The sequence below is a fragment of the Panicum virgatum genome, chromosome 7K (assembly GCF_016808335.1).
Source record: "Panicum virgatum strain AP13 chromosome 7K, P.virgatum_v5, whole genome shotgun sequence".
Classification (NCBI taxonomy): Eukaryota; Viridiplantae; Streptophyta; class Magnoliopsida; order Poales; family Poaceae; genus Panicum; species Panicum virgatum.
In genome coordinates this window covers 49154694-49294436 of record NC_053142.1, presented here as the reverse complement: position 1 = coordinate 49294436, position 139743 = coordinate 49154694, and the positions used below count along the sequence as shown (strand labels likewise).

General features: G+C 49.9%; 7 protein-coding genes, 1 long non-coding RNA gene, 1 other non-coding gene and 2 pseudogenes across 27 annotated transcripts; 7 read left to right on the top strand and 4 right to left on the bottom strand.

Annotated features, from left to right (window-relative positions):
• Positions 1-6157: 6157 nt before the first annotated feature.
• On the top strand, positions 6158-9370 carry LOC120641952 (gibberellin 20 oxidase 2-like). The gene is made up of 3 exons (XM_039918301.1): positions 6158-6560; positions 8521-8842; positions 8913-9370. Exons 1-3 carry the CDS (start codon positions 6196-6198, stop codon positions 9171-9173), a joined length of 948 nt encoding a protein of 315 aa, XP_039774235.1. The 5' UTR covers positions 6158-6195; the 3' UTR covers positions 9174-9370.
• Positions 9371-9811: 441 nt separating this feature from the next.
• LOC120641950 lies at positions 9812-11640 on the top strand (annotated as a pseudogene).
• A 27230-nt stretch (positions 11641-38870) lies between these two features.
• LOC120640363 lies at positions 38871-40022 on the top strand (annotated as a pseudogene).
• Positions 40023-43336: 3314 nt separating this feature from the next.
• On the bottom strand, positions 43337-56545 carry LOC120641948. 14 transcript variants are annotated; one of them, XM_039918298.1, is made up of 7 exons: positions 56211-56527; positions 55436-55553; positions 54875-54942; positions 54640-54712; positions 54322-54406; positions 54065-54247; positions 53779-53980 (listed from the first exon to the last, which is right to left on the bottom strand). In XM_039918298.1, exons 1-6 carry the CDS (start codon positions 56396-56398, stop codon positions 54189-54191), a joined length of 591 nt encoding a protein of 196 aa, XP_039774232.1. In that variant the 5' UTR covers positions 56399-56527; the 3' UTR covers positions 53779-53980; positions 54065-54188. The 14 variants fall into 14 exon arrangements, 13 of the variants coding, with proteins under 13 accessions (XP_039774226.1, XP_039774225.1, XP_039774223.1 ...); XM_039918296.1 differs by having other exon boundaries at positions 54322-54418; positions 56211-56526; XM_039918297.1 differs by having other exon boundaries at positions 54322-54412; positions 56211-56526.
• A 731-nt stretch (positions 56546-57276) lies between these two features.
• Positions 57277-57350, top strand: TRNAE-UUC. Its single transcript has one exon. It is a non-coding gene; the product is annotated as a tRNA-Glu (tRNA).
• Positions 57351-57963: 613 nt separating this feature from the next.
• On the bottom strand, positions 57964-62565 carry LOC120641947 (3-oxoacyl-[acyl-carrier-protein] synthase III, chloroplastic-like). 2 transcript variants are annotated; one of them, XM_039918285.1, is made up of 9 exons: positions 62062-62244; positions 61814-61847; positions 61222-61370; positions 60103-60239; positions 59478-59580; positions 59275-59393; positions 59024-59088; positions 58721-58937; positions 57964-58651 (listed from the first exon to the last, which is right to left on the bottom strand). In XM_039918285.1, the coding sequence occupies exons 1-9, from the start codon at positions 62102-62104 to the stop codon at positions 58430-58432; spliced, it is 1089 nt and encodes a 362-aa protein (XP_039774219.1). In that variant the 5' UTR covers positions 62105-62244; the 3' UTR covers positions 57964-58429. The 2 variants fall into 2 exon arrangements, with proteins under 2 accessions (XP_039774219.1, XP_039774217.1); XM_039918283.1 differs by lacking the exon at positions 61814-61847 and having other exon boundaries at positions 62062-62565.
• Positions 62566-63597: 1032 nt separating this feature from the next.
• On the top strand, positions 63598-73609 carry LOC120641944 (glutamyl-tRNA(Gln) amidotransferase subunit A, chloroplastic/mitochondrial). Its single transcript, XM_039918280.1, has 10 exons — positions 63598-64213; positions 64621-64932; positions 65531-65710; positions 65835-65929; positions 66014-66089; positions 72425-72502; positions 72611-72704; positions 72781-72830; positions 72973-73086; positions 73255-73609. The coding sequence occupies exons 1-10, from the start codon at positions 63671-63673 to the stop codon at positions 73336-73338; spliced, it is 1626 nt and encodes a 541-aa protein (XP_039774214.1). The 5' UTR covers positions 63598-63670; the 3' UTR covers positions 73339-73609.
• A 79-nt stretch (positions 73610-73688) lies between these two features.
• LOC120641945 (V-type proton ATPase subunit D-like) lies at positions 73689-97449 on the bottom strand. Of its 2 annotated transcripts, XR_005662457.1 has the most exons (3): positions 96490-97449; positions 96337-96393; positions 73792-74032 (listed from the first exon to the last, which is right to left on the bottom strand). XR_005662457.1 is itself a non-coding variant. In XM_039918281.1 (2 exons), exon 1 carries the CDS (start codon positions 97322-97324, stop codon positions 96515-96517), a length of 810 nt encoding a protein of 269 aa, XP_039774215.1. In that variant the 5' UTR covers positions 97325-97445; the 3' UTR covers positions 73689-74032; positions 96490-96514. The 2 variants fall into 2 exon arrangements, 1 of the variants encoding a protein (XP_039774215.1); XM_039918281.1 differs by lacking the exon at positions 96337-96393 and having other exon boundaries at positions 73689-74032; positions 96490-97445.
• Positions 77944-78613, top strand: LOC120641946. The gene is made up of 2 exons (XM_039918282.1): positions 77944-78402; positions 78472-78613. The coding sequence occupies exons 1-2, from the start codon at positions 77980-77982 to the stop codon at positions 78571-78573; spliced, it is 525 nt and encodes a 174-aa protein (XP_039774216.1). The 5' UTR covers positions 77944-77979; the 3' UTR covers positions 78574-78613.
• A 2780-nt stretch (positions 97450-100229) lies between the features above and the next one.
• On the top strand, positions 100230-102403 carry LOC120641943. 3 transcript variants are annotated; one of them, XR_005662456.1, is made up of 4 exons: positions 100230-100811; positions 101056-101138; positions 101824-102036; positions 102242-102403. It is a non-coding gene; the product is annotated as an uncharacterized LOC120641943 (long non-coding RNA). The 3 variants fall into 3 exon arrangements; XR_005662455.1 differs by having other exon boundaries at positions 102119-102403; XR_005662454.1 differs by lacking the exon at positions 102242-102403 and having other exon boundaries at positions 100232-100811; positions 101824-102195.
• A 10352-nt stretch (positions 102404-112755) lies between these two features.
• LOC120641942 (microtubule-associated protein RP/EB family member 1A-like) lies at positions 112756-115686 on the bottom strand. 2 transcript variants are annotated; one of them, XM_039918279.1, is made up of 9 exons: positions 115629-115679; positions 115480-115574; positions 115206-115274; positions 114975-115061; positions 114302-114408; positions 114099-114220; positions 113782-113858; positions 113417-113530; positions 112787-113056 (listed from the first exon to the last, which is right to left on the bottom strand). In XM_039918279.1, exons 2-9 carry the CDS (start codon positions 115564-115566, stop codon positions 112940-112942), a joined length of 780 nt encoding a protein of 259 aa, XP_039774213.1. In that variant the 5' UTR covers positions 115567-115574; positions 115629-115679; the 3' UTR covers positions 112787-112939. The 2 variants fall into 2 exon arrangements, with proteins under 2 accessions (XP_039774212.1, XP_039774213.1); XM_039918278.1 differs by having other exon boundaries at positions 112756-113056; positions 115480-115686.
• Between the last annotated feature and the right edge of the window lie 24057 nt (positions 115687-139743).

Genomic DNA, 139743 nt, shown 5'->3' with positions numbered 1-139743 from the left:
TGTGCGTGATTTGAAAGTGCGCTTCAGATTTTTTTTTAAAAAAATGTGCTTCCTTGCACAGCACTCACGCGGCCACTACGTCCTGTAAAAAAGGTGCAAACCCCCACTACCATCTGAAAAAGTGAACCTCTTCCCCACCCCCAATAAGCGATCGGTAGGTTGGTAGTATTTAGGGGTCCAAAATCGCTGGTTAGCCATTGTGATGATCCTCAATTACCTTTACACGTGCCAACCAGTTGGACGGTGTGCACCTAGCCCCATGTGCATAGAATATTTTTCCAATGTAAAGAGCGTAGTTGTTCGGGAGCAGATGTACGCAGCAACAAACACCAGGAAGTAGTCGTGGATGACCCCTGGACTGCATCGATGGCCATAACACCATAGTTATTGCCACCGTTTATGGGAGGTCATTAGTTGACGATCGTGCGCCGCGGCACCATTGCAGCGAACAGCGCCGCGAGTAGGAACCCGAACCAGTGCACGTGCACCATTAGTTTGTAGTAGCGAATATACATTTGATTTCTACTCTACTTTCTACTCTATTCTTTTTCCCTTTTCGGGATAACGGGTGGTGGGTGGGTGAATGGGCGGGGGTTCACATACATATGCATGTAGAACTAGTAAGACTAAGATTTGGTAAAAATAAGATGCAGAACAATTCTTTAGTGTCTCAAGTTTAGTCATACACGAGGGGAAAATAAAAAATTAATTGACTGTCGTTCTACAACATAGAATAAATAAAAAAACTAATGGCCCGTCCATATTCTTCATCCAACATTATTATCATTTTTTAACCAGTAATACTCTAAAAAAATTGAAAAATGAGAAAAATTGTAACACTTGTGCTCAACTTATATAATTGGTTTTAAATAAAAATTTTGAAAAAATGAGAAAAGTTCTACATAAAAAATTACAAAAAAGAGAATGTAACTCCACTATGAATATTGGGACCTTTGTATTTCTAGATATAAAACTTTGTTATTGTACACTGTATATTAAGATACATAAAAAATTATAGTCACAAACCTTTAAATTTGGAAAACTACAAACTTTCTGTTAGCACATTAATAACTTTGTAATTCTAAAAAAACTTTCAAATATGAAAAACTAAGAAACTTTGTACTAGTATATTAATAACTTTGTAGGTCCAAAAAAATTTTAAATCTAAAACTATAAACTTTGTACCGTAACAATAATTTATTAGTTCGAAAACTTTCCAACATGAAGCTTGAACTTTTTACTATCACATTAATAAACTTTATTGGCTCTAAAAATCTTTAAAATATGAAGGTATGATCTTTGTACTTGCATACTAAAAAAGATTGTAGTTCCAAAACTTTGAAAATATGAAAGTACGAACTTTGTACGCGCACACAAATAAACTTGTAGTTCCAAAACTTTCAAATCTAAAACCAAGTTCTTTGTATTACCGCAGTAATAAAATTTGTAGCTGCAAAAGATTTGTAATCTGAAACTATAAACTTTATACTACCACGGTAATAAACTTTGCAGCTCCAAAAACTTTTAAGTCTGAAACTATAAACTTTGTACTAGCACAATAATAAGCTTTGTAGTCCCAAAAATTTTGAAATTTGAATATATAAACTTAGTAGTAGTACAGTAATTAAACTTTAGTTCCCCATTGAAATCTGAAACTATAAACTTTGAACTAGCACACAAAGAAACTTTTTAGTCCCAAAAATTTCGAAGTATGAAACTATGTTCTTTGAATATGGGGTTGTTAATGGGTGCGCGTTCACTGTTGTGCGCTGCTAATGAATGCTCGTTGGTGGTTGTTGCTAGCGACTTGCAAATATATTTTATATTTATTATACTTCGTAAATGTCCTGCTAGCTGGGTGGTTAGGTGCGTATCTACAATGCATTTCCACTTGCCAAATAGTGGGTGTATAAAACAAGCTGCTAGCTTAGATAATTATTTTTTTATATTTTCTAATTTCCAAGATTTTTGTTGTATTAGTTACAAGCTAACATCTATGATATTTTTTCATGCTTACTTCTGTCTGAAAATAGCCCAAAAGACACTGTTTAATAGGAATTTCATAAACTTCTGAATCACATATACAAAACTTTGCACTCGATTTCATACAACTTTCAAAATCATGTACTACATGTTTTATGTCCTCAACTTTCATATTACATATTTCGAACGTCAAAATATGCTAATTAGAAATAAAGTATTTTCAACTTTTGAGGTATATATTTGAGGTTTTATAGTTGAACTTGAAAAACTATTGACTCATACATCTAAAATATTTTACATTCTTAACTCTAAGTTTTCATATTTCAAACTTTACGTTTGAATATGAAAAACTTATTAGCAAGATATGAAAAAGTTTTCTATGCTTCTAACTTTCAATTAGCATATTTCAATCTACAAAAATAAATATATCTACATGATTGAAGAAAGGAGACTGTGTTTAGTCTAAAAAGATAATCTCGGTTGTAGTGTAGTGTTATTGTTCATAAGATACCCTATTGTGAGAATGGTACAAAGCAATATTAAGGCAATGATACCCCATTGTAAAAATTTTAGTAAAATAAATTCTGAATTTTGCATCCCAAAATTAGAAAACTTTCTACTAACATGTTATAAACTTTGTATTCTCGTGAACCCAACTTTACTCTTCAAAAATATGGAACTTTGTGAGAAAACATTCAAAACTTTATCCTTTTACATCTAATACTTTATAATTAAAAATCTTTGCATTCCCATATTGGGAACTTTGTTCTAGCCTATCAGGAACTTTGTATCTCTCGGTTCTAAAACTTTATCTGAAAAAATGTTATTGCCCTAAACATTAGAACACATGAACTTTAGAAATATAACATTACTAACTTTGTACTCCAAACTCTAAAACTTTGTAATTACAACAAATTTAGCATCCAAAAATAGTATGCATGAATGATTGGGGAAAAGGACACTGTGTTTAGTAAAAACAAAAAATAACTAAGTCTGTGTTTAGTATAAACCTTTTATTCTAATCTTTACATTCTATATTCAAGGGATTGTTGCTTGCACATTTCAAAAATATAGTACTTATGGAAAAAAACTTTATAATTCCAAACTTTGCACTATAAATATATGGAACTATGTACTGCCAAAATGTAAACTATGCACTCCATGCTACAAAAATTTACATATATTTGAAGTTCTACAGATGGTGCTTTATAGTAGAATCTTGAAAGCTTTTGCCTCTTATATGGAAAATTTTAATAGAATACCTAGCTTCGAATGCATATATTTGAAAATTTAATACTCGTATTTGTGAAAAAAACTACGAAGCATATAAAACATCACATGTCCAAACTTATATAGTTCCATGCTAAAACTCTAAATTGACTACTTGAAAACTTTGAATGCAAATATTGAGAACTTTCATATCATGTATATAAAAACTTTAGAAAAATGATTACAAAAGTAATAAATATATCAAGCCATGAAATAAAAACTTTGAACCCCTCAATTCACAACACTAACTAAACTTGTATGCCTAACAAAAAAGAGTTCCATGTCATAATGTGGAGTTTTTTTTTTTGGAGGAGGGCACAACTTTGGGCAGATATATTGAAAACTTTGCATCTAGATATGTAAAACTTTGAAATTAGTGTACAATAGCTTTCAGCAGATATTTATTTTGACCTAAACTAATTTATTTTAGGACCCTCATCACAAAATAAACCGGACCCTTACACACATCGCCGACGAAGTAGGCGAAGCGGAGTGCGCGACGAGCACGGCGCGGCTGGCTGCTCGACTCCTGCGTCGACCAAAATACGGTGGAGCTCGGCGCGGCGGCTGCCTCCTCGTCTCCGTCTTACTCCCCGACGAAGCAGGCAAGACGGAGTGCGCGGCAAGCTCGGCACGGCTGGCTCATCGACTCCGCGCGTCGACCAAAATGCGGTGGACCTCGGCGCAGTTAAAGATGGCAGCGGATCGGGTTCGGGGCGGATATCCGCGGGTTTCGGGTTTGCGGGTTTCGGGTTCGGGTTCTATTTTTCACCCGCAGATTTGCGGTTTCGGGTACCCGAAACATTTCGGGTTTGGGGCGGATTCCAGATTTAACCCGCGGAGCTCCATTGGGGCCCCAAAACTTGGCCCAGTAAAAGCCCATCTAGCAACCCTAGCTATATAAACCCAAAATCTCATCCTTACCCACCCACCCCACCCGCCCGCCCACCGCCGGGGCGTCGCCCCGCGCCCCAGCACCACGCCAGTCGCACGGCGGAGGCCCCCGCCCGATCGGGCCCCGCGCCCGCGCTGCGCACGGCGGAGGCGCCCGCCCGGCCACGCCCCGCGCCCGCGCTGCGCACGGTGGAGTCGCCCCTCCCGGCCTAGCCCAGTGCCGGCGCCCCGCACGTTGGAGGAGCCCGCCCGGCCGCGCCCCACGCCGGCGCCCCGCAGGACAGGCACCCCCCCCTCCCCGGCCACGCCCCGCCGCCGGCGGCGGTCTTATCGCCGCTGAACGCCGACGACATCTTCCTCTTGCTGACGCTTCTGCTGCCGCTGCCGCTGGAGCTGCGAAGAGAAACAGAGGCCTGGGGCCTGGGGAGCTCTCGTGCCGTGGCCTCCTTCTCGTGGTCGTCGCCGGCACGAGCGCTCGAGATTTTGCTCCTCTGCTTGGGATTTGGGCTTCCGCCGAGCTCGGGGGTGGGGTGGGTTGGAGCATGCGCGAGAAGCATTCTCCGAATCTCCGATCCATTCGGGGTATTGAGGTGTCTGCTTCCTGGTGCACTGTTCGTTCGATCCAGGACGCTTTGATGCTTTCGTTTTGCTCCGATCTGCCGCGATTCATAGGCTTCGAATGACGAGAATTTCATTGCTCCACTGGGCTCAGATTAGATTGACAATGCCATGCTGAATGCATGCCTGCGAATTGGGTTTTCCATGGTTTCGGATTATCCGTCGGGTTTCGGATATCCGCGGGTTTCGGTTTTGGGTATGAATTCTGACCCGAATTGGATTTCGGGGCGGGTTCGGGTTTCAAGTTCGGGTTTCGGTTTTGGGTGCCCAAATACTCCACCCGAACCGAACCCGACCCGTTGCCATCCTTAGGCGCAGTGGCTGCCTTTTCGTCTCCGGCTTACTCCCCGATGAAGCAGGTGAGACGGAGTGCGCGGGGACCTCGGTGCGGCTTCCGCTCGCTTCTCGTGCGTACTCTGCCTCGGCGCAGATGAATCGCACGGCAAGCGCGGCGCATGATGTGGAGATCAACACGGGTTTCCGGTGATTCGCTGCCCTGTCTCCCTCGAATCTCTCAAATCCAGCAATCCCCTTTCGCCTGCAGCTCGAGGCCAAAGGAAGGAGAAAGGGGAAAAGGAAGGGGAAAGACGCATATACGAAGCGGTATCTGGGATTCGGCGGGCTGAATAATTAAGAAATAGTATCTCTAAGCACATGACCACTGTTCGCTGCAATTAATAGCGACGCGCGCGCTCTGTAAGGAATTCGCCGTTTTTATGCCATTCGGAATTAGCCGTCAAATCCAACAACTGACGCCCTGCACGGCCATTTGATTCCAGGCATCATCAACTCCAACAATCAATATATGATTATTCTTGTAGTTAATGTCAAATGGTGCAAAACCGAGCCAAGCTGGCAAAGCGCGTCACGTCCCTCTAGTACCCTCTAACATTGATTGTGAGCCTGAAATATTATTGATTTAATTGAACATAAATCCAACAGTCTAGGACATCAGCACGAGCGAGAGTTCAATTGTTTTTTCTTTCCCTGAACGAACGGCACCAAAGCGAACGAGTTCCATTTCTTTCTCTTTTTTTTTTTTGAAAAAACAAAGAACGGCATCCACCGCCCACCGCCCACCGCATCATCATCTTCTTTTTTATCTACTTATTACAGCTCATTGGCTTGTTGTCTACTAGTGAAATATATTGCCATATGTACGCTTGTCATCTTGACGTCTTGTGGCATCTCCACCGTGCAACAACCAGAAGCGACAGGCAAGACGGTCACCGGGGGGCGAGATGCCAACTTTTGAATTCACACGAAGGAAGCTGCCAGGGTTGGTTGGGGGAGCTTGGGGCGACGACCGGGCAAGAGACGAGAGACAGTAGAGGAAATATAAATACCACTAGCAGTAGCAGCTAGTACTCACGTACGCTTGTGGCATCTCAATTCGCATTAGTGTAACCAAAGGCGACAGAGCTAGACGACATGGCGGCCGGCGGCGCTTTCCCCGTGGTGGATCTGGCGCCTTTCTTCGCCGAAGGCGACAGCAGCGGCCGCGCCCGCGCCACCGAGGCCGTGCTCGAGGCGTGCCGGACGCACGGCTGCTTCCGCGTCGTCAACCACGGCGTGCCGGCCGAGCTCATGGCGCGCGCGCTCAAGTTATCAGCTGCGTTTTTCGCGCTGCCGGACGACGAGAAGGCCAGGGCCCGGCAGGCCGAGGGGACCGTGGCGCCCGTCCCGGCAGGCTACACTCGGCAGCCGGCGCACTCGGCCGACAAACGCGAGTACGTGCTGGTGTTTGATCCGAAGCTCGGGTTCAACGAGTACCCCACTGAGCCAGCCGGATTCAGGTCAGCCAAAATACAATTTTTTTTTTGACCATGCCTGAGCACATATTCATTGAGAGAAAGAGAATTACTGCGACACAACATCAGAAGAATACCCGAAGCCCAAGGTTGCAAGGCCGCCACATAGACAGTGGCGCACAACAAGGCAACTTGAAAGAAATCCACAAACACCACCCACACGGACACAATCTTACACCCTGCGGATACAAAAGTCCTGTTTGGTTTTGTAGCGTGCTAGTGAATAGTGACATTTTGACTGCTTATTACGGTGTCAAATAAAGTCAGTTTACAAAACCAACTTCAGAACCCCGCGCTAGTGACCCTGAAGAATCTAATAATGCCTTTAACCGTGCGATTAGAGGATGGTTACTATAGCATCACTGTAGTAAATCATCGATTAATTACCGTAATTAGATTTGTCGCGAAAAGTTACACCCGTCCCTAAAAAAATTTTGCAAATAGACTTCATTCAGTCTTTCATGCGGAAAAGATTCTCTTCTAGCGCTAGGATTCTAGCGCGCATCCAAACAAGGCGAAAGTGACCATGGCCACCGTCAATAAAAACTACGCCCACCAGAAGTAGGATGTGAATAGTCACACGATGCCTCATGAAAAAAAAAAACGATGTTAAGAACGCCAACGTTGTCCGTCCGCATCTGAGCGGAACGAGCTTTCACCAAGACCACGCCCCAGCTGGGTAAGCTACTCCCACGGACGCAGCCGTTGTCAGCACCAGTACAGATGTCGCGCCAGGCTTTTGCACGTGGCATCCGCCCCCAACCTCACAGAACACGCAGGGCATAGACAAGAGCATATCCCCGGAGACGATGACCGGCACAAGAATCCTCTCGGAGCAGAGATGACTATCAAACAAATGTACAAGCAGAGGCAACCAAGAATAGGCGGTGACAAGGACTGCAGCAGCAAGCTATAGCAACGACGGCGGCCACCAAAGGGTGCAGAGACGCAACAGGCGGCACCAACAAAGAAAGCCACCCGACAGCCTGGGGCCACCGCCCTAGGACCGTAGAACGCGGATCTGCGCAACGATGGACCGGGGGCTGCTCGTAACACAGTGGAGGGATGGCCAGATACAGGTAGGACTGCTGCGCCAACCGCCAACGGTGATCGTCCTTCGGCGAGCGGCCACCCCGAGGCCGGTAGAGGCGAGCCATGGTGGCCCAAGCTGATGACCTGAGGACTGAGGTGAGCCATGACGGAGGGGATAACCTGAGGGTGGAAAGGAATGCGACCGGCCCAACCATGGAAACAGTAGATCCGAGACGGGAGGGGGTAGATTTGGCGATGCAATGGCCGGAGAGAGCACTTCGTGCGAAGTGGGCAAGTAGAATGACGTCCATGGTGGGGGTAGTGCAACAGGAAGGGGCAGAAAAGGGAAGTGGACAGGGGAAGGGAGCACGCAAATGCCGCCTTCAGCACTGTCGCGGGCCGATCGAACCTTGGCGGCGCGGGCGAGGAGCCCCCGAGTTGCCCTTTGGAGTATAGATAGCCAAATGAGCTGCACGGCACTAACACGACGTCGCATGACAAAATTCGGCAATCACATTTTTAGACAATACAGTTTAGTCGTGCCGTGTTGTGCCGGCACCGTGTGCCGGGGAAGAAAGAGATATGGGAGAGAGGAGACCGGGAGTAGACGGGGAGAGGGGGAGCTGTAGTGAGAAGAGGGAATATTAGTCATGTCATGTTCGGACCGGCATGACATGGCACGGTACGTCAGGTCGGGTTGGCACTAACACATTTTATACTGGGCCGGGTCGGCCTAGGATTGTGCTTTTCGTGCCGTGCCTCGTGTGGCCCACTCGGCCGAGCCCATTGGTCATCTATACTTGGGGGAGAGCGACCCGGGGGGGAAGGTAGAGACATCAAACGTCTAAAGTGTTCATCAGAATTTCTAAAAGTATTTTTCTTTCCCCATCGAATGCTTCACGTACAAATTCAGAGAAGCAGTGGAGGAGTGTTACGCCAAGTTCACCGAGCTGGGGCTGCTCCTCCAGGAGGTCCTGAACGAGTGCATGGGCCTGCCGCCGGGCTTCCTCAGGGACTACAACGGCGACCGCGACTTCGACTTCATGGTGGCGCATCACTACTTCCCGGCGACGGAGGAGGAGAACTACGGCCTCAGAGCTCACGAGGACGGCAACTGCATCACCTTCATCATCCAGGACGGAGTCGGGGGACTCGAGGTCCTCAAGGACGGCGACTGGATCCCGGCGGAGCCCGTCGACGGCAGCATCATCGTCAACATCGGCGACGTCATACTGGTACGTACAGCACAGAGCAACACTGTCCCAAGAATAGATCATGTCGTTTTGATCAAACGTTGGTGGGTAGGTGCTGAGCAACAACAGGTTGAAGAGCGCGACGCACCGGGTGGTGAGGAAGCCGGCGCACAGGCACTCGCTCGCGTTCTTCCTCAACATCCACGGCGACAAGTGGATCGAACCGCTGCCGGAGTTCACGACAAAGATCGGCGAGGCGCCGCGCTACAGGGGGTTCGTCTTCAACGAGTACCAGCAGCTGCGGATGAGGAACAAGACACATCCACCGTCCAGGCCCGAGGACGTCGTCCACATCACCCACTACGCCATCTAGCCCGCTGGGAAATTTGTTCAGAAATGTATGAGAGCTGCATGGTCCGGTACAGCATTTGATCCCGGACATGACACGGCCGAGGGTCTGCATTTTGTTTAGACACCAAACCCGCACATTTGATCTGTATCCAAGATATGCAACTCGTTCAGAATCTATTGCTCTTAGAAGCCACGACAGTGCCCTTTTGTTTCCCCAAATTTCTAACCGTGCTGCATGACGCCCCGACAGCTCGGCACACACTGCAGACAGTTCTCTGCTCAAGCTTCACTAACGTTCTCCGGCCTCCGGACAATTTTATGTTTTTATACCACTTACTTCTATACAATGCAATGATGGTGTTTACAATTTTTTTCTTAATAGAATCATCAATAATAGTGCATGGTGCATTACCTGAGTTGTATGAGTAGTGAATATTTTTTGAAACACATAAATTGTCCATTATGCCCAGTTGGCCCCTCCTAACCCAAATTTCTGGCTTTGCACAACAGGAGAGATTTTTTTTTCATATAGTTTTAGATCTAAGATGAATGGTTAAAAAACAGTACATATGTTTGGTTCCAGAACATGTATTGCATATCTGAAAATATCTTGGTACAGAGTCAGTGAGTCACGATCATTAGCAGTTCACCCAGAGAACCCATCTGGTAGGTAGCACAGCAATTCCAATCGCATCTTCTTCCAACGAACGACGCAGCACCCGCGATCCGCATGGCAGCCGGTGGCGGCGGGCTCCCCGTGGTAGACCTGGCGCCTTTCCTCACCGGGGACGAGGTCGGCATCGCCCGCGCCACCGCGGCCGTGCGCGACGCGTGCCGGACGCACGGCTTCTTCCGCGCCGTCAACCACGGCGTGCCTGCCGAGCTCTTGGCGCGCGCGCTCGAGCTGTCGGCCGCCTTCTTCGCGCTGCCAGACGAGGAAAAGGCCAAGGTCCGGCCTGCCGCGGCGCGGGGTCTGAGGCGTCCCTCCCGGTCGGCTACGGGCGGCAGCCGTCGCACTCGACCGACAAGAACGAGTACCTGGTCGTCTTTGATCCCAAGCTCGGGTTCAACGTGTACCCTGCTGAGCCAGCTGCATTCAGGTAAGTTTGAATGCAAATTTGCGAAGCTCTTGAAGAACATCAGAGCACTGGGTCCACTGATCATCTCTGTTGATTAGTTCTTTGGATCAATTTTGGTATTTAGGTTAAAAATTATTAATTTTGACCAATGTTTAGGCATATATATTATAGATATAAGGATCAGAGCTACTATTTGGTATCTCTTGAAGGACCGTAAATTAACTCTGGATAGCATCTTGGTCAACAATTGACCAATTACTCGCACACTGTCATCATTTAGATAGACATATTGACATCTTCCATGAAATGAAAAAAAATTCCTGACGCATCACGTTAATGACATGTTCAGAGAGACAGTGGAGGAGTGCCACCGCAAGCTCACCGAACTGGGCCTGCTCATCCAGGAGATTCTGAACGAGTGCATGGGCCTTCCGCCGGGCTTCCTCAGGGGCTACAACGACGCCCGCGGCTTCGACCACATGACGGCGAAGCGCTACTTCCCGGCGACGGAGGAGGAGAACGTCGGAATCAGCGCGCACGAGGACTCCAACTGCATCACCTTCATCTTCCAGGACGACGTCGGGGGCCTCGAGGTTCTCAACGACGGCGACTGGGTCCCGGCGGAGCCCGTCGACGGCAGCATCATTGTCAACATTGGCGACGTCATACAGGTACAACACTACCAACCAGTGGCGGAGCTTGACCTTGAATTTCAGACAAATAGGGGGGCCACGCTTTTGCTACAGTAACAAACAGTTGCCATTTTACTATTCACATAGTGGTAATTTTCATTGGCCAGGGGGGCCAAGGCCCCCATGGCCCCAATAAAGCTCCGCCACTGCTACCAACGGACAATCTGCGAGACATCATGATGAATCCCCGGACGATAGATTCTGTAAAAGGGTCTCTTCTGATTTTGGATGCAGGTGCTGAGCAACGACAAGCTCAAAAGCGCGATGCACCGGGTGGTGAGGAAGCCAGTGCACAGGCACTCATTCGCCTTCTTCTTCAACCTGCACGGCGACAAGTGGTTCGAGCCGCTGCCGGAGTTCACGGCCAAGATCGGCGAGCCGCCACGGTACAGGAGGTTCCTGTACAGGGAGTATCATCAGCTACGCGTGAGGAACAAGACCCATCCTCCGGCCAGGATAGACTGATAGAGGACCTCGTCCACGTCGCCCACTATGCCATCTAAGATCTACGACGGCAGACGAGAAGGGAGGCCATGGTCGTGGAAGAGAATAGGGAGGGATAGCAAGCGCTGGTTAAGGATCTATGTGCAAAATGTTTGGATCACAATTAATAATTACAATTCGAATTAGAGAGTTTAGCTATCAGACTCGGGGCAGCGGGACTGCTCAAACGAGTAGAATATTCTACAGCAATGGAGGTGTTCTGTTTTTTTTTTCCTTTCAGGAATGAACTACGGGGGGGGGGGGGGGCGGGGATGGCTGAACTTTTGTATTCACACGTAGCTGGCAGGGTTTGGAGAGCTCCTGTCGCGTACGGTGGAGAGCATCTTCAAAAAATTATTCATCTCTCTTTAATATAAAAAAATTTGATGATTAGAGTGCTCCAGCTGATCAACTTCAAAAAAAAAATGCTCCAGTAGATCACCAATCAATTGCCGCATTATCTAAAAAGTTTTTTTAGTTACACAAAACACATCTCCTCTTACCTAAATGAAGGGGATTCATCCCTCTACTCTGGCCCTGTTTGGTTTCCGTACTAGCGTGTACTAGGAAACTTTGACCGTTAATTACAGTGTTAAATAAAGCCAGTTTACAAAACCAACTCCAGAACCCCGCGCTAGGAATCTTGAAAAATCTAATGAGGCCTTTGACCGCGTGATTAGAGAATAGTTACTGTAGCATCACTGTAGTCAATCATCGATTAATTACCGTCATTAGATTCACCGCGAAAAATTATACCCATCCCTAAAAAGATTTTGCAAATAGACTTCATTTAGCACTCCATGCATGCAAGATTCTTTTCTTTGATTGTGTGCACTAGGAACCGTAGTGTGAACTAAACATGGCCTCTACCCTTTGATTAAATTATGGCAGTCTCCAGTCTAATGCAGCAAGTTAGCAACCACTACAAAAAGGACTGTCGCGTGATAGGCGAGGGCACGACTTTATCGGTATTCCACTTAACTCAAATTTAACACCTTGTGGTATAAGGCAATCAGTCAAATCACATGGAAACGTGGGAGGAGGTTGTCGGTGTTTTACCGTCGGGTTCTCCGAGGGGTATCCCGAGGAGAGTGGTTATGAGTAGGGACTCGCTGAGATTAGAACACGATGGTGCAAGGAACACAAGGATTTAGACAGGTTCGGGCCGCCGGAGCATAATACCCTATGTCTTGTGTGGTGGTTTGTATTCCCTCTGGTATTGTTCGATGTTTTGGAGGGGTCCCTGCTCGCCCTTATATAATCTGAGGGAGCAGGGTTACACGAAAAGTCCTAGCCGAGTGAGTTTAGGAGCCTAGTCTGAGAGGTTCGGCTAGTTCCCGTGTACGTCGACTAGTTCTACTCCTATTCGGGTAGATACAAAAAGAGGTAGGGCATATCCATGTGCTACTCCCTACTCTAGAATATTCTGTGCCTGTGGGCAGTCCCGTTGTCCCAGGTCCGACAAGCCCCGAGCTCTTCGTAGTCGAGTCGTGCAGGCGTTGAGTACTTCTGAAGGTGTCCATCGAGTGCCTTCGAGTGCTTCTGGAATCCATTGCTCAGTCTTGGAGTCCTTCGAGCGCCTCGAGTAGTCTCCCGAGTACTTTCTTGGCTGCGTCGAGGCTATGAGGTGCTCTCGCCCCGAATTTCTCCTCCTGATATGGCGCGCGATGTACTCGCGCTCTATATGGAGTAGCCTCCGAGCCTTAGGTTGAACCGATGGGTCAGGCTGAGGGTCAGCTTAGTCTTCTGGGTTCTTCGACCTTCCGTCTGAAGTCTGGAATTTTTTTCGAAAAAGTTGCAATTTATGATACGTATCCCGCAGCCCCCGAGACTTGAATTTGGATCTGTGATTTGAGGTTAAGGGTCCAAGAGGTAGTATCACGTCCTCTTCAATCTTTCTGAGCTCATCAGTGCTGGAGCGAATCTTCTGAAAAGGTGGCCGTGCGGTGTACTGTTAGCTAGTGGGTTCACGTGGCGAGTACTGTTTGTAGAATCTTTTCTGTTTCGCTTGTGAGCCTCCCAGTCCTTGGATGTCACGGGCTGAGCTGCGGCTCTGCTGCTTCATCTATTTAAGCAGGGTCCGATGCGCTTGAGTCTTCATCCTTGCAGTTGTAGATAAGATTTCCAAGTGGAGTTCCTGTAGCGGAACCGCCTAAATTAAACTGGCTTAAGTGCGCTAATTATCAGCTTATTGCATAATCAAGTTACCACGCACTTAAAACGGTGTAATCCGGCAGTCCGTCGAGTAATTCCCGATTAAACTACTGTACTCCAGGATCACATTTGCACTAGAAGACTCGCACGAAGACGAGCACAAGTGATACAAGCATACAGAGATTCTCAAAATAATGTACAACACGGGTTTTACATAAAAACTTTGAATACACACTACAGAGTTCAACACAGTGGAAGTTAAAACAGAGTTCAAAATACAATACGGTAATTACGAGCGACGATACAAGTTGAGCTCCACATCCTGCCCAGTGATGTGATGCCAACCTGCCCGTACTTCACGGGGAAGACGGGGCCCACTCGACGGTCCACCCAGGAGGAAGCGATTGTCCAATCCAGGACGCACAGACCTCCTTGAAGTCAGCGGGGACACAACCTGCTCAGAAGGGTTACAACAACAACCCTGAGTATACTAATACTCAGCAAGGCTTACCCGACTCTGGGTATACTTAGCCCATTACTTAGACATGCAAAGCTTTTTGGATCTGGAGTTCTTTTGCGGAAAGGCTGCTAGCGACAAATCCTTACTTTCAATATTTTAGCTCAAGTTTAGTATTGGAGCACCAACTAGATTTTCTAGAACACCTAGAGCACACATGGTAGATCAGATTAAACCTCTAGTAAAACACAATTAAACATCTTCATTCCATTCTCATTTCCATCATTTACTACGATGTGACAGAGAGATCAAGGTTCTCTTAACTGAGAGAGACGGCGAATCTGATGAGCCCATGGTTCATCAAAATATTAACCTCAGTGCATTTACTGTTTGTGTTGAGCACAATATTATGAAGGAAGGAATATTTAATCTTGATGGCCTGTCGTCAAGTCTCATTTTTAAAGGTGCAGAATTTTTCAGAAAAGAGGAGAAAGAGAAGGCAAGGCAATATGTTAATATTGGCTCCATGCATGTGGAGATCCCAAGAGTATTTCCAACTTAAATATGGCACTATATTTATATCACTTTGACGTGTTGGAAGAAGTTGACGTCATTAGCATCCTAGCTGGATCATTTATAAATTATTCTACTCCATATGTATGCTTCACGTATGCATGTAGTAGTTATTTTATACTATTAGAGTTCTGGTCTTGTTTGGTTAGGATACTTGGTCGAGTCAGACTACGTTTCGGAGTTGAGTCTGGTTGGCCTGCGAGCCATATAGTCTGGGCGCTGGCCCTTGTAACGCAGATTGGAATATTTTTGTGTCTCTCGTCTAGGGTTCCTCCTACGAATAGCGAGACGCCGTCCGATCTCATCTACCCTACCGATCCCTCTCGGATTTGTGTGGAGCGCGTGATCGAGTTGCTACATCTCGGGTGCGTCGCTTGGATTTCTTGTTGAGATCCCTCTTCTTCTGATCGTGTTCTTCGGAAGCACGGGTGGGAGAAGGTCGCTGTTATTAGGGTTTGGTCTGCAATCTTGTAAGCCAATCCCTTATCTATCTTTGCTACGGCAATTATTTGTGATTGATCAAACGGAAGTTTCTTTGGTCTGTATCTGTGATATTTATTATTGCCGTGAGAGTCTTCCTATCTCGTCAGGCCGTGGAGTATAGAAGTGATCGGATATATATCTTGCTACTATCTGAATTCGCTTGTGGCTACTGAAAGGATCACGTATTGGGTGAATAGCGTGAGCTACTAGCTTCAGTCCTGTGTGCCAATTAAGATTAAGATATTAATTCTTGCTGTCGTGTGGCCTTTTATTGCTACCTTGGTTATTTTGCTGCTGCTTTGTGCTCTTCAGAGGAACATTCAATAGAATACTTGAAATTTCAGAAACTTGTTTTGTCGATAACTGTACCGTGAAAGATTGGGCAAAATTAATATTGGCTCCATGCATGTGGAGATCCCAAGAGTATTTCCAACTTAAATATGGCACTATATTTATATCACTTTGACGTGTTGGAAGAAGTTGACGTCATTAGCATCCTAGCTGGATCATTTATATATTATTCTACTCCATATGTATGCTTCACGTATGCATGTAGTAGTTATTTTATACTATTAGAGTTCTGGTCTTGTTTGGTTAGGATACTTGGTCGAGTCAGACTACGTTTCGGGGTTGAGTCTGGTTGGCCTGCGAGCCATATAGTCTGGGCGCTGGCCCTTGTAACGCAGATTGGAATATTTTTGTGTCTCTCGTCTAGGGTTCCTCCTACGAATAGCGAGACGCCGTCCGATCTCATCTACCCTGCCGATCCCTCTCGGATTTGTGTGGAGCGCGTGATCGAGTTGCTACATCTCGGGTGCGTCGCTTGGATTTCTTGTTGAGATCCCTCTTCTTCTGATCGTGTTCTTCGGAAGCACAGGTGGGAGAAGGTCGCTGTTATTAGGGTTTGGTCTGCAATCTTGTAAGCCAATCCCTTATCTATCTTTGCTACGGCAATTATTTGTGATTGATCAAACGGAAGTTTCTTTGGTCTGTGTCTGTGATATTTATTATTGCCGTGAGAGTCTTCCTATCTCGTCAGGCCGTGGAGTATAGAAGTGACCGGATATATATCTTGCTACTATCTGAATTCGCTTGTGGCTACTGAAAGGATCACGTATTGGGTGAATAGCGTGAGCTACTAGCTTCAGTCCCGTGTGCCAATTAAGATTAAGATATTAATTCTTGCTGTCGTGTGGCCTTTTATTGCTACCTTGGTTATTTTGCTGCTGCTTTGTGCTCTTCAGAGGAACATTCAATAGAATACTTGAAATTTCAGAAACTTGTTTTGTCGATAACTGTACCGTGAAAGATTGGGCAAAATTATTTGGACCGCGCAGGCGTGTCCTTATCAGAATCGATCCGATTTAACCTTGCAAGGTGGACCTAACTCACACGACACGTGAAAACCCTATCAGGCCACACACGTCAACTGTTCCCATGCTCGCCCCAACGTCTGAATCACGCCTGCCAAAACCCGGGTGAAGGGCCCCTCATGGCGAACTCCCAGAGAACCCGGAGGCGACATACTATCCAACACCCGCCATCATTCCACTCCTAGAGTAGAGGGTCGCGATTCAAATTATCGTTGCAATTCAGGTAATTAGCTTACCAGTTTTGACCACCTCCTACTCCCGGCATGTGGTTAGTACTGTTCAAGCCTCGATCAATGTGCCAATAATGGTACGGTCCTCAACCGACACAGACAAAGACTTACATTCCATTCATTCTCAATCCTTATTTCTACTTGTCTCCGCCCGGTCTCCACTTTTCTTTCCGTCAGGGTTCATACTCAAGAACTTTAACAAGTAGCATAGCTCTATCTCTCGCGAGTGACAGGATATCACTCGACTTCTATCGCATTCCTACTTAGCAAAGCATTTCTAACGTCACCTACAAACTAGTAGAGACTCACAGGTACCTATGGGAAACATGCATACTAGGGTTCCATACAACATGCATACTGCCGTATGCCACCTCGGCAGAATCACTACAAGACACCTGCACCGGGTCAAGGTTCCAGCTAGAAGGATCAGAAGAAGAAGCTTGTACCTTCTAAGGCTGGTCGTGTGAACTATACCACCCTAGAAGACGTTCCAGAGGGCACTCAAGTGATGGCGGGTATGTTTTCTATTAATCACTGCCCCGCTATTGTGCTATTTGATTGGGGGGCATCCCCTACCTTTATTAGTGAAGCATGCGTAGAACGACTCAACTTGCAAGTAATTCAAATGAAAAGACCTTATGTTATTCATGCACCGGGTGCACAGTTGCACATCCATCGTATGATTCCGAGTGAGTCCCTTGATTTGGGTGGAAAAATCTTCCAAACCAAGCCCATTGTCCTTCCAAGCCAAGGGATAGATGTCATACTTGGAATGAATTGGATGAAGGAACACTGTGCTATCCTTGATACTTCTTCTCGTGTCATCCAGTTTAACTCTCCCACATATGGTCCAATGGATATTCATCTTTCCCAGCACGAGATTCCAACTGAAGCAGTATTCCATCTTGAGGCAAAATCCTTAGAAGAAATTCCTGTGGTTTGTGAATACCCCGATGTGTTTCCGAAGGACTTACCAGGCATGCCTCCTGATCGGGATATTGAATTTGTCATTGAGTTACAACCTGGCACAACACCCATATCTAGAAGGCCATATAGAATGACTCCAAGTGAGTTAGCTGAATTAAAAGTCCAGTTGCAAGAGTTGCAGGATAAAGGTTTCATTCGACCGAGCACCTCACCTTGGGGATGCCCGGCTCTGTTCGTCAAGAAGAAAGATCACGGGCTAAGATTATGTGTGGATTACCGACCTCTGAATGCGATCACCATCAAAAATAAATACCCACTTCCTCGTATTGACCTTCTCTTTGATCAGTTAGCTGGAGCCAAAGTATTCTAAAAAATAGATCTTCGATCTGGCTATCATCAAATCAAAATCAGACTGGCAGATATACCAAAAACAGCATTCTCTACTCGTTATGGTCTTTACGAGTATTTGGTGATGTCCTTCGGATTAACCAATGCTCCCGCTTACTTCATGTACCTCATGAATTTGGTATTCATGCCGTAGTTAGATAAGTTCGTCGTGGTCTTCATTGATGATATCTTGATCTATTCCAAGAATGAAGAGGAACATGCTCGACACCTTCATATAATACTTCAGCGTCTTAGAGAGCACCAGCTTTATGCCAAATTCAGCAAGTGTGACTTCTGGCTGACGGAAGTTCCATTCCTCGGTCATGTCATATCTGCCGAGGGTATCTCTGTGGATCCCAGTAAAGTACAAGATGTACTAGATTGGGAAGCCCCAACCTCAGCTCCTGAAATTCGCAGTTTTCTGGGTTTAGCTGGTTATTATCGTCGGTTCATTCCAGAATTCTCCAAAATTGCTAAACCGATGACTGAACTCCTTAAGAAAGGTGTCAAGTTCTATTGGAGTAGTCAATGTGAGGAAGCCTTCAAAAATTGAAAACGCTCCTTACTTCGGCCCCAATCTTGGCCCAGCCTCACACTACAATACCTTTTGATGTCTACTGTGATGCCTCTAGCACAGGACTTGGCTGTGTCTTGATGCAGGAGAATCGAGTGATTGCTTATGCTTCTCGATCACTCAAGCGGCATGAAGAAAACTATCCCACTCATGATCTTGAATTAGCAGTTGTGGTCCATGCTCTGAAGATTTGGCGACACTATCTTTTGGGTACATTATGCAACATCTATACTGATCACAAGAGTCTCAAATATCTTTTCACTCAGGCTGATTTGAACATGCGTCAAAGAAGTGGAATGAGAATGGAATGAAGATGTTTAATTGTGTTTTACTAGAGGTTTAATCTGATCTACCATGTGTGCTCTAGTTGTTTTAGAAAATCTAGTTGGTACTGCAATACTGAACTTGAGCTAAAATATTGAAAGTAAGGATTCACCGCTAGCAGCCTTTCCGCAAAAGAACTCCAGATCCAAAAAGCTTTGCATGTCTAGGTAATGGGCTAAGTATACCCAGAGTCGGGTAAGCCTTGCTGAGTATTAGTATACTCAGGGTTGTTGTTGTAACCCTTCTGAGCAGATTGTGTCCTCGCTGACTTCGAGGAGGTCTGTGCATCCTGGATTGGACAATCGCTTCCTCCTGGGTGGATCGTCGAGTGGGCCCCATCTTCCCTGTGAAGTACGGGCAGGTTGGCATCACATTAGTGGGCAGGATGTGGAGCTCACCTTATATCGTCACTCGTAATTACCGTATTGTATTTTCAACTCTGTTTTAACTTCCGCTGTGTTGAACTCTGTAGTGTGTATTCAAAGCTTTTATGTAAAACTCGTGTTGTAAATTAATTTGAGAATCTTTGTACACTTGTATCACCTGTGCTCATCTTCGTGCGAGTCTTCTAGTGCAAATGTGATCCTGGAGTACAGTAGTTTAATCGGGAATTACCCGAGGGACTGCCGAATTACACCGTTTTAAGTGCGTGGTAACTTGATTATTTATTAAGATGATAGTTAGTGCACTTAAGCTGGTTTAATTTAGGTCGGTCTGCTATAGTTCCCCACTTGAGAGTACTCAACCTCTTGATGAGAGTACTCGATTTGTCCTTGTAGGTGCTAGAAGAGTGTTTGCGAGCAGCACAAGCACTTGTTTTCTCTTAGGTCGCCGCCTTTGCTCCTCACATCGCAGCCATTCTGGTTGTTTTTGTGGTGAGCTGGTGGAAGCCGTATCAGAAGCTTTTTTCGGGTGGGAACTGTGGTTGTCTCCCCCCTGATGGCTTATGGAGAGATGGCATTGTTTTTGTTGCAAAACATATCAGGGAGAGGAGCAGGTGCAATAAGAGGATTTGCGATGTTCTGGATGCATCCATATCTTCTGACAACAAGCCTTTTCCTCCCCGAATGTATCTAGATTACCCCCTTTTGGGAGTAACAAGCTTTGTATCTTTGTATCGGCCTTTGGGTTGTCCTCTTTGTAGTTGAGATCGGGTGGTTTCGAGTGGTGAAACCGTCGAGATCTGTGTATTCTCTTTTATTTGAATGTAATCCTTGTAATTGTATTTTCTTTGGGATGAGTTTAGGGGTTTGCTGGCTGAGATAACTCTGGGAACTGTAACAGAATCGCCCAAATTAAACCGGCTTAAGTGCGCTAACTATCATCTTAATAGTTAATCAAGTTATTACGCACTTAAAACGGTGTAATCCGGTCGTCTGTCGTGTTAAGGATCGAAAAACACTGGAAGTCTCGCACGAAGACGAGCACAGATGATTACAAGCAGACAAAAATTCTCAAATTTAATTTACAAAGCAGAGCTTTACAAAATGAGTTTTAAATAAATTATCAGAGTTCAACATGCGGCGGAATTTAAATAGAAGTTTAGTTTAAAAATAACAATAACTACGAAGATGTGAGGACGTCACATCGAGCCCACCGATGTGAATCCTGGTTAGCTCCAACCAGCAACAAATACCTGAAAACAGGATAACAACAAACCCTGAGTATACTAATACTCAGCAAGGCTTACCCGACTATGGTATATACTTAGCCGACTCCTAGACATGCAGGCTTTTGGCTCTAGGGTTTGTTTTGTTGAAAAGCTACTAATACTGGATCCTTACTTTCAATATTTTAGCTTCATTTAGTATAGCGAGTATTAACTAAGTTCGCCTAAGTATCTAGAGCACACATGGTGGATCAGATTATCCTTCAGCAACACACAGACCAAACATTCCATTCTGTTCTCATTCCACTTCTTTACTACGATGTGACACAGTGACCAAGGCTCACATATCTGCGAGTCACGGCGAATCGATCCGATTTAACCTTGCAAGGTGGACCTAACTCACACAACACATGCAAACCACACCGGGCCACACGCATCAACTGTTATCGTCATTACCACGACACCTGAACCACGCCCGCCAAAACCCCGGTGAAGGGCCCCCCTCGGTGAACTCCCAGAGAACCCGGAGGCGACATACACTCCAACACCCGCCATCATTCCACTCCCAGAGTAGCTGGTCGCAGTTCAAGCTATCGTTGTAAATCAGGTCAACAGCTTACCGGTTTCGACTACCTCTTACTTCCGGCATGTGGCTAGTACTATTCAATCCTCGATCAATAATGCCAACAACGGTACTGTCCTTAATTGACACAGACAGAGATTTTCTTTCCTCATTGATTCCTTATCCATAATTCAACTCATTCCCGCCCGGTCTCCATTTCTCTTTTTCTCATTCATTCATTCTCAAGTAACTTTGCCATTAGAAAAACAAGGACCTATAACTCACGAGTGATAAAAATCACTCGACTTCTACCGAATCCTAATTAAGCAATGCAGTACTAATGACCTGCACACTAGTAGAGACTCACAGGTACCTATGGAGAAACATGCATACTAAGGTTTCATACAAAGTTGAATACTAAAAGTAAGGGTTATGCTCCGGGGCTTACCTGGGATAACACTGAGTCAGTGTTAGTACTAATAAGGCCTTGGGCCCTTCCGACTTTGAGCCGGGTCTTTGGTTGCTCCAGCTGGTCCTTCTTTCTTCACGATGCGTCCATCCAACACCGTCTTGTGGTTCGGTTCCGTCAGCACGTGCTCCACGTCCACACGTTGTATGTCTAGCATACCTAAATGATATGCAACGAGGCGAGTGTATGATCATAAAGAAAACAACACATGATGCATTAGTGCTCATGATGCAATGCAATTACAAGAAAGACCTGACTGGGCAATCATTTATCGAGTATGCACCGCAAACAAGCTCAAAAGGCAAAATGAGTTGGTGCTACAATAAGAGAGTTCATTCAATTTATTTTAGCCTAAAGTGTTTCCTTCAAAAAGCATTACTAAACTTGTTTTAGAAAAGCTAAGCCACACTGTAAAGCAGGAAGGGTTAGATTAGAACTTTATTTAACTAGCAAGCAAATATAAGCACGAGAACACACTAAGACCAAACAAGCCAACAAAAGCAAGTTCTATAAAAACCACCAACATTCTGGTCCTAAAAGGTTAATATGATTTACACAGGGACAAGAATTAACTACTGAAATTAACATGTAGGAAAGCACCTCTTAACAACACACAAAATAAGAACTATATCTAGGAACCAAACAAATGCAACAACTTGACATGCAGCAAGGATCTGATAGCACAGATTAACTCGCATTATAAAATACTGAAAAGGAGTGTAAAAAAACAATTTACCAACATTTATTGCTAACATAAAGTATTTAGTTTAGCCTCAACAAGACAAACTGAACAAAAATAGATTAACGAACATTCACATAGCTTCTGGTTCTGAAATTTTTACAGTGAACTAAGCATGCAAAGAGTGAGCTATTGCATAAATTCCATAATTTTTTGACTTCCCAAACTACAGATATTAAATAAACAAGCTAAAACAAGCATTACTCATGGTTAAATCAATACATCATAAAAACATTAAACAAAAGCAGGTTAAATATTTTTCCTAAGTTCTACATGCCAAAACAAAACTAACCCAACTAGTTTTATATTTTTCTCATTTTTCTACTATTTACTAAGGATTTTCAAATCTTACAACCACTTAAACTAACATTTAAACTAGAGCAAAAACTATTTAAAAACTGAAGATCAACCTGTAAGGAAAGTTTTAGATCATAGAACAAGGAATCCAACAAATTTTAATTTCCATTTTTAGCATTTTTCTACTATTTTATCCAGATTTTCAAATATTGCAGCTAAAATTTCAAAAAGGTCCAGCGCGACATTATTCATCTGAGTCTATGGCTTCGCAAAAAGACCCCTGCACTTGTTTCTATTGTTGCCTGGGGTCCCCCACATGAACTGAAATAGAGGAGGCGCTCGGGAGCTCGATTCCGACGATGGGGTGCTTCCCGGCGGCGAGGAAAGGGTGGGGGAGCACGAGGGAGGCGAGGGCTACTTGAGGGTGGTCTCGGTTCAGGCTGGGGCGGTCGGAGGCGGCGGCTCCACGGGAGCAGGCGGCAGACGGTGGTGGCGCACGGTGGTGGCAGCGCTCCGGTGGCGGATTCGAGGCGGGCTCGGGCCTGGGAGCTTCCTGGGAGCGAGGGGAAGGTGGCAGGGTGGCCGGTTTGGAAGGAGGGCGGCCCGAGGTAGGGGGCTCCACGGCGAGCTGTCCATGGCGGCACTCATGGAGGCCGGTAGCAGTTCTGAGCAGGCCTGGGCAGCGGGAAGCGGCCGGGGAGCTGCAGTGGGGCGCGGGGAAGGTCGCGGGCTACTTGCTTTAGTCAGCTCTAGGGTGGAGAGGCGGCGCCACAGCGAGCTCAGAGCTCGGAGGCCATGGCGCGGGCGGCGTTTCTGGGCGCAGTAGAGCTCGAGCTCTGGGTCTAGCGCGAGGAGGAGAAGAGGGGAAATCGGAGTTTGCTTGCGAACGGATAGGAATGGCTTAAAGCGGCTACTATGCAATGGCGCGGCGACGCGTGGGGCACCGACGTCGAGACGGCGACGGCGCGAGCGGTCACTGGAGAAGGCACGTGGCGATTCCGGGCGGCGCCAGCGGGGCGGTTTCAGGCAACCTAGGGGCGCGTGAGGCGGATTTGGCTGGGGCACGGCGCGTGGCTGACTAGAAGGCCACGCCGGCGCACAGACGCTGTCACGGCGAGAAACAGAGGAGGAAGAGAGATGGAGACGGTGGTGATGGCAGTTTTGTAAATAACTCAAAGCTTCAAAGTCCAATTTGTAAACTCAGCTTTTCTCCATCTTCATGGCCTTAAATGAAAAACTTTTGAGTACCAAACTTGGTTAAAATTTCGAGATCTACAACTTTCGTTTTAGGCACATTTCCATTTGGACAATAGTTTGAAAGATAAAATTTGAAACTTGAGTGCATTTGAAAATGTCCTATACACTTCGGAATTCAACTGTTTCTCCCACTTTTGTGTGGCAACCCAAAAAGTTTTGAACACGAAAGTTGTTCATCATTCGAAAACCTATAATATTGGTTTTAGGCAAAAGTCCAGGTAAGCAAAGGTTTGAAATTTATTTTTAAACCTGTTTGTTACAATTTGAAATATAGATTTAAACGTTTAAAAACTGTAATTTGAAGAACTCGTTATTTCATGTGTTAAAGTACTAACAAACTTTATTGAAAGTCTTTACATGATTAACATTAGTACTAATCATCTTGTTAAACATATGATTAACTCTAATTACAGGTGATTAACACCTGGGTGTTACAGGAACTAGGTTCACGCCTTTTGTAATTCTTGTTTTTTTACCGTACTGCCCCTGTCTCTGTTTATTTAACCGCTTCGGTAAATCTAGGTTTAGCACGCTCCCTCTTCTTTCTCCGCCGCCGCAAAACGCATCTGCTCTCGCCCTCGAGTGCCGCGTGAAACTAACCACCGCTAGCCCCCGAGCGTGAGGTGAGAGAGACTTATTCCAATGGCGCCGAAGAGATCTACTTCGAAGGGGAAGGTTGACGCGTCTGCTATTGGTGAGGCGGGGGTCCATGGGTGGAAATCGAGTAAGTGCGGCGACTCCCACCTTTTGAATCTGGTTGAGAGTCATCTTCTTCAACCTCGGAAAGTGATCCATTGGCGTGGATCCGTGGGGGAGTCTTTTCCTCATGAGGGAAGAAACGAATCTGTTGTTTTCCTTCCTGTCAGACCCGGGACAGCGGGACTGCTTATAGACATAGAATGTTCTAGAGTAAGGCATAGCTCATGTATGTACCTTACCTCTTTTGTAACTACCCGAATAGGCATAGAACTAGCTGCAGTACAAAAGAAACTACCCGATTATGTTGTAGTAGGACTCGAACTGTACTCGGCTAGGACTTTCCATGTAACCCTGTTCCCCTGGATATAAAAGGGCGGGCAGGGACCCCCTCCAAACGATCATCAACACCTGAGGCAATACAAACCACCACACAGGACGTAGGGTATTACGCAACTCGCGGCCCGAACCTATCTAAATCTTTGTATTCCTTGCACCATCGAGTTCTAGAGCCGTCGATCCCTACCTACAAACCCTACTGCTAAGGGTATCCCTGAGCAGGCTTGGCGGTAAACATTGACAGCTGGCGCGCCAGGTAGGGGATTCGGCGAGTTCACCAACGAATTCGATGGCCGGACCAAGCAACGCCAACGGCGTGCCAGAAGGCACGACCTTCATTTTCGGTTCCTGGGCTTGCACGGCTGACGAAACAGGAGGCTTTTCCAGCCACTTTGTCACGCCTAACTCGCCTAAATCAAAAACCTACTCCCAACTCGCCGACATCCGCGAGTTCGCGGATCTCGACGAAGAAAGAGTTCCACCCGAACTCGACTCGGACAACCCGGGAAACATGTCAACTCAAAACCGAACTCCTGGTTTGGTCGAGTTCGACATAAATTCTGATTCTGTAAAGCCTCACTTTTCCAAAACTCTTGGAAAATACCTGGCTCATCTCAAGACAATCAAACACCCTAACATCAAAAACTCAGAACTACTCGTCGGAGTAGATCAAGTTTCACGATCAATTGAGGGCTGCATCAAACTTGCAGAAACCGCTCTCAGCTCACCTGCGCCACAGCAGAACCCTAAAGCACTAAACCCACCGCAGAAGAGGTCGGGTGATATGCTTTCAGGGGTCGATCGGGTAAATCCGAAGCTTGCCAACTGCATTAAGGTGGCTGAAAGCACTCTGCAAAACAAAAAGCCGAAATCGGGAGGAGGAATCTGTGGGGGAGCTGGTGAGACAAACCCCCGGCTTGTTCGGATGGGACCGTCTATCTCCAGGATACCTCAGAGCCCTTCACCGAAACCTGCCCACACTCGGACTCCTAAACCAGTCGAGTCCAAGTTCGATCAGGACTTTGATCACTTCATGAATGGTCTCGAGAACTTTGAACCATTTGACGATCTTGAAGAGTGGTCAGACAACGTCGAGCTGTTCATGGACGCTATGGCCAAACCAACCGAGCATGCCGACGCTCTTTGGGAACTGGCCAAGCTTAAAAAAGGAAAAGCCAAGGCTCCAGAACAATCATGCGACTCAGTCTATGACAAACCCTGGATTAAGGAGCCTGAGGGGCTAACTCCTACTCAATCATGGCTACACTGGATGAACGAGAACGCCTTCCGTGTATAGATGGGCATACCGCTTCTCGCTCACCCAAAACATACATACTCAAAAATCGGTGGGCTAACCGACTCCGAATCTGAGTACTCCTCCGATCTGGAGGAACAACTGGACGACCTAATCCAGTATAGTAAACAAGTCGAGTCCAACTCGGCTAAGAACCTCAAGTCCGATCAGGACTCCCTCCCTAACCTGATTATATATGCAACGCCGCAAGGACGGACGGTTCACCTCAGGAAGGCACAAGATCCCAACGCTTCTGCCTCACAGCTAGCGGATCTGCCTTACCAACAGAGCACTCCTTTAGACCCGTCCTCAAGCAAACAAGACCAAGAAATTCAAGACCTCTGCCATGAAATCCTCATGGTTCGTATCGCCGAAGAACCTGAGGGCGATCCCACGGAGCGTCTCAACCTCGATGACTACAATTCTGATGATTTCAACGAGTACCTTTCCGACAACATGGAAACTACTCTTCCTACAATCACAGAAGCCCAAGTCACTACCAGCAGTGACCGTCACCGTCCAACTAGATAAGCAGCATCCAGCTGAAGATCTCTACGGACATCATCGCCAGCTCAACCAGAAGAGGGCGTTCAGGCATCAGCGTCTTGCTAACAGCCTACAGGAACAGCAAGGCGACAACTACGACTACTCCAACTGCGACCTCCACAGTGTGATCAATGTTGGGCGCGATGCGCACAACATCATCATCTCAAGGAGAAAGGAACGGGAGGAAGTCGAGGCATATAGCCCTTCTTCCAACTACCGCATCCCCCCAACGGCTTCCGCATCCTTCAAGAAGCACAAGCCGGCAACCTTCAGTACCCGTCCTCAGGGTAAACCATGCACCCAACATCAAGCTGAATCGTCTCAGAATGGAAACAAGATCAACAAAGTACTGCTACACAAGTGCTTTATCCACCCAAAGAGCTCTCACACGATCTTCCAGTGTAACTCACTCCGCAAGGCCCTTGGGGCACCTCTCCTGAAGGAGACCCCACTAATAAAACCAGTCGACCTCTGCATCGACTAGCTCTACCCTAAATCTAGTCGACCACCATATCGACTAGTACTATCTTCGAATAAGTTTTATTCAGTTATGTAAACCATTGCTCACGTCCAACGAGCAAGGGGTATGTCTTAAGAGTCAGAGTTTGTCACTTTACAGTTATTGTAATTTCGACAAATCCAAATAAAGTTGATTTCTCCTATATCGACTACTTGGCTCTCGCTCACATGACCAATACCCCACCTCGAAAGTCTTGCTCGGCATTAGAGCAGCTATCGAGTAGTTTTTATTGTTCTCACTCGAGTGATTTTCTGACATTTACATCTTGGACAACCGATAGGGTTCGTACCTAACAGTTCTGTCCTAAAAGACACTCTAGTCCTCCGGTAGGACACCCTACTCGCCCTGCTCGAGTAGGTCTTGGATACTCTTTCGACACCTTCATCTTGGGCAACCCGATGGGGTTAGTACCTAACAGACTTGCCCTAAGAGTTACTCCATTCCTTGGTTAAAGGACACCTTACTCACCTTGTTTGAGTAAGTTTTGGATATCTTTCTGACATATACGTCTTGGGCAACCCGACGGGGTTCGTACCTAACAGTTCTGTCTTAAGGATTACTCCAGTCCTTGGTTAAAAGACACCTTACTCGCCTTGTGTTGACGCTTCTTAAAGCGCCAATTTACGTACCGCAAGCGCACAGATCGTGTAGCTTTTCCCTTAGAGTATTCCCCAAGGTTTATCAATCCACGAAACAAGTGTATTACTATGCTTAACTAAGCACTAATGATGTTGGTAGAAGATCTATATTGAGTGTTTGAGTGTGAAATAGATCTAATCTAACCAATCTAATCTAATCTAGACTAGTGAGCAATGATAGATGTGTGCACAAGATATGAAGAGCATTTGTCCATAGGGTCTAGGATCACTAGAGATGTAATTGCCAAGCAACGAAGAACGGATCTAATCTACAAAGATGTGTTTCAAGATCAAAATCTTTCCCTCCCGCATACTGTCACTACACGAGGATAATCGGTAACGAATCAACAAGAACACGATAGTTGATGTAATCTAAGTAAACAATGCAAGAGCAAAGCAAACCCAAAGCCAAGTCGCGAACTATTAAGCATCAAAGCATCATCAACAAGAATCGTGATAGATCAATCTCATAAAGGATTCGGCAATTACAACTCAAGATCTCCTTACAACCCCATGAACAAACGAGGACTTTACCCCATGAAGCTAAGCGAAGTGTAGTCGATCATGGTGATGAAATCTCCGGCAAGGGATGGTTCCCTTGCTATCCTCCAACTTGCAGCGGCGCCGAGGGACGATGAGGCCTCCGGTGTCGCCTTTCTCTTGTGTCTAACTCGAATGTATCTCTGGATGCTCTTCTCTGGATCCTCTCGATCTTTTCTGCTGCCCTTCTTTGACGGCGGCTTTGGGGTATTTATAGGCAGATATGATCGGTGGTTTTGGTAAAACATAGATTAGGGTTGACGCATACTTCGTGCTGAAGAAAACCGAGATCGATTGGGCTCCGAAAAGGGCTAGGCCGGCCGGCCCAAGGACTCCAGGCCGGCCGCCCTGGGCCCTTTCTGGCCCCTTTCGGTCCCATCTTTCGCGTGTTGAATCTTTCTCTTATTCTTCATCTTAGCCCAGTTATAACCATGCGTCAAAACATCTCCGAAAATGTCCAATTTCCTGTCAAAATGCAACATGCTCCAAAATCCAGGACAAAATCGAAAACGGTCAAGTTTGGGTGCCAAGTGGCGGGTTAGTACATGAATCATCCCGAAGAATTTACCAAAACAACTCCTAATCATATAGTAAAATGAGTTCTTAAGGAGAGCCAACACCTTGCTCGAGTAAGTTTTGGATATCTTTCTGACATTTACGTCTTGGGCAACCCGACAGGGTTCATACCTAACAGTTATGTCTTAAGGATTACTCCAGTCCTTGATTAAAGGACACCTTACTCGCCTTGCTCGAGTAAGTTTTGGATATCTTTCTGACATTTACGTCTTGGGCAACCCGACGGGGTTCGTACCTAACAGTTCTGTCTTAAGGATTACTCCAGTCCTCGGTTAAAGGACACCTTACTCGCCTTGCTTGAGTAAGTTTTGGATATTCCTTCAACATTTACATCTTGGGCAACCCGACGGGGTTCGTACCTAACAGTTATGTCTTACGGATTACTCTAGTCCTTGGTTAAAGGACACCCTACTCGCTGGCTCGAGTAGGTCTTGGATACTCTTTCGGCACCTTCATCTTGGACAACCCGACGGGGTTAGTACCTAATACAATTGCCTTAGAGTTACTCCAGTCCTCAGGTAGGACACCTTACTCGCTCTGCTCGAGTAAGTTTGGGATGTTTCTAGAATATTCATGTCTTGGTTAACTCGACGGAGTTCAATCCTAACAGTCCTATTCTAGAAATCAATCCAGTCCATTAATAGGACATACTACTCAATACGATCGAGTAGTTCGGGCCGTTTTCGTAAACAGCTGCATATTATCTGGGTAACCAAACAAGGTCTATTCTAAATGGTCAACTACAAACACCCCTCAAAGAGTACAGATAAGCCCTTGATACTCTAAAATAAGTTGACACAAGTTTCCCGCTTGCTTGGTTTACTATGGGAATCTCCGTTACAGAATCTTTTTGCTTCGAGTACTTGACGGGTACTACTCGCTTGCTTGAGATACAAAAAGAACTCATGTTTTCCCTTAGTACTTTGAGTAGTTGTCGAGATGCCTACCTTCTTATCTATGAAGAAACTTATTATACCTCCTAAAATACTCAACAAGAGTTTTCTCCTTGATTGGACAACAAAGTCCATATTAGCTTCGTGCTAATAAAACATTTCCTTTTAAAAGGAAACCCATACTAAACTACGGCTTTGAACACCCTTATAGTGCTATTCCCACTTGGTTAATCCCGAGGGATTCAATCCTAACCGGTCAGCACCATGGTTTCAATCTAAAACCATACAAACTCAATCCTATTCGAGAATACTATGCCTCCCGAGGCTATGATTGCGGAGGCCTGTTCCGCTTTTCTCTTGCTGAATTTTGTAATAAGTCGGTGAACCATATTTGTGGCAACATTAGCGATGATGCGAGTGTTTGTCATTCATGTTTATGTCATGTTAATTTTGGTTTGATGTCTCGGCTTTCCAGCATGTGTTTAATTCCAAAATTCACCATTGCTAAAGGTTCTAAGTGCCATAGTTGTGTGCAATCAAAGCAACCTCGGAAGCCTCACAAGGCTGCTGAGGAGAGACACTTTGCACCTCTAGAACTCATACATTCTGATCTATGTGAGATGAATGGTGTGTTGACAAAAGGTGGGAAAAGATACTTCATGACGTTAATTGACGATGCGACAAGATTTTGCTATGTTTATTTGTTGCGAACTAAGGACGAAGCGTTAGACTACTTTAAAATCTATAAAGCTGAAGTTGAGAATCAACTAGAGAGAAAGATCAAGTGTCTAAGGTCATATCATGGTGGCGAGTATTTTCCCAAAATATTTGATGAATTCTATGAGGAGCATGGAATTATTCATGAGATGATGCCTCCCTATTCTCCCGAATCAAATGGGATTGCCGAGAGGAAAAACCGCATGGTGACTGACTTGGTTAACTCCATGTTAGACACAGCTGGTCTTTCTAAGGCATGGTGGGGGGAGGCTGTATTGACTTTGTGTCATGTCTTGAATAAAGTTCCAAACAAGAATCAAGATCAAACTCCATATGAGATGTGGAATGGGAGAAAACCATCACTTTCTTATCTGCGCACGTGGGGGTGCTTAGCGAAAGTTAATGTGCCTATTCCAAAGAAGCGCAAGTTGGGACCTAAGACAGTGGATTGTGTCTTTCTAGGATATGCTCAGAGGAGCATTGCTTATAGATTCTTAGTGGTTAAATCTGAGATACCAGATGTGCATGTTGATACTATTATGGAATCTCGTGATGCAACATTTTTTGAGAATATTTTTCCTATGAAAGATATGCATAGCAATTCTAGATTTTCGACAGAGATAACTCCTCAACATGCAGTACCTATCGAGTCTTCTGAACAATCCGATGAACATGAGCATGTCCTAGAGAAGGATGACAGTGAAGCTCCTAGAAGGAGCAAGAGACAAAGGATTGTAAAATCCTTTGGTGATGATTTCACTGTGTACCTTGTGGACAATACTCCCACGTCCATTGCAGAGGCATATGCATCTTCAGATGCAGATGATTGGAAAGAAGCAGTCCAAAGTGAGATGGACTCAATTCTTTCTAATAGAACATGGGAGCTCACTGAACGACCCTATGGTTGCAAGCCAGTAGGATATAAGTGGATATTCAAGAAGAAGCTTAAGCCTGACGGTACTATTGACAAGTACAAGGCTCGGCTTGTTGCTAAAGGGTACACACAAAAAGGAAGGCGAAGACTTCTTTGATACTTATTCACCTGTCGCTAGATTGACCACTATTCAAGCATTAATTTCCTTGGCTGCCTCATATGGTCTTATCATTCATCAGATGGATGTTAAGACAGCTTTCCTAAATGGAAAGTTGGATGAGGAGATCTACATGGATCAGCCTGATGGATTTGTAATGAAAGGTCAAGAAAACAAGATGTGTAAGTTTTTGAAGTCTTTGTATGGGTTGAAACAAGCACCTAAGCAATGACATGAGAAGTTCGACAGAACTTTAACTTCTGCGGGCTTTATCATTAATGAGGCTGATAGATGTGTGTACTATCGCTATGGTGGGGGTGGAGGAGTGATATTATGCTTGTATGTGGACGACATACTGATCTTTGGCACAAACATTGATGTGATCAATGAGGTCAAGTCCTTTCTTTCAAAGAACTTTGATATGAATGATCTTGGAGAAGCTGATGTTATCCTTAACATCAAACTTATTAAGGTTGAGAATGGGATTACTCTTTCACAATCCCATTATGTGGAAAAGGTCTTGAGCCATTTGACTATATCGACAGCAAGCCTTCTCCAACACCTTATGACCCTAGTGTGATGTTGAGAAAGAATAGGAAAATTGCCAAAGATTAACTGAGATATTCGCATATTATTGGTTCACTCATGTACTTAGATAGTGCAATGAGACCCGACATATTTTTTGTTGTGAGCAAATTGAGCAGGTTCATGTCAAACCCGGGTACTAATCATTGGCATGCACTTGAAAGGGTTATGCGCTATCTAGCAGGTACTATGAGTTATGTGATTCACTATTCTGGGCACCCTGCTGTGCTTGAGGGATATAGTGATTCAAACTGGATATCTGACGCTGATGAGCTATATGCCACGAGTGGGTATGTGTTTACCCTTGGAGGTGGTGCGATATCATGGAGGTCTTGCAAACAGACCATTTTGACGCGGTCAACCATGGAAGCAGAACTTACTGCTTTGAACACAGCCACTGTTGAGGTAGAGTGGCTGCGTGAGCTCTTGATGGACTTGCCTATGGTTGAGAAACCAGTGCCTGCCATCCTTATGAACTGTGACAATCAAACGGTGATAGTCAAAGTGAACAATGCTAAGGATAATGCAAAGTCATCAAGACATGTTAAAAGACGACTGAAGTCTGTCAGGAAGTTGAGAAACTCCGGAGTGATAAGTGTGACTTATATTCAAACAGACAAAAACCTGGCAGATCCCTTTACAAAAGGATTATCGCGGAATGTGATAGATAGTGCATCAAGGGAGATGGGTATGAGACCCGTATAAGTTGCCACAGTGGTAACCCAACCTATTTGTCTTAATGTGTTTCTGTTGGCTCTAATGAGCAAAGGTGATGTTCTACAGAGCATTCTTGAAAGAACACACCTATATGAGTCTGACTGTCTAACGTCGCAGTCTCTGAGATTTGGGTGATCTCTAGTAAACTCATGAAGAGACCAGGGAGTACGACGTATATGCTCCACCCGCGGAGAAGGCTACTGGCAGCCATGTACTGGTTATGACTTTGAGTGAAACTTGTTCGCACCAAACTTGCAATTCAAAGCGTAGTCTATTGTTCAAGTTGTGGATAAGTGTAGCTTGGAGCTCTAGGTGAGAGTTCAACTTAACAGTCCTCACTAAAACACTGGTATATCAAACAGTAGTGAGAAATAGGCAAAATCTATAAATGGGTATTTGAGATCTGGTGGGGGATTGTTAGATTTATGGGCTTGACCCATATAAATAATCCTAATAAATCTCAAAGGCCCATTAGCGCTAAGAGGAGGTACACCATCTATTAGTCTCGTATTGCTAATGGACGAGGGTGTAAGGAGTTTTTCTCCCTTTAAATACAGACCACCTCCCTCATGGAAAAAGTGAACCATAGATCGCTATACGTGGAGTCCCCAAGGTTTGGGAATTCATAAGAAGATCTAATCTGAGTTAGGGTTTTGCCTCCTCTCGTTGCTGCGCCGCCACCGTAGTCTTCTCCATCCCGAGCGCCGACGTGCACCGGCGAACGGGAGAGCAGGTCTCCAGAACAGCTCGCTCTTGTGATCCTGCACCGGGAGAGGGCGAATAAGATTTTTGGGAAGCGCTAAGCGCGACTGCTCATCTTCTTCGCCACGGCTTGTCCTCCGTCTAAGTCAGGAGCTGCGGCGTACTGTCGTCTGCAATGCCAGTTGCTGCGCTCCGTTCGAAGGACCATCTTCGTCTCGTCTGCGCCTTTCGTCTTCCCGGCGGCTCCCGCACAGTACGTATTTTGTGATCAGATATGTTTCCTAATCATGTTTTCTGAGATCATGTTTATGATATACGTATTGTCTAGTATGTTAGAGTCATGCATGCTAGGTTTAATTCTCGTCATGATAAATCGGGGTACTCATTGAGCCCGAGCTTCGGGTCAAACACCATCAAGAACTCGTGCTTGTCGGCCGAGGGCGCCGGTGCCCGCGCCCGCAGGTAGCCAGCCGTCAAGGGCGCCACGGCCCCCTCGGCCAGCTGGGCCTTGGCCTTCTCGTCGTCCGGCAGCGCGAAAAACACGGTCGACAGCTCGAGCGCATGGGCCATGAGCTCGGCCGGCACGCCATGGTTGACGGCGCGGAAGAAGCCGTCCTTCTGGCACGCCTCGCGCACGGCCTCGGTGGCGCGGGTGATGCCACCACCGTCGTCGTTGGTGAAGAAAGGCGCCAGATCCACCACGGGAAGAGCGCCGCCAGCAGCCATGTCTCTGTTGCAATACGAATTGAGATGCCACAAGCGTACATGGGGTATTTATATTTAGGTTAATTGGATCTATGTCATTATAACTCTACTGTATTTGAAGCACACTATTACTTCTCGAGAAACTATATTAGTGCCATTATAATTTCACACTTATTCGAAACATATCATTACATACCCTTCCGATCTGTTTATAAAAAATTTGGACCAAAATACCCTCATCTTCAACTTCGCACCCATATCTCATTTTCTCCCATCTCGACCGCCGGAGTGGCCGCCGGGCTGCAGTAGCCCCACCTGCCACACGACGTCCAGGACGACCAGCGCGAGCCACAAGAGGCCGTAGCGGCCCAATCCCACCCCTCCCTCCCATTATGGCGCTCCACCCGCGCCTGAAAGTGATCGGGTGCTCTAGCCTAAGAGGGGGAGGGGGTGAATTAGGCACTAATAAAAACTTAGACCTATGGCTCCAACTAGTTTGCACAAAACTTAAACTAAAACATGCTATCAATATGTGCAACTAGGTTGTTCTAGTGTAAAACCCCTATCCCAAAAGAGTTTAGCAACCTATAGCCTTTCCTATCAAGAAACTATTCTATGAAAGTAAAGGCATACAAATTACTAGAATGAAATGCGGAAGCTTAAAGAGCGGGATAGGAGATAGCAAACTCTTGACGCGGGTGTTTATCCCGTGGTTCGGTTAGCCACAAAGGCACACCTACATCCACGTTGTTGTAGCACTCACTAAGAGTATTGCTACTCGGCCACCAAGTCTCTTCCGTGAACACAATCACGGTCACCTTGGCCCCGGGTTCCACTAAGGAGCTTCTCCACAAAGGATGGGGGTCTCCACGTCCCCCGCACAAAGGTGTCGTCGCCGCTCCACACCAAGTCGGAGGGTCGATGACGTTGCCGGCGAGCTTCACGCTCCAAGGTGCCGGCGCACCAAGCTCTTGTTTTGGTTCGCTAAAGAACCACAGCACAAAGGCTTAAGGCCTTGCAATCTTACTCACTAAGAGCTAATCCTTTACACAACACTCTCAAGTGTGCTAAGGGCTAAGGATATGATCTTGATGCTTTTGTATGGCTTGGAGATGTTCTTGGGTGTGTGTGGGATGTCCAGCAACTCCAGCAATCTTCAAATGGCCGGGGTGAGGCGTATATATAGGCCACCAAGTCTTGTAGCCGTTGCTCCAACGGTTAGCTGAAAATCTGCGTACCACCGGAAGAACCGATGCCTCTTGGCGGGGTAGCATCGGTTCATCCGGTCACTCATAACACGAAGTAGCCGTTGGACTCCTGACGGCTGACGCAGAGACCACCGGTTGAACCGATGCTTTGCACGATGCCTCACCGGTTCAACCGGTGCTGAAGGAATCTTCTCCTGGACACTGACGTCATTACACCGGTGGTATGCACCGATGCCCCATCGGTTGAACCGGTGCTGAAGACACTTCTCCTGGGCACTGACATCGCCTCTGGTACAAAGGACGGCCAATGCACCGATGCCCCATTTTGACCCGTCGGTTCAACCGGTGCCTATAGGCTGACTTGGCTTCGACTCCCTTCTGCACCAAAGTACCATGGCGTCGGTTCTTCCGACAAGCGTCGGATGCACCGATGCCCTTGGCGTCGGTTCTTCCGGTGCTCCTGATCCGAAGAGCTTTCAGGGCGCTGCCCTGAGACCCGCGAGGGGCGGCTCCCCCTCGACCTTCGGGCCTTGCTACGCCTATTTTCTCTTTCTCTTTGTCATCACTTGAACCTAAAAGCCTGAGAATGATCATCTTAACAATCATATTAGTCCAAGTGTTGTGTTGTCATTCGATCACCAAAATCACTCGAAATGGCATAAATGGTGTCATGTTCGTTACAGCGCCGCCACTCCACCTTCCCGTCGCTTCCACCTCCTTATCCACCACGCAGGCGAGGTACATTCTCTCCTCCTCGAGTGCGGCGCCACCACCCTCCACCTCGCCTGCCACGGCCTCGATCGTGCCATGTGTGTACAACGCGGACAGCTCGTACACGAACGGCGCATCCACCGCGTCCCCGCCCTTCTGCGCGGCCGCGACAACCATAGCGGCCACACTCCGGCGGTCGAGATTGGGGACAAATGAGATAGGGGTGGGAGGTTGAAGATGAGGGTGTTTTGGTCCAAATTTTTTCATAAATACATCGAAAGGGTATGTAATAGTATGATTCGACTAAGTGTGAAATTGTAATGGTAGTGGTATAGTTTCTCGAGAAGTAATGGCGCGCTTTAAATACGAGATAGAGTTATAATGGTACATATCCAATTAACTTTTTTTTACTTGAGCAAGATTGTTTCTCACTCTTTTTTTTTCTTTAGGGGGATGAAGAGAGCTGCTTGAGAAGACCGAGGTATTAGGATGAGCATGATATAACTCAAGAGGCAATGATGTTTGATCGAGATCAAAACGTAGAAGATAGCTACGTGGGTTCACAACTCGATCATGTATATATGGCTCTGGATGGGACTTGACAAAGTTGAGCATGAGAGTTTGCTCATGTTTTTTCATTTTCAAAATAAAATTTTCCGACACTTTGAATTAGGGTAAAGCATGTCTCACATGTCATTATATCATGAGGGCTAATAAGCAAAAGAACGGCATCGACCGCCCACCGCATCATCATCTCATCATGGTATAATAATTTGTTCCAATGATCCATATGGGCACGTGGCTCACCCAGTGACGTTGTCATCTTCTTCTTTATCTACTTTTTTTTTAAAAAAAGATCTTTATCTACTTATTACAGCTCATTGGCTTGTCTACTAGCAAAGCCTGTGAAATATTGCCGACCGGCACGCTCGTCTTGACGTCTTGTGGCACCTCAATCGTGTGCAACAAGAGGCGACAGACATGACGGCCAGCAGCGGCGCGCTCCCCGGCCCGCGCCGTTCTTTCTCTTTATTTCCAGGAACGAACCAACAGCGGGCGAGATGCCTGAACTGAACTTTTGTATTCGCACGCAGGAAGCAGCGCCAGGATGGTTGGCAAGAGACGAGAGACAGAGAAGGAAATATAAATATCACTATACTCTATATTCAGTATGCTTGTGGCATCTCAATTCGATCGCATTCGTGTAACCAAAGGCGATTGAAACATGGCGGCCGGCGGCGCTTCCCCGTGGTGGATCTGGCGCCTTTCTTCACCGATGACGACACCGGCAGCCGCACCCGCGCCACAGAGGCCGTGCCTATCAGTTGAGGCCGTGCCTATCAGTTTTAGGCCTAACAGTTGCGGCTTTCAACATTGGTGGATGCATGAAAAATCCATGGCTAGGTGGAGGCCATTGCCTTTTGTCGTCCATAGCAGAAATTAGTTGGACATAAGCAGATTTAAAAAAAATAATGGAGAAATAATGGTCGACATTATTCTTTAGAAGGGTATTGCTAAGTGGGATGATAAATGCAAGTGCATGTTTGTAAGGAATGCCAAAAACTTACCATTGTAGTTACCTTCATGCTCATTCTCTGCAAATGGGATGTAAAAGTAGTTTTGTTCATCTTGTTCTGTGTTGCTGTTAGCTTGCCTTTCCATATTACTATGCCATTCACTTATCGGTTCATATGGTTCCGTGGGATCTATACAACGAACATCTGCAACTTCTAAATAACTTGTCCACAATTGATTTGCTCAAAACTGAAATATTAAACATTCTGAAAAACCAACACATTTATGCATGAGTATGGCTACTGAGTATCTTATCATACAACTATTTTCTACCTCGCTAGCAAGCAAGAAATTCCTGAACCCTAGCCACGCCAGTGAGGGAGATTTTTTGCATACAGCTAGAAATTCGCCCCACGTGGGGTTCGAACCCAGACCTGTGGGGTGCCGCCGAAGTGCTTCAACCAATTGATCTAGCATCCTTTGGCGGAAGAGCCAACTTTAAGAGAGCCAAATAGGGATTTTTCTCATTTCCTATAGGCCGGCCAAGGTGCTGGTGGTCTGATTTATGGTTATGGGGGTGGCGTTCTCATCCAGTCGAAGTCGATGATGCTTGAGGCCCATCTATATATGTGTCTAGGACATCACCATAAACGAGTTGCATTGTTTTTTTCTTTCCATGAACGAAGGGGACACCAGAACGAACGAGTTCCATTTCTTTTTTTCTTTTTTTTGAAAAAACAAAGAACGGCATCCACCACCCACCGCATCATCATATCATCTTCTTATTGATCTACTTATTACAGCTCATTGGCTGTTGTCTACTAGCGAAGCCTGTGAAATATGTTGCTATACGTACGCTCGTCTTGACGTCATGTGGCATCTCAATCGTAAAAACCAGAGGCGACAGGCATGACGGCCAACGTGGGGCGAGATGCCTGAACTTTTGTATTCGCACGAAGGAAACTGCCAGGGTTAGTTCGGTGAGCTCATGGGGCGACGAGGGGGCATGCAAGAGACAGGAGTCAGAAGAGGAAATATAAGTACCACTGCTCAGTACGCTTAAGCTTGTGGCATCTCAATTCGATCGCATTCGTGTGTAACCAAAGGTGGTAGAATCATGGCGGCCGGCGGCGCTTTCCCCGTGGTGGATCTGGCGCCTTTCTTCACCGAGGACGACAGCGGCGGCCGCGCCGGCGCCACCGAGGCCGTGCTCGAGGCGTGCCGGACGCACGGCTGCTTCCGCGTCGTCAACCACGGCGTGCCGGCCGAGCTCATGGCGCGCGCGCTCGAGCTGTCGGCCGCGTTTTTCGTGCTGCCGGACGACGAGAAGGCCAAGGCTCGGCAGGCCGAGGGGACCGTGGCGCCCGTCCCGGCTGGCTACATTCGGCAGCCGGCGCACTCGGCCGACAAGCTCGAGACCGTGCTGGTGTTTGATCCGAAGCGCGGGTTCAACGAGTACCCCGCTGAGCCAGATTAAGGTCAGTCGAAATACAAATTCGCAATTCTAAATTGTGCCTTCATCAGAATTTCTAAAAGGTTTTCCTTTTTCGAATTTCCCGATCGAATTCAGAGAAGCAGTGGAGGAGTGTTACGCCAAGTTCACCGAGCTGGGGCTGCTCCTCCAGGACGTCCTGAACAAGTGCATGGGTCTGCCGCCGGGCTTCCTCAGGGATTACAACGGCGACCGCAGCTTCGACTTCATGGCGGCGCATCACTACTTCCCGGCGACGGAGGAGGGGAACAACGGCCTCAGCGTGCACGAGGACGGCAACTGCATCACCTTCGTCTTCCAGGACGGCGTCGGGGTCGGGGGCCTCGAGGTCCTCAAGGACGACGAGTGGGTAACGGCAGCGGAGCCCGTCGACAGCAGCATCAATGTCAACATCGGCGACATCATGAAGGTACGTACAGTACACAACAGCACTGTCCCAAGAACAGATCGATCATGTCGTCGTTTTGATCTATCTGATCAAACGTTGGTGGCTGGGTAGGTGCTGACCAACAACAAGTTTAAGAGCCCGATGGACCGGGTGGTGATGAAGCCGGTGCACAGGCACTCGTTCGCCTTCTTCTTCAGCCTGCACGGCGATAAGTGGGTCGAGCCGCTGCCGGAGTTCACGGCCAAGATCGGCGAGGCGCCGCGCTACAGGGGTTCGTGTTGGACGAGAACCTGCAGAGGCGGATGAGGGCCCAGCTGAATCCACCGTCCAGGCCCGAGGACGTCGTCCACAACGACAACATCACCTCTGTGACAGACCCGCCGAGTTAAAACGCTTAATTAAGCGTAACTGCCATCATTTGGCACATTAGCTTAATTAAGTGTAACTTGACATGCTGTTTTCAACCCACAGGCCGATCGAAACACACCAGAAGTCTCGTATGAAGGCGAGCACAGAAGGTACCAGCATGATAAAAACTTACAAAAATAGTAAATAATATTAAGGCTTTTACAAAACTGTTTTAAATTTAAAATTTACAAAAGAAAAGATAACCGCGGAAGAGAATCTAACTTACAGAGCATTTTTACTAGAGGATAAATAAAACGAACTAAATAAATCGAGAACTACCGAGACGTGAAGACAAGGCGCCACATCGAGCCCACCGATGTGAAGCCAAGTTAGCTCCTATACCTGAAATAGGGTAAACAACAAACCCTGAGCAACTAATACTCAGCAAGACTTACCCGACTATTGGGTGTACTTAGCCCACATATCTAGACATGCATGGCTTTTGACTGGTGGTTTGTTTTGCAGAAAGAGTGACTAAAGTAATTTCTTACTTCCATTATTTTAGCTCCAGGTTCTATATAAATTACTCTCATCTAATATTTGCATAGACCCACTATAGCAATCATGGTGATGCAAGCAAAAAAATAATTTCATGTGCTCAATATTTTACATAAATATACATAACTCACATTCTAATATTTTGCTACGATGCAGCAAAGAGATCAAAGCCCTCATGATCGCGAGAAACGGCGAATCGATCCGATTTGATCTTGCAAGGTGGACCTAACCAACACGGCACGTATAGGCCCCGTCGGACCCCACGCACCAACCATTCCCCTCCCCACCTCGAACTACAGGACCGCCCCACTATCATATGGTCAGCCGAGCTCAACGTGAGACCACCAAAAGTAAACATGCATCCCCATTTCTTCGCGACTACTCGACTACCCCAAGAGGTGAGTTGAAGTCCTGTACTTTCGAAGCAAAACAGTACTCGGCTTACCGGTTTCGACTACCTACTACTCCTGGCATGCGGTTAGTACAGTTCAATCCCTGATCAGCACTGCCACAACAACCGGTCCTTAATCGACTCAGATGGGGCTAAGGCACCCAGGAACCCTGTCCTGCTGCCATACCTACACATCCTCCCCGCCCGGTCTCACATCTCCATATCCATTTCAATCTATTTCTCAAATACTGAAATATAAAGATAATAATGTATCTCGCGAGTAACCAGCAATTACTCGGCTTCTAAAGTTTCCTGTGTCTCGCGAGTGACACGTAGTCACCCGACTTCTACCGGTCTTATTTAGCCTAGCACCGCTATCGACCTAGACATACTAGTAAAACTAAAGGAAACCTAGGGATCATGCAGCTAGGGTTCCAATCAATTCCTAATACGTAATGCACAAGTAATAGATAAAACATATACATAGTGAATCATAATTTAAATTAATAGGACATGCACCGGGGCTTGCCTGAGGGTAACACTAAGTTAGTGCTAATATTATTTTCGGCCTTGGGCCCTTCCGACCATTGGGCCGGGTCTTCACGATTTCCTTCTCAATCCTGCCTCGCTAGCTCTTGGGCTTCACGGCTACGCCTGTTCCACAGTCACGAGATCGCATGCACCGGAATCTATATGTGTGCATATGCATATGATATGAGAGAATGCATATATGAATTACATATTTACAAAAAATAACCCATAACTGAGGAGAATTGCTAATGATTCGGACCAACTACCCTAACCCTACCCGCTCAGCTGCCGCCACACCAGTCAGACCGGTCCATCAGACCGGTCCGAATTACCCCAAGCACACTACCGGTCAGACCGGTCCTAACCGAGCAATGTCCTAAGTATATATATTGCAAGCTACAGCTACTAGACTCTTTCTTTACTCAATCAACCTCTGGGTGAATTCAAAGAAGTAGTACATAGGAGGCTAAAATAGTCAGACAACTCTAAGAGATTATTTAAAAGTATAACCTTAATTAATTGGGAAATATGCTAGTTTAGGAATAATTCATAATTAAATACTAAATTTTCATATAAGAAGCTAGTTAAGACTATTTATTTAAGCCTACTCATGATGAACTTAACAATTAAGAAGCTACAAACCCACACGTCCGGAGACTCCGGGTTTTAGCCCAGATTGTCCGGGTACAAATTTTCTGGAGTATCCGTGCATTCTAATGGTGAATCAAAAATTAGCATGACATTACACCGATAAAATGTGTTAATTGTATGCGCCAATATCCTTCTTAAACATAAACTAGTTATTATCTAATAAATATACTAGTACACGGATATGTTGATTACCATACTAAACGATGTTTTCTAGACTTGTAACTTTTGCAATGAACTACACATTCCTAAAGCAAGCCACTGCCCTAGTTTCATAATTTTTGGACTAACCTATTTACCGAAACTAATTAAACAATTCTAAAACACAACCTAAACTTTATCGGAGGCAAAAAGGTCATTTCACAAGAATTAATATTTTTCCCTTGGAGATTTAGATCTACGCATTCAAACAAAACTAGTTTTGTATTTTTAGGATTTTTCCTTGAATTGTTATGCAATCTGCAAGTTTTCGCCGAATGAATTAAAAGGCTCCACCCGTCAGACCGGTTATTATAACCGGTCAGACCGGTCATAGTCGAGCCATGGCGCAGGGCCATGGCCGGCGGCGTCCCGGGCGGCTCGGCACCAGAATCCATGGGGAAAGAGGCCGAGGAGGATGAGGAGCTCATCACGAACCCATTTTGGGGACTTGTTTGAGCGGAGGACGACCGGAGAGGCGGATCGACGGCGAGGGGCGGAGCTACTGTCCATGGATGATTGGAGCTTCGATTCTCGCCGATTCAGCCGAGGAGAGGCTAGGCTGGAGGTTGGGGAAGGTGGAGGAGGCGGTGGGGAACTTCTATGCGCAAGGGATCGTAGCAAGGCGACCGGAGGGAGGAGATCGATGGAAGGGGCGGTGGTGGAGCGAGCTCTGCTCGGCTCTGTCTGAAGGAAGAAGAAAGAGAGAGCTGAGTGAACATATAAGGATGGAAAAATGTTAGTGCTATTTAAAGACGTCCAACCGGTCTGACCGGTTTGGCCTACCGGTCGGACCGGTCCGGCTGTGCCAAAACGGGTTTAATTTCCAAATTTTGAAATTTGAAACACCGGGGTGTTACACCTAATATGCTATCTAGCCTGGGAAATCGGTTTCGATAGCAGAAATCAAGTATAGGAGCTGCACGGTCTGTTACAGCAATTCCAAGTTCCCCTCTTCCAGATGTTGTTACCAAAACTGGGGCTGTAAAATTTAAAATAAAAACAATTTGCTTGAGAAAAATGTTATCCGGCTACAGCACCATCGTGTGGTAGTGTAGACTGCTGACCTCAAATTGCTTCGAACAGTTCCAAGAGAACGCATCAGATGCAAACCAACCTCTCAGTGCAAATTATGAAAATTTCAATCTGAATCACTAGATCAGCATTCAAAGGATATGAGAGATTGAGTAATTTTACAATCTAGATCCGCCTTTGGATTGGATAATCACACTTTGCCAATCCCTTCTCCCACCTCTCTTCACCCCTCCCTTTGGATGTTTATCTGATGGCTCAGATTGAAGTTTTTATAATTTATACGGAGAAATTGATTTGCACTTGATATGTTCACCGTTCCAAACCCACCACCTGGAGATGCTACAAATCGTATAGGCCATCACCGGTCTTGTGAACTTTTTTTTGTTTCTTACGGAATATTTATTTTGTCTTCTTTGTGAAACGATATTTCTTCGCAATTGGGTGCTCCTCGGCCTGTAGTGTACGAGCCTCAGGCGCAGCAGACGTCTGATCGGTGTGCTCCTGGGCTGGTGGTTGGTCGGGCAGGTCCACCGGCGAATGCGGTGGGGAGAAGGCCCTGCAGCAGAGGTTTTTTTTTCTTTTTTATATTTTTAAAAAATAAAAATTTCAAAAATATATATCTGTTTTGAAATATTTCAAAAATATCCCCCGGTCGCCCTCCTATAGGGCGACAGACCCTAAGTGTAATTTTTTTTCCTTCAAATTCGCAACGAGGTCCCTGGCAAAAAAAGGGGGGGCCTGTCGCCCGCCCTAGGGGGGGCGACAGGGGCCTGTCGCCTGTTGGGCGGGCGACAGGGACCCTTTGCCCTATATAAGCCTTGGCCGCCATATGCCGCCATCCCCTTTATCATTTGAGCCTAAAAATTCAGGAAAAAAGAGAGGGGTGAGGAGAAGAAAAGCGGCGAAGCTCTGCCGAATTGCGTACTTGTGATCTACCGGTAACTTTCGTATAAATCCATTGATATTGTATAAAAAAATTAATTTAATTAGCAGATTAGCTGAATTAGATTTGGTGCTTTAGAACACTCGTTTAGTATTACAATTTCAGTACTATTACAGACTTGTTTTTAAATTAATTATGAATTAGAATAGAATTATGAAAGTACCTTATTGATATTGCAGCATAAGGCAATGGCTGCCTCCAATTGTGGAGGATTTTCATGGACCGAAGAAAAATCTAATATAATACTTGATATCATGACCCATCTTGTTATCAGTAAGAAGTTGGATCCGTTAGCGGATGGTACGATAGAGATGGTGTTGTCCAAAGTAGTAGAGTTTAAAGATTTCACATTATTTCGAGGTATTACGACGCAAGATGTAAAGGGACACCTGCTTGAACGTCGGAAGATATACATGAGAGTATGTGAACTAGCGAATCATCCTAATATCATTGGATTCTTACAAAGTTCTTGTAAGATATGGATGCGGCCAGAGGTGTATGAGATGCACATTAAGGTAACTCTCATTCAGTTGTAATCCCGTCCGTCATTTCGAATCCATATTTATAAAACAGTAACATTGTTTTTAATTATATGCTAGGATTACCCCGATGACACGAAGTTGATTAACAAAACGATACCAAATTTCCGTAAATTGGTATGTATCTTCGGTGGACTTATGCCGCAAACTAGACGAAAGAGACGGATAAGATCTTCGGGTGATAGTACTTGGCCTGCGCAGGAACAGATGCCCGGAGGTTCGTCGAGTCATGCTTCAGCACCTCAACCACCAACTTGTGTTAACTGGGATGACGATATGGATGACTTCATGCCCCCCCCAAACCATGGCCTCCAACACATGATGTTCCTTCCCCTGTACATGAACCTAGAATCAGAAAGGAGACAAAGGGAAAGGCAAGAGGTTCGTCAAGTCATGTTGCACCACCTGCAGCACAAACTTGTGTTAACTGGGATGACGACATGGATGACTTTATGCCCCCCAAACCATGGCCTCCAACACATGATGTTCCTCCCCCTGTACATGAACGTAGATCCAGAAAAGAGAGAAAGGGAAAGCCAAGAGGTTCGTCGAGCCATACTACACCACATGCAGCACCACCATCTGTCAACTGGGATGACAACTTAGATGATTTCATGCCATGATCTATAACATATGATGTTCATCGGTTTAAGATGTATTCACATTTAGTATTGTTAATGTTGTATTATGCTTGTATCTATGTCTCGTACCTAACTTGCATTCACTGGACATGTACATAATGTCGAGTTTGAATCGTACTTAGTCGTAATGGAGCATCAAAGTATAAACATGTCACTAGAATACTAAAAAGCACATATTTAATTAATATAACGATAAGAAATAAGAATTAAGAAATGCATTACCTAATGTGAACCATCAAATTTTACATCATAATATAACGATAATGAAACATATATCACACATGCAGTGGCATGGAAGAACCCGTTGCAAACTACGGTAAACAGATTTCGGACTAACCTAACATGCCTTAGGTAAATTTAAAAAAAAAATAGAACAAACACAACGATGCAGCATGTCACTACCACTAGGGTAGTCCTAGTAGCCGTATGAAGCGTCCCCTCATAAGAGAAGACTTAAATGTGATACAAAGCACCAGTCCCAGGAGGCTGATGCCACATTTATTACATCAGATGGTTCAAAACCGTACAAACCTTGGAGGACACTCGATACAGATAATGATAATAATTAACCAAGCCACGACATAACACCAGACCGCAAACCACATGGGGTCTACCACAGGCTCAGAGTACTGCGACAGCGGAGGCATCTCGTACAGGGCCGGTTCCACAGGCAAGGTTGGGTGTAGAACGATAACCCTACTCGGCGTCGTCTGGCACGAAATCTGGGTCTTCTTCTGTAAAAAGTAAGAGTGGGGTGGGTGCAAACGTACTCAGCAAGTCCAACCACACCCACGGAGGGGTTATAACAGAATAATATGCATAGGTAAGTCAAGGATAAGGTTACGGTTTAATTTGCAGAACAATGATATTTTATGCAGGGGTTTAATTTACGGAAAACCTTTTAGAAATCAGTTTTTGCAGCAACACGGAGTTCAGGTTTAAAACTGCTACCGGACTCCCCGTCCGTCGTAGCACACGGCACAACTGCCGGACACAATTCCAAAACAACTCACACCAGCCCATCCCGATAAAACACTAGTTATGTGACCACACCATAACTCGCCCAATACCGTGGGCACGGCTATTCGAATAGATTCTTAACTCTGCAGAGGTGTGCAACTTTACCCACAAGTAGGATACCACAACTCGAACACCGTCGTGTCGGTGTAGATCCCAACATAGCCATTACCCACCATAGCTAAGCCTGACTAGCCATCACGGGTTGCACCAAGGGGTCATCGACCGTTCACCTAGGTATAACCGGGCATAAGTCACTCGGGGCTTATCCCTTTTCCTTAGTCACCCGTTGCTCTCAGCTCTCCTGATGGCTACCACACCAACTAGTGGGATTTATGCTACGCCGTTGCCCATTCAACGGTCGAGTGGTTTGCACGATAGTGGAGTTAGGTGAGATGACACACCAACTCGGTCTTTAGACACGACAAGATGGATATCTCCCTTCTTTGCCCTGCCGCAATGGCACGAGCACACCAAATGGCAAATCCGTAGAAATGTCATCCATCCCGTCTACACTTTCTTTACAAAAACCCCACATTTATCCCATCCCACACGCACACATTTTCTTTATAAAATAAATAGTTTTATGAGTAAAGTCCTAAGCGTTCTAATATCGATTAACGTCTAAGCAAAATCAGACATTAATCTAGGAGGTCAAGGAATGGTCATCACAAATCAAGGGGTGGCTATCCAACCGTGTTTTCATGCAAGCAAAACATATGCAATTTTACAAAGCAGGCCATTGGGTTGTGGTTATAAAAACTAGGACAGAAACATGCATCAAAGGATGGGATTGAACTTGCCGTCTTCGTAGCCTCCGGGAAAGTCCTGTCCTTCGGGCTCGGGGTCGCGGAACTGGTCCTCGTTCTCCTGCTCACAGTACTGCTCGTTGACGGGTTCTCCTTCGTTCACTCCGTGGTCTACAACGCACACAAACAAGCATCCAATCAAAACAAAGATCTATCGTTGAGCTCGAATCGGAATCACATAAAATATGGAGATAGAAGTGACATCTTTGAGTGGTTTGGTACTAACGCGGCCCGAAACTATAATAGAAGTGACATGGTAAAGTTTGGGGTCAATCGGAGTTGTTTCGGCGCATGAAATAATAGGTTTTGTAAGGGTTCAGGGGCTAGATCAGGAAGCGGGGACCTACTTGTAATTATTTTCTTGAGAAGAGAGGGGTCTGTTTGTAATTTCTAGAAATATTTGGACTAAACTGAAAGGGTCAAGGGTATACTTAGTATTATGTTTTTAAGTGGAAAGGTTTACTTGAGATTAAAACAAAGGGCAGGGTAGTTTTTGGATAAGAGCCATAAATGGGGGGGTTCTTTATGGAATAGAGGGAAGGGGGAGGGCCTAATGGCAAAACTGCCATCTCCCTCCTCCCCTCGCACTGGGAAACAGGGGAGGCGGTAGGGGGGCGCCGGCGGCGGCCGATTTGGCCGTCCTGGACCACGGCGGCGGCCGGGAGTGGGGGGAAAAGGGGCTAGGGACACTTGGGGTTCGATTCCCCGGCTCACCTCGGGCTGGGGCGGCGCTCAGAGGCGGGGCGACGCGGGCCGGCGGCGGCGGCGCCGCTGAAGCGGGGCGGCGGCGCTAGCACTGGGGAGGGAAGGCGGCGGTGGCCAGGGAGGTTTGAGTGTGGAGGAGCGGTGCCGTTGGGGAGGCTTTTATAGCCGTGGAGAGGCGGTGGCGCGGTGGAGGTAGGTGGCGGCTCGGCGAGGCTTGCGGGCGGGAGTAATGGCGGGCGGGCGCGTTAGGTTGTCGCGGAGCGGCGTGCAGCGGCGAGGGCGTCGAGACCGCCCACTGTGGCACGTGGAGGGGAAGGCTGGCGCTGGCCTTGGCGCGGGCGGCGAGGCGGCGGCTCTGCGGCGGCACTGCTGCTAGGCGTCGCGCGGCGCGGCGGCTGCACGCGGGCACAGGGCGAGCGGGGCCGGGGCGAGGCGCCAGCGGTGGGCGTCGCGGCGGGCGGCGGGGCGGTGATGGCGGGGCGCCGGTCAGGCGGCCGCGTCGTGGCGCGCAGGGGCGAGGCGGTGCGCGCGAGCGGCGCCGAGCGGGGCAGCGGGCGGCGGGCGGCGCAGCGACGAGCGGTGCGCGGCGCGCACGTGGGCACGGCGAGGCGCGCGCTCGCGTGCACGCGCGGGGCAGGAGCAGCAGCGTGCGCGCGTGCGCCGCGTCGGTGTGCGCGGCGCGGGCGGCCGTGTCGTGGCGGCGTCGCGGGCAGCGGCCGGGAGCGGGGTCCTGGGGGCGTGCGGCCGTGCTCGGGGAAGGACGGGCGCGTGCGGGCAGGCGGGCCAGGGCTGGGAGGCGGGGAGGAGGGCCGGGCACGGCGGTGCTCGGGCGCAGAGAGAGAGAGGGAAGGAAGGAAGGGAAGGAAAGAAAAAGGAAAAAGGATAAAGAGAAAAAAAAGAAAATAGGAAAAAGAAACGAAGAAAAAGAAAATGGGGAAAAGGGAGAGAGAGAGAAAGGAAAAAGGAGGGGGAGGGGCGGTGCGCGCCAGCGGCGACCGCGGCTGCGGTCGGCCACGCGTGGCGTGCGGGACGCGGGAGGTGGGGCACGCGGTCGGAGGAGAGAGGGAAAAGGAGGGGGCGGGATTCGCGGCGGCCGGTCACGACGCGTCGCGTTGGATGGGGAAAGAGATGGGATGTGGATTGAATTCGGGTGTCGGGTTGTTCGGGAGAGGCTCTGGGAATTTAGGGTTCAGGGTTTAAGTCGAGCTCAACGATAAAACAACTTTAGCGCATGACTTATTTTGGTGAGTTTTCGGGATGTTACACCGTACCCCCACGTAGCAAACTGCGTTAAGCCTTCTCCGCAGTATCCACCCATTGCAGGTGGTGCAGGCGGTGGTGCCGGAGGCGCAGAGCCCTTCTTCTTGTGACAAGGGTCGTTGCAGTAAGGAATAGTGCATGGTTCATCCTGTGAACCGGCAGCATTGCTGGTATCATCAACTTCGTCGTCTTTGTTACCCTCACTCACTTTCTCATAATGGTTCACCTTGCATTCCAGATCAAAGATCTTTATCTGGAGATACTCGATGAACTCTTGAACCGAATCAATTGGTGCAGGATCGACCCACCTAGTAAAACCACAGTTTTCTGGAGCATCGAAAGACTACAAAATAAATTTCATGTAAGGTGTCTCATTGAAGATAAAGAAATAAAAGAACCGAGTATTACCCATGCGGGTGGACATTTAAAGAAACGCCGACCGCCATCCATCCCGTCGGTGCACATCTGCACTAAGCAGTCCTCACCATGTCTGCATTTTGGCCACGGTTCTCTACGGTTATCGTATTGTCGAAGAGGAGTTTCATTGGTAAATTCACTTTTGTGCTGTGGCGGAAACTCAAACACTGGTTCTGGAAAGGAATCAGGTCCAAGAGGCCCCTCCCATATTATGGGGTCTCCCTTTCTTCCATCTTTTCCTTTCTCAATAACTTAGGCTTCATGCAGGAGCAGAAGGCTCTACTGTAATCAAACTCTCTTGTACCACCCTATCTCTACGGATACCACGACCACTTCTATCCTTGCATAGAACCTCAAATCTATGCTCCATTGTACCTGTCGATATGACGCGGTGCAGTTTGGCCTTTTTCAATCTTCTCTTGAATATATTGTGTCACTCTTTTGCAAAACTGAATTTGGGGGTTGCTGATGTTTATGCTTGCAGCCGTGTAATGCTCTCTGAAATACTTCATGCACCCATACATGATGAACTCAACAATTCCCACAAGAGGAAAGGCACGACAAGAACGCATAACCATATTGAAACACTCTGCATGGTTCGTTGTCTGAATATCATACCGTATTCCGTTGGTATCGTAAAGGAATGATCAATTCTCCTTAGGTGCACCTCGAATCCAGTGTGAAAATGGCTTCTCAATTGAATCCCTAGCCTCTGCAGCCTGACTCGTGCCTGCTCCTGATGCCCTTACCTTCACTAGCTCTGCAGTCAACTGATCAATCATCTGCCATAATGCATTGAATTTTCTCTGTTGATTTTGGGTGCACAACCTCTTAAACAGGTTCTTAAGATCCTTGTTCTTGAAGTGGTCATAGAAGTTTGCACCCATATGCCTAATGCACCACCTGTTTTGGACATCGGGCCACAATGGAGGCGTTGTCGCAGTTCCACGTTGCAATTTTAGTATTGATTGCAGCAGACATGCATGCCTATCACTAATAAGGCACACATCTGGACGTGCAGCAACAACATGAATCTTCACTCGTTCAAGGAACCAATACCAACTGTCTATTTTCTCATTCTCAACAAATGCAAATGCGAGCGGAACTATTTGGTTGTTGCAATCTACACCGATTGCGGTGAGTATCTGACCTTTATACCTTCCAGTAAAAAATGTGCCATCAATGCAGATCACCGGAAGACAAAACTGAAATGCTCTAACACAAGCACCTATGCAAAAGAAGGCTCGTTGCATAATTCTTTGTCCCCTAGTCACGGCTGGTATGAGGTATGTGTCATAAAAGCTTCCATGATTTATACCAGCAACCTGGGATAACATACGAGGTAGGTTATCATATGATGCCTCGTATGTGCCGAACCGCATCTCGAACACCCTTTGTTTAGCTCGCCATGCCTTCAAATAACTGATGGTGTACTGGTAAGTCTGCTCAATGTGTCGAACAATCATTTTTTTCTCATAATTTAGGTTGTCCGTAATAAACCCATACATTTGCTTTGCAACAAAGTCGCAAGATATATTGCGATGTGAGGAAAGAACTTCTGACAGCAAACAAGTGTGCTCTGTCACAATGGAACATTTTCAGTTTGACTTCCATTTTCCCTTGAATGCATGTACTCGCCATGGACATCCATCATTCACACACTTTACCTCATATTCTTTACTGCCAGACTTTACGACTCTAAATTTTCGTTTCAATGATATTGCCCATAGTCTCACAGCATCTTTTACGGCTTCAATGTTTGGATATGTTGCACCTTGCATTACCTTATTCCCTCTGTACTCCCACTCCTGATTTCGTACATCTTCTGCGACATGACTGCCAAAATCATGCTCCTTCCACTCTTTTGGCAATGAGTACTGCTCGTCATCAGATGAGCCCTAATATTCTTCCATCTCTATTGCGGTTTGGTCTTCTGCCTCCATCTCGTCCACAATGATGTGTATTCTCTCTCCCTCATCAGCAAGGCCCTGTGGTCCAATGTTTTGGTACTCTGTCTCTTCTGACTCATCTTGTTCAACATAATTGGTCTCTCTTCGAATACTCGGAGTTCCTTGATCTGCACAATGTTAGATTTCATTTTGTGTCTTCTCCCGGATTTGAACAAGAATGGCCAGAGGCCCCCACGCTCTAGAGCTGCTTGCATGTATTTCTGCCAGTCATCAGTGTTGTGTATCATCATCAATTCCCATAATTCACTTTCTACCTCCCAATTAACAAGAGACTGGACGGTGATCACATGTGTCAACAGATCAACACGGAACCCACGCTGCAGCCACTTACATATGGAACCAAAACTCCTTTCCAGAGGTTTATCTATGGCGCTAGATGTGCACTTAAAGGCAAAAAGATCTACTCCATTTGGCCCATACATAACATTGTAGTCACCATAAAATACTTGAAACTGCATCTTGCTCGACATATCTGTATATCACATAATACTTATCGAGTTATACTCTTTACTTCACTACCTTATTCAATAATCCGTAAAAACTAAGTATGAAATTCAACTACAACGTATAAGTATTCATAACTACGTGATGACACTCAAATTCTATACTGCATATGTCAAATTCTATTCTAAATTATAATTAATTTATAAACACGTCTCTAATAGTACTGCAATTGTAATAATAAATGCGTAGTACTAATTTTCTAAACTAATTTACTACTACATAACTACAAACTAAAGTATCATTAAACTCCTACTTAAATGATTCTACTATAGCACTAATTAAATTAAATTACTCACCCCTACTTAAATTACTCCTACTTAAATGCGTAGTACTTAAATAGAAAAATATATAAACTAAATGTACTAATCTGCAGATCACAAGTGCTGAATCCGGCAGGGCTTCGCCGCTTCCCTTCTCCTCACCTTTCTCTTTTTTTCTAGATTTTTGGTGGAATTTTCGGGCTCAAATAAGGAGGGAAGAGGGGGTTGGATCTTATATAAGGGGGTTACCCCGGTCGCCCGAGGGGGGGCCTGTCGCCCGCGGGGGGGGCGACAGGCCCCCCTGCCGCGCCCGTGGGCTGGGCCCAGTGGTCGCCCGAGGGGGGGCGACAAGCCCCTTTTTTTCAGGGACCTCGTTACAAATTTAAAGAAAAAAATTACACTTAGGGCCTGTCGCGCTATAGGGGCGACCGGGGTATTTTTGAAATATTTCAAAACAAACATATATTTTTGAAATTTTTATTTTTTAAAAAATATAAAAAAGAAAAAAGCGCTGCAGCAGAGGTCATCAGCTTCAGATGCCGCGGAGCCCGCAGCCTCCACAAGCAGGCCCATCTCGCTGTTAGGGGCCTGGCAAGGCCCAGGAACCAAGCTGGATGTCTGGTGTGGAACCTATATATCTTTCACAAAATTTTTTGCTATTCATCTTCTAGTGTTGGAGATTTGTGGAGATGACTTTTTCCCGTCCGATTCGTTACCTTCATCATCCAATTCCACCGGCCTCTCGCCCACAGCCGTCGCCGCCATTGCTACTGTTCCTGCTCGATCCCGAAACTGCCGCCGTGAGCTGCTAGCCGCGCGTCGTCGCCGGAGCTCGCGCATGCCTCCGTGCGCTGCATGCCCCCGCTGCTGCCCAGCAGCCCCTGCCGCGCGCTGCTTTTTGGGGCTGCATGCCCCCGCTGCTGGGCATGCCGCGCGCTGCCCAGCTGCCCCCGCCGCGCTGCTACTTGGGCTGCTTGCTGCCGCCGCCCGCCACCCCAGTGCCGGAGAAGAAGCTGTGAAGGATCCTTTTTATAAAAATGTTAGATTAGGTATTGATAAATGTTGAATGCATTCTCTTAAGATGTTGAGATAGTCAGTAAAAAATATTGAACGTAGTAATTTTTTCTAAACTATTGCAATGTGTTTCTAAAATATGTTGAATCTGTTATTTTCAAATGCTAAACTAATTTTTCAAAAATGCTGAATTTAATTTGAACCTAGTGAGCTTTATAGATACACAGGTTCGTGCCCGTGCGTTGCTACGGGCGAAACAAATTCATTCCATGAGCATTAGATTACAAATAGTACATAATACCAACATAGCATTGTAGAATGGAAATTTCATAAGTGGATTTTGCATTATTTTGATACTGAAACAAGCAAAATATTTGATATTAATGATGTTCACACTAATTCACCAATACTAAAATTGTATTAGAATCAAACAGGCTAGAATACATTATCCAAACGTACATATCTCCCTTTTAGATATTTTTGCATGTGATGCGACTAAGATATATCTTAACACATTGAAGGATTTTCAACCATGAAATTGCCACAGTGAGCGAGCATCCTGTGATTAAAAATTGTTAAATTGTAAATTTTTAGTGATAGAAGCAAGTAACATTTTTTTTAAAAAAATGCCAATTATACACACCATAGAGATGGGCGTGCCTTTAGCTTGGTCCCATGTAGAAAATCATTGGAGAACAGAACTTGGATAGGCGATTTATTTGCATGAGATCATTTATCGTGAACGCATGTACAAATTTGTATATTATTCAGAAAAACTTGCTAGGTTTGAGAAGCCTCAGAAAGAGGGCTAACTCTTGACATGATCCTGACAAAAAATGGCCACCATGAAGCAATGAATAAATCAACTGCTAAGTGGAAGATTGTTGTTGGCCATCATACCATGACTATCAGTCACCATGGTGACATCGAGGAGCTTCCGCAGTTGCTTCTTCCAATCCTCAAGGTTACTCAGAAGTAGCCACAACTTATCCTCCCAATGTATATACAAAATAATTATTTGTTAATAATTTTGCCACATTCAGGTTAACAGCATTGACTTCTACATGAAGAGGATCCAGATGACACGGACATTAATCGCTTGAGCAGAGTGTGCCATAATTATTGATAGGAACAGCAGATTCAACATATAAGTATATAACAGGAAAAGGTCAACGCTGAACTGATGGAACTCCAAAGAGAAAAAGGATTGGTCCTTACTGTGAATGCCCTGTGCCTAAGATTAGGTTTATTATCATCACTGTGCCATCCAATAGAAGCTCCCTTACACCAACTGCATAGCAAACAGACAGGGTTTCAACATCAGGAACATATAGTGCCAGCTACTGAAAGGGCATTCAGATATGATAATCCAACATTAAAGAAATAGCGCGAATGGTGTGAGGCTACAGTATGATCCATTAACAAAAGGTCTTCCCCTATCCCAACTCTCAACCTGAAGATGTCCTTCCTGGTTCTTACTCTCCTCAAATTTCTAACCTTCGAAAAGGTAGCTGAAAGGAACTACATGAAAATAAATAAATATGATTAAATCTCATAAATTTTGAAATAAAAAATATGAGAGTAAGTGAAGGGCTTCACACATTCTCAAATAATCCTAAAAGGTAATTGCATATAAGGCACGGGCTCAAAGGCTAATGCCTAGAACTACAGGGCATGCCTAGGAGTATAGGACACACACACTGACACACCTCAGATTTGATCAAATTCTAGTAACATTATTTGATCATAATCTAAACCTGAATAGGTGAGTAATTAAGCAATAGACCATTTCAGCATTGCCTTCCGATTATTTGATCATAATGCCTATCAGTACAGGACACACACCTCATGCAGATTTGATCATAATTTGGTAATAATACTGAACATTGGCTAATGATTTTCAGTTTAGACCCATCATCATAAATTACAGAAACAAATTGACACCCAAGCTTAACTATAGTTATTTAGAACATGAATAGGCAAAACGGAAAAGAGTAGATGACGAAGAACTAACCTGTGATTCAAGAATCGTACAAGGATGAGTAGTCGTAGGCCGGGTAGAAGCGGCGCAGTGGACGTAGCAGCGGCCGGGACGGTGTGGATCGCCGGCCGGGGATGTAGGCCGAGAGAGCCTGAATTAAATGAGATGTAAGAAAATGGAGCACGTAGACCACACAATGTCGAGTTAGTGTTGGCAGCTATTTCATCCAAAACAGGTTAACCTAAATTATGGAGGGCGTGCATTGTGCTTTTCCACAACAAATTTCTGAGAAAAGTGGGACTCAATCATGAAATTTAACCACCTAAGTAATTAAAGTAGCAATTATATGGCCATCACAATGGCAGCAATAGTTCCTTCAGTTAAGAATAAGCATATAATTCAAACCTACACCTAGCAACCTAAGCTTCTCATAGTCTACGAATCGAAACAGACACAGTAAACGGCATCATTACTGTCTGCTTAGAAACTAATTCACATAGGCCGGCAAAGGATCAAACCTGCCGACTGCACAAATCTGTTACAAGACAAAGCGAATCGACTGGCAATTCCGCACCAAATTCAGTCAAGATTCAAACACCTTTTCATACAACCACAACGCCAAGTCGCCGAAGCCCCCCAACCTAACTCAAACCCAAGGCGCGGTCTCGAGATTGGATCTTCCAGAGGAAATAGCACCCGTATCCAATCCCGCGAACAGGGGAGCATCAACGCCGCCCGGGAACTGGAGACCCTATCAGGCAACACGAGAACAAGGGGAGGAGGGAGGGATCCGAGGGCAGGGCGTTACCAGCGCTGGCGGTCGCGGCGGATGACGACGACTTCTTCGAGGCGCGCCTCATGGTGGTGGCGGGAGCGGATCGGCGGCCGGGGACGGAGCGGATCGGCGGATGGGGACCGAGCGGATCGCCGGCCGGGGACCCGGCCGCGGCCGGGGATGGAGGGAGACTGGGAGAGGGACGGCGCGGTGCCGGGCATGCAGCGGGAGCGAGGGATGATGTTTTTTTTTTTCTGAACCCGACGGGATGAGGGGGCGACGATGGGGCGGACGGGACCAAAACCAAATGACGAAAGACGAAAGAGCAGGGGCCGACCGCTGAATTTTTTTTGTCACATTAGCCTGTTTTTATAGTAGAGATAGATTAATCATCTTCCACAAGTTATATAGGAGGCGCCGGATGTCTGGTCAGCCTGAAGGTCCCTCGAGGGAAGGACACGATCAACCGTCGCAGCGTGGGGAACAGCGGCCGGTAGAACATTTTTTTAGAAAGGCTAACAAACACTTGGACGTTTCACGGTTCAACCCTCTTTGGACAACCACTTGTTCTAACCTCGCCGGCGGCAGCCACCGTGCCGCCGCCCCTGTTCAGGGCGGGGAACCCGTTCCGCTTCGGTCTTCAATCCCTTCTCCCAAGGACAGAAGCGGGAGCCCGACACTGCTCTTGCTGGGGAGCCTTGCCGCTGCGGCCCTCCTCTCAGGGACCCACGGACCCAGCAGCACTGCGCGGTCCTCCGCCAGGTCCTTCGCCGCGCTCCCGGGCAGCCGCATCTCCACGACGCGGGAGCCAGCCTGGGACTGGGAGTGGGAGAACGCGACGCAACGGCGACGCCGCCCCGGGGTCAGCGCGTGTGCTCGACAACTCTAAGGCGGCGAGGTGGCAGAAAGCAGCACGACCTCCGATTTGGAGCTTGGGGTGGCGAAGGGCGTGGAACGCAGAGAAGCGGGGCTGCGGGGGCGGAAGAGAACGTGTGAGAACGCCGAGCCACGGCAGGCGGGAGCGTAGGTAGAAGCAAACGCCGAGGCCAGCCATTGAGAAAGAGTTAACAGATCTTTTGAGACATCACATAAGAACAAATCCATTGTCGTCTAGTCCGGTTAGGATACCTGGCTTTCACCCAGGCGACCCGGGTTCAAATCCCGGCAATGGAAGATTTTTTGCCGTTCATTACTAATCGTTTTCATGTATTCTGTTTCAGCGTTCGCGTTCTACTATGTTGATAGAAATGCGTTGAATTCAAATGTAGGTCATAAAACTCATAAAGTGATCTTTGAAGGTTCTTCAAATTGGTCTGGGTGTGTGTGCAGTCAGAAACCGTCTTACAATTTCTACTCGAGTCCTCTGCTCTAATGTTTCTAGTAACGCTTATGAAATGCTACTACACGAGGTCTTCTGTTAGCTACAGGGTTACAGCCAATCGAATTTACAACTTCCGCTAAAATCAAAAGGGGATTATGTTCCCATAAAAAAAAAGGGATCATGTTTATGCCTTGAGTTGAAGGGGAGCTAATGATGTCGCCAAATCATGTACTTGCGGATATCGATGAGTCTAGCACTACTCGATACATAGCTTTTGACAGATCTTCAATGAAACTTTCGCTGCTTATGAGCTTATATCTGTATCACAGTACGTTTAAAAACCTAGTGAACTCCAATACCAACAGTTCAATTCAGGTAGAAATTCACGCATGCCATTCCTTCTGTGCCAATCTGATGTAACCCAAAAGGTCACTTCCAATTTTCTTTACCGCACGGAGCACAACAAAAGCAAAACAAAATATACCGTGCATCGACCTACATCATCATATGCCCATCTCTCCTTTTACATGTTTATTGATTGGGGCCACAAGATCGACCATAGCTCAGTAAAATTCCCCAACAAAAAGGGCCCATTAACTTTACAGTGTAATCTCCTCTGTAGTGCGTCATTGTCATCTCCATGCAAGATGCAAATATTTCCATCATCTCAAAAACTACCGCGATCTACATTACAAGCTTTCTGCTAGCCACATGGAGAACTGAGCTGTGTAACGAGCCAAAGGAATAGACGAATAAGGAAAAATGCCACTAATTTTTCATGTGCAGGAAAGACTGACAGATGCCAAAGAAAAATGTTGCACAGAGAAATGGGTAAATGAACCACTAAACATAGGGGCCCCGAGGCCAATGCAGAGCCTTTGAGGCAATCTCTTTCATCTGTTGCCATGGTTCACGACTTCACATAGAATAATTAGCCCCATTTGACAATGGCGGAACCCCAGGTAAGTCCAGCTCCAAAACCTGATGCCGCAATAATATCACCGGTCTTCACCTTGCCGCCCCGAACAGCCTCATCCAATGCCAATGGAATGGATGCCGCACTAGTGTTGCCGTAATTAGCAAGATTTGAAATAACCTTGTCAGATGGGATATCTAAACGACTGGCAGCAGCATCAATAATCCGCTGATTAGCCTGGAACATAGAAGATCATTTAGAACAGCAATGCTTCATGTAAAGTAGGTTCTTAGTAAGGACACTCACTTGATGTAACAACAACCAATCAATACTGGAGGCAGGCAAACCAGCTTCTTCAAGAGCCTTCTCAATGGACTGTGGCACACATCGTACAGCAAAGCGGAAAACTTCCTTTCCATTCATTTGAATGCATGAGTAGGTTGCCTTCTTTGGTGGAAATCCAGGAACACCATTGGTATTGGACAAGATCGACTCATCATTTGACGATGCAGCATTTAGGTGCCTATGTAAATTAAGAGAAACCAAGTTAGCCAACATATACTTAACATGGACTGCCAGTATCTCAAAATTTTCAAAAGGAAGTCGCACTTTTGTCCATTGCCATCACTCTGAACACAAAAACCTAGCAAGCCATCTTCATCAGCATTGCAAGCCTGCAAAATTCTAAAATTAAGAAGTTGAACAAAAGAATTTGCAGAAAGGTTTGTAATTAAAAGTGCTTTTATGTGTTTACTGAACAAAGATCGATCTATGTTTCAATCAGATTTAGCCATGGAACATTAACTAATTTACTGGGAAAGGGGAATAATAGCAATATTTACACAGGAAGTAAGCTGTACCTGAACCAACACAGCACCGGCAGCATCTCCGAAAAGGATGCATGTACCTCTGTCTGTCCAATCTACAAATTTTGAAAGAGCATCCGCACCAACTACAAGGACATTCCGAATACCCCCACCTACAACAACACCATGAATTACCCAAATGATATATGAATTTTGACAGAGCTCCTGCACCTACTAAATATTTAATACTGAAATACCTTTGATAAAACGTGTAGCGGTGATTAAGCCAACAATGAATCCACTGCAGGCAGCTGTAATATCAAACCCAAATGCATTTGTGCACCCCACTTCCGCCAGCACCTGCTTGCATTATAAAAATGATTTTGTAAATATATGAGCGTGAATTGTTTTTCTTCAAAGAAAACACAAAAAACAGATTCGGTGCTTAACATGCTGATAGTACGGAACAGAAAACAAGACAATATAAGGAGCAGTTATAAATAACAAATTCATTAATAGTGTATAAAAAGAAAATCATACCCTTTCACAGGCCCGGTTTTTGATAGATACAGTAAAAGTGTAAAGCAGACACGGATCTCAAGCAAAGGATGGTGCCCGCTGAAAGCATAAATGGGCAGAAAATTGAAAAAAAAAAGTAGTACAGGACCATTGGCTATGGTTAATAATGTGCATAGCTTGACATTAGCATTTAACATTTCCGAATAGTTGGTTTTAATTTCGAAAGATTAAGCAATATTTTTTTGAACACTTTTGCAGAGGCGTGCTTTACCATTCTAAGATCCATACGAGGTTTAATCCAAAAGGCTATATTTATTATAACAATAATAAATGTACAAATGCTTAAAATGTGTCGCATAATACCTGGGCGGCACCTCCAAACAGATCATCTGGAGTAGATGTACAAAGGACAAGAAGATCAACATCTTCAGCTTTTACTTGAGCCATCTCAAGTGCCCTTTGCGCTGCTTGTATTGAGAGCCCCCGCAATGTTTCGTCTCCTGTCAACATTGGAAAGTAGAAACATGAGGTAATAAAGCAAAAGTAAGAACCTATTGCACCTAAAGCTGTGATACAACAACAACAACAACAACAACAACAACAACAACAACAACAACAACAACAGCTCGTCCCAAGTGCTCCTATCCAAAGCTACCTCTTCAGAGATATTCCAATCCTTAAGGTCTCTCTTAACCGACTCGTCCCAAGTCAGTTTAGGTCTACCTCTACCCCTCTTTACCTTATCGACACGCTTTAGAACCCCACTACGCACCGGCGCCTCAGGAGGCCTCCGTTGGATATATCCAAACCATCTCAACCTAAAGCTGTGATAACAAAATATAATTTCCAGCTAACAGAGAAACCAGCTTTAAATGCTATACCCACATATTTAGTAGATTAGTAATACCACATAAACTTCCAACAACTACCAACAGTTTTCTTTTGGGATCTATCTATGTAGACAGAAATTAATTGCTAGGTTGATGTTTTTCAGAATCCTTGGAAAAGTACCAAAGGATACCATATTTTGTCCCTAAAGTACCAATCTGTAGTACCTCATGTTTTAATAAATGGTACCACTCTAGGGACGGTAAAAGAACTCTTCTAGATGCTGTCCCAAGCCTGTTTGGTTATATGCAGATCAGTAGTCAAACCACAAAAATACTGCATTTATTTATGCAGATTTGAAGACAAGCAGGCAACATAATAAGGCTTGATACCATTGTAGTTTTACTTAATATAATATTCCATAAGTGTTTTGACAGAATAAAATCGGTGGGATTCATGTCGCCTGCTTCTAGAATAAAAAAATTATGTAGTGACTGTTTGCACACATCACCAGCAGTTATCAGTTATCACTCAACTAAAAAATGAACAACAACGAACATAAGCTGCACATATTCAATATGGGGAACACAACTGTCCTAATTTGGCTGCTTTGCTTAATTGAGAGAATTTAAAAGAGGTCAGAAACATAATTACCTGAAAGAACTCGCCTATTCCGAATCCCAGTTCGAGTCGCAATCCATTCATCTGACGTTTCAACTATTTTTGAAAGGTTATCATTTGAAATGCTAAGTGCTGGGATCGCTGATCCGCATCCAACGAGCTTTGAGCCCATACCAACCACTCTGCAATTTTCATTCATCTAATAGAGGTCATCCGCCAGGTGGAGATTGTAGGCTTTGTGATTAAAAGGCGCAGATAAAAGAATTTATCCTGGCAATACAGTTGGGCCAACACAAGTATTGCCATACAGTGGCAGCTACAAAAATAGCAACAATCACCATGACATTTAATGAGTAAGCTGACTACATGCAGATCCCGGTCAATAATCAGGGAAACCACGGCCTACCGTCGACTTTACTTTATACATCAGGGTGGCCTATTACTGTGAGTGGTGAGACATGGTAACACTATCAACTCGAGGCGTCTAAGCTACAGACACCGTCAGAGCATCAAGGGATGGAACATCCGGAACAGTTATGACACCCAGCCTACATGGAACTACTGGATTTCGATCATGAGAAGGACATATAACCCATACGTGCAGAAAAGCAAGTCCCAGAGCTACCTGATGCAGTTGGTGCCAACCTTGGCAGGAAAACCTGGGAAAGCCAAAATAGGTATAAACCGTGACATTCACACCATTCCCACAAAAATAAACGGCCGTAGCAAAGCGAGTATACGAATAACACGAAAATCACACCGTCTGCACGAGAGCAGGCTAGAAAAATCGCATCCCAGCTTCCGCAATCGCGTCACGAGAGCCCGACCATTGCGTGAATGGGGTTCATAGATGGGCAGAGGCACCGGAGTTACCTAGGGAGGCGGGGCTTGGAGGCCTCTGCGGACACCACGCCATCGTCGACTGTGGACGCGCAGCACCGGAGCTGCTGCGGTGGCAGCGCCACCGGCGGCACGAATCGGAGGAAGGCGGGGCGGAGGCCAGCGCGCGTGCGCGCCGGGCAGGGTGCGGCCGCCCGCGGCAGCGCGAGGCCGGAGGCGGCGACCATGGCGCGGGCAGCCGGAGATCTCGCGGCGGCGGCGGCGGCGCGAGGGAGAGATGCGGCTGCGGTGGAGGCAGCCGCGGTTCACTTGGGGGCGGAAGGAGGGAGAGGAAGAGGGAGAAGTAGCGGCGGCGAGCGGGGCATGCGAGGGGGAAGGGAGGAGATATAGAGGCGGCGGCGGCGGGAACGGTGGGCAGCGGTGATGGTTGCGAGGGTGGAAGGGAGTTGGGCGAGCTTCGAAAGCTCCGCCCCCAGGTGAGGGAGGTTTTTTAAGGGGAGGGCGATGTGGTTGATGGCTTTCCACTTCTCTTCCCCCCACCTGCGCTCGCGCACACCAATCTGTGGGTGGAGCAACCCAAGCTGCACGCGTTCGCCTTCTGCGGGCGTGCCACTGTTTGCCTTCTACTTCCGTGAGCGTTTTTTCACAAGGGATATGTCGTAGCGATGAATGCCTGTTCTTCTCGCAAGGGTCGTGACCAAAATATGTTAAAAAAATGCAGTCCAAAAAATATTTTAAAATGAACCGTACCAGTGGTTTCGTCAGAATACAAAAATCCTACATAGTATATGTTTTTTTTTGAAACAGAGTAGATGGTATTGAGATAGCACAAAGTCGTCTAGCAAGAAAAATGTGATAAAAATCAACTTAGAAGACATTGGATCTGACCATCAACGTATGTGAATGGGAAAAACATGCGTAGTCCCCATTGAGATAGACATCTTTAGATCTAATGGTTGAGGGTAGGTAGCAATACATCCATCTAATCTAACTGCTCATGCTCATGTGGTATCCAATTTGACTTAGGTGAGACCAAGGATCTTGATTGGTGTGATCCACAAACTAAATTCATATAAGTTCCTCCCTATGATTGATGACATTTGATCATGAGAACTGAGAAGCCTCTATAATTGCCATGGTTGATGCTATTTTTCTTAAAGATAATCATACTGGGTGGTCAAATTATAAAATCAAATTAGGCTAAGTTTATTTGAGGAACACTAGGATTTACTTGAGTATTTGAAGCAAGTGTCTTCTGCATCCATTATTTTCTTAATATTATTGTGACTAACGGTCAAATATGTAACTTAATTCTATGAAACACAGTAAATATGGTACAGATCATTTGCAAAACACGAATGAGAAAGAAAAAGATAATATCTCAAATCCCTCCTATTATCCTATATGGGAGGAAAGACGAATGCGTTGACTATTGACCTCTCTCCTAGGCTGCCTGCCGTGACTCCTGATGTGATCCGACGCCGTTCGATCACTTCTCGTTCCACGTGGCTCCAATCCAACCGTCGTACACTCCCATCCCAATCCCAAATCCGCGCACCTTCCCCATCCCCCTCCTCATCTGCAATCCCCAAAACCCACGCACGCCGGCGTCGGCCGGAGAACCTCCCCGCCGGCCGCCGCCATGCCGCCGCCTCTCCAGGCCCACCGCCTCCTTATCTCCCACCGCCGCCTACCCACTCCCGCTCGCCGCCGGTTCACTGCCGTCTCTTCCCTCCAATCCGCTCCCGCCACGACCTTGGCCCCGGGCCCCGCCACATCCTCCATCCTCTCCATCCGCGAGTCGCTGCTCTCAGGTGAGAGGACCGCGGCGGACATCACATCCGAGTACCTCTCCCGCCTCCGCCGCACCGAGCCGAGCGTGCGTAGCTTCATCCACGTCGCGGACGCCGCCGCAGAGCGGGAGGCGGAGGAGCTCGACCGGAGGATTGCCTCCGGGGAGAAGGATGCGGTGGGGCCGCTCGCTGGAGTGCTGGTGGGAATCAAGGACAACCTCTGCACCGCCAACATGCCCTCCACTGGCGGGTCGCGGATACTGGACGGATACCGGCCGGCATACGACGCCACGGCGGTGCGGCGGCTGCGGGATGCTGGCGCCATTGTGGTTGGGAAGACGAACCTCGACGAGTTCGGCATGGGGAGCACCACCGAGGGCTCCGCGTTTCAGGTTTGGGGACCAATTCTCATACCATTTTTACTGGGTCATTTACTTTTGAAGCATTGCCGCTCAGGATGGCTCAGGCTGAAATATTGAAATTAAGTGTCAAGTATGGTTGTAGCAACCAATGACACGAAAATATTTGTAACGCTGCCAAACTCTGTTCGCTTTTGTGGTTGGTTCAAGGACAATGTTAGGGGAGTTCAAAAAAAAAGGACAATGTTAGGGCCGTATTAATGCAAGGCAGCTCTAAGACAAGTAGTTGGTTAGTTGCGTGCCACTATTGATGTTAAAGTGTCGAAATTTCTTCCGAGGAGGAATTAAACCTGCAATTGGAATCTTTTCCATCTCAACATAGCATTCATGTGCTAACATGTTGATATGGGGATGTGACAGATATTGTTGGTGGTATGCAGGTGACAACAAACCCGTGGGATGATTCACGTGTTCCCGGGGGATCCTCTGGTGGTTCTGCTTCTGCGGTTTCTGCTAGGCAATGTGTAGTGTCACTAGGAAGTGATACAGGTGGAAGTGTGAGACAGCCGGCATCATTCTGTGGCGTAGTGGGGTTGAAACCAACTTATGGTCGTGTATCTCGTTTTGGCCTCATGGCCTATGCTTCATCGTTGGATGTTGTGGGATGCTTAGGTTCATCTGTTTTTGACACTGCAACCATCTTATCTGTTGTTGCTGGCCATGACAAGATGGATTCAACTAGCAGTTCGCAGGTAAAGAAACTGCGGCTTCACCTTAAAACTACATTTGCCTTTTGCATTCCATTTCAAATACGTTCTCATGTGAGTTAATTGGGAACTACTTGCATTGTGTTTATGCTTAGGTTGATATAGTGAAAGTTGAACCTGATGTTTATTGCTATTGTTGGCAAGCAATGCAATAACTATTAGTCTGTGACTTCACAAATATTCTTTGCTTCATTGGGACGTATGGATTAGTTCTAGGCTTGGGCAGCAGACTTGATTTCCTTGCCCACAGTGTTTTGAACTTCTGATAAGGACCACTATTTTTTGCTTTTATCTACCTAAATGTTTCGTGTTTTTAATAGTAAGATAAGAGAAGGCACCCCATGGGTGATTTTCCCTTGGTTGGAAAACAAACTATAGGATAATATCCCAAAACAATGGAAAAAGATAAAAAAGAATACAGTAGGCTTGCATTGTTTGTCTCCTTAAACCTGATTTTATCCCTCTTCAAATTTACACCTCTGCAATTGGATCATGATCTATTAGCACTGAAAAATGCAGGAAGGCAAACATTAAAGTTTGATTCGTTGCTACTGAACCTTATCTCTTTGGTCACTTTATTCAGGATGTTCCAGACTATGTATCAGAGTTGGTCTCTCTAGATTTACTTGAATCAAAACCACTCAATGGTTTGAGAATTGGGATTATACAAGAAACTCTTGGAGAAGGCGTGGATACTGGAGTCATATCGTCAATCAAGGATGCTGCTTCACACCTGGAACACTTGGGATCTGTGGTGGAAGAGGTTTGATATTTTACTCTTTCCTATCCTAAATATATAATAATAAAGAAGTATATATTTTAATTTTTTTTACAATGGATGTCTGAAAGAAATCTTTACTGAACTTTTGTCTTTTATCATATTTCAGGTTTCACTGCCTTCATTTTCTCTTGGCTTACCAGCATATTACATACTAGCATCATCTGAAGCATCTTCTAATCTATCACGCTATGATGGTATCAGGTGATCTTGCTGTAATTAAACCTAATTCTTTTCCCTGTCTTTTCGCAGTCTTGAAGGATTTATATTTTGGAGCACCATTTTCAGGTATGGAAGGCAGGTTTCAGCTGATGACCTGAATGAGATTTATGGAGAGTCCCGTGCTGATGGTCTGGGTCATGAGGTGCAGTATTCTCAGTTATCAATATATTATGACCATACTCCACTAGTATACTCATCAGTTGTCTTTTTAACAATATGGATGATGTCACTGCTGTAGGACTTAATCTGCAGCTGTCCCTTATCTGTTTAAGTCAAGGCAAGTCTGCAGTTTGCTAGCAAGGCAAGTTTGCAGTTTGCTAGCAGCTTTTGTTGACTTGCAGCCTTTGTTGACTTGTGGCTCTAGGCCACTAATGTTCAGATAATGATAGAAGTTATTAGCACCTTAGAGTAGGTAGCAAATGGTGTATAAATATGAGTGCAATGCAATGAGAAAAGGCAGTTCAGTTTGCCACATTCCAGTCTCTAACTCTCAACCAACGCAGAGAGCTGTGTGTGTGTGTGTGTGCAGAGGAGCTCAGCTCTTCTTCTACCTTGGAGTCAAGGAGAGGGAGAGGAAGGTGAGCAGGTTGCTCACCTGGTTATTGTGTTCTAAAGCCAACAAGTGGCATCAGAGCCGTACGGTGTCGTTCTAGCCTAGCGGCTGAACGATGGCTGGCGAAAACTCCCCGGCGTCCAGTGCAGGCGACAAGGGGAAGGATGTCTCGGAGGTTGTGATCAGGACGGTGCGGGAGACGAGCTCGCGGGACTGGCCGTAGCTCACTCGCACCAACTATGGCGAGTGGGTGGTGCTGATGAAGTGGCGGCTCAAGGCGCGCAAGCTCTGGACGGCCGTGGAAGTCGGCACCAAAGAAGAGGATGAAGACGTCCAGGCCATGGACGCACTGCTGTCATCCACGCCACCAGAGTTCCACGAGGCCATCGGCAACAAGAAGACGGCGAAGGAGGCATGGGACATGCTGGCTTCATTTCGAGTTGGCTCGGATCGAGCCAAGAGGGCCAAGGCGCAGCAGCTGCGCAGGGACTTCGACGACCTGAAGTTCCGCCACGGCGAGGCTGTGGAGGACTTTGCGCTCCGACTCCAATCGTTGGCAAGCTAGTTGGCAACGCTGGGGAAGAAGTTGGAGGAGGAGGACGTCGTCTGCAAGCTGCTCCGCGCGTGCCCGGCCAAGTACAGCCAGATGGCGGTTACAATCGAGGCCACCTTGGACCTGGATCAGGTCTCGCTCGAGGACGTCGTCGGTCGACTTCGCCTGGCCGAAGGGCGTTCTGATGCGCCGCTGGAGCGGAGGCAGGAGAGCGGCAAGTTGCTGCTCACCGAGGAGGAGTGGAACGCGCGCATGAAGCGGCGGACTGGGGAGAACTCCTCAAGCCGCGGCGGGTATGCCGGCGGCAACAAGGCGCGCGGGAATCCGCGCGGGAAGGGGAAAAAGAAGAAGAACTTCGACCTCGATGCCTGCCGCAAGTGCGGCAAGATCGGGCACTGGGCTAAGGAGTGCCCGGAGCGGAAAGAGAAGAAGGAGGAGGCCCACCTAGCTCAAGAAGAGAGCGACGACGACCACGCGCTGTTGATGGCGCAGTACTGCGCGCTGAAGGATGGCGAAGCAGAGGAGGCGGACACGGAGCAGAGGACTGCGCCGCAGCCCGTCAACCTTGACGAGCCACAGGCGCGGGTGCTGCTGGGCGCGATCGGCGACGAGCTGGAGCAGAGGTGGTACCTGGACTCTGGGGCCAGCAACCACATGACGGGGAGCAGGGCCGCCTTCTCTGACCTCGACGAAAGCAAGACCGGGACGGTCAAGTTCGGCGATGGCTCGCGGGTCATCATCCGCGGGCAGGGCACGGTCCTCTTCAGGTGCCGCAACGGCGAGCACCGCGCACTCCAGGACGTGTACTACATTCCCCAGCTGCGCTCAAACATCGTGAGCATGGGGCAGCTGGATGAGCACGGGTCGGAGGTGCTCATCAAGGCCGGAGTACTAAGCATCAGGGACCGGGAACGGCGTCTTCTCGCCAAGGTAACACGTTCCCGTAACCGGCTTTATCTCCTGGATTTGAAGGTGGAGCAGCCGGTGTGTCTCGCGGCGGCGTGCACGGAGGAACCATGGCTGTGGCATGGGAGGTTCGGCCACTTGAGCTTCGAGGCGCTTGGACGCCTAGGCAAGATGGTGACCGGGCTGCCGCAGATCAAGCACGTCGACGAGCTCTGCGACAGCTGCCTGGCCGGGAAGCAGAGGCGTCTGCCGTTCCCAAAGGCGGCCAAGTACCGGGCGCAGGAGGTGCTCCAGCTGGTCCACGGAGACCTGTGCGGGCCCATCACGCCGGCGACGCATGGTGGTCGGAGATACTTCCTCCTGCTCGTGGATGACTGCAGTCGGTTCATGTGGCTGCAGCTCCTGACGAGCAAAGATGAGGCGGCGGAGGCCATCAGGCGCTTCAAGGCGCGGGCAGAGGCGGACTCCGGGAAGAGACTGCGCGTCCTCAGAACCGACCGTGGTGGCGAGTTCACGGCGGTGGAATTCGCCAGCTACTGCGCAGGAGAGGGAGTGGCGCGTCAACTGACGGCGCCATATTCGCCACAGCAGAATGGCGTAGTCGAGCGGCGAAATCAAACCATCGTTGGGATGGCACGCTCGATGATGAAGGCGAAGGCGATGCCGGCGGAATTCTGGGGCGAGGCGGTGAGCACGGCGGTGTTCATCTTGAACCGCTCACCGACCAAGGCCCTGAAGGGGATGACGCCGTATCAGGCGTGGTATGGGCGTAAGCCAAACGTCTCGTACCTACGCACGTTCGGCTGCATCGGGCACGTGAAGACCGTCAAACCAGGCCTTGGGAAGCTTGAAGATCGGAGCACCAAGATGGTGTTCCTGGGCTATGAAGATGGGACGAAGGCCTATCGGCTCTACAACCCGGCCCGGGAGAAGGTGGTGGTGTCCCGGGATGTCGTTTTCAACGAGGCGGCGGCATGGAGTTGGAGCACGCCCGCGGCAGGGGAAGCAGAGGGGTCCGGCGGCGGCTTGACGGGCGAATTTGTCGTCGAGCAGCTGGTGATCGAGCGCCGGAGTGGCGCAGAAGAGGAAGCGCAGGAACCAGAAGCGGAGGCGGTGGAGCCTCCAAGTCCTGGCACGGCGGAGGTTCCGCCAAGTCCTGGCGCGGCGAGTTCAGCGTCCCCAGCCTCCCCTGTTTTTCCAGAACAGGGGACCCCGACAGCGGCGGCGGATCCTGAGTTCGCATCCCCCCCGTCCTCCTACTCGGAGTTCGTGGATGCCTACCACAACGGAGAGGAGCTCCGATTCAGGCGAGTGGACGACGTCATCGGTGATGCAGAGCTGCCGGGGCTGGCCTCGCGTCTCACCGATCCAGAGCTCATGCTCATGAGCGCGGAGGAGCCGGCCACGTTCGCGGTTGCGGAGCGTGACGCGGACTGGCGGAAGGCCATGATGGAGGAGATGCGGTCAATCGAGGACAACCGCACCTGGGAGCTGGTCGATCCGCCGGCGGGATGCCGGCCGATTGGCCTGAAATGGGTCTACAAGGTAAAGCGGGACGAGCATGGCGCCATTGTCAAGCACAAGGCTCGGCTCGTTGCCCGTGGTTTTGTGCAGCGTGAAGGGATTGATTTCGAGGAGGTGTTCGCACCGGTGGCTCGGATGGAGTCGGTGCGGTTGCTGCTAGCTCTTGCGGCGGCAAAGGACTGGCAGGTCCATCACCTCGACGTCAAATCGGCGTTCTTGAACGGCGACCTGGAGGAGAAGGTCTACGTTAAGCAGGCGCCGGGCTTCGCGGTGCCGGGGGCAGAGCACAAGGTGCTCCGGCTGTGGAAGGCTCTGTATGGGCTGCGCCAAGCTCCCAGGGCGTGGAACGCTAAGCTCGACACCACCATGGATGAGCTTGGGTTCGCACGCTGCGCCACCGAGCATGCGCTGTACACACGACGACGGGGGAAGGAAGAGCTCATCGTCGGCGTGTACGTGGACGACTTGATCGTCACCGGAGCTCGGGCGCAGGACATTGAAGAGTTCAAGTGCGAGATGGCGGCTCGTTTCAAGATGAGCGATCTCGGCGCACTCTCCTACTACCTCGGCATCGAGGTAAAGCAGAGGAGGGACTCCATCGCGCTGGGCCAGCGCGCCTATGCGCTCAAGCTGCTGGAGCAGGCCGGGATGACGGGCTGCAAGCCCATGGCAACGCCGATGGAGGAGCGGATCAAGTTGTCAAAGAACAGCACGGCGGCGAGGGTGGACGCAACGCGTTACCGGAGCATCGTCGGCGGGCTGCGGTGGCTGACACATACGCGGCCGGACATCACGTTCGCAGTCGGGTATGTGAGCCGCTTCCTCGAAGACCCGCGGGAGGACCACTGGACAGCGGCCAAGCGGGTGCTGCGCTACGTCCAGGGCTCTCTGGACATGGGCGTCGTCTTCCCCAGGCACGGCAGGCTTCAGCTGACGGCGTTCAGCGATGCGGACATGGCTGGAGATGTGGATGGACGGAAGAGCACCACAGGTGTGCTCGTCTCCCTTGGAACCGCACCGGTGGCTTGGCAGTCACTGAAGCAGAAGGTGGTGGCGCTGTCAACCTGTGAATCGGAGTACATTGCAGCGGCCACCGCGGCGTGCCAAGTCGTGTGGCTGCGCCGGCTGTTGGGTGAGCTCACTGGCGTTGAAGCTCGCCCGCCAGCACTCAAGGTGGACAACCAGCCGGCCATTGCGCTGGCAAAGAACCCCGTCTTTCACGACTGAAGCAAACATATCGATGTGAAGTTCCATTTTCTTCGGGACTGCGTCGATGGGGGGCACCTTGTCATCGAGTTCGTCGACACCGGACGGCAACTCGCTGACATCCTCACCAAGTCGCTCGGGCGTCTTCGGTTCTCGGAATTGAGGAAGATGATCGGCATGGATGAGGTCCAGGGCTAGCAGCAGGATTAGGGGAAGTAATGTAGGACTTAATCTGCAGCTGTCCCTTATCTGTTTAAGTCAAGGCAAGTCTGCAGTTTGCTAGCAAGGCAAGTTTGCAGTTTGCTAGCAGCTTTTGTTGACTTGCAGCCTTTGTTGACTTGTGGCTCTAGGCCACTAATGTTCAGATAATGATAGAAGTTATTAGCACCTTAGAGTAGGTAGCAAATGGTGTATAAATATGAGTGCAATGCAATGAGAAAAGGCAGTTCAGTTTGCCACATTCCAGTCTCTAACTCAGCCAACGCAGAGAGCTGTGTGTGTGTGTGTGTGCAGAGGAGCTCAGCTCTTCTTCTACCTTGGAGTCAAGGAGAGGGAGAGGAAGGTGAGCAGGTTGCTCACCTGGTTATTGTGTTCTAAAGCCAACAACTGCACTGCAGATATAGTCAATAGTCATGCATCTTAGCTAAGTAGTCTGCTTACGACTATAGGAGCAGAGCTGTCCCATTGTGTACAGTTATGCACTTGCCCCATGTCCTTGCAGCTCAGAGGCTAGCAATCCATAAATTTTGTTTGGAAAAAGTCTATATCACCCCCTCAACTATGAGGTTGGTCTACATAACCCCCCAAACTATGAAATCGTCTATATCACCCCCTGAACTTTCCAAAACCGGTCAAATTACCCCCTAAATCAGTTTTGAAAAATCATAGTAAATCACAGAAAAATCATAAAATAGAAAATCAAATTGTGTTAGACTCCAAATGAGTAGATCTACACAATGAACATATAATATGGTATGCTTTAGTACAATTTTTTATAGCTATGAAGAAAAACATAGATCTAAAGCTACAGCAAAAAAATTGTACTAAAGCATACCATATTATATGTTCATTGTGTAGATCTACTCATTTGGAGTCTAACACAATTTGATTTTCTATTTTATGATTTTTCTGTGATTTACTATGATTTTTCAAAACTGATTTAGGGGGTAATTTGACCGGTTTTGGAAAGTTCAGGGGGTGATATAGACGATTTCATAGTTTGGGGGGTTATGTAGACCAACCCCATAGTTGAGGGGGTGATATAGACTTTTTCCAATTCTGTTTGAATGCTTTTTCTTCTTAGTGTTTTTACGATATTGGATAGCCACTAAATCTTTGGTTTGATTGGAAAAACAATTAAATGCTCCCGCTCTTCTTGCAAAAATCAAGTAGAAAATTATCCAATTTAGAAAACATATCCGCCCCTTGTTAAGCGTAGCTTTCGAAATTAAAGCCACATTTGGCTGTTGTGAGCTACACTTGTAAACTTGTGTTGTGTGGAAATGTTGATGCTAGTCCATGTAGGTCTGCCCATTTTGGGCATGTCTTGAATCTTGATGCTAACAGTGTGCTAGTTGGAATGTTAACACATATCTTCGATTCTTTATTGCATTATATTCACATGGCGTGCTATTGGATCTGTAGTATTGGGTAGTGCTTGAACCTTTTGTGTTTGAAATATTTTTTTTTTCATTTTGAGTTACATCACAAAACAATTTTGATTGTTTCTTTCCAGGTCAAAATGAGAATTTTGATGGGAACCTATGCCCTTTCTGCTGGGTACTATGATGCATATTACAAACGAGCACAACAGGTAAGGGCAGAGCAGTGGCATCTAATTCAATGTTTGTGTTTAGATTATTATACCACTTACTATGCAATTCTATGCCACAAAAATAGTAAAGTACATGCACTGTAGTAGGTGAGGACACTGGTTAAGGAAAGCTTCAAAGGTGCTTTGGAAAGATATGACATTCTTATTTCACCAGCTGCTCCATCAGCAGCCTACAAAATAGGTATGTTGTAATCTGCTTATAAGTATGGTCCCTTCCCTGATTTCTCTAGGATTGATAACTCAAATCTTTTTGGCAGGTGAAAAGATAAATGATCCATTAGCAATGTACGCTGGAGATATCATGACGGTATTCAATACTTTTTCTTTTGTTGATGTTGACTTGTGCCTACTTTGAACTCTGTTCCAAAGTACCTGATGACAAGAAATTCTCTTCGATCTGCGACATTATGATAGAAATCTTAAGGGGTTTGAAATCACAACTTATGTAGGTGAATGTTAATTTGGCCGGGCTTCCTGCATTGGTTGTGCCTTGTGGATTTGTTGAAGGTGGAGCTGCAGGGCTCCCCGTTGGACTACAGATAATCGGATCTCCATTCAGTGAGGTAACATTGTGCTGTTGCTGACATAATATTGGAGATTACTCTGTGATGTTTCAGGATCTGAGCAGCTCTACTTTCGCCTTTCGGTTCATGAACCTTTTTTCAAGCATAGCGATTCTCTTTTGGATAACTCACTAAGACACTAACTATTACTTCTTCCATTTTATCCAGGGAAATTTGCTGAGAGTAGGGCACATCTTTGAGCAAACACTGCAGAATTTCAGTTTTGTCCCTCCGTTGTTGGCCGAACGCTAGCTGCAATATAGGATTCTCTGCCCTACTCTGAGTTATCAAACAAGCAATTACCAGAGTCACGGGTTTTGAAGGCCCATTTGTCCATTCTTACAAGTTCGAGACATGTCATGTGTTATACTGAGGAAATTGGCTGCACGCATGTAGAATTTAGATATTTTCCTCGTGGAATTGCTGATGATTGAGTGAAACAGACAGCGACACCCATGTGAGCGAGTTCTGCCGTACTACGAGGCAAGATCAGCAATATGAATATGCAAATGCTTGACCATTAGTTTCGGCCAATGGTCGGCATAGCTGGGAAGCTAATAAAACATGATCTCCTTTGACAGCAGCTTCACGAAACCAGGGGAAAAAACAACTGCAGATCAATTGCCAGAATCAGGCGGATACGTTGCATGCACCCAATGGCGCACCCCTAGTACAGGCTTGCAGCAATCGGCACACACCTCTCAATAAATATAAATACAACTATAATGAACATGCAGGGGGGAAAAACAATACAATTGAATTTACTACACCAGCTGCACATAACCACTCCGTGCTTTAAAGTTCATTGGCAATATTTGGTTTCAAAGTACAGATTATTCGGGGTCTTGGATGACCAGGCTCCAAACTACTTGCTGAAACAAAACCGCCATCACTCTATAAACAGATACAATTCTGGAGCTCCAGCATCAACTTATTGTTTCCACCACTGCAAGGAAAAGAAAACCATTAAAAATATGAAAATGAAATAGACTAATTCCATGTGCGGTGACTACATATGTGTGCATTTGAAAAGTAAAAACTGTGTGGTGCATTTGATCAGATCATCCAATCCACAGTACACAGCAGTATCTCAGAAAGAAGAGCGGGAAGTGCACACATGCCACACAAAGTGATTGATTTATTAGCATGTTCATTATAGTTGTATTTAGCCTAGATTAGAATTCACATGCTAAGATGTGTTGATTTCAGTCTTTTTTGTGTTTGATTTTGTTTTCTTTTAACTGAGCACTGTGCCCAATGGACTATGAGTTTGTTGGGATCTTTGTTTCTTAGATGCCCAAACAGGGAGCATGAACAATACGAAGACAATGAAAACGGCTTGCGAACTCTCCAGTAAAGATTCGAAAATTCCACCCCGTACACTGTGGAGAGAGGAGGCTATTTATACCCCTAGCCCTCGGCCAGGTTTTCCTAAATTGCCCCCTCCCAACTCATTTACAGCTCACTCTTGGCCGGTTCCGGGGTAAAATTACAAGATGAGAGGTTTACAAATCCGACCTTCTCACGCATTTGGTGGGCGTACAACTCCGACCTTCTTACATACTCACGTTTTACTCACGTGTCTTCAGTCGACGAAGGTCACCATAACCTTCGGGTACCTACGGGAGCTTGGGTCTTGAAGGTCCCATCAACAACCGGTCAGTCGTCACCGTTCCCGGTCGCGGGCTCTTCTTCCGAGGGTCTCGAACTTCGAGTTTACGCTTCCGGGTAGATGTTCGTCACCTTCGGCGCGGTGGAGACTAAATCCTTCTGATCGAAGGTCTTGGAGCTTGTGCTTGCGCTTCAGGGTAGCTATCCGTTACCTTCGGCCTTCGGAAGGTGATATCCTTCGGACCGAAGGTCATGGTCTTCAAGCTTGCGCCTCTCAGCGTTCATCCGATACTTTCGGGTGCGCTTAGCTCCATTTCGTTGTAGCCCTGCAAACAGGTTAGGGAGCATTTCCAAGGGTGAGGGCTTGACCTGAAGGTCCAATCCCCAACAGTAGCCCCTCGAGGGCGAGGTCCGAAGCCGACGGTCCGAACCCTTGTTAATGAAAAAGATTGCGTGTAACCTTCGGGAAGCTCCCGAGAAAAAACGTCTCCCGAACCGTCGGCTGCAACGGTCGGTTTTTGTTGTGTACGTGTCGTTGCCTGATTGCGCCGCTTGGGCTGGGGTCTCCTCGGTTTTACCGCTGGAACTGTTCCTTTTCACCGTCTATATAAGCGGAGGAGGGGGGGTAGAACCTGTGCCCTTTCGAGCTTTGCTATCCTTCGTCGCTTTTTGCTATAAAGCGTTTTGTCCGAAGGTTCTTGTGCGTGGTGAATCTGCTTGTTTTCCTCGGTGTAAGTAACTACGGCTCATGGCTCGCACTAAACAGACAGCGAGGCTGATCGAAGGTTCGTTTTTTTTTTGTTTGTGATTTGACTGTATTTTGTTTACTTTTGTAGTTATGGAATTTATTAAGAGGGCGGTTCTCCGTACAGACTCTGGTGCAGTTTCCGAAGGGGAGGCGGGTGGTTCGCAGCCTTCTCAACAGCAGCGGTCCAGCGAAAGCCTCTCGGCTGTTTCTGCGGACGTTTCGGATCTGATGGCTCCAGAGAAACGTAAGACTCTGCTTTTCGAGCCATCTGTCGTATCTCAGAGCATGATAGACTTCTACGTTACGAAGGGCTATTTCGCCGAGGGGGTTTGCCGCCCTCCGGGGGCAGAATTGATTCCTGTACCGGAGACCGGTGAGGTTGTAGTATTTAAGGATTTTTTTACAGCGGGGCTTAGACTTCCGATGGATCCAATTGTGCCGAAGCTTTTGGAGCCATTCAACGCGAAGCTACACCATTTCACTCCAAACGGGATTGTTACACTGTCCAAGTTTCTGTGGGTAGTGCGGAGTTTCGGAGGGGAGGTGTCTGTGGATGCGTTTTGCAGGCTCTTTCAGCTACACTGCCAGCCTCGGAAGGTCTATGTAGATGACGATGATGAGCTTAGCGAGGTTCAGAACGGCTGCTGCACCTTCGTTCCTCGCAAACCGAACAAAAGGACTGGCCTGTTGAAGGTTATGCTCTCGACAGCTTACAAGAACAAGTGGGAAGGGAACTGGTTGGAATATTGGTTTTACGCGAAGATTGGCTTCCCCGATCCCGAAGGTTCTAACGAGGAGAAGCACCTTCTTGCTTCGGACATTGAGATGTTCGATCACGTTTATCAGCCTGCCTTCAACAAACGAGGGCCAGGTTTCAAGTCGTGTCTGGAAGCTTTCATGACAGCTTGCCAAGTTTGTGGTGGCCGGGATGCTGTCGAGGAGTTTCTGGCTGCGAAGGTTTGGCCACTGGCTGCTGGCTGGTCTCCGGTGAGTTTCGAGCGCAAGAGTTTTGCTGGTTTGAAGTACGAAGTGACTTCTCCGTTTTTTGGGCTTCGAAGACCCGAAGGTGCCAGCGATGAGGTTATTGTTGATGAGCTAGAGCGTCGGGCTGCGGAGATTTTGGGGCCATGGAACAAAAAGGAATACCGCTCTTTGGTTGAGGTGTGCGGTGGGAACCTTCGGTTGAACCGTTGCTTAGCTGAGATGGGCGTCGCTTACGAGCCTCGGCCGGTCCCGGCTAACGCCATTGCAAGGATGACACCGCCGGGGAACGTAGGCTCGGAGGTTCCTGAGGCGAAGTCCAAAGGAAAAGCTAAGGCGGAGGTGGCGGGAAGCTCCGGGTCTGCCGGTCTGCGGGGGCGCGGTCGCGGTCGGAAACCTTCGGGCTCGAAGGTTTCAGTTGCGCGGGCAGAGAGTGCCAAGAGAAAGGCGCAAGATGAGGAGGTTTCTTCGGGCGACAGCGGTACGCCCTCATTTATGGAAGAGCTCGTGGGGACGGTGGGCGGGGAGATTGTAGTTCCCGAGGGGAGGCTTTTTAGATCCCATTATGATCTTAGCGATGAGTACGGGACCATGCTTTTCGGTTCCGGCCGTCGGGTTGAGGTGGCGAAAGCGTTGATTAATCTTTATTGTTCATCCGAAGGTACGACGAAACGCCGGAGGATTCAGAGCCTCGCCAAGACTGGGACCAAGCCCGCGGACCTTCCGAGGCCGCCCGTGCCGAAGGGTGCCGCCTCGACGGCCGATGTCTTAAAGGACTCTCCAGCCCCGAAGGTCGCGCAGCCTGTGTTTGCGTTGAACATCGAGGAGGGGGAGGTCTTGGTGGGTGAGACACTGATGGCGCTCAGAGGTGGGGAGGCTCGTGGAGTTTCCTCTGCTCCACCTTCGGACAGGGAGGTGGAGGCTTTGGAGGGGATGACCTTCGACGAGTCTGGTAAGTTTCGCCTACTTTTCCTTTCCTGACTTCCTAGCTTGATCGCCGCGTCCGAAGGGTTTTTTACTTTTGTTTTCTGCAGCTGTATCGGCGTCGATGCAGCAGCTGTTGGCCGTGATGCACGGGCCTGGCGCGACTGGGATTCTCCCTCCCGAGAAAGGTTTGTGGATTTTTTTTTATTTTTGTTTCTTGAACAATTTATAGAGTTCCCGAAGGTGATTTTGTTTTTGCCTCAGGGTTTGGGGCTGCGGTGGCTGAAGCGTCCACCTCCGACGCTGCTTTCATCGTTGGTGAGCTAAGTAAGAGGCTTACCCATGCTAGTCGGATGTTAATACAAAAGACCAAGGCAGATGCTAATCTTCTGGAGAAAAGAGCCACCGAGAGATTGAGCCTGGCTGATAAACTGCGGCGGGCTGAGGCGGAGGTTCTCGCTCTGAGAGAGGAGAACCAACAACTGAAGGTTAAGTGCTCGAAGTTGGAGTCAACCGCTTCGGATAACGAGAAGGTTCTAGAGAGCCTACGGAGGGCCGTTGAGGTGGATGCAAACGAGAAATCTGCCCTTAAAAGTAGGATCACGGAGTTGGAATGGGTTTAGACTAGAATGGCAGAACTCGAGCGGGTCATACCCGAGGTTGCCAGGCGGGCCGAAGGAGTGTACCAGGAGTACAAGAAGGCTCTTGGTGCCCTTGGAGCTGAGCCTTTGCCCTTGCCTAAGCCGGTCGAAGGTCTTCAAGTTTTCTTTTTGCTTTTGGACTGGTTGAAGTCGGAATTTGAGGGCCTTGGCGAGGTGATGAGCGTGGCAAATGACAACGCGGCCTCTGTTTCCTTCGAGGGGCTTGTTGGAAATCTTCTTCGTGTCGGTGCAGTTGATCTTGCCCGACTGGATGGTTTTCAATATGTACCGTACGAAGGTTTGGCGGTGGAGGTGGCAAAAATTCAAGAGTTGAAGGCTTCTTTTTTTGAGTGTTTCTGGGAAACTTCTGGCAAGGTTGCTGTTCGGACTCTGGCTGCCGCAGCTGCTGAGGTAGGTTTTTTTTTAGCGATTTTTCTGTCTTTTGTTTGTTTTTTGATTGGTTTTGTCTATTTGGTGCAGGAGGCATCTCCTGATTGTCCTTCGGAGGATAATCGAATGTCCGAGGATCAGAGATCTCCTTCGGGGATTGGTGCCGCTGGTTCTTCCGGGGCACAGGTCTAAAGATTAGCTTGTGGGGATTTGTTTCTAGGACTTGTATTTTTTTGTAAATATTCCCGTACTGCAGGACGCGAACAATGCTAGGGTAAAGATGAGCTGGGTGGCCTTCAGCCTTGCTCACCCTGGATGCGGCGTAGCGGAGTACTTATTTTGGTCCGGTCGTGATTCGTTGTAATTTTTGCTTTGTTGCCCGAACGTTACCTTTGCGAGGGTCTTTGAAATGTATGATATTCTCGCATGTCTTTCTTTATTCATCCTTCGCTTTGTATCCCTGGATGCATCCTTCGAGATGCTTTGTTGTATGCATCCTTCGAGGTGCTTTGTTGTATGCATCCTTCGATGTGCTTTTTTGTATGCATCCTTCGAGGTGCTTTGTTGTATGTGGAAAAACGTCTATAATTTTGTTATTGTTATTACTCGACGAGCTAAGTGCGCGAGTAATGTTAAGAAAAACGTCCCCCCTTTCTCGCACTTGGCTCGTTGGGTCCTTAGTTCGAAGGATGCGTTAAGGCTGTGCTTCGGGTTGCCGCTTGTTATTGTTGAAGGTTATCATGAGTTTGCCCGAGGCAGAGCGCGAGTTTTGTTTTTGGAAAAACGTCTCCCCCCTTTCTTGCGCGTTTTGTCTCGGGTTGTGGTCGGATGATGGATGCCAATTACTTGTAGGAAAAACGTCTCCCCCTTTCTGGCATCCATCTTTCGAATTCCTCGGCGTTTTTTTTTTGCGCTTATCGTTCGTTTTTGTCGAAGGCTTTTCGGTTCGTACCTTTTGTAAGGTCGAAGCCCCTTGGCCTTATTTTTGCACTTATTGTGTTTCTGCCGAAGGTTTTTTTGGTTCGGACCTTTAAAAGGTCGAAGCCCCTTGGTCTTATTTTTGCACTTATTGTGCTTCTGCCGAAGGTTTTTTGGTTCGGACCTTTAAAAGGTCGAAGCCCCTTGAAGTTATTTTTGCACTTATTGTGCTTCTGCCGAAGGTTTTATGGTTCGGACCTTAAAAAGGTCGAAGCCCCTTGGCGTTATTTTTGCACTTATTGTGCTTCTGCCGAAGGTTTTATGGTTCGGACCTTAAAAAGGTCGAAGCCCCTTGGCGTTATTTTTGCACTTATTGTGCTTCTGCCGAAGGTTTTATGGTTCGGACCTTTAAAAGGTCGAAGCCCCTTGGCGTTATTTTTGCACTTATTGTGCTTCTGCCGAAGGTTTTATGGTTCGGACCTTTAAAAGGTCGAAGCCCCTTGGCGTTATTTTTGCACTTATTGTGCTTCTGCCGAAGGTTTTATTGTTCGGACCTTTAAAAGGTCGAAGCCCCTTGGCGTTATTTTTGCACTTATTGTGCTTCTGCCGAAGGTTTTATGGTTCGGACATTTAAAAGGTCGAAGCCCCTTGGCGTTTGGATAAGTATGCAAAGTTTGTGGATCCTGCATACTTTGCTAACTTACTGTTTGGTGCCGCATGTAGGTGTTTGCCGAAGCTTGCCACTTGGGCTACTTCGGTGAAGGTGACAATTTGTTTGGGGAAATTCATTGTATTGAAATTGCTTACAATGGGTCCGTCTCGTCAAAAACCTCACCTCCGATGTGGAGTTTCCCCTTGTGAGGAAAAGAGTACGGCCCGTTTGCAATGTAAAAAAGAACTGAAAATAAATTCGAAGGTACGCAATCGATGTGTCCTTTTTACAAGTTTATATGTAGAACTTTTTGAGGCTGTCTGCGTTCCAAGGATGTTGCAGCTCGTTGCCTTCGGCGTCGGACAAGTGGTATGACCCTGGCCTGTTGCTCTTGATTACTAGGAATGGCCCTTCCCACTTTGGTTGAAGTTTGCCGGAGGTTTCGGCATTTGGCTTCCTTTTCAGGACCCAGTCTCCGACTGTGATGCCCTTTTTCACGACTTTCTTGTCTTTCCACTTCGTGGTTTCTTGTTGATACTTTTCTAGATTTTCTGAAGCTTGGAGGATATCTAGTTCTATGAGGTCTTTGTCGTCCGAGGGGGTTATCTCGGCTTGATGTGTCACCCTTAGGCTTCGATTTTTGAGTTCTTCTGGTGTCATTGCTTCGGCACCATATAATAGCCTGAATGGGGTGTACTTGGTGGTTCTTGATTCTGAGGTGTTGTGGGACCAGATGACTTTCGGGAGTTTGTCGGCCCATTTTCCTTTTTTCTGTTCGAACAGTCATTTTTTGATGCTGCCGAAGATGATGCCATTGGCTCTTTCGACGGCACCATTGGATTGCGGGTGATACACCGAGGCGAAGATTACCTTCGTACCCATGCTGTAACAGAATTCTCTGAAGATTTGTGAATCAAATTGTTTCCCGTTATCTACTGTTATCTCTCTTGGGACCCCGAACCTGCAGATGATGTTCTGCCAAAAGAATTTTTTGATCGTTTCTGAGGTTATGTTGATTAGTGGCTTGGCTTCGATCCACTTTGTGAAGTACTCGACGGCGACTGCTGCGTACTTGTAGTTGCCCTGTGCTGTGGGTAGAGGTCCCACTAGGTCAATTCCCCATCTTTGAAGAGGCCAGATCGGGGGTATCAGCTGAGTTGGCTCCGAAGGTTTTGAGCATTTTGGGCCCATCATTTGGCATGCTCTGCAGGTTTTCACTATCTGCTGAGCGTCCTTCAGCGCCGTTGGCCAGAAAAATCCTTGCCTGAAGGCTTTGGATACAAGTTGTCTGAAGCCAGTATGTGATCCGCAAAACCCGGAGTGAATTTCCTTGAGGAGCTCGATTCCTTCGGCTATGGATATGCATTTTAACCATGGGCTGGTTACACCTGACTTGAACAACTCTCCCTCGGAGATTACATAGTGATGGATAAGTCTTTGTGCTGGATGGATAAGGCATAGAGTCCTTGCAAGGACCAGGGCATATATTCCTTTAGCATATTTCAGTTTGCTAGGACAGCATCTTGCTAGGACAGTCAGTTTGCTAGGACAGCATCTAGCTTTAGTTCTTTTGACTAGCATCTTAGCATCTTTTGCTGCAGCAAGCTTTGGCTGCCTGCCTTGGCTGCCTATAAGTATGTATCCCCAGCCCCTTGGGTTGGCATGGCTTTGAGTTTGTGAATATGAGAAAACCAGAAAATTGCCCCAAGTTCATTGTCATCCTCTCAGCTCAATGAGAGTTAGAATTGAGCTTCTAACATCTGGTATCAGAGCCGTACTTTCCTGTAGGTTGGATATCTCTTGCTCCTCCCCTTCCCAAGCCTCTGTAGCAGCCCAACCACCACCACCAGCAGCTAGCGCAGCAGCAGCAGCTGCTGCACCAGCAGCAGCAGCAGCTGCTGCACCAGCCGCTTCTTCCCCGTTCCCTTCCCCCTCTCCACGCAACAGCCCCTTGGAGGCGCGCCATGTCCGACGCACCGTCTCAGCGCTCGGTCGCCTCGAGCGCACGGCGCCAGCGAGACGCCGAGCTCGCCGCGGCAGAGGAGCGCAGGCGAGCGACGGCTCAAGCCGCTGCAGCAGTGGCGAGGGCGGCCAGGCTAGCTGCAGCGGAGCTGGCAGCGGCCAGGGCGGAGGTGGAAGCAGAGGAGGCGGAGGATGCGGCGCGTGCGGCGGAGGTCGAGGTTGAGACCTTGCGCGGCAGCCTCAGCGGCTCCATCGCCGGCGACGCCACCGCCGACGAGGACCTTGAGGAGTTGGAGAGGGAGAGAGCGCGGGAGCGGACCACGCGGTGGGCAGCAGCCCACCCCGGCGGCGATGGCCTGGACGGCGGCGCGCCCGGCAGCGGTCCAGGAGCCCGCGCGCCCGGCGGTGGCCTGGACGGCGGCGCGCCCGGCGACGGTCCAGCGGCCCGTGCGCCCGGCGGCTGCCTGGACGGCGGCGCGCCTGGCGGTGCGCCCGGCGACGGTCCAATGGGCCGCGCACCCGGCGGAGGAGGCCGCGCCCCTGGCGGCGGCGCGCAGGGCGGAGGCGGCGCCCCAGGCGGCGGCGGCCGCGCCCCTGGCGGCGGCGCGCAGGGCGGTGGCGGCGCTCCTGGTTGGGGTGCGCGCGGCGGCGCCCCCGGCTACCACGGCCTCCAGGCGGTGGTCAGGGACGTCGGTCCCGGCGGTGGGTGGCCCACCCTCACCAAGACCAACTACGTCGAGTGGGCCGCAGTCATGGAGGTGAAGCTCCAGGTGCGGCATATGTGGGAGGCAGTCCGGTACGGCGACGTCGGCTACGATGAGGATCGACGGGCGCTAGATGCTCTCATCGCAGCAGCCCCGTCCGAGATGCAATTCACGCTTTCCAAGAAGCGAACTGCCAAGGAGGCCTGGGACTCCATCGCTGCGGCACGTATCGGCAGCGACCGCGCCCGCAAGACCACTCTCCAGTCACTTCGCAAGGAGTGGGAGAACCTGGCCTTCAAGCCAGGTGAGGATGTTGATGACTTCGCCCTCCGTCTCAACACTCTGCTGCAGAAGGTGGTGCAGTTCGGCGACGACACCTACGACGAGGAGAGAGCCGTCGAGAAGCTCTTCCGCTGCGTCCCCGAGAGGTACAGACAGACCGCTCGCTCGATCGAGTCTCTGCTGGACCTCTCCACCATGACGATCGAGGAGGCGATAGGTCGCCTCAGGGTCGTCGACAGCGACGAGCCACAGCCTCCCTCGGGAGGCATCTCCATCGGTGGGAAGCTCCACCTCACTCAGGAGCAGTGGGAGGCTCGGCGCGGTGACAGGAGGAGGGGGGAGCCCTCTTCCTCGACAGGTGGCCGCAAGCGCGGCAAGCCGCGAAAGGGGCGCGGAGGTGCCCAAGCCGGGGCACGAGGGCGCGCCGAGGGTGGCGCCCGCGGAGATGCTCAGGGCGGCGCCGCTGACAGGCCCAAGGCGGCACGAGACGACGCCTGCCACAACTGTGGCAGGCCCGGCCACTGGGCCAGGGACTGCCCGCAGCGGAGGCGTAGGGGCCAAGCCCACGTCGCGGAGGCCCAGCCGGATGACGAGCCGGCTCTGTTCCTACTCCACGGGGACATGGAGCCGCACCCGACGGCACCGCCTGTCACCGCTCTACTCCACCTCGACGAGCCGCGTGCCCGAGTTCTCCTCGGCAACGGCTCCGACGACGACAGGGTCGATGGCTGGTACCTCGACTCCGGCGCCACGCACCACATGACCGGGCGGCGGGAGTTCTTCTCCGACCTGGACGTCGACGTAGGTGGCTCCGTCAGGCTCGGGGACTCCTCCGCCGTGGAGATCAAGGGCGTGGGCTCCGTGATCTTCACCACCAAGTCCGGAGAGCACCGGATGCTCACCGGAGTCTACTACATCCCGGCGCTGCGGAACTCCATCATCAGCCTTGGGCAGCTCGATGAGAGCGGCTCCCGTGTGGTGATCGACAGCGGGGTCCTCCGCATCTGGGACCACCGTCGCCAGCTTCTCGCCAGGGTGGTTCGAGGGAAGAACCGCCTCTACATCCTCCATGTCGGGGTGGCCCAGCCTCTTTGTCTTGCAGCTCGCAGGGACGACGAGGCATGGCAGTGGCACGAGCGCTTTGGGCACCTCCACTTTGAGGCCCTGAAGCGGCTCGGCGCCAAGGAGATGGTGCGAGGCCTCCCGTGCCTCGACCACGTGGAGCAGCTCTGCGACGTCTGCGTGCTGACGAAGCAGAGGCGGCACTCCTTCCCCCAGCAGGCGAGCTTTCTCAGCGCTCGGTCGCCTCGAGCGCACGGCGCCAGCGAGACGCCGAGCTCGCCGCGGCAGAGGAGCGCAGGCGAGCGACGGCTCAAGCCGCTGCAGCAGCGGCGAGGGCGGCCAGGCTAGCTGCAGCGGAGCTGGCAGCGGCCAGGGCGGAGGTGGAAGCAGAGGAGGCGGAGGATGCGGCGCGTGCGGCGGAGGTCGAGGTTGAGACCTTGCGCGGCAGCCTCAGCGGCTCCATCGCCGGCGACGCCACCGCCGACGAGGACCTTGAGGAGTTGGAGAGGGAGAGAGCGCGGGAGCGGACCATGCGGTGGGCAGCAGCCCACCCCGGCGGCGATGGCCTGGACGGCGGCGCGCCCGGCGGCGGTCCAGGGGCCCGCGCGCCCGGCGGTGGCCTGGACGGCGGCGCGCCCGGCGACGGTCCAGGGGCCCGCGCGCCCGGCGGCTGCCTGGACGGCGGCGCGCCTGGCGGTGCGCCCGGCGACGGTCCAATGGGCCGCGCACCCGGCGGAGGAGGCCGCGCCCCTGGCGGCGGCGCGCAGGGCGGAGGCGGCGCCCCTGGCGGCGGCGGCCGCGCCCCTGGCGGCGGCGCGCAGGGCGGTGGCGGCGCTCCTGGTTGGGGTGCGCGCGGCGGCGCCCCCGGCTACCACGGCCTCCAGGCGGTGGTCAGGGACGTCGGTCCCGGCGGTGGGTGGCCCACCCTCACCAAGACCAACTACGTCGAGTGGGCCGCAGTCATGGAGGTGAAGCTCCAGGTGCGGCACATGTGGGAGGCAGTCCGGTACGGCGACGTCGGCTACGATGAGGATCGACGGGCGCTAGATGCTCTCATCGCAGCAGCCCCGTCCGAGATGCAGTTCACGCTTTCCAAGAAGCGAACTGCCAAGGAGGCCTGGGACTCCATCGCTGCGGCACGTATCGGCAGCGACCGCGCCCGCAAGACCACTCTCCAGGCACTTCGCAAGGAGTGGGAGAACCTGGCCTTCAAGCCAGGTGAGGATGTTGATGACTTCGCCCTCCGTCTCAACACTCTGCTGCAGAAGGTGGTGCAGTTCGGCGACGACACCTACGACGAGGAGAGAGCCGTTGAGAAGCTCTTCCGCTGCGTCCCCGAGAGGTACAGACAGACCGCTCGCTCGATCGAGTCTCTGCTGGACCTCTCCACCATGACGATCGAGGAGGCGATAGGTCGCCTCAAGGTCGTCGACAGCGATGAGCCACAGCCTCCCTCGGGAGGCATCTCCATCGGTGGGAAGCTCCACCTCACTCAGGAGCAGTGGGAGGCTCGGCGCGGTGACAGGAGGAGGGGGGAGCCCTCTTCCTCGACAGGTGGCCGCAAGCGCGGCAAGCCGCGAAAGGGGCGCGGAGGTGCCCAAGCCGGGGCACGAGGGCGCGCCGAGGGTGGCGCCCGCGGAGATGCTCAGGGCGGCGCCGCTGACAGGCCCAAGGCGGCACGAGACGACGCCTGCCACAACTGTGGCAGGCCCGGCCACTGGGCCAGGGACTGCCCGCAGCGGAGGCGTGGGGGCCAAGCCCACGTCGCGGAGGCCCAGCCGGATGACGAGCCGGCTCTGTTCCTACTCCACGGGGACATGGAGCCGCACCCGACGGCACCGCCTGTCACCGCTCTACTCCACCTCGACGAGCCGCGTGCCCGAGTTCTCCTCGGCAACGGCTCCGACGACGACAGGGTCGATGGCTGGTACCTCGACTCCGGCGCCACGCACCACATGACCGGGCGGCGGGAGTTCTTCTCCGACCTGGACGTTGACGTAGGTGGCTCCGTCAGGTTCGGGGACTCCTCCGCCGTGGAGATCAAGGGCGTGGGCTCCGTGATCTTCACCGCCAAGTCCGGAGAGCACCGGATGCTCACCGGAGTCTACTACATCCCGGCGCTGCGGAACTCCATCATCAGCCTTGGGCAGCTCGATGAGAGTGGCTCCCGTGTGGTGATCGACAGCGGGGTCCTCCGCATCTGGGACCACCGTCGCCAGCTTCTCGCCAGGGTGGTTCGAGGGAAGAACCGCCTCTACATCCTCCATGTCGGGGTGGCCCAACCTCTTTGTCTTGCAGCTCGCAGGGACGACGAGGCATGGCAGTGGCACGAGCGCTTTGGGCACCTCCACTTTGAGGCCCTGAAGCGGCTCGGCGCCAAGGAGATGGTGCGAGGCCTCCCGTGCCTCGACCACGTGGAGCAGCTCTGCGACGTCTGCGTGCTGACGAAGCAGAGGCGGCACTCCTTCCCCCAGCAGGCGAGCTTTCGAGCCAAGGAGCGGCTCGAGCTCGTACACGGGGACTTGTGTGGCCCGGTGACACCGGTCACACCAGGAGGACGGCGCTACTTCCTGCTGCTCGTCGACGACCTCTCCCGCTTCATGTGGGTGATGATCCTCGGCAGCAAGGGAGAGGCTGCGGACGCCATCAGGCGTGCTCAGGCTGCTGCGGAGGCGGAGAGCGGCCGCAAGTTGCGCGTGCTGCGCACCGACAACGGCGGCGAGTTCACGGCGGCCGAGTTCGCGGCGTACTGCGTGGATGAGGGCATCCAGCGCCACTACTCCGCGCCGTACAGCCCGCAGCAGAACGGCGTCGTCGAGCGGCGCAACCAGACGGTTGTGGGGATGGCCCGGGCCCTCCTCAAGCAGAGGGGGATGCCGGCTGTCTTCTGGGGAGAGGCGGTGGTGATGGCCGTCTACATCCTCAACCGCTCGCCCACCAAGGCACTCGACGGCATGACGCCGTATGAGGCTTGGCATGGGCGCAAGCCGGCGGTCTCCCACCTGCGGGTCTTCGGCTGCCTCGCGTTCGCCAAGGAGCTTGGCCACATCGGCAAGCTCGACGACAGGAGCACTCCGGGAGTGTTCATCGGCTACGCAGCGGGTTCGAAGGCCTACCGCATTCTCGACCCGGAGACACAGCGTGTGCGCACGGCGCGCGACGTTGTGTTCGACGAAGGGCGAGGATGGGCGTGGGACAAGGCGGTGGACGACGGCTCGGCTCCGACGTACGACGACTTCACCGTCGAGTACGTCCACTTCGAGGGAGCTGGGGGAGTAGGCAGCTCTTCTTCGCCGAGCGTGCCTACCCCGGTCCCCGAGCCTCCACCGACTCCGGCGCCCGCCACACCGGCGGCACCACGCCCTTCCGCTACGACTCCGGCTGCGCCGAGTTCCTCGGCTGCACCACCACAGCCGGCGACGCCGCGCACTCCAGTACCGATAGCTACTCCTCCGGGCCCGTCTACTTCGACACCTGCTCGTGCTGAGCACAGTCCGGTGGAGTTCGCTACTCCGCTCTCTCACGACGAGGAGCGCGTCGACGCGTACCATGACGGCGAGCCGTTGCGGTACCGTACGATGGAGGACCTTCTCGGTGACCAGCTGGTGCCGGGACTGGTGCCTCACGACCTGGAGGCGCAGTTGCACCTCGCGTGCGACGATGGCGAACCTCGGTCTTTCGCAGAGGCCGAGGGACACGCGGCCTGGCGTGCCGCGATGCAGTCGGAGATGGACGCGGTTGAGAAGAACCGCACTTGGGAGCTTGCTGATCTCCCTCGCGGTCACCGCGCGATCACCCTTAAGTGGGTGTTCAAGCTGAAGAGGGATGAGGCCGGCACCGTCGTCAAGCACAAGGCTCGCCTGGTGGCACGAGGTTTCGTGCAGCAGGAGGGAGTCGACTTCGACGATGCCTTCGCTCCCGTGGCACGGATGGAGTCCGTGCGACTCCTCCTTGCGCTAGCTGCCCAGGAGGGCTGGCGTGTCCATCACATGGACGTCAAGTCGGCGTTTCTCAACGGCGACTTGAAGGAGGAGGTCTACGTGCACCAGCCGCCGGGGTTTGCGATCCCCGGCAAGGAGGGTAAGGTGCTACGTCTGCGCAAGGCCCTCTATGGCTTGCGGCAGGCCCCGAGGGCGTGGAACGCCAAGCTGGACTCCACGCTCAAGGGGATGGGCTTCGAGCAAAGCCCGCACGAGGCGGCCATCTACCGGCGGGGCAAAGGAGGCAATGCCCTGCTGGTGAGTGTCTACGTCGACGACTTGGTGATCACCGGCACCAAGGATGCGGAGGTGGCAGTGTTCAAGGAGGAGATGAAGGCCACCTTCCAGATGAGCGACTTGGGGCCTCTCTCCTTCTACCTGGGGATCGAGGTGCACCAGGACGACTCCGGGATCACACTTCGACAGACCGCCTACGCCAAGCGCGTCGTCGAGCTTGCTGGGCTCACCGACTGCAACCCAGCCCTCACTCCGATGGAGGAGAGGCTGAAGCGGAGCCGTGACAGCACGGCGGAGGAGGTGGACGCTACTCAGTACCGGCGTCTTGTGGGGAGCCTCCGCTACCTCGCCCACACACGGCCGGACTTGGCGTTCTCCGTCGGCTACGTCAGTCGGTTCATGCAGCGACCGACGACGGAGCACCAGCAGGCCGTGAAGAGGATCATCCGCTATGTTGCGGGGACTCTCGACCACGGTCTCCACTACCCGAGGTGCCCTGGGGCGGCACACTTCGTCGGGTACAGCGACAGCGACCACGCCGGCGACATCGACACCAGCAAGAGTACGAGCGGGATCCTCTTCTTCCTTGGCGAGTGCCTCGTTAGCTGGCAGTCGGTCAAGCAGCAGGTGGTGGCCTTGTCCAGCTGCGAGGCCGAGTACATAGCGGCCTCCACTGCGTCGACTCAGGCGCTCTGGCTCGCTCGACTGCTGGGTGATCTACTCGGCAGAGACATTGGAGCGGTGGAGCTCAGGGTGGACAGCAAGTCCGCCCTGGCCTTGGCGAAGAACCCCGTTTTCCATGAACGGAGCAAGCACATCCGGGTGAGGTACCACTTCATCCGAGGCTGCTTGGAGGACGGGAGCATCAAGGCAAGCTACATCAACACCAAGGACCAGCTTGCAGACCTGCTCACCAAGCCCCTTGGGAGGATCAAGTTCCTTGAGCTCTGCTCCAGGACCGGGATGGTCCAATCCTCCCACAAGACGACGCACAAGACTTAGGGGGAGAATGATGGATAAGTCTTTGTGCTGGATGGATAAGGCATAGAGTCCTTGCAAGGACCAGGGCATATATTCCTTTAGCATATTTCAGTTTGCTAGGACAGCATCTTGCTAGGACAGTCAGTTTGCTAGGACAGCATCTAGCTTTAGTTCTTTTGACTAGCATCTTAGCATCTTTTGCTGCAGCAAGCTTTGGCTGCCTGCCTTGGCTGCCTATAAGTATGTATCCCCAGCCCCTTGGGTTGGCATGGCTTTGAGTTTGTGAATATGAGAAAACCAGAAAATTGCCCCAAGTTCATTGTTATCCTCTCAGCTCAATGAGAGTTAGAATTGAGCTTCTAACACATAGCCTCTCGCTCTCTGGAACATTTTCTTTTCCTCCTTTTCATCTGGCAGCTCGATGTTTCCCCGAAGGTACTTCATTATGGGTGTTCTCCAATCTTCGGGTGAAATGACTGAGACTTGTTTTTCTTTCTTCGGCTTGACCGAAGGTTCCGTGATTTCTTCAAAAAATACATCCGAAGGTAATTGCTCTTTTCTTGATGTTGCTTTTGCTAGCTTGTCAGCTTCGTCGTTCATGTGTCTCGGGATGTGAACGATGTCGAAGCCCTTAAAATACTTCTCCATGGATCTGACGGCATCGAGGTACTCGATGAGCTCTGGCTTTCTTGCCTCTGAGTCTTTTTCGATATGATCTATGATGATCTTTGAATCTGTTTTTACTATGAAATTTTGATGGCCGAGGGCTTTCATTTTGCGAATGCCCAACAGTAAGGCTTCATACTCAGTGGTGTTGTTGGTTGATGATTCAAAGTTGCCAAAGGTCAGCCGTGCTGCGTATCTTGTTTTTGCTCCCGAAGGAGACTATGATTGCAGCGATGCCGGCTCCGTCGTTGCACCAGGCCCCGTCGCAGTGCAAGATCCAGGTTTCAGTCGAAGGTTCCTCCCTGAAGGTTGGGGATGTCCAATCTGCAATGAAATCTGCCAATACTTGTGATTTGATGGCTGTTCTTCTTTCGAAGTCTATGTAAAACTCGGAGAGTTCTGAAGCCCATTTGGCAATTCTGACAGATGCCTCCCTGTTACTGAACAAATCATGCAAAGGTTGATCTGTGACCACTATTATCTTGTGAGCTTCGAAATAGTGTCGAAGCTTCCGGGCAGACATGACTACTGCATATGCGATTTTTTCTAGCTCTGAGTACAGGAGCTTCGAGCCAGCGAGAGCTTCTGATACGAAATAAACAGGTAGTTGCTTCTTTTTCCCTTCACTCTCTCTCTCGAGCACGAGCGCTGCACTGACTGCGGAGTAGGATGCTGCGATGTACAGGAGCAGCACATCCTTCGGGTCAGGTGAGGTCATTTTGATCATGTTCTGTAGGTGGTTTTTTAGTGCCTGGAGGGCTTCGCTTTGCTCGGGGCCCCACTGAAATTTGTTTGCGTTGCGAAGGACCTTGAAGAACGAAAGGCTTCGGTCTGCTGAGCGGGGGATGAATCTGTTTAGGGCTGCTATTCGCCCTGTAAGTTTCTGTACGTCCCTGATGGACTTCGGCTCCTCCATTTTCCAAAGGGCTTTTACTTTGTCAGGGTTTGCTTCGATGCCTTTTGTGGAAACCAGGCATCCTAGCACCTTTCCTTTGTGGACTCCGAAGATGCACTTGTTGGGGTTTAAGGACAGCCCTGCTTTTCTTAGGCTTGCGAAGGTTTCGGCCAGGTCTGCCACATGGTTGCTTCTTATTGAACTGGTTACAACGATGTCGTCAACATAAGCCAGGACATTCCTTCTAAGTTGGTGTTCTAAAACCACGGAGGACATTCTTGAAAAAGACTGTCCTGCATTCTTTAATCCTTCGGGCATCCTTACGAAGCAGTAGGTGCCGAAAGGTGTTATGAAGCTTGTTTTCTCTTCATCTTCCTTTCTCATCCATATCTGATGGTATCCAGAGAAGCAATCCAGCAGAGACATGAGTTGACTGTTTGCTGCGTCATCAACGACTCTGTCGATTCTTGGCAGCGAGAAGTCATCCTTCGGACAGGCTTTATTTAAGTCAGTGAAATCGATGCACATCCGCCATTTGCCATTCTTCTTTTTGACCGGCACAGTGTTTGCCAGCCATGTTGGGTACTTGACTTCTCTAATGACATTTGCATCTAGTAGTCTCTGGACTTCGGCCTTGACTGCTGCGACCTTTTCATCTGCCATTTTGCGAAGCTTCTGTTTCTTCGGCTTGATGTTTGGATTGATGTCCAGGCGATGCTCAATGATGTCTCTGCTGACTCCCCGAAGGTCGCTGGCGGACCATGCAAAAACATCTTGATTCTTGCGGAGGAACTCGAGAAGTTCTTTCTCCTCTTCGGGCTCTAGGGTTGAATTGATAGTGACCATTTTGTCGGGGAGATGTTCATCGAGGGTGACCTTCTTAACTTCGCAGTCTTCTTCGAAGGTTGCTTTCTCGCTGTCCTTTTGCTGCTCTTTGAAAGTAACGGGCTTGGATTCATTCCGAAGGTTGTGTACATTTTTCTGTCCTGGGGTGTGTATCCCCGCTCAATGTCCCGCGCAAGTTGCTGGTCTCCGCGGACAGTGATGACTCCCGCGGGAGCTGGCATTTTCATACACAAGTATAGTTGATGGACGATAGCTTCGAACTTGTTGATTGTCCCTCTTCCTAAGATTGCGCGGTACGGGTAGGGCATTTCTACCACATCGAAGGTGATGTGCTCTGTTCTTGCGTTGGCTGTCTCCGAAGGACACGGGTAGTGACAGTTTGCCGATTGCGTTCACTCTCTTTCCTCCGAATCCCATTAAAGGGATGTCTGAAGGCTGAAGCAGGCTTCGGTCAATACCCATCTTATCGAAGGTGTCAGAAAATATGATGTCTGCTGAGCTGCCAGTGTCAACTAATATTTTGCCAATCCTCCAGCCTTGAATGTTTGCCTCGATGACGAGGGCATCTGTGTGTGGGTAGCTGATGAGGTTGACATCTTCTTCGGAGAAGGTGATTGGAGAGTGTGACCACTGGGTTCTCTTGGTTGGACCTTCGGAGACGATGCAATGGACTTGCCTGAAGTAGTCCCTGCGCTGCCTCTTGTTTTCGAAGTCCAGGGTCGATCCTCCGGAGATGGGCATGATCATGCCGAAGGATGGTAGTGCCGTGGGTTGGCTATTTGTGGTTTGGTTTTCTTGCTTTGGTGGGTGAGCTGGGGGTAGAGGTAGCTGCTCCTGAGTGGGTTGAGCTTGGGTTGTGGTTTGAATGGGTTGCGTTTGTGGGTTTGGCTGCTGCTGCCAATTGTGATTGTAGTTGTAATTAAACATGGGTGGGCGGTACGCTTGTGTAAATGGAGGTGGTGGAATGTATGAAGGTTGTGTGTACTGTATTTGTTGAGAAGGTTGGTTCTGTGGCCATGTAGTGTGCCCAACTAGCTTGGCTTTTTTCTCGGCCTCCATTCTATCAAGGGTTTTCTTCTTCTCCGGGCACTGGTTTGTTCTGTGGTCGGAGTCAGATCCGTGGAAGTGACAGAAGAATTTTTTTGGGTCGCGCGAAGGTCCACGACCTTGGCCCCTTCCTCTGCCGCGACCTCTGCCTCGTGCTCCGGATGATGGTTGCTTATCATTTGTGCGTTGGTGCTCTGGTGGTGTCAGGAAGGGATCGAAGGTCATTTGGTCCTCATCTTCATTCGAAGGTTCCAGAGGTAAGACGAGCTGGTGAGCTGGCTGCTTTTCTTGCTGCCATGTTTGTTGGTTGTATTTCTCTGCCTGACGCATGATTCTTCTTTGCTCGACCCTTCTGCGATGGTCGGCGTCTGACTTTGCGTACTTTTCTGCTTCTGAATAGAGCTCCTCTAGAGTCCTCGGAGGTTCTCTTATGAGGTGTGAAGCAAGTTGGCCAGGCAGGAGACCCTCGATGCATTTCTCTATCGCGTCCTTCTCTGGGAAGTTTGGGATTTGAGCCTTCTTTTGGACGAACCTTCGGAAGTAGTCGTAGAGAGGCTCACGGTCATGCTGGGGGCATTTGAAGTCTTTTACAGTGTTGGCGTTGAGCCTTCTGAAACCTTGGAAGTCCTGTAATAGCCTTCCTTTCAGCTGATACCAATTGTTGATTGATTGCAGGGGTAAGTACGAGTACCAGTTGGCCACCGAACCCTCGCAGGCCATGACGAAGGACTTGGCCATGGTGGAGTCGTCACCTCCGGCCGAAGCGATGGTTGCTTCGTAGGCCATGAGGAACTGGGTTGGGTCTGTTGTAGCATTGTACTTGGGGAGCTGTGTTGGCTTGTAGCCGAGCGGCCATGAAGTTCGCTGAAGAGCGACTGAGAGTGGCGAAGTTGGGTCAAATGGAAGGTTGACAGGTGGCGTCTTCTGTCTTCATTTTGTGCGAAGGCTGTCTGGAGGATGTAGCGGTTTTCTTGCTGAGAGGATCCTTCGGGAATTTCTTGGTATGCCCTCTGCAGGTTTTCAACTTCTGCCTCCATCTCTGCTAGCCTGCGCCTGGCCTCGGCTAGCTTGTTTGTTTGGTCCAGTGCCCTTTTTTTGGTTGCAAGCTGAGCTTCGATGTTCTTTTTCTTCATTTCCAGGGCCTTGAGCTTCAGTGCTGCTTCTGTGAGTTGATGAACAGTGTTTTCAGTGTTATCAGCCAGTTCTCCATGAATGGCAACTTCGTTGGTGATTTCTTCGATCCTTGGGTTGGTTCCTTCGAGTTGTGGTTGAGGGCCATCGAGGATACGGCCAGGCTCAGTGGTGCTTGTGGTGCCGGCGGTGGCTTTTTTCTTCGCTGGGGCCATCGAGGGTTGTCTTTCGTGCTGGAACGGTGGGCGCCTCTGTTGGGATCTTTGTTTCTTAGATGCCCAAACAGGGAGCATGAACAATACGAAGACAATGAAAACGGAAGGCGAACTCTCCAGTAAAGATTCGAAAATTCCACCCCGTACACTGTGGAGAGAGGAGGCTATTTATACCCCTAGCCCTCGGCCAGGTTTTCCTAAATTGCCCCCTCCCAACTCATTTACAGCTCACTCTTGGCCGGTTCCGGGGTAAAATTACAAGAGAGGTTTACAAATCCGACCTTCTCAGCATTTGGAGGGTGTACAACTCCGACCTTCTTACATACTCACGTTTTACTCACGTGTCTTCAGTCGACGAAGGTCACCATAACCTTCGGGTACCTCCGGGAGCTTGGGTCTTGACGGTCCCATCAACAACCGGTCAGTCGTCACCGTTCCCGGTCGCGGGCTCTTCTTCCGAAGGTCTCGAACTTCGAGTTTACGCTTCCGGGTAGACGTTCGTCACCTTCGGCGCGGTGGAGACTAAATCCTTCGGGTCGAAGGTCTTGGAGCTTGTGCTTGCGCTTCAGGGTAACTATCCGTTACCTTCGGCCTTCGGAATGTGATATCCTTCGGACCGAAGGTCATGGTAAGCTTGCGCCTCTCAGCGTTCATCCGATACTTTCGGGTGCGCTTAGCTCCATTTTGTTGTAGCCCTGCAAACAGGTTAGGGAGCATTTCCGAGGGTGAGGGCTTGACCCGAAGGTCCAATCCCCAACAGAGTTCAAGCAAACTAACAGTAGAGTAGCTTCAATTAACAAAGCTAAACTGAACCGGCCTTCAAAGTTCAAGAATTCACTTGCAGTGTTATGCAGGTGTTCATAAACCAAACTTAAACTCTATCCCAAATACTAAATGCAAAAATGTTAAACTGAACTGGCCTTGAAAGTTGAAGAATCAAGGTTGCTGTGTTACATAGGTGTACTTCATAATCTGCACCTAAACTTTATCCTGATGTCTTACACTATCACATAAAATTAGGAACGAGATAAAACTATTTGTGCAATGCTGGTGCTACAATCATTCCCAGCCCTACCTTCTCTATTAGGACATATCATCATGTTCTGCTAGCTCCCAGTGGCAGAGCTTGAAGGAAAATCAAGGGGCTAGGGCTGGCATTTTTTCCCCCTCTAATGTGCAAATTTGGCATCATTAAGGAATTTCAACTGCTAAGGGAGTACCAAACCCCCCTTTGGCCTACGGCCCCTTAAACATAGTTCCACCACTGCCATCTCCCTCTATGCCTTGGAGCAATATAGTACAGGATGTTCAACAGTTCAAGCTAATTTTACTGAGAAACATAACGTTCTTCAACAAGAAACTATAGCATTACGATATATATGGAGTATACGAAGTTCTATGACACTCCCTCCTGGCTTTTCTAGTAGATTTTTTCTATGCACCTAAATATGAGCTATATTTATACTATGTAGTTAGACAAGCCAAATCAACCTATAATTTGAAGTGGAGTGGGAGTATTCTCTTTTCCCAACTTGTGCAATGAATACCAGGAAGTTGGAGCTATACTGCTGCTAATTTGCACTTAAGATAAATTGCTATATCTTTTTACAATACTTATCACACTTATTGCTCCTGGTTTAGTAGCATGGGAACATATCTAGTGCAAACCACAACTTTGTAAAAACCTGTGCAAACCATGGCAAAAAAGTCGTCTAAATTCACAAAAGAATCACACACCTAGATGATATGATGATACACAACCTTGTAAAATATCTTGTCCAAAATCGACTTCGTCTGTGAGATATAAAAAGAACAAATTTCAAGCCAGGAAGTTGTCCAGATGATTTGTTAGAAATTTGTTACTTTTATATCTCACAAACGAAGTCGAGTTTGGACAAGATATTTTACAAAGTTGTGTATCATCATATCATCTACATGTGTGATTTTTTTGGGTGAATTTAGACGACTTTTTTGCCATGGTTTGCACGGGTTTTCACGAAGTTGTGGTTTGCACTAGATATGTTCCCTAGTAGCATGCACCATGTCTTCATTCTCTGGTAAATAGATCCAATCTGACCAATCACGTCGAAACACTATTGAGTGAAGATCTGGTTTCTAAAATCGTAAGCATAGTTTCTAGATGAAGTGCAAAGGCAATATCATGTATCCATGAGTAAATCAATCATGTGTTTGTGATTGCAAAATCTTGTTTCCATGAACAGACATCACATTATTAGAGTTCAAGTAAATGAACAGCTACTTTATAATTCAGATGAACAAGCAGGAATAAAACCAATGTGACCAATCTGCTGGTGTATTGTGCACATTAATGAACAGCTACTTGTAATTCTGATGAATTATCACAGGCAGGGAATACCTTTGGACATCACGTACACATCTTAGGGAAGTTAACTTGGATCCATCTAAGAATCAACTGCAGTACACGATTGATATACTAGTACAATCCAAGGAACTACAGCAGCAGTCCAGATCCAAAATAAGTTGACAAGGAATTGATGATTCTACGCACCGATTGAATAATTGGATGACCATGATCAAAAGATGATGTCGTCGTCCTTCTCCCCTCCAGCAACGAGCAGATTTGCCGCAGCGCCTACGGAGATGCCCCTCTTGAGCGCGAGATCCTCGGCGAGCTGCTCCTCGGCGAATAGCTTGGCGTTGGCCATCTGGCGCTCGATCTCCCTCTTCTTGTATCCCTGGATCTTCTTGAGCCTGAAGAAGTCCTCGCGCTCGAGCTCGTCGAGCTCCCCCTTGATGTAGCTGATGGTGTTCTCGATCCTGGGCTTGACGACGTTCTCGAGCGCGTTGACGCGGCGGTTGGTGGTCTTGATGGCCTCGTCGAGCGTGAGGAAGGAGGTCTGGAGCGAAGCGAGCTCGACGAGCACCTCGATGGCCTTGACGTGCGCGGCGCGGCAGGCGGCGACCTGCTGCCCGCCGCGGGCGAGGCCCGTGAGGCTCGGGGACGCGTTGGAGGCCCCCCCGGAGGCCGCGGCGGGGTCGACGAAGTGGGTGAACTTGGGGAGCTTGACCCCGGCGACGTTCTCCTGGTGGGATTTGACGCGGACGGAGGCGGCGCGGACGGACTGGAGGACGACGTGGCGGACGCCGTCGCCGGCGACGTACTTGGCCTCAGCGAGGGAGAAGGAGGAGGCGCGCATGGTCTCGCCCATGGACTCCTTGGCGGCGACGATCTTCTTGAGGATGGCGCGGAAATGGACAGTGAGCGCGTCGGACTTCTTCTTGAGCAGCGCGTGGCCGCGGGTAGCGCCGACGAGGCGGGCCTTCATGGCGCCGAGCATCGTCACCGTCGGCACGACGTTGAGCCGCTGGTTTTGCCCCGCCATGGCGCCCGCCGGCTAGATCGCCGCGAATCTGAACAAGGAGGAGGGGGAGGGGATCGCGGGGCCGTGTGCCGACTCGTGGTGTGGTTGGATCGGGTATCGATGTGGAGGCGAGTTGGATCGGCGACGAGACGGATGCAGATGGTGAAGGTGGATTTTGGGGAAATTTTTGTGCCAGCCGTACGCAGTTGGGCTGGGAAAACCGACTCGTTACTGGGCTGGGTTTACCCGGCCCAGCTCGCATCATTGGATGTTAAATACGAGGCTTTGTTGCTAATCACCAAGTCAGTCAAAGAGTCCAACTAAGAAACGAAGCAGTCCTAAAAAACGTAAATAAATATAAAAAAATCACAGCCACCGATCGATTCGATCGCCGCGAAGAAAAGAAGAACAACCAGCCTTAGCTTGGGTTCGCCATGGCCGCGCTCCGGCCGTGTCCATCTGTCCATGTCGTCGTCGGCGCGCGGCGGCCGTGCATCAGCAGCCCGGCGTCGTCTTCTCTTCGCATTGTGCCGGCGCTCGGCAGGCAAGGAGGAAGAAGCACCTCGCTCGTTGGCCATTGGTTGGCGGGCAGGGCGGCTCCCTGCCTGCGCGACCGTCACGCAACCGGTGCTCGCAAAGGCGCCGCCGATTGGCCCATGGGCGTAGAACTGGACGACAATAATCGCATGGTAAAAGGAATTCACCTCCAACGTAACTACCCGTGTTATGCCTTAACTCGCACTCTCCATGATAGTTTTGCCATTGCATGACCCCATCGCTGCTGCTGGTTGTTAATTGTACGTGCTGAACGATACCAGGATCCCAGGATAGATATAACTCAGATTTGTGTATAGTGACACACCTAACGGCAATGCACTCATCTTATAATTCTTGGTTACATTACATGCTATTGACCCTTCACTTGTCACTGTTATTTTTTATATAATATAATTTCACTGCTGGAATTTAATTTGATGTACTTGTTCACGGCCGCAGATAAAGTCACACTGTGTACTACTTGAATTATTGGACAATGCATAGTTTCAGCTAGATGCATGCTTCAAGAGTTCACCACAACGCAGCTATAATGTGCACTTTATTTCTGCCTTTTTTTGACATATATTAGGATTGAAAAAAAATTAAAAGTTTAGCTTAACAATCTTTTATCAACTGCTGCAAAATCAGTACAATACCGTTTTTATTGATACAACAACGTTTATGCACCAAAAACATGCTCACTTCAATCCAAATTACTTGTCACTTCAGTTTTAATCTGTTCTATGTCTAACTTTGACCGAATTTATAAAAAAATGCCTACAACAAATTACTTGTGCACTAATTTTTGTTTGTTTGTAAATGGTGTTCCTTAGTAAAGAGAAGTGCACACAATTGTTTTATTAGATTATATCATTCTATGTAGATTTTTATTTTTGCTGATGTGTTTTCAATTCAGACCGATGAACAATTCAAAAAGTTTGATGAGGAATTAAAGAAGCATTGTGAATTGGATAAGGTCGGTATTACTTCTATATATTTTTGTGGTTGAATCTTTCTTATTCATGATTCACGGCCGTGAATATCATATACTCTTTGGCAATGCATTATCCTTTTGTTCATTATTACACTATTTCCCCCTAATGCTTTTATTTGATCTTATTGGTTTCGAAAGGATATGCTGTTCTGAGAGGAGATCGAAACAATTTGTGAATATTGGAAGAAAATAACTTCTTGGAACACTAGCATCTTTGTAAGTCCTCTTCATAATATATTTAATATTTATATTGAGTAAAACTGTAAAGAGATTTATTATTCCTAGCAGGAAAAAAATCCCAATGTAGGGTGATGACTGTAAGGAAGTATTATTTTTGTAGCTTCCCTATCCTTATTATGTATAACTCTTCGAGGATAACGTAGTCATAGGGACGTCGAATATTTTAATTGCATGATAATTGGTTAGATAGATTTGTAAGGTAATGGAAAGGTGCTCAGGAACTAGGAACATGCCGAAAAACCTGACCCACATTTGTCGGAATTGTAGGAAATGGAAGCTAAAGCGTTATCGCTGTATCTTTGCATGGTAGTAACAAAAGGTGTGAAGTTGGCTTCCAGAATCATGGTAATTGCATTGACTTTTTTTTTCTCAACACCAGTTGTTCTAATTTGTGTATATCAAGCATCATACTAATTAATTCATTTAATTTGAGATAATTTCAGGACAATGCAGCTTTAAGACTTGATAAGCAAGATGAAATTTCCTTACACACAACAAAACATGTAACTCGTTATACGTACAACGTTTCAAGTGGATAGTTTTAAAATTGTAGTGCGTAAAAGTGCAATGATTTTTTTTATTTCAAATGCAGACCCTCGCAATGTATGTGTCCTTCTTTGTTAAGTTGGCAGAGGTCACATATCTTAAGAACTTTAATCATGAGTCTGTATTTTCTCTTATTGGTGCTTTTAAGGGTGTGGCAGCAATAGGCCACATCTTGGTTAAGGATGCTCTGGAAAGTGTTGACTATGTTGAATATGGCTTGTCGAACTATAGTTTATTAGTACAGGACACAGGAAACAGCGCTGGCACGAGTATGAGCAGAATATTAACAAATTGGAAGACAAATTCAGGGCAATCCTCACCAACAACAAATCCAAGAGATATGAGGTAGGGTAGGGTACATTGTTTTTCTTTACATATAATTGAGCCTCCCCCACCCCCACCCCTAATTTTGGTAGCATTGTAATCCTATTACATTTAATGTGGGTCTTGCATCAGATTGTAGGTGGGGCGGGTTTTAAAACGAGCCCACTAACCCGCCCCGCAAAAACAGGTATTGCGACCAATGCGGCCCAGCTGCAATATTTTTGTGCCCCAACAGTGAACAGTCCACTGAAACCCGCGAACACTAGATACAACCCGCGACAACCCTAGCGTGGTGGCAGTCCGCCCGGCCGCCGGCGCCGCAAGCCCGGCCGCCGGAGCTCGTCCGCTGCTCCGTCGCCCGACGCCCCGCACGGCCTGAACCGGCCGTGGCCGTTCCCATGGCCGCGCCCGCCGGGCACCGGGCAGTGGCCGCCGCTGCCGCCGTTCCTGTCCCACCCGCCTCCGTCCCCGTGTGGCCGTGGCCGCACAACCCGGGGAGCAACCAGTGGCCACCGCTGCCTCCGTTCCCGTTCCACCCACCGTCGTTCCCGGCGTGGCTGCTCCCCCGCCCACCGGCGTCGCATCTCCAACCTGCGCGGACCCAGAGTGGAGCATCGTCCTGCTGCACTTCAACCCATCGGCGCGCACCACAGGTCGCATCTCCACCACCGCCACTGTCTAGTGGACGTCCACGCCGCATCTTCGCCCTACGCCGCCACTGCTCCAGCGGCACTAGATGGAGGCGGCAGACGGAGCCGACCTGTTCGGCTGGCATTCCTCCATGGTGGGGCTGGAGGACGGGAAGGATGGGGAGGAGGGCTCTGACGAGGAGGAGGACCGGCGGCCGAGCGGGAGCACCGAAGTCAGGTATTGTTTACTGAATGTCTTACCATTTTGCGGCATGGTGGTACTGAAGTACTTGTTTTTCTTGAATCTGGTATTTTCTTGTTGAATATGTTATGCAGCAGTGTGCCTATAAGGGATTAGGAATCTCATTTTTAGTAACTTGTACTGTTATACATGCATCCTGCTTTTCAGACTTGACAAACTTGAACTCTGCTATTGATGTCTAATAAATCATCATCCATTTTCTTAACATATGTTATTTCAGCCTTTAATTCATGATGGCATGAAAGAGTGGAGCTGCTGCAAGCAATGAAGCCATGATTTTAGCTTATTTTTGGCGATACCAGGGTAAGGATCCCTTTCTTTCTTTCCTGGCATGCACTGGAAATATTGCCACTTCATTCTATAGTCATGGTCTTGCTTAGAGGTTTTACTCTGCTCCACACTTCATTCTGTTGAATCTGTCATTTTATATTGCGTAAGGTTTGTTGTGTAGCTAACAAATCTGATATGAGTTGATGAAGCCTCTTGCACTGCTCTGTTAGATTTATTTCTGAATTCAATAGTCTAATCACAGTTTAGGGGTCTTCAAAAAATAATAAGAGTAGTTCTGGAAGTACCACAAGAAAGTTCGAATTATGTCTGTCATTCTAAAAATAATACTGCATTCAGTTAGGTTCTTTCCAGCTTGCTAGCTGTTACTAGATTGCCCGTACAAGATCTGAGAGCTCACATGCACGGACAAGATCTGAACTAAAAGAAGATAATTGACTATCTCTAATATGTAGTTTACACACAATGCTTGTGGCCACTAATTCTCTAACGTCAGAATTCATGTCAGATCGAGCAGAGCCTTATGTGGAAGCAACTGACAATACTGTTTTCCATTTTGTGATCAGATTTTTGCCACTTCTCTATATAGAGAGTAAAATCATTAGTGCATGAACTTAAACTATAATTATGCACAGGTTTAGATTCTGAACATAATAATGCAGTTCTCATAAAATTTTTCCTTTTCTTTTTAACTTATCAGATTCGAAGAAAGAATGGAGATTGGAGGATAAAGATTCATACTTTTACTTTGTTGCTATTGTTAGAGTCTCGACTTCAGATCATAGGCTTCTATCAAGATTACCGCAGTGCCAAGATTTGGGATTTGATTAGTCTTATGAAAACTTATGAGATCATCGAGTTGAAGTGCTGAAGAGCATGCCGATCTACTGGAAGTAGTGTTTTGTCAGTTAATGTAATCTGCACATGCTTTTAACCTGTAGTCAAAGTTTCCTGCAAATTCTAATGATAAATGTTATTGTTTTCGAAACTTGCAGATCTGAAGCAAGAGGTTATTTTGCAATATTTTGAACATTTTGTTATTGATGGTGTTAAAGATTTGTGATTTGCTTTTCCTGAAATTTTTAAGAGCAAACTCAAACGTGTGTAGTACCATGCAGCGTAGGCAAGGAAGCAAGCACATGCACATGCGAGCCATGCGGGTTCCCGAAGGTTGGCCACCAAGACCACGAAGCTAAATTCGGCAGCCATATTAATTAGTGGACGGCCACGAACCCGCCAATTAATTTTGCGGCGAGCGTTGTGGGTTTGCGAGTGGCCGCAACCCGGGAAAAAATTCCGTGCGGACGGACCGCACGAGCGCTCCCGTGAGGACCCTCTCCCGATGCTGTACGCGTGGCCAGCAAATTCATCGGACGCTCCATCGCACGCTCGCTGCCTCGCTCGTTGGCTCGGCTCGCACAGGCGCATCGCTGCTCCCTCGCATATGCGGCTCGCGGTAATTCCCAGGCGACGCTTGGTTGCTCGGCGCCTCGTCCCCGCGCCACCGCCGTGCTGAATCGACGCAACGGCGGGCCGGATCGAGGCGCCGCCGCGCCATTCCGGAGCACGACGTAGGAGGGGTGCGCTCGCGCCGCCAGCCACGGTGGGCCGGCTCCGGCCGCCGCCGCCGGAGCTTGAAGAGAGAGCGAGCCCGCGGCCATGGCCTCCGCTCCGCTGGAGCTCGGGCTGCAGCCCTTGCGATGTCTGGAACTCTGGATCAGCTCTGTCATGGCGCCCGACGTCTGCCCTTGCTCGTTGCGATCTAGAAGATCAGAAACAAACCGTCCGTCAGGGCTCCCGACGAAGTGGCGTGATGGCCTGATGGAGAAGAACCCGAGCCAAGCCTGGGAACCGAGCTGTGCGAGCCGCACGACGCAAAGGGAGCGGCCCTGCGCTAGCGCAAGCCGAGCCAGCGTTCGATAGATGAGGCAGCGAGCGTGCGATTGGAGCGTCGGATGAATTTGTTTGCCACGCGTGCAGCATCGGGAGAGGGTCCTCACGGGAGCGCTCGTGCGGTCCGTCCGCACGGAATTTTTTTCCCGCAACCCGCCCCGCCTGCACTTTGAGTCTTGCAGCTCCTAAGGCCTACAATGGAGAAGGCGATTACACTTACAATATTATTTGTCTCACAAATGGTCACTAGATATGAAAGGGTCCTAAGCCATATCCCTGGTAAAATATTTTTTCTGTGCTGTTAGGCATAAAAAATATTACTAGGCAAAACACCATCATATATATCCATCATCTGATTCATCCGTGCATTGAGATGGTTTTTCGCGGGATGTGGAGCTTGTTGTCTCGATGATAACAACATGACAGTGCCTTTCTGCAGGCATCAAGGGTAGGCATGCCACAAGTGCTGCAGGTGAAGGGGAACCTGACTCCGGCTCAGCGGTACATGGGAGCATGAGAATCCCATTTCTGATGAGATGGATGACGCTGGGTACGATAGCTTGCATTCCGACACCTCGCTACTATGATAAAATTAAGGGAAATCTCAAACTGTATTGCTGAAGTTTTCTGACTGCTATGAGTCTTTTATTTGAGTGGCAATCCATGAAGCATCTTATGCATGATTCTTTTATTGGAATGCTAGATGGAGATCACAATTATTCATGTATGAAGCATCTCTAGTATGTCCTTGCAATCCTTGGGACAGTACAAGTTGCGTGCCGCTTGCTTGGAGACAAAACAATAGCAACATCAGCTTGCAAACAATCTACGTTGACAGTTGATCATTAAGTACTTTTGCCAATTATGTTTGGTTTGTAGTTAGGGTTTTAGTGTCTGGAAATTCTTTTCAAGAAGGAAAGAAAAGGACACCTGGCCTCTTCACTTTTTTTGGAAAATCAGTACGTGTAACAGGTTTAACAAAAAGATGAAGAAGGAAAGGAAGACATGCCTGTCCTTTTCACACTTTGAAAAACTAGAACTACTTGTGAATAATGGGGACTCAATATAATTGTTGCACGGGCGCGTAGCAAGAGCGCGATCCCCACGGCGAAGACAAACAAAGGCGCTCCATGGACGGCACAGACCCTTCTTTTTCAGGCAGGCAGGCAGGCAAGTAGTACGGTGCCATGCATGGCCAAACCTGGTTTTCTCCCGTCCGTCCCCGGTCGTGCTTGCCAGGCGACAACTCTGGTGCACAAGCAGACCGACCAGATGATCATCTGGTCGGCTAGCTGTCTCGATCTCTGGCTGCCAGAAATCAGAGGAGAATCTGGACCACCTCGCATTGCAGAACGAGCCGGGTCACCATGCATGCAAGCGTATCTCCAGAACATCCGATCCCTATGGCACGCGGTATACCATCATGTTCATCGTGTCAAAGCTTAACAGTATGACATAATTTTTCCAACTTAGCTTGTGCGATAAACACCATGATCGAAGCTAATAAGTTGGAATTATCTTCTATATATACTGCCCAATTCTTGCTAGTACTGTTGCTAATTTGCTAGTATTGCCCAATATATGCTGAGCAGCCATGGGCAGATGCAAGCAGAGCGGCCAGGGTTTCTCACGACTCGCGTCCACCACCAGCGGCATGCTGACCAATGCAAGGACCCCGCCTGGGGTTGCAGGCCTGCACCACCTGTGTACTGACAAACAGATTCATACCATACCTGCCAAAAGCATTCCGAGCCCCAATCAGTCAGCACAGAAGAAGGAGTAGAGAAACTTGCTTGGCCGTGAAGCGTGCTGCATTGGCTACTCGCCCAGTTCAAAGTTCAAGATTTTCCACAATGTATTTCAATCTTTTTAGTTCAAAACCACTAGAATCGTCTAGTATGTTGTAGAAAGTACTAGTAACTAAAGTGAACAGGACATTCCTAAAACCACCGACAAATTCAATGTGTTTTGATTTTTTTATTTTATCATAATAATGAGGGATCGCAATGCTAACTACGTGTATATGTCCATCTCAGAAATGTGATTCTCAATTGTCACTGCTCTTATGTGGAGCCAGAGCACACCTCTCAATAATAAGGTCTCCGTCTGAAACCCTAGCAACATGCATGCTTCCCTGCTTGATACCTACAATCTAGATAGTATTACTTGATCATCATGTACTTTTCCCACTTATGTTGCTTGATACCTCCAATCTAGATAGTATTACTTGATCATCATATACTTTTCCCACTTATGTTGATTGGTAGTTGGGTTTATAAATTCTTTTGAAAAAAGAGAACAGGAAAAAAAAGGGACACTTGGACTCTTCACATTTTTGGAAAATCCAGTGCCTGCAGGATCAACAAAAAGGAAGACACTTGGCCGGCCTCTTCACATTTTGGAAAACTAAAATTGAGCCAGGTGACAGTTACGGGCGCCATGGCTAAGTGCGCGCATCTCTTCCCTGACTCTCGGTGCCTCCCCATGGCTGGCCACATGCAGTGACAGGCCGCATAGCGCCAAGGCTGATTCTATCAGTAGCAGTGTTTAAAACAGCGGGTTAAGTCATTTAGCGGTTGATGTTTGTAGAGGCTAAGAAAGACTATAGTGGGCTATAGCCTAGTTAACCCATTTAGCGGTTCTATAAATATCATATATTGAGAAATCAGCCCTCCCAACCTTGAAACCAACTTCTTTTATGGAAACTATACCCACACTACATCAAAAAGACTTTCACCTAGACACTAATATGAGAGACCGACTCTACACGGGAACTCAACTCTTTATTCACCATAACTTAGTACAACATAAGACTCTTGCACTCTTTATTTGGATACCCTACCATAACACTTTTGCACACATGACAACCTTGTCATCTCCTACGGAGTACTTGAAACCTCTTATGTCATGACATGGCAAGAGGAAAGGGGAACACCCCTATTTATAGGACTCCATGGCTTATATGGTTTTACCATGTATTCATCTTATACACACTTTTTTACAAAATATTTACTCGCAACTCTAAAATTTTCCTCATACTTACCTAACCATACAAATATCTAATTTCTAGAGTATTCTATATTCCACCATGAGTAAATTGCACCACAGGTCCCCAAACTTATCTCAAGATTTCACCTAGGTCCCCAAACTCTCAAATCGTCCACCTGGGTCCCTAAATTTTGTTGAGTGTTCCATTCGAGGTCCCAAACGCGCCACACCAGCTTCCAATGCCAACGTGGCATGCCACGTGGCACCACAGTGGCAAATATTTACAAAAAAATCCTTCCACAGTTTCATCTTCCCCCATTTAATCCCCCTCTCTCTCCCCCCCCCCTCTCAATCTCTCTCTCTCTCCGCACCACCGCCGTCCGCCACTGGAGCTACCCGAGCGGACGCGGACGCAGCTGGCGCGGGCGGCGGCAGTCGGCCTGGCGCGACGGCGGCGAGGGAGGCCGGTGCGGGATGCGACCGCGGCCGGTGCAGGTAGCGGCAGTCGGCATGGCGCTTTGGCGGCGAGGGAGGCAGTGCTGGATGCGGCCGCGACCTGTGCGGGCGGCGTCCATTGAGGTGGCGCGGCGGCGGCCGTGAGGGATGTTGCCGCGGACGTTGTGCGACGGCGGCCTGCGCAGGCGATAGTGTAACATCCCGAAAACTCACTAAATTAAATCGTGCACTAAATCTGTTTCTCGTCGTTGAGCTCGACCCCTCCTTAAAACCCTAACCCCAACTTTCCGGGAACCTCCCTGTTCCAATCTTCCGATCCCCGAAGGACCTGACCCGACACCCGTATCCAGCACCCTGTTTCTCCCTCGACCCGCGCGTCGCGCTCACGCGCGCCCAGGCGCCGCGCGTGGCCGACCGAGCGCCGGTGACGCCGCGAATCCCGCCCCATCTCTCTTCTTTCCCTCTCTCCCTCCATTTCTTTTTTCTCTCTCTCTCCTATTTTTTTCCTTTTTCTTCTTTTCTTTTCTTTTCCTCCCTCCTCCTTCTCCTCTCTCCTTCCCTCCTCTGCCGCGCGGCCCGACCACCGCTCGGCCGGCCTCCCCTCCTCTCTCTCTCCGCTCCAGAACGCCGCCCCGACCCGGCCTTCTCCCCTCCTGCTCTGCTCGGCCGCGCGCACGCCGTCCGGTCCCCGACCTCGCCCCCCAACCGCGTGCCGCCGACCCCAGAACGCCGCCCACCCGCGCACGCGGCGCGCCGGGCCGCACCACCCCTCCCCGCTCCCGGCCGCTCTGTTCCGCACGCTTGCTCGCCTCCCACGCACGCGCTCGCTCCGCTCGGCCGCCGCTGCACCGGCCCACGTGAATGCGCGCGTCCGCCCAGCCGGCCGCCTGCTGCTTTCTTGTCCCCGCGCGCGCACGCACGGCACGTCACGACGCTGGCCGACCGCCGTTGACGCCGCACAGCGCCGGCGACCCCGGCACAGCGCCGCCTGCAACGGTCGCCGCCTGGCCGCAGCGTCGTGTCACCTCGCCGTGCACGCCCGCCCACCGTTGATGCCCGCACAGCGCCGAGCGAGCCCCACCGCCATTAACTCGGTCGCCGGCCTCCGCCGCGTCCCGCCGAACCTCCACCGCCTCTCGCGCCTATAAAAGGCCCCGGCGCCGCTCCTCCGCACCACATCCCCAGCCCGAGCTCCACAGCCACCCCTCTGACCTCCTAGCGCCGCCACTCGCCATTGCCGCCGCTCCCGAGCGACAGCCACCGCGGAGCTCCCCTCCCGGCAGCACCACGGCCCGAGCCAAGGTAGGCTTTGGGATCCTCGAGACCCCCTCCTCCTTTTTCCCCGGGACCGGCCCGCCGACGAGCTCCGTGGCGCCGCCCCCATGCTCGCCACCGCCTACCGCCACCCGCCGCCGTAGAACCGCCCCTACGGGCCACCATTCCTCAAATCAAGGGAGGGGATCGACCTCCCACGTCGCCCTCCCCCTTTCCCCCACTACTCCGGCCGTTCCCGAGGCCCAGGGCCGCCGGCTGAGCGCCGCCGACGCCCCCCTGACCGCCTCCCCTGTTTTCCCGTGGAGAGAGGAGGAAGAAAGGGCCATTTAGCCCAAAACCCCCTCCCCTTTCCTATATTCAGTAAAGGAACCTCCCACCTTCTGACCATTTTGCAAAAGAAACCCCTTCTTTTATTATATTTCCAAACAGACCCTCCCACCTTATGAAAACATTTATAATTAGGCCCCTGACCCTTTTTAGAATGACCCAAAAAGTTTCCAAAATACAAACCAAGCCCCTGCCTTCTTAAAATTAATTTCAAATAGGCCCCTGGACCCTAATTTAACCCCTAAACCTTTGTTTAACCTATCATTTCATGCACCAAATAAACTCTGATCAACCCGAAACTCTACCACGCCTTTCATAGCATAGTTTTGACCATGCCATTAGGAATCCACCCAAAAATATTACTCCGTACCCCATATCTTATGTGTTCCCGATTCGAGCTCAACGATAGATCTTTGTATTGATTTGGTGCTTGTTTGTGTGCGCTGTAGACCACGAAGTGAACGAAGGAGAGCTCATCAGCGAGCAGTGCCGTGAACAGGTGAACGAGGACCCGTTCCGCGACCCCGAGCCCGAAGGACAGGACCTCCCTGAAGGCTACGAAGACGGCAAGTTCAATCCCATCCTTTGATGCATGTTTCTGTCCTAGTTTTTATAAACACAACCCTATGGCCTGCTTTATAAAATTGCATAAGTTTTGCTTGCATTAAAACACGGTTGGATAGCCACCCCTTGATTTGTTGTAACCATTCCTTGACCACCTAGATTAATGTCTGATTTTGCTTGGACATTAATCGATATTAGAATGCTTAGGACTTTACTCATAATATGATTTATTTTTATAAAGAAAATGTGTGTGTATGTGGGATGGGATAAAAGTGATGTTTTTGAAAAGTGAGTTTAGATGGGATGGATGGCATTTCTGCGTGATTTGCCATTTGGTGTGCTCGTGCCTGCGTGGCAGGGCAAAGAAGGGAGATATCCATCTTGTCGTGTCTAAGGACCGAGTTGGTGTATCATCTCACCTAACTCCACTATCGTGCAAACCACTCGACCGTTGAATGGGCAACGGCTTAGCATAAATCCCGCTAGTTGATTTGATAGCCATCAGGAGAGCTGAGAGCAACGGGTGACTAAGGAGAAGGGATAAGCCCCGAGTGACTTATGCCTGGTTATACCTAAGTGAACGGTCGATGACCCCTTGGTGCATCCCGTGATGGCTAGTCAGGTTTAGCTAAGGTGGGTAATGGCTATGTCGGGATCTACACCGACACTTCGGTGCTCGTGTTGTGGTACCCGCTTGTGGGTAAAGTTGCACACATCTGCAGAGTTAAGAATCTATTCGAATAGTCCGTGCCCACGGTATTGGGCGAGTTATGGTGTGGTCACATAACTAGTGTTTCTTTGGGGATGGGTTAGCGTGAGTTGTTTTGGAATTATGTCCGGCAGATGTGCCGTGTGCTACGACGGACGGGGAGTCCGGTAGCAGTTTTAAAACTTGAACTCCGTGTTACTCAATACAAAACTGGTTTCTGAAATGTTTTCTGCTAAATAAACCCCTGCATAAAATTTAGCTTTCTGCAAATTAAACTGTAAGCCTACCCTTGATTTACCCGTGCATGTTATTCTGATATAACCCCCTCCGTGGGTGTGGTTGGACTTGCTGAGTACGTTTGTACTCACCCCATTCTTACTTTTTACAGAAGAAGACCCAGACTTCGTACCAGACGACGCCGAGTAGGGTTATCGTTCTACACCCAACCTTGTCTGTGGAACCGGCCCTGTTCGAGATGTTTTCGCTGACACAGTACTCTGAACCCGAGCTAGACCCCATGTGGGTTGCGGTCTGGTGTTATGTTGTAGCCTGGTTACTTATTATCATTATCTGTATCGAGTGTCCTCCAAGGTTTGTACGGTTATGAACCATCTGATGTAATAAATGTGGCATCAGCCTCCTGGGACTGGTGTTTGGTATCACATTTAAGTTCTCTCTTATGAGGGGACGCTTCAGACGGCCATCGTGGTGGCACGGCGATGGACGCGGGGGAGGTCGACGCCGGTGCGGCGGCGGCCGGCGGGGTTCGGCTAGGCGCAGCAGGATTGAGCTCCACCGCCACCGGATTGAGCTCTGCTGCCGTCGGATCGAGCTTCGCTGCGGATCTGCCTTTCCCCTTCCTCACGCTGATACCCATTGCCGTCGAACCGGCAGCAGCAGGGGGCGCGGACGCGGAGGCCACGCCCGTCCGGACCCACTCTCGCCGAACTCGGGGTCCACGGCCACCAAGCCCGCCTCCACCCTAAACGCGGTGGCCTGCGTGTGGCGGCGACCGGCGTGTGCGGCGGCGCGTGGCCCGTGCGGCGTGGCGGCGACCGGTGTGTGGCGGCAGCCACGGGCAGGGGGAGTGAGAGAGATAGAGGGAGAGAGGAAAGAGAGAGAGATTGGAGGAGGGAGAGAGAGGAGCAGAACGGAGAAGATAAGAATATGGATGGGGGTTTTTGTAAATTCTTGCCAGCCTGACACTACGTGGCATGCCACGTCAGCATTGGAAGCTGGCGTGACGCATTTGGGACCTCGAATGGAACACTCAACAAAGTTTAGGGACCCAGGTGGACGATTTGAGAGTTTGGAGACCTAAATAAAATCTCGAGACAAGTTTGGGGACCCTTTGTGCAATTTACTCTTCTACCATGAAGCATAGTAACTGTGGTTTATGCATACTCTCAAATTATTATACATGCTTCGTTTCACCGAACAATTATACATACTTGCGATGGCATACGGTCCTCGCTCGTTTCCTCACCAACGTCGTCAGACTGCGAGTGACAGGCTTTTTTTTTCTTTTTTGATGAGCAGTGGCATGCTTTTTTACTTTCTCCTGCTCGATCAAAAACTTTACCGGAACAAAAAGAAACAAAGAAAAGTAGACATCCACGGTGGAACGAAGGCCGGCCTCTCGCCCTCTCCCACTCCCCCGTCCGGTCTTCCACGTACACGCTACTATAAAGCAAGGCCTCGTCAGCCCTTGCTACACACACAACTACACAAGCCAAAGTAGTAGCCATGGCGAGCCTCATCTCGGCGACGGCGTCCCCCGCCACCGCCAGCGCGTTCACCGGAGTAGGAGTCCAGCTCTCTCGCTTTGGCTTCGTCGGCTCTGGAGGAGCGCCGCCCCGTCACGGGAAGATGGCGGGCGTCATGGCCTCCAAGGGTGACCTGCTGGCGGTGGTGGGGGGCGCCGCGGCCGCACGCTTCGGCATCGTCGGTGCTGGAGGATCGGAGCGCCGCCCGCGGGCTTCGTGTCGTCCAAGGGTGGCCGGGTGGCGGTGGTGGTGGCCGCCGCGCCCGCTGCGCCGGGAGAGGACGACGACGACGACGACGAGGTCCTGCCGTTCCCCGACTGCGAGGTAAAAGTTTGCCTGCAACTCGTTGCGTCAGACCACAAGTAGAGGCAGTCGTGCACTCGTGCTTCTCTATTTGTTTTTCTGATGGGGAGAAGCACGTATCCGTGCTTGCGTCTTCTTGCATTGTTCTATCATTTGAGTGGATTTTCTTTGTTTTTCTGATCGGGAGGAAGAAGTACTCGTGCTTGTGTCGATCTATCATGGTATCATCAGAATCTTGAGTGGAGTTTCCGCGGCAAATGTCAACTATGTAGGATATAGCTCGTCAAACTACAGTCTAGTTTTGGACGCCGATGACACTTGTTGGCGCGAGTTTGAGCAAAAAATGGACAATTTGGAAGAGAAATTCAGGGCGGTTTCAAAGAGTGCCAAGGCATATGAGGTTGGGTATTAATTATATTTTGTCATATAAATGGTCTCCTTCCTCTTTTGTTCCGTGTTGTAATTCTAATGTTGGGATACTTGCAGATTCTGAGGCCTACAATGACTGACGCAATGAAATATACAATGTTCTATGTTTGGGCGGTGATTGGTAGACTCGAGATGGTACTAGGTTATGTCCCAGGTACATAGTCTTCATGTGCCATTTGGATTGATAAGCATTGCCAGGCAGTATGCTTGGAGATTTGCTTTCGTCAGTAGTTGGTCCACCCATAGCGCTGATGAGAATTTTGCCTTCCTATGAGTTTCTGCAGGTACCAGGGGGAAGCATAGGGCTTCAGATGATGGGGGACCCGGCGGCGCTTTCGGAACAAGGTCCGGTTCAATGTGAGTGGGAATTGACAAATACATGTTAGATTCTAAGATGGACGCCTCTTAAATCTTAAAGCACGTTTAGCATTGTATTTGCAACGAGAGTTATCTTGGTTGTGCCATTGCTCGATTCCATACTCTGATTTGTGTGCCCGTTTGTTTGACAAGTGCGCTATGAGTTGGCTAAAATTTCACCAGGAGTGGTTCCACCCACTTTATGTAGTTAATAATAGATTACAAGTGCCTGTTGTGAGGCGTAGCTAAAACTACAAGGCTCAAGTCCTGATGGCGCCTTATCAATGTTACATTTACAGATTCAGAACTACGCTGGTCAACAATAGACGATGACCACAAAATTAGCCCATCTAGCATCACATCTCACTCGGTTTCACCAGAGAACAAGCCTAAAGATTCTGTGAATCATTCGCCTCAAATAGTGATGAATCACACAAATACAGAAGGGTTGCGTGTTCAGTCATGCTAAACATTTCTCAACCCCAATCTTGAAGAATTTCGTGCAGGCAAAACATTAGATAAATAAGTTGCCTGTAAGGCTGTAACCAAGGATCACAGAACAAACTATCCTGGGAAGATGTGAAGGGGCACGTTGAGCATGAATGCACCATAACTAGTTAACTACTCGCAAGTAGCAAGTTCTTACAGGAAAACTGTTTTTGACATGCAACGATGGCTCATGTCAAATGTTATTTACAGATTCAGAACTACAATGATTGCCGCAAATTAGCTCATGCAGCGTACACATCTCATTCAGCTTCGTCTGTGAACAAGCCCGGTGACTTGGTGATTATATCATTCGCATCAGGTAGTGGTGAATCCTTTGCATCAGCCGCATAAAGTATCTTCCGAACAGCTTTAGTCATCTGTCAAAAGAAAGTTCAGGTCAGTAGTGAATCACTTAAAGAAACAAAAACAAGGAGTACAACTCAAAATCATTGTGCAGTTCAAAAGGAAAAATTAAAAAAAGGGGAGGGGCACCCCAGATTATTCAATTCCTGAATCACATATGAGTTCAGATGGCATTCAACTCACTCCTCGTATGGATAACAGCCTAGTAAACTACATTTGGATACCAGCAGGATAGCATATTACATATGGATAACGGCAAGCAAGTTCCTGTTGTACTTGGAACCTTGCATTTAATTCCCTTAACCTGGGCGAAACATGTAAAACCAGTAAAACTGTGCAAACACATGAATATCAAGTTTATTTTTTTTTCTTACTGGTAGATGCTCCAACTCAGGTCGTTGACACAGTATCTCAATATCACGAAGCTTCGAGAAGTAGAAATCTCTTTCTTTCTCCATGCTGTCCACAGAAACTTTCAGGCCTGCGATCTGCAATTCAACAAAGGAAGTAGAGATATCAACAGCTAAAGTTAATTCAACATCGCTGCTGTAGTTGTGAAGTACAAATTTCATGGGATGACTCAATTAAAGGTCACATTTATCAGCATAAACAGCTACCAGACAATGTAATATTTGAAATCAGAGTGGACTGTCATGCCGGTCACTAGAAATGCAAAGGAAAAGACTCTGGCTCTAAATAGAGTGTACATCAATTGAATCCTAAAGTAAATAATCAATACCTTTTCAGACAGCTGCTGAATCTGTTCTATGTAATGCTCTTCAGCAAAAGTGTTACATACTTTTCCAACTCCAGGGCCTGCAAAATCAGATCAGAATGGAGATATTAATAAGGCATAAGTAGACAAGTGTCTGACATCCCCTGTAGTGTATTATTTCGATTATTTCGGTTTCATAAAAAATACAATAGGGATTATGGTAATTTTATTAAGCATGGTATGCAACCAACTATACTGAAAAAGAAAAGGATGGTTTCTAGATGCAGCCTTGTTATTTAGTAATAGGCAACTTAATCAAAGGTCAGATGAATTGTTGTCACCTCCATCGGCTGAATCACCACCAGAAAGTCTATTGGCCTGCAATGATTTAGATGACTTATTGGAACCCTTTGAACCACGTTCTTTGCATCCCTTGGATCTCCTTTCTACAGGATTGTAGTTTCTAAAACAAGAACATAGTTTTCTCAATTCCGTTGTAAGGGGCAAATTTTTATTCCAGTCAACAAAATCAAGATTCACGTACTCATTCATAATTCCACCATTAACAGAATCACAATATCTTTTCAACCACTGAAGAAATTCCAAGTTATCCAATGGGCGTCCTTTTACAAGCTTGTTGACCTCAATATTCTGCAAGAAAAAAAAAATAGTCATCTATCAGAGCAAGAAAGAACTTCTATGCTGCAAAAGAACTCTTGGCTCCTGTTAGAAAAAGAGCCATAAATCAGTTAACATTCTGGTAGCATAAATTTGTTATTGATGCTTTTGTGGAAGTAGATGGAAAAGGTAATGTCCATGTTACTGTAGTGATATATAAAGGTTTTCCTATAAAATTAACAATGGAAACAAACACTACCATTGTCCATTTATCTAGCACCACCTGATCATATTATATCAAAAATGGTATTTGTGATCAATATTGTCTAAAGTCTGCCAGATTCCACACACTACTTTGCACGTGAGCTGCACCCAACCAAAAAGCAGTGCTGCAGACAAGAATTTACACATAGAAGAGCTAAATCCCAATTTCGCAATCACTTACAGACATCCATTCCAAATTGGAACACAATCTACCACAGAAGCCTGACTGTTGTACACACATTTTTTTCCCAATGGCAAACTCAAGAGAAGATCACATACAGATTACACAGATCGAAATGCATCAAGCACGCAATCAAAAGGCTAACAGTCAGTACCTTGACTATGCGCAGCTTGTTGAACACATCCTGAAGAACCTTGTAGTTCTGAATCATCTCATATTCAGTCTTCGCATCAAAGTTAACCTGCAAACACGCACATAAGACAGTAGTTACAATCAACTAAACAACCTAACAGGCTGACACCACGCGTGCGCACCCAAATGCAGATCAATCAAGTCAGAAGCTGGTACGAAAAGGAAGGAAGCAGCATCGAAATCGAAATCAAACCTTATGCATCGGCACCACTCCGGGATGAACCATATCCATCAGCTGGCACTGCACCGCCCCCGACGCAGCCTGCAGCAAAGGAAGAACAAACAACCAATCAGCACAAAACTCCGCACCGCGCCACACATCCAACAGTTCCGAAACCACGCAATCCTCTCGCTCGCGAACAAGAGAAGGCGATACTCTCGGACAGATCAAACCCTAACCCTTAACCTGGCAAATCGAACCAAGCAAGCGTGGCCAATAAAATGGGGATGAGAGAAAGGGGCATGACCTCCTCGACCTTGGCGAGGGAGAGCTGGAGGGTGGCATTGATCCAGTGCAGGATCTCGCCCCTCCCCACGAAGTAGGCGCCGTCCATGATCCCGATGCTCGACACCGCCGCCGCAACCGCCATCGCCTCCTTCCCCCCCTCGGTCGCGAGCTGTGAAACAAACTTTTCGAAACGCCTCCACGCGAAACGGCGGCGCTAGGCTAGTGGGCGTTTGCTCGCATCCGTTCACCGGACCTTTTAAAGTAACCTGAGCGCAGGCAGATCCGTTGGCGGCGGCGGTGACAGGACCCCGAAATTCGAAATGGGGCCGTGGGTCCGGCTACCATTTATGGGCTCCCGTCACATGTGCGCGAATCGACGCGGCGCTCTCCTCTCCCGCTGCCGCTGGCGGGCGGGTCCGGGCGATTCTAAATTACGGGCGACCGTAAGGAGACGTCCTTACGATCGATTTTCCAACCATCCATTTTTTTCTTTATTGATATACTTTTTGTTGTTTTCTGTGAAAAGAATTTAGAGAAAATTTTCAAAAAAAAATTGGAAGAAGAAAGGAAAAAACTTTAGTGAGAATTTTTTTCAAAAAAAATGTTTCGACAAGAAAAAAATAATGAGAAAAATTTTAGAAAGAGAAAGTTTTAAGAAAAATTGAAAAAAAAAAGTTGAGAAAAAAATTTTGCATCCAAAACCAAAAGAGAGAACAATATTTGTAAAATTTTTTGATCCAAAAAATAGAAAAAGAAAAAGAAAAAGCAACGACGGTACTCAGGGAGCTCGCTGTTGTCGCCGTCGGAGGCGAGTGCCGGGGGAGGACCCTTCCGTCGCCGCCGGCGAGAGCCTTGGGTGCGAGCCGCCGCGTGCGTGAAGCTTGCTCCGGGGAGCCCGCTGCTGCGCCGCCGACCCAAAGCTCTGACGCTCGCTGCACCTCTCCACCGCCGGGCCGCCGTGTCGCTCGCAGGTCCGAAGCTCACCGCACTTCCAAGCAGCCGGGCCGTCGCATCGCGCGGAAATCGTAGGAGCCGGATCCAGACCAAGAGAGAACGGCTGAGATGACAGGCGGTGTAACGTCCCGTCTTCCCGAGGCTAGGCCCGCTTACATCTGGCTGTTTTTTAGACATAGACTGCCCTCACAGACCAACACTAATCTTTTCTGCACACTTTATCCTCACTCGTGCGTATCCGGAAATAACTTCCCGGTCGGTCACTCATCCCCAAATTTTTCCGGGCCAAGCACGCTTAACCTCGGAGTTCTTTGAAGATCGGCTTCCGAAAAAAAATACAATTTATTGATATGGGTATCCTATTAAGCCCTGGGTTAGGGTGTCACATACTCACCTCGTTAAGAGACCGACGTCCTCGTTAGTCAATCCTAAGTCAGGAACATCCTCTCTTGGCTACGCTCCGTACATCCAGTGCCAACGGCCCATGTGCCACGTTCGTGCGTCCAGTGCCAACAGTCCCTGTGCTACGTCTGTACGTCCAGTGCCAATGGCGCATCCCAGATGCCCGCGCACTGACCCGCCACGCGCCCGTCCACATGCCGGTGGCATCTGTGCCCCCACGCGCCCGTGCTCATGCCCGCGCACTTACGCCCGTACGTGCCCTTGAAACCGCGAGAGTCGGCTCTGATACCATTCTGTAACGTCCCGCCTCTCCGAGGTCAGGTCCACTTACATCTGGCTGCTTTTTAGGATATAAACTGTCCTCACAGACCAACACCAGTCTTTTTTGCACATTTTGTTCTCACTTGTGCGCATTCGGGAAGAACTTTTCAGTCGGTCATCCATCCCCAAATTTCTCCGGACCAAGCACGCTTAACCTTGGAGTTTTTTGGAGATCGGCTTTCGAAAAAAAAGTTACAACTTATTGATATGAGTATATATTAATCTTATTAAGTCCCGGTCCGGTGTCACACGCGGAAAGGTCTGGATGCTGACGAGAGGAAGAGGGGAGATAATACCCCGGCGGGAGACCCACCACGTGCCAGTCGCCCATGAGTCGAGCTCTGAATCGCTGGATCCCACTTTGCTGGAGCACCGCACCGGTCCGCTAGAGGTCGAGTCGAGTCACACCGGTGGTGGTGTGGTCGAGTCGAAGGGCCGTTGATGGGCTCGCATTTATGCTGGTGGGCCGGCTTGCGAGCCTGGGAAGTGGTGGAGATGAGAAGGGCCGCGGTCCCACTTGGAAGTGGACTGTGGTGGACTGGGTGAGATTGAGGAATGCAGTACTGGGCCTGTGTCTCATCGCTGTTTTTGCGAATATTCGTGAGGTTGGGTCCGGTACGTCGTACGTGGATTGTTTTCTGAAACTCTTGAAATGTTCCGATCAGCAACAGTCTAATCTCAAAAAAAAAAAAACAGCAACAGTCAGTCAACATGTACAGAGAAGGCAGACAGCCCCAAAACACGGACAGGTTACCGCTGCACTCCACTGTTACGTGAAGGATGCAGGCTGACAAGGCCACAGGACGCAGTGCACACATGCCACCCCTGCGTCGGTAAACGACTGTTCCCACTCCATTCATCTCCCTGCATCATGACGCGTCTCTTCGATGTAACGCAACTTCTCCCCTCCCTGGACGCCGTTCCTAGATGGCTAGATCCCGTTTTGGAAGGGTTCCTTCCATCATGCTACAATTGCGGAATTGCCGTTACGGAAGGAGTCAAAGTCGGTCAGATCAAACAAAAAAAAAGCACAGTCTGGTGGTGTAGCTACTGCAACTTTTGGAGACGCCTTGATACGATGTCCACTGTGATGACTCATCATGGATCATGGCGACACTCGATCAGTACTCCAGTACCGGTCTCGATCGCTCCTTATGCCTGCTCTTTCTCTCTCTTTTTAAGAAAAAAAAATGTTTCCTGCCTCATCGATGTTTGCCTTTCCTCCGAATAACGCAATCACACGCATTCAGTCTTCTGTTCTGCTGTTGGGAGCTTCAGACGCGGTGCTCAAGGAACGCACTCTGTTGCGCCGCACACGTGCAAACAATTCCAACGGGCAACGGGATACGTACCCGGCACTGCAACGGGTACATGGGTCACAGTCGATCTGGTATCACCTGTGGAGGAAAAAGGCGCAGCTACTGCACGCGGCTTTTACCGCGTCCCACCGACACGGCAATGCAGATGCAGTAGAGAGGCTGTAGAGCCACCTCGGATCGCCGGATCCCCAGAGGCTGCTCTGCTCGCCGTCACCGCCGCTACCAGCACGGCGCTCAACATGATCGGAGATCATGAGTGGTTGAATGAATCCGAGGGCGGCGGGTGCGGACAAGCGGCGGACTGGGGTGACATGTTGCGTCGAGCAGGGCGCGCCATCAATCACCTCGCTTGCCCGCTCGCGTCTCATCGTCCACGGAAAACAGAAGGCGTACGCTCGCCTGGGCCCGCGCCGCGCCGTTGGGCACAGGCAGCAGAGGCAGAGCAGGCCGGACGCCGGGCTCGCGAGCACGGAACAGAAGTACAGAACGGACTAGTAGAACAGAGCACCCAGCGGCTGGCGGCCCTCCCCTGCCCCTGCCTCATCTGAACAGTCTCGAGCACAGTGGCGTCCTGCAGCCCAACAATCTACAGGCCATGCCTCTGCCCTGAAATCCCGTGGCCATGCGTGTTTGTAAACGCTCGGTTACCGTGCAAAAGCTTGGACGCAAGTCTAACGATTCCATCCCGCGAGATCTCTGAACTTTTACACCTGATCTAGGGCTCCTGCTCCAGACTCTTCTCACCAAGCAACCAATCTCACCCTATCTTAAGCAGCCTGCATATGGCTGACGGAGACGGTCAGATAGCGCAATGATGCTGTCTATCCATCCTTTGGGTTAGTATAGTACTAACAGCGATTAGTTAATGGCGATGCTAGACATTACAATTAGCTATAGCCTGCGGTGGGGAAGCGTGCGCTCCCGGCGGTGTCACAGCTCGGAGCCTTGTTTGCTTTTCCCCGACCTTTTTCTGCCGGACAAGCGTATGCGATCGGCAGTCTTTGGGGGTGCTGCATGGAAGCCAGGTATCGAGACCGGTGCTGATCAGCATCCCTGGCTCTATCCAGCTTAATCCTCGACATTGCAGGGGGACCAGCCATGAACACCACATTCCGGCGGAGGATCATGCCTCCCACAAACCCTAATCATGCACGGGGGTCTCCTTCTCTAAAGCTACCGTACGAAATCAAGCCTGGCTGTGCCTCCTCCTGCCTCGAGTGAGAGAGCTCACAGTGACGAGGAAAGCGTGCGGCAGCTGGACGGATCGATCAAATGGCCCTAAAACATTCTGCGAATCGTGCAGGATCGCCCAGCCGAAGCTGTCGAGCGCATTTCTTATTGCAAAATGCTTCGCCTTTTCCCGTCGTTGGTGCTGTAGTGCTATGCTAGCGCGTGGCCGCATGCTGTGCTGCTGCTGCCTTCCAAGCAGATGCACACGATGGGAGTGGGTTCCGAGAAGTATCCGAGCCACAGTTGAGCGGCCAGCCTGATGACGGGCGATAGCCGATACAGGAAACGTCCTGAGGAGTTGCACGGGACAGGGGTTCAGGAGCAGTGGAGGGGACGGCTGAAAATCTGAATCCTTTCGGAAAGAAACTGGGGCAGTCTTTTTTTTTTACAGATTTGCTCCATATCAACTGATTGAAATTCTGTTTATGTCTCAATCGACGCCTTGCTCCATCCGATCAGAGATGGATTAACGAGATTTTTTTTTTGTATTCCAGCCTATCGTATCCCGCTGTACTTGCCTGATTCATATTAACGGGTCTGTGTGTCTGTTGCTGTGCTTTTGACCGTCCACCTCTGCCCTTCTCGAAAGAACATCACCACTCTATTGTTTCCGTCTCTTTTTCCAGCGACACGGGGAGTCAGGGAGGGGGCGGCTGCTGTCCAGGCCCTCTCGCCGCTGAATCAGGAGGGCGCGGAGGAGCAGGGGATGGTGTCGGAGCCGGACGAGCCCCGGCCGTGCCTCCCGCCCTCCCCTGGTCAGATTGCCGTTGGATAGGAAATCTACGGCTACGGTGAGTGATTGAGAGATAATGCAAATATCAGGCGACTGATCTGGAGACACACCCTTTTTTTTACCACCAAGAGCACTGGGAGTCATATAAAAGGTTGGGTGCCCACACTAACTGGATTTAACGCAGACTAGACTGCCCAAGCAGTCTCGAGACGCGCCTACCGAGCAAACTCACGCACACACCCACAAACCCACACACACCACTTGCTCAGTCCCAATGCGACACTCGCGTTGCTCCCGATGGGAATCGAACACGGGTGGGCGCGCTCGCGCACCTGGCGAGCGTGCCACTCGAGCTACGGCTCGTTCGCATCAGCTCCTTGCTTTTGATGGCGGCAGCAGCGGCGTGCCACTCGAGCTACGGCTCGTTCGCATCAGCTCCTTGCTTTTGATGGCGGCAGCAGCGGCACGAGGAGGAGGCAGACAGGGTGGCGTGTGTCGTCCAGGACGCACACGGAGCGCCACAGCCTTTTGTTTACTCCTCAATCGCCATCGCCAACCTTTGGTGAGCTGAAAGAAAGGAAGAAAGAGAAAGAGGAAAACACGGCTGCTTTATCCATGAGCGTATCTGGTTTTCCCTGTAAAGCGTGGCGATGAGCAGCTCAGAAACATGTGGGGGCACTGATCGAGTGGGGAGTAGTGACGATCTGAAACTGAAAGCGAGGCCCCCCCACAAGATGCCACTGTGCCGCAGCAGTTTCAGTTCATTAGAGCACCCGCAGTGTAGTCGAGGCTTAGAATGTCACTTCACTGACAAGGCTTCAAAATATTTTCTACCACAGCGCGCAAGCATCGGTGCCGAAAAGATCACGGGCCCAATGTCGAAATAAAAAAAAAGAACTCGGCACAACAACCTCTACGGCCACCGCTGAAACTAGCTAATGTAGTATTATTTTATTGATTGGATGGAATGAGCATCGACGCCAGTACTGTCCTCGGTGCTTGCATTTTGCAACTGGGCATCGAGTGTTGCAGTGGGAAAAACGATGCTCAGGGAGCATCGTTTTTGCACCACACCGAAGGTGCCCTTATACGAGTATGTGCACGTAGTATACTGTCACTGTGACTTGGAAATTTTGTAGTGGCTGCCGGCTGCTCTGGCTGCTCCAATCATTTCTGCAATCTGGCCCTTCTGCCACGGCCATCCTGCACAGCCGGCGGTTATTGTTTATTTCACCGCCCCTTTTGTCTTCCATTTGATCGACCAGAACTGTTGAAACGCCTGCCTGCCGGTTCATCCCCTTGTGAATTACTGCTACTGAAGCCATGAAGGCACCCACCTCTGCTCAATCGTGCTACTACCAAACAACTTGATGCTACCCGCTGTCAAAAAATTCAGTGAGGCTTTGACTGAAAGCGCAACTCACCAATCCACCAACGGACCAACCGGTTGGTGATTTCGACAGGCCAGAATCGCTGTCGCCACGAGGAATAATACGGCCAGGTTGCCAAATGCTAACGTAGCCGTCAGCGTCCTGATCGACGAAACCAAAATCCGAATCGTGACTCCATGTACGTCGTCGACCGATCAGCCCGGAAAGATGCACACGCATGGCACGGACGGTCAAAAAGGGTCTCCATCGTCAGTAGCTGCGGTGAGTGCTTGTGAGTGTTGTGTCAAATTTTGCTTTCGCCCGGTTCAAAGATCCCTCAGGGCGAGGAAAGAAAGGCGGATGTTCATCTTCTGCCGACCTCGCTGTAGAACGCACAATCACTAACCTCTTTGTGTGTATCGTGCCATGCTAATATTTCCTCTCTCCTTTGTTTTTTAAAAAATGTTCTTCTTTTGAAAGCTTGAGTAATTGTTATATCCTGGAGCTGCCGTGACCATTGTTTCTACGGCGTCACGAACCTTTCAGTGTGTGTCAAAGTTTGGGTTCACATTCTGATTGGGAATTTGGCGATTAGTCTAGTGAAAAGTACACTTACGCCCACGTGGCGCCCCCATTATTTTAGCTCGCGTGCAAACTGGTGGAGGGCACGCTTTTTCTCCGAGCCGCCATCATCAATCAGCTCTACCAGCTCGTTTCCGTTGGAGCTGTAGCTGGAGATGGTGGCTGTAGTGGTGTGAGAAAAAAATATTATTAATTAGCTGGTGATTTGGAACTATTGTAGGAGGATGTGAGAGGAAAATATTACTGTCCTGTAGCCTCTGCTCCGCGGCTGGTGTCTCTCTCTCCTCTTTATTTTACTTCACTCCCCATGCGCTGCACTGCGCCCCACCTCTTGGCCTCGGGTGCTGTCACCGCCAGTGACCCCAAGGCGCCGCTCACTAGCTAATGGGAGCAAGGGCCAAGCGATGCCGTGGACGAGGTCAACCGGCCGGGCCGATCAACGAGGTTTTCTTTCGCTGACCCAGGTATACACGTTGCAGTAGAATCTGACCGTTGTCCGGTGAGGGACCGAAGCCGGCAATCAGAGGGGGTGAATGAGAGCCGATTAAATTTTTTTCCGAAATTCAAACCGTCGACCTATATCCCAAAAATCACCCAAGCCCTCAAGCATTCTGACCAAAATTTGGAATAGCTATGGAAAAGCTAAACCAACACAAAAGGCCTCGAACGAGCGAGAGAAACCACGAAGCAAATCGGAAGCGAATTGGGAAAACTGCAGAACTGATCTGCCAGGATCGGTCTGACCGGTGCACTGGACCGGTCTGACCGGTCGCGGCTGTTCAAAAACTTGCAGACCGGTCTGACCGGTCTTGCCTACTGGTCTGACCGGTGGCACCTAGAAAACCCCCGAAAACTTGGATTCAAACGATGAAAATCAACCAAACGACCACGAAAATCGATGAAACTTGGGGAATAGCTTCGCCCCTACTCCGTGAACATATCCCCAAGGGATCTCGTCCTAAAGATCAAAGAAACTCGAGAATTCGAGGGGAGATCAAGCGGGATTGGAGTTTTCTCAAAAATTCAAGAACTCCAATTCTCAAGAGCTCGTGATTCCAGAGGGTTTGGGATGAAGCTAGAAGCATGAGAATCACTCCAAAAAGCTCTACGACCCGTCGCAATCAAGTGCATCAACAACGAAACAAAAATCCATCACAAAAGGCACAAGAGGGACAGAATTGGATTGATTTAAAAGCCCAGAGGGCACAAGGAGGATGGGGCCTCCTTTCCCAATCAAATCCAATACAAAGTCTCACAAATCCATGGACAAATCTACTCTAAAGAGAAGAACAGAGGGAGGGAGACACATGGGCGGCGGCCTGGAGAACAGAAGTGTCCACGAACAGATTACAAAAGCCGCACTTGACCTAACACAAGTGAAGGGGTATTTATACCCGCGGGACCGGTCAGACCGGTTGGCCTGCAGCACCCCCTGTACACGATCTCATCCGACGGCCGAGGTTCTTTCTTCGAAACGAAGTCTTCTCCGCGATGCCGCCGTCTTGATGAAGATCCAATCCGTGGTTTTGGAGGGTCTGCGAAACTCCAGTAGGTGGCCGGTTTTGAGAAAACCATCAAAACCTCACGCGCGGGAAGATTCCCGCCTCCACGCCGTGGCCCTAGACGCCGTTCTCTCCTCGCCTTCTAACGGCCCTAGCCGCCGCCCGACGCCCGTCACCTCCTCACCCGCAGTGAGGCCCTAGACGCCGTCGACGTCCGTCGCCTCCGTCAGTCACGAGACCGACGCCCGTGCCTCCACGACTTGGCATCTTCAACCGCCGTCCGCCTCCTTCCATCGCCGCTTGCGCCCTCGATCCAGGAGTGGACGCCACAGCTACCACCCGGTCCGAGCTCCGGTCCGGGCTGCCCTTCACCGCCGTCCACCGCACGGTCCATTGGCCACAGCACCTCCACGGCAGCTCCCCGTCGACACTCGACGCCCGTGTACCTGCAATCCAAAGACCAAGCGCACGATCACACCGCATGGTTGACAATTCACTCATCACAAGCAGGATAGAGTACTCAACATTCCTCATCCGGTGATCGATTTACGTCACGCATCCAACAATTTTTAGACGACACACGCTGCACTTTTTTCATGAAGCAAATACTTTTATATTTTGTTGGATTGTATTTGTGACATATCTAAAAATTTTCTTTTTGCAACAATAATAACACCATTAGACAATGATTGTTCAGAATTTTAATGAAATTTATTAGATTTCGATGACATATTGACGTATCTAAAGATTTGATATCCTATTAAATACAATAAAATATTTAATAAGCCACTTAGGTATGTGAGCTTTACAAAACTAGAGTGTATCAAATTTCCCCATTTTTATCCATCAACCTTGAAGATGTTATCTGCCTAAAGAAGAGGTAGGAAGTGACTTCAGTACAATTGACATTTGACAATAAATACCTATACTTCTTTAGTTCTTTTTCAAAAAAATATATATGTTTTTGAGAGGAAAAATATACCAGCTGTCGGTACCCTGTAAAAGGGATACCCACTTCTACTGCAGTAAGGCAGGACCCACGTAGTCATCCGTAACTACGCGGTAAAGGGCGGAGCAACCAGGGCCCATAGGACAGGCTCTTACCTCACCGGACCAACGGCCCCGGATCCGCTCCCCGCTCTGGGACGGGTCCGGAGATGCCACGTGTCCCAGAGGAAGGGAAGCTCCGAGCTAGCCACCGAGATCCCGGACCTCTCATAGGGGTCCGGAACCTCCTCACTCCCGTCCGGACCTCCCACGCGTGTAGAGCCAACATACCACCGGGGGGGTCCGGAGTCACCACGTGTTCCGTGGGCGCGGGCGTGAGTCTTCCACTGGAAGACTCGCCCACCCGCCGCATTCAATGCGGGGGGTTGAGGCGTGCTCTGCCGCCGCGGCTCGCGGGGTAGACCTTGTCAGACCTCACTGTAGACCGTGTTTTACCGAGGTACACAGTGCGGCCGCCTGCGTCACACCCGCGCAGAGCCGTCTGCCGCATTAATTGGATACGACGGCACGGCTCTATTTCATCATGCCTTCTACGCCGCAAGCTACGCAGCCCGTTCAGCTATGTGACAGGCGACACCGCTTGCTACGCCTGGCGCCGTCCCGACAAGACAGCACCTGGACACGCTGAACAGGGGATTCCAGGAGCAGGCAAGGAGATCCAGGAGAGAGATCTCCTTCGCCTGCGATGCCATAATGTATGAGCAGTACGTTATTTTGTACTACATCGATGGGCCCATCTGTCGGGGACCCAACGGCTATATATGCGTCTCCCTTGAGATATAAAAGGGAGGCACTCGCTGTGCACAGGAGGCACGCTAGAGCACACTCAGACACACATTGGACTCAGCTCCAGGTTGATCCAGACACAAGCAATACAACACTCAGTGGATGTAGGATATTACGCTCCGGCGGCCCGAACCACTCTAACTGGCTGTGTTCATCGTATTCTTGAGCGAGATCGAACTAGTCGCTAGCTAACCCCTGTGTAATCACCCTCTGGGCTTAGGTGGGTGCATTCCGCCACCCGGCTGTGGTTTGCCACACCACGACATTTGGCGCGCCAGGTAGGGGAATGTTTAGCTGGTTTCATTTCATCTCTTGCTCGTCTCCATGGTTCGAGTGGACGACGTGGAGATGACAGAGGGTGTGGCGTGGAGGACGCCACACGCCTCTCGCGTAACTGCTCCAGGGGAAACCGTGCCCGTGGAGCAGCCACCGCCGGCGGTAGTGCGCGCTGCTCGCCGGCAAGAGTCAGGGCGCCCGTCAAGGGCCCCCTCACAAGCTGCGAGCGGCGGAGCGCTGGCGGCGGCTAGAGAGTTGCTTCGCAAACCTCCGGCCGCTGCAGCCTCACCGGACGCCCTGAGGCAGTGGCGGGACGACGTTGACCGTCTCCTCCATCTGGCTCAGGCCTCCCCCAGTTCTGCAAGGACTGGGCAATGACCTCCACCAGGCAATGCGGTGGTGCCTTACCACCAGGGCCAGGGCGGAGCGTTGGCATCTGTGCGCTCCCCCACAGTGAGGGGTGCACGAACAGAAGACCTGCGGGCGGAGCTCAACCGCAGGTGCGCGGGTGAGGACGCCCGCATCTCCGTGGAAAGGGCACGCGAGCGCCGTCTCAACATTGAGGGCACCCCGGTGGCTGAGGTGGGCTGCGCTGCGCTGGCAGATCACCTCCGTGCAGTGGCATGGCCGTCCAAGTTCCGCCCGCACCTGCCGGAGAAGTATGACGGTACCACTAACCCGTCAGAATTCCTACAGGTGTACGTTACCGCCATCATAGCAGCTGGTGGTAACAACGCCGTCATGGCGAGCTACTTTCATGTAGCCTTGACCGGGCCAGCCCGGACTTGGCTCATGAACCTTACTCCTGGGACAATCCAGTCTTGGGAGGAGCTCTGTGCGAGGTTCACTGCAAACTTCGCCAGTGCGTACCAGCAACATGGTGTGGAGGCCCACCACCATGTTGTGAGGCAGAAACCCGGAGAGACGCTCCGGGCATTCATCTCGCGCTTCACCAAGGTACAGGGTACCATTCCTCGTATCTCCGATGCATCTATTATCTCTGCTTTCCGTCAGGGGGTACGTGACGAGAAGATGCTCGAGAAGCTGGCGACGCACGAGGTGGAAAGCATTACCACGCTTTTCTCCCTGGTAGACAAATTTGCCAGGGCCGCTGAGGGCCGCGCATGGCACTCAGCTCCCCAAGACGGAGACGCCAAAGCTGGTGGCTCTGGTGCTACAGCTCAGGGCGGTGGCAAGAAGAAGAAGAACAAGAACCGGAGTCGCGGGGAGCCGCAACCTGGCGGTCCAGCCGTAGCAGCCGCAGCACCAGCTGCTGCGGCAGCGGCTGGGGGCCAGAATGCTCATGGCAAACGCCCTCGCCCGCAAGGTGGCAGTGGAGGTTCATGCCCAGTGCATCCCACCGCTCGCCACAGCGCCGCTGACTGCCACGAGATCCAGAAGCTCACGAAGTGGGTCAGTGGGCGGCGTGAGCAGTCCTCCAAGGACGGCTCACCCCCTCCTCGCCAGCGGCCTGGTAAGGAGAAGGCCTCCGACAGCGGGGCCGCGGCCGGGGAGAAGGAGCTGGGGTACCAATCCTCCACTCTGGAACTGAAGGGCGTGTACCACGACGACAACTCCGACTCTGACAACGACGACCACCGCAAGAAGCTGTACGTAATGTACGGCGGAAGCTGGGAGCTTGTCTCCCGGCGGGACGTGAAGACCCTTCGCCGAGAGGTCGTTTCGGTGAAGACGGGGGTCCCGAAGGCGGTGCCGCACCAAAGGTGGATGAACACCACCATCTCCTTCGGGCCATCTGACTGCTCGGAGAATATGGCCGGGGCTGGTGTACTACCTCTAGTCACCACTCCCGTCATATCTAACGTCAGGCTCTATCACGTGCTGATTGACGGTGGGGCTAGCCTCAACGTCATCAGCTATGCTGCGTTCAAGCAGCTGCAGATCCCGGAGTCCAAGCTGACTCCCTCTCGCCCATTCTCTGGAGTGGGCCCACATCCGGTGTTCCCTCTGGGGAGCATCACACTGCCGGTCACGTTCGGGACCGAGAAAAACTTCCGCACAGAGAGCGTTCAGTTCGATGTTGCGGAGGTGAACCTCCCGTTCAACGCCATCATTGGCCGGCCGGCTCTCTACCGCTTCATGGCCATTGCCCATTACGGGTATTTATTCCTGAAGATGCCTTCCCCTGCTGGTGTCCTCACCGTGCGGGGTGACCGCACTGCTGCCATCGCTGCAGTTGAGAGGCTGCATGCTCTGGCGGCAGAGGCTGCACGCTCCGAGGAGGACCCATCCACCTCGCAAACCAGGGCGCCTGCAAAGGCACCCAGGGTTCAGCCGTCTAATCCGGATGATGTTCCCGTGAAGACGATGCAGATCGGAGCGGACTCCACCAGGACCACCCACATCGCGGGAAACCTGGAGGAGAAATAGGAAGACGCGCTCATCACTTTCCTCCGGGCAAATGTGGACGTGTTCGCCTGGGAATCGTCACAGATGCCCGGGATCCCCAGGGAAGAGATCGAGCACAATCTGAGGATCTACCCTGACGCCACGCTGGTGCGCCAGAAGCCTCAGAAGCAGTCTGTCGAGCGGCAGAACTTCATCCGCGAATAAGTCCGCAACCTCCTACACGCTGGCTTCATCGAGGAGGTCCACCACCCCGAGTGGTTGGCCAACCCGGTCGTCGTCCCAAAGGCCAACGGGAAGCTTCGGATGTGCATCGACTACACCAGCCTCAACAAGGCATGTTCTAGAGACCCCTATCCTCTTCCGCGTATCGATCAGATTGTGGATTCCACCTCCGGGTGTGACCTTTTGTCTTTCCTAGATGCATACTCTGGTTTCCACCAGATTCAGATGTCTAGAGAGGATAGGAAGCATACTGCTTTTGTAACAGTAGATGGGCTTTATTGCTACATTGTCATGCCGTATGGTCTGAGGAATGCCTTACCCATGTTTGTACGAGCTATGAACAAAACCTTTTGTAATCTAATTAGAGATATTGTTGAGGTGTATGTTGATGACATTGTGGTCAAGTCGAAGGTAGGATCAACCCTAGTGGAGGACCTGTCCCTCGTCTTCGACCGACTCCGCGCCACGCGCACGAAGCTGAATCCCGAGAAGTGCTTCTTCGGCGTCTCGGCAGGAAAGCTGCTGGGTTTCCTGGTCTCACATCGAGGCATCGAGGTAAACCCAGCCAAGATCAAGGCAATCGAAGCGATGAGGCCTCCTAGCTGCATCAAGGACGTCCAGAAGCTTACAGGATCTCTCGCTGCTCTCAGCCACTTCATATCGAGGCTGGCTGAGAGGGCCCTCCCCTTCTTCAAGCTATTGCGGAGGTCCGGTCCATTCTCTTGGACCGAAGAGACTGAACAAGCCTTCCAGGAACTGAAGCAGCATCTCACCTCACTGCCAGTATTGGTGGCTCCAGAGCCAGGTGAGACGTTGTTTCTATATCTTGCTGCGTCTGTGGAGGCGGTCAGCATGGTGCTGGTCGCCGAGTGTAACACCCGGTTTATAAAAGAACATAAACCGAGCAATCATATACGTGCCAGGATCAAGTCACACGTATATACAACAGAATGAACAGTATATCACAGCACATATCACGAATAAGACATAATAAAACGAATACGAATGTTATTTATTACATTAATGACAAAATGTCTGATACAGCGGAAGCGAAGTACAAAATATGATAAACTCTCCGAAGCTGAGCAGGGCGCCACAGGGACGTCGACTGGGAGACGAACGCCTAGAAGTCCTCGTAGTCCTGGTAGCGCTGAGCGAACTCCCTCGTGTCGGCAGGAACTGAGCAGCAGTAGCGTAGCCAAGAGGAAAAAGTAGAGAAGAGGCAAGAGTGAGTACACAACTTGTACTCAACAAGTATAACACAAACTATGAGGCTCTAAGGTTGGCTGACTCAACTTCATTAGCTTTTAAGTGTTGGCAAGATTTTATTAAAGCTATTTACTACAAGTTGATGAATTACCATTAACCCAGTTACATAGTAATTAATCAAGATTAAACATGTTACTACTGAGAACCAAACTGAAACCAAGCCACCAAGGTAACCCCGAGAGGCACCTCCCTCGTCGGAAGGAGATAACCCCACTAATCAAAAGGAGGATCTGGGCCGCTCATGACCGTGAGCACGGCTAGTATACCAGTTTTTCACTCTGCAGAGGTTGCACATCTTTACCCACAAGTCGTGAGCTACGCTAGAGGTTCATCACACTTCCTTAGGTGAGATGGCTAGCGACTCACTACGAGGCCTTTACAAAGAATCTCGTTGGCAGGGAGTAACCGCGAGGGTGGATCGGCGACTATGGAGCAGGTCTAGTGGGCGTCAAGACACGAAGCATAGACGAGGCCACTCAGCACGAGGGCCATAGAAGCTTACCGCCCCTGCCCCGCAGGTAAGTTACTCCAAACAAAAAAGATCTAATTATTACGCCAAGTCTATCCCATTCTAGCCTTGTGGTAGCGCTGTTGTCCCAGGTTGTCGCTCTATGAACCGGTCCTTATGGAGAGTGGCCAACCAGACAGTAAGCACCGTGCTGGCCCCCTAAACCATGTTTCTATAAAAACCATATTTTAACAAGACGTGAGCCACCCAAGCACGAAGCACAGAGGGCCACTCTCAGAATTAAGTTCAAGTAAAATATTAATCAAATTAATTAAAAAGGACCAGAAAGTGTTATAGCGCGGCACCTAGCACAACTAACCAAAATGCAACCCAAGGTAATATATAAAGGATAAATGTGGCTAGGAAATCCTTATAGGCATACATTATTAAATGCAGTATGAAATTATATTTAAAAGTGATAGGTTGTTCATGTTACACTTGCCTTCCTCGTACTGCTCCTGCTGCTGCTCAAAGTGCTCGGAAGACGGCTGCTCTGGGTACTGGTACTGGGGCTCCTCAACTGGATCAGCGTCTACTCACGAACACATGGCCAAAACAATGCTCAAATAATAAGCACACAAGCAAACACTAACAAAAGCTAAGAAACAGTTCATCAATACATAAAAACAGCACACTAAACTAGTCTAAAACTATTCTACGCGTTACAACGATTGCGTGGACGTAAAGAACGCTTGAAACGGAGCTAAAACACATTTTCTAGGCTAAAAACAAGTTCTAGGGGCTTATCTGCGATAAAAACTAAGTTCCAGGGGGTTTTCTGCAAAAACCGAGGGTTTAAATGTAATTAACCATTAAATCTAAGGGCTAGCGTGCAAAACTGACGGCTCAGGACTGCGGGTTCAAATCTGAGAAAAACCAGGGGTCTAAGTGAATAAAACAGGACCGGTTTGTAAATACTTTTGAACAGGCTGGGACGGCGGGTTAATTCAAGGAAAACATAGGGTCTCTTTAGCAAAAGGAGCAGCGCGATGGGGTAAGTTTGGATCTGATCCGTTGGATCGAGATCTGAGGGCTCAAGGTTGTCTGGATCAGGATCTAATCTCGAGCGTCGGTCTCAGATCAAACGGTTCGGACCTAACTGGGCGCAGGGGCGGCGGCGATTTGTCGCCGGCGAGTTATTTCGCGGCGACGTGCGGTGGGGAGTCACCGGAGCACGCCGTTTCCGGCCCTCCGGGGGTCATTTCGACCCGTGCTTGGTTCGGGCGTGGTCAGCGCATTACACGTAACCCACCTGGGGCCTGGGTTGGGCTCGAGAAGGTCCGTGGCGGAGTGTGCACCGGCGACGGCGGGTCAGCGCGGCGGCGCTCGCCGGAGCGCGAGTGTTCCGGCCACTGGAATAGCCTACGTGACCAGATTCTAGCGCAAAACGTAGAGGAGACCAGGGTTGTGCTCACCTAACACCGAATCGGGCAGGCGGGTGGCGTAGAAGGGTTGACGGCGTCGGTCCGGCGGCGGCGCACGGGCGGAGCTCGGGGACCGGGCGGTGCTGGGCTCCTCCGGGCTCCTGGACGGCGCAGATCGACCCAAGGCGGTCCTGCAGAGGTCCCACGGGGATTAGGGAGGCTCGGGGGTCACCGGCGGTAAGAAATCGCGGCGGCGGAACCGCTTACCGGCGATGTGTCCCTAGCAAAATTCCCGGTGCAGGCGTGACTCGGTCCGGGGCCAAGGAGCTCAAAGATGCTCCAGGGGTCGAGGCGGAGCCGGCGTGCTCCTTGGACGGAGCTCAGGTGCGGCGGGGCGGCGGGAACCCGGCGGCTCAGAGGCTCCGCGCGGTGGGGCTGTACTGGTGCGGCGGCTAGGGTTTGTGGCGGCCTTTTGGCTTGGGGGTGAGGGTGCTGGGGGGGTCCGCTGGGGCCAATTATAGGCCGGGCGGTGATCCTGGGCCTCCGTGCTGTTGGGCGCGGGTGAGATCTCCGGCGGGGAGATCGGGCTCTGCTGGCGCGCTAGAGAAGGAAGGGAGCGGGGAAGGGGATGACAGGCGGGCCCGAGCAGTCAGCGGGGGAGGAGAGGGGCGACGCGCGGCTGAGAGCGGGCGGGGTGCGCTGGCAGGTGGGGCCGGATTGCAGCGGCTCACCGAGGGACGCGTGGTGTGGGGCGTCGCGCGCGGGTTGAGGCAGGAGGGAGCTGGGCCGGGCGAGTGCGAGAGTGTGGGTCGCGTGGGGTGGGTGAGTGGGCCGGTGCGGGGGAAGAAACAGAACGGGCCGACTGGGTTCTTGGGCTGGTTTTAGTTGGGGTTTGGGTCCTCTTTCCATTTCTATTTCTTCTTCTCTTCTATTTCTAATTCAAACAAAGTTTGAATTCAAATAAAAATTTGAATTCAAACCACACTCAAATAAAAATATGCACCAGCATGAATGCAACAACAAAGTTTTAACCTGAGACAAAATTTTAATCACTTAAGGAACAAAAATTTTAGATTAAATGCAAGTCTAACACAATAAACCTTAGAAAATTAAATAAAGCCAATTAAATTTATTAATAAATGCTGAAATTTAAATTAGGGTTTTACACCGAGAGGGCGGAGCAACCTCTCCAGGGGGGCGCCAGGGTCTCCCCGGCCAAGGATGGTGAGCCGGACCCCGAACACGGGGGCCCATCAGCCTCACCTCTGCCTGAAGGACCGGACCCCGGACAGGGGGGGTCCGGAGGAGCCTCGTCCCAGTGGGATCCCATAATCGCTGGGGGCCCAAGGACCTGACATGGTGGATAAGGACGAGCCGGACTCGGTCACCAGGGCCCGGACCATCCAAAAGCCAGTCTACTACGTCAGTGAAATCGTCCATGAGGCAAAGGCTAGGTATTTTGAGACGCATAAGCTTATCTATGCAATACTTATTGCGTCCAGAAAACTGCGCCACTACTTTCAGGCTCACCGAGTTGTCGTAGTAACCTCTTACCCGCTAAGAGCGATCCTGCACAACTCCAACGCCACGTGCAATATTGCCAAGTGGGCAGCAGAATTGGCTGAGTTCTAGCTGGACTTCCAGCCCCGCCATGCAGTCAAAAGCCAAATCCTGGCTGATTTTATAGCGGAGTTGACTCCTTCCTCAAGCAATTTTGGGGGACCAGACTTCAACGCCGGACCCCCAGAGCCGGAAATCAGGACACCAGTCTTCACCGAGCCCCACTGGACACTCTTCTTCGACGGGTCCGTCCGCAAGAAGTGGGGCGGAGCTGGTGTGGTCCTCATCGACCCAAACGGAGATCAGCTGAAGTACATGGTGCACCTTGAGTTCGAGGCCACCAACAACATGGCGGAGTACGAAGCTCTGATCCTTGGCCTGACACAAGCCCTGTCTCTGGGGGTCTGGCAGCTTCTGGTGAAGGGGGACTCTCAGCTGATCATCAAGCAGGTCCGAGGGGATTGCAGCTGCAACAATCCCCAGCTCGCAGCATACCTCATCCACGTGAGGAAGCTCGAGAAGGACTTCGAGGCCATGGAACTGCAACATGTTCCCCGTGAACTCAACTCAGCAGCAGATGATCTCTCCGCGAGAGCATCAACCTGGGCACCTGTGCCCCGGGGCGTCCTCGAAAGATGGCTGCTGAGACCTACCACCCAGCCGGCCGAACTGGGTGAAGGGGATCAAGCTAGCACCTCGAAGCTGGCGGTCCCGGCGGCATTCCATCTATGGTGCCCGACCTGGGTTGTGAGCTCTGTCGAGGATCCTGGAGACCTCGTAGAGCCACTCCCACCTGTTCAGGGAGCTCCCGATGCATGGATCTCCGAGATCCGGGACTACCTGAAAGACAATATCCTCCCTGATGACGATGTGTCCGCTGAGCGCATAGTACGATTGGCTAAACGCTACGCGGTGGTAGAAGGGGATCTCTACCGCTGTGGTGCTAATGGTATCCTCATGCGGTGCATTTCCCAGGGGGAGGGCCGCGAGTTGCTCGCGGAGATCCATAGAGGCGAGTGTGGAAGCCATTCCTCATCTCGCACGCTTGTTGGCAAGGCCTTTCGGCATGGTTTCTACTGGCCGACAGCACTCTAGGATGTGGCTGAGCTAGTAAAGTCCTGCAAAGCATGCCAGTTCCATGCAAAGCAAATACACACACCGGCTCAAGCTCTGCAAATGATTCCGCCCTCATGGCCATTTGCCGTGTGGGGTGTGGATATCATAGGGCCTTTCCCCCGGGCCGTCGGTGGGTACCGGTTCCTCTACGTCGCCATCGACAAGTTCACAAAGTGGCCGGAGGTTACCCCTATGGTGAACATCACCAAAAAGTCGGCAGTCGCATTCCTCAAGTCCATTGTGTGCAGATTTAGCGTCCCAAACCGCATCATTGCGGACAACGGGACCCAATTCAAAAGCAGTCTCTTCCAATAGTACTTCGAGGACATCGGCATCCAGCTATGCTTTGCGTCCGTGGCACATCCCCGCAACAATGGATAGGTTAATAGAGCGAATGCAGAGATCCTCAGGGGACTCAAGACCCGCACCTACAACTGCTTGAAGAAGCATGGTGCCAAATGGGTTGATGAGCTTCCGTGCGTGCTATGGGGCAACCGGACCACACCCAGCCGGGCCACCAGGGAGACTCCATTCTTCCTGGTCTACGGGGCTGAAGCATGCCTTCCCTCAGAAATTCACCTGGGCTCACCACGGGCCCAGGCTTTTGACGAATCCATGCAGGAACAGGTGCGGCGAGATGATGTGGACTTCATCGACGAACGAAGGTGGCGAGCAGCAATCCGAAATGCACGCTACAACCAGGCGCTCCGGCGCTATCATCAACGGTTCGTGCACAGTAGGGAGCTCCGGGCTGGCGACCTCATCCTGAGACGGATCCTGAACCGAGCAGGGCTCCACAAACTCTCCCCCAGCTGGGAGGGGCCCTTCAAGGTTACAGAGGTATGCCGGCCCGGGTGCGTTCGCCTTGCCACAGAAGGAGTACCGCTGCCCAACACATGGAACATAGAGCATCTGCGTAAGTTTTACATTTAGGCAGAGCAGGGAAATGAATTTTTCCTTTGTAATAAGATAGAGTCAGCGTGCGGCCCAGAGCGGTTGGGGTCCGTCCCTGTAAACCCGACCTCTGGCATCCATCGCACCTTCGGCTAGCATTAACGTGCGGCCAGAGCGGTAGAGGTCCGCCCTTGTAAACCCGGCCTCTGGCATCCATCGCGCAAGCCATGTATATTAAGTTGCAAAGGAAAGATTTTCTCCCAGTTCTGTCTTTGTGTCAAAATCTAATTTTGCATTCCGATTCTCGAGTTTTTGCTTTTCTAACCCCTGCGCGGACTGCCACTATTGTCGCTACAACTAAGATCTGTATTGAGTTGGTGGACTCCCGTACAGGTCTGGACCCTCTTGCTGCTGGCAGAGGGGTTCAGACCCCTAGGGACCTGCTCTGGAGAGGGAGTGCTTGTTTCCTGGGGTGGTCCGGAGTCCTGTGTAGCCGCTTCGCCGGTTCCGTACCCAAAGCCTACACACTCCACCACCTTGCAACCAGTACTCTAGTACCTAGAGCCGGGTAATTAGGGGCCCGGACCTCGTTCTAAGCTCAAGGGTTGGCTTCCTAGGTCCTACACGGCAGGTCCAGCTCCATATCTCAAAGGATCAAGTACGACAGGAATGACCTCACCCACTGCTAGGAGGGATCTGTTGCGTCGGAACCAGGTCCGGTAAAGTCGTGTTGTTTCCTGGAGTGGTCCGGAGCCCTATGTAGCGCCTTAGCCTAGTTCCGCACCCTAAGACTACGCACTCCACCACTCTGTAACAAGCACTGAACTGCCTGGACCTGAGTATCCGGAGCTCCGGACCTCATACTAGCCTGGGGGCCGGTCCACAATAGGTCCCGCGGGCCTGCTACTAAACTGTAACTTTGAAGTGGTACACAGGATAAGCCTTGACTGGTGGTAGCTAGCCTCAATTCATTGAGCCTACCTACCAGGGGGTCCCAGCATCCACTTTAAAGGCTTCATGCAGAAAGAGATCCAGTCTCTATGGTAGACAGACTCAAAGCAACTGAGCCTGTCTCCCAGGGGGCCGGGGCATTCGCTTTCAGACTGTCATCATGGATCGATTCTGCATACGTCAAACAGCTAAGTTGCAGTATCATTACTACCATACAAATGAGTTGATTCTCCCCCTGTAGTTCTCTCTGCTACACAGGGAATAAGACGCTCATTCGAATTGCAATCTATGCTACACCTATGCCTAAGGACGCTTGTTCCACCGGATCTGGGGGTCCGGAGTGTCTTCTGCGGCTCGGATGGCAGATAGGTCCTAGCAACTGAACCTATCTGCCAGGGGGCCAGGGCGCCAGGGTGCTGCATGCCGCAACCAGAGCAATTGACAAGCAGCAGCTAAGTTGAAATTTTCCTCTATTTAAAATTTCAACCATTACGGTACAATGTTTTGTTACATAACTCAAAAAACAAAGCAAAGGTACAATGTGCATCTTAGGAGTCCGCAGGCTCCCGCTTGAAGTAGGCGGCTATGAAGTCGACGACCTCCCGCACGCTGTCCCGAGCGGCGGCCTTCGTCTTCGCCACAGGACCATCGAGCATGGGGGCTAGCGAGATGGTCGGGTCAGGGCTCCGGAGGCACGTCAGAATGTGCTCCATCACCATCCGGATCAGCTCGCGGCGCTCGACTTCAAGCTGGCCAGCAAGGACCGGCTCCAGATGCCTGAGCCTATCCGAAGCGGAGTTCAGCGCCTCTGCCACTTGGATTGGGCTCATTCCAAGTGGCACCAGTGCTAAGCTCGCTTCGTTCGCCCTGTCGGCTATCCGCTGGGCCCCCCAGGCGCTGATCCTCCTGCAGCTTCCGGACCGCCTCCTGCACCCGGGTGTCCAGAGCTGCCTTGGCCGCTTCCACCTCACGGGACCTCTCCTCGAGCTCAGCCTTCCTCTTCTCCGCCAACTCCTTCAGCTTCTTGAGGGAGTCGCGCTGGCGCCCAAGCTGCCTCTCCATGCTGGTGGCAAGGGATTCCCGCCTGTCAAGGGACTTCCTATCGTCCTCTAGCTCCAACTCGGCAACCGCTAGCTTGCTGGCCCTCTCCTACAGCTGCTCGCGCCATCCCTGCAGAGTTGTAGAGAGATTGTCGAGCTCCTACCTCCGGACCTCGAGACCCTGGTTGTGATTCTCAAGCTCGGACCGTTGGGCCGCGAGGCCAGTCTCAAGTTCGGACCGCTGAGCCGCGAAGCCGACAACCTCCAGGGCAAAAGCCTCCTCTCGCTGCGCAAGGGGTTTTTCCCGGCTCGATACTGCGAACTCCCGGTCAAACATCTTCCGAAGGTTGACTCGATAGGCCTCTTGGTCGGCCTTGAGTTTGGACCGAGCTTCCGTAGCATGGGAGGCTTCAGCCTTCGTGTGCGCCTCCAGACGGGTGTGCCAGTCGGAGAGGCGCTGGCGTTCGCTCTCCAGGGCAGCCCACTCTCGCCGGAAGGCCGCGTCGGCAGAAGAGGTTGCTTCCTCTATCGACTGCCGAACCTAGACCAGCACCCGGGGGAGGGGAGTCGCTTCCTCCTCCAAGGGACCCTGTAGGAGCTGCCTGCCAAATACCACCTCCAACTCCTCCATTACAGGATCGGAGCTGGAGGTGGGAGCTTCCGGCGCAAGCATCGGGGCCTCTGTGCTGGCGCCTCTGCCGCCGCTGCGTCGGGTGCGGCTGCGCCCAGCACTGGCGCCTCCGCCGCCGCTGCGTCGAGTGCGGCTGCACCCGACACTAGTGCATCCGCCGTCGCTGCGTCGGGCGTTGCTGAGCCTAATGATGGCGCACCTGCCACCACCGCATCAGGCACCACCGGGATAGCAGACGTCGCTGCATCCGAGGTTCCCGCACCCGCCGTCGCTCCCACTGTCACCGCCGCGGCCTCGGTCTCCTGGGCACCAGCCGACGAGCTAACGTTGGTGGAAGAACTGCTTGGGTGAGAGGCTCTGGCAACAAAGAGAAGAAGCCTTCAGCAAAAACAGGGCACCTAGAACAAGCAGAGTGGGCAGAATAAAACTAACCCAGAAGCGCCGGGTATCCAGCGACCACGGAGGCTCGACAGCTGATTCTGTTGCTGCCGCTACTCCTATGGCGGCGACGGAGGCGCAACCCGAGACTGTTCCTGCTGTTGCTGCCGCCGCTGCTCCTGCTGCTGCTCCTGTTGTTGTTGTTGTTGTTGTTGTTGCTGCTGCTGCTGTTGCTCCTGTGGCTGCCGCCGCCGCTGCTGCCGGAGGGAACTATCTCTCGGCAGTGATGGTGGCGGCGCCGTCGCCCCGGAGGACCCGCGAGGGCCGGAGGCCCGGGAGCTTCCCTGGCCCGCGCCCTCAGTGGTCCTCTGACGCTTCGCGGTGGGCTCCGTGACTGGGGTCCCGTCGCCCCTGAGTAACCTGCGCCGGCCTGCATCTCCCGACGATGCACCGGGACTGCTCCAGACCTGGCTGGGGCCGCTTGTGGCGGCGCTGCCGGCCACGGCCTGCTTCCCCTTCGTAGTGGGGCCGGGCCCCGCGGCGCTTGGAATAGCTTGATCCCCGAACGCGCCAGGGCTCCGGAGCCCACGGTTCGGGTCGCCTCCGGTCTGGCGTGCGGCCAGCCCACCGTCGTCGAGAGTTGGCAGGGTAGCCAGCACCGCCGTCCTCAGGCGCGAGTCCTCGCAGAGGGGAACGATGCCCTGAAGAAGGATCAGGTTCTCCGGGACAAAGACTTCCCCCGTCACCGCCCGCACCAGAACCTCCAGGGCTTCCTGGGTCAGGTCGCTCCCCTCTCCGCGGTGGGTCCTGCTGCAGTCGTTGAGGCCGGTGAAGCTCCAAGCAGGACGTGGCCGCTGCTTCATGGGGGCGATTCGGCGCTTCAGGAAATCTCCAAGCACGTGCAGCGAGGTGAGGCCGCTCTCCACCAGCGACCTGATCTTGCCCAGCACGGAGTCGAAATCCGGCGGCAGGGATGGCTTGGCCCTCCAGGATCCCCGGTCGGAGGTGGGTCCCTCGGTCGGCATGACCAGGCGCTCGTTGGCTTCAGTGGTGGCGATGACCCACTCCTTGCGCCACTCCTCCCACTTTCCGTCATTGAGTCCGGGGATGTACGGCGACTGCAGGTCGCTCCTTGTTTGGAAATAGTAGGCCCCCACCTTGTCTTTGCTCTTCCCCGACTTCACCAACTGGAAGAAGTAGCGGAAGAGGATGACGCAGGGCCGCACCCCCACGAACATCTCGCACAGGTGCACGTAGATGGCCGTCAGAAGAATGGAGTGCGGCGTGAGGTGCTGAAGCTGGAGGCTGAAATCTTCCAGCAGCAGTAGGAAGAAGGAGGAGATCGGCAGCCCCAAGCCGGTGGAGATGTGCGAGATGAACAGCACAAACTCCCTGGCGCGCAGGTTGCCGAGGGGAGCCGAGCTAGCTCGAATCCCCAAAGCCGTTTCCTGTGCACTCCATTCATGCAGGCGGCGCACCGTGCTCAGCTCCTCTTCG

Excerpts from the sequence above, each read along its gene's own strand:
- LOC120641952 (XM_039918301.1), top strand. The coding sequence starts at position 6,196 with ATGGCGGCCGGCGGCGCTTTCCCCGTGGTGGATCTGGCGCCTTTCTTC. Across the intron at positions 6,561-8,520 it reads ACTGAGCCAGCCGGATTCAG|AGAAGCAGTGGAGGAGTGTT; the intron begins GTCAGCCAAAAT and ends GTACAAATTCAG. Across the intron at positions 8,843-8,912 it reads ACATCGGCGACGTCATACTG|GTGCTGAGCAACAACAGGTT; the intron begins GTACGTACAGCA and ends GTTGGTGGGTAG.
- LOC120641948 (XM_039918286.1), bottom strand. The coding sequence starts at position 56,398 with ATGCCCGGCACCGCGCCGTCCCTCTCCCAGTCTCCCTCCATCCCCGGC. Across the intron at positions 54,419-54,639 it reads TTAGGCACAGGGCATTCACA|TGGGAGGATAAGTTGTGGCT; the intron begins GTAAGGACCAAT and ends TTGTATATACAT. Across the intron at positions 53,433-54,321 it reads CATGGTGACTGATAGTCATG|GATCCTTCACAGCTTCTTCT; the intron begins GTATGATGGCCA and ends TTTTATAAAAAG.
- LOC120641947 (XM_039918283.1), bottom strand. The coding sequence starts at position 62,255 with ATGGTCGCCGCCTCCGGCCTCGCGCTGCCGCGGGCGGCCGCACCCTGC. Across the intron at positions 61,371-62,061 it reads TCCAAGCCCCGCCTCCCTAG|AGTGGTTGGTATGGGCTCAA; the intron begins GTAACTCCGGTG and ends TGAAAATTGCAG. Across the intron at positions 59,089-59,274 it reads CCGGTGCTGTGTTGGTTCAG|GCTTGCAATGCTGATGAAGA; the intron begins GTACAGCTTACT and ends AGAATTTTGCAG.
- LOC120641944 (XM_039918280.1), top strand. The coding sequence starts at position 63,671 with ATGCCGCCGCCTCTCCAGGCCCACCGCCTCCTTATCTCCCACCGCCGC. Across the intron at positions 72,705-72,780 it reads ATCAGCAGCCTACAAAATAG|GTGAAAAGATAAATGATCCA; the intron begins GTATGTTGTAAT and ends TCTTTTTGGCAG. Across the intron at positions 73,087-73,254 it reads TCGGATCTCCATTCAGTGAG|GGAAATTTGCTGAGAGTAGG; the intron begins GTAACATTGTGC and ends CATTTTATCCAG.
- LOC120641946 (XM_039918282.1), top strand. The coding sequence starts at position 77,980 with ATGGCAGAACTCGAGCGGGTCATACCCGAGGTTGCCAGGCGGGCCGAA. Across the intron at positions 78,403-78,471 it reads TGGCTGCCGCAGCTGCTGAG|GAGGCATCTCCTGATTGTCC; the intron begins GTAGGTTTTTTT and ends TATTTGGTGCAG.
- LOC120641945 (XM_039918281.1), bottom strand. The coding sequence starts at position 97,324 with ATGGCGGGGCAAAACCAGCGGCTCAACGTCGTGCCGACGGTGACGATG.
- LOC120641942 (XM_039918278.1), bottom strand. The coding sequence starts at position 115,602 with ATGGCGGTTGCGGCGGCGGTGTCGAGCATCGGGATCATGGACGGCGCC. Across the intron at positions 114,409-114,974 it reads ACAAGCTGCGCATAGTCAAG|AATATTGAGGTCAACAAGCT; the intron begins GTACTGACTGTT and ends TTTTTCTTGCAG. Across the intron at positions 114,221-114,301 it reads AATGGTGGAATTATGAATGA|AAACTACAATCCTGTAGAAA; the intron begins GTACGTGAATCT and ends TTCTTGTTTTAG.